The sequence below is a fragment of the Nipponia nippon genome, unplaced genomic scaffold (genome assembly GCF_047370975.1).
Source record: "Nipponia nippon isolate SJK-2023a ecotype South Korea unplaced genomic scaffold, ASM4737097v1 scaffold_2, whole genome shotgun sequence".
Classification (NCBI taxonomy): Eukaryota; Metazoa; Chordata; class Aves; order Pelecaniformes; family Threskiornithidae; genus Nipponia; species Nipponia nippon.
The window spans coordinates 104,275,970-104,420,148 of NW_028262336.1; the positions used below are offsets into that span (position 1 = coordinate 104,275,970).

Sequence of the window (144,179 nt, forward strand, 5' to 3'; positions counted from 1 at the left end):
AATGTTACATTCAAAGAGTTAGACATAAGACCCAATTTCAAACAGCTGCTGGTAGCCATTAACCCCCTTCATAGCCTGCAGCTTGCTGGTCAGGAAAGGCACCAGGGAGTGAGAGACCTAGGATCAAATCCTTCTTTCAGACAAACAAAACTCATTCTCTTAAGGGTACCCAAGACCGAAAGCTATGGGGCAGAAGGAAGAAAAGGCCCTCTAACTCCTTCCCATTGAATGCAGGACACTGTGTGACTAGTTAAATATCTTCTGAACGTGAGGGATGGAGAAAATGGGGTGAAATAAAATGACTCTATAAGCTGACTGATAAGAGATGGACATACATTTCTGGCCCATGAATGTTTCATATAAAACATTCCAATAACATTTTGAAAAGAGCCATTAAACAAACATTCAAATCAAATATAGGCCTACCCTTAACTGAAATGATTTTAAAAGTGAAACCTATAAAGAAAACACTGAGTAAAACATTTCAAGCAAATTGAAATACTTTTTTTCTGTTGTTTTTTTACTCTGGCAGTGGGCCAGGATGTTAATTATTGTGATAAGGTTTCATTTAGTCTGTATAAGAAGAATGCATGGTGTGTGGGATGTTTTCCATCTCCGGTGGACCTACGTAATGGACTTTGTGAGTCACCACATGGTTGTTCTATGGGAGGTGCAGCAGAGCACAATTTCTCTGGTTGCCAGCTAAATTTTTTGTATGTACGATGACCACACGCCTGCCTTCATGTGACACTTCTGTGCAGTGAAATAGCAGCTGAACAACTTCATTCCTCCCTCTCTTGTTTGCTGCTTTTGGCTGATAGTCCACAGGCGGTGAAGAGCCAGATGACTCCTGACTTTGATGCTTTCATGTCTACCAGCCTCATGGCTGTTTCTCACAGCTTCTGATACTCCTGAGTTTCAAAAGGGGGCCATATTGGACACACCCAAATCCTTTCAGTTGCTGCTAATTCAACATCAGCCAAATGCATGTGGAATTTAAAACTGTAGAGGTGGAGGGTAAGGCTTAGGCCGAGTGCCACCAGGCCAGCTTGGGTTCTAGAGATGACATATCTATGCACATTTAGGAACCATTTCTGTAGATGATGCTCACACTCCTGATACTATACACAGGGAGGTGCAGGTGTTTGGAGAGTTCCCAGACCTCAGCATATTTATTCTCCAAAGACAGGCATAGAGACTTACTTACTGGCCTCCTAGTTTCCTTTGGCTGACTTCACCTAATGGGAGGGTTTGGTCCCTTGGAACACACTTCTGTGGAGATTTCTGTGGTGATGTGCATGTATTTCTTAACAAAAACCCAAAGCAACAAACATCCCTGGGCAAAATGGTTTATCCTGTAGATTCCTATCATCCAAGCTAAATGTTAGTGCGTTTACAAACAGCTAGTACCTCCAAAAGCCCTGGGGACAGTGAGGCTTAGTTTCCTGGGAAGCCAGATTTTGGAGATGAATGTACAGTCCCAGGTGTCTAGTATGCACGAAGCTCACTTCTGCTATTGGCGTAATTAGTAAAGGCTCTCTTGGCAGAACTTAATAGCTCTGATAGCTCTGCTTCTCTGACTATGGGCGCAAAAGTTGTGAGATGAGGATAGGCCAAGAAAAAAGGAAAGAGAGAGGAGTGTGTATGAGTCCTGTTTCCCTAAGACAGCAGGCTTTTATGTACTGTGTCACATACAGATACATTGATCAAGCTCAGATTGAGACGAAAATATTTTTCTGTCCACGAAGACATTTTTTTGCTCCCAAAAATTGCACTCCCAGTGAGTATCATCTTAAGCAGAAAATCCAACAGACAGCTGAAGAGCTTTTCAGTTGACAGTCTCACCAAACCTGGTAGGTTCATACAATATGCTTTGGTTCTAAGTGATTTTTATTAATAAAAAATGAATGATTGTAAAAGTCCCAAGCAGTTATACTTTGGGATAGATTACACTTGGATTTTGAAATGAAATGAGTGATGCAAAGGGCAGAACTAGATCTGTTTTACCTATCCATGCAGTTATTCATGCTTGTATAGTTTGGGTCAAGTATATACTAACAGTCAGGAGTTGCATATTTAGTGCATATTTAGTTGTATTCAATGCCAGCTAAAAAGAACATTATGATAACACTTTACATAGGCTGATAAAATGTATCCCTTTAAATAGGGGTATGTTTTTCAAAACAGTTTCCTGGAGAACATTATTTGCAAATGTAAACATCAGTATGCATTTCTTTCAGAGTCCCAGTGCATGTATTCTATTCCTCCAATAATTTCACCCTCGTTACTATTCATTCACTTTCTCTTCATACCACGCATGTAATGAGCCTTCTTGAGGTAGCATGTATCCCACACTTGAAATCGACTTTAAGGAATGCTTCTGCTGCAATACATATACAAAAACTAGACAACTCTGTTAATCTCACAATTCAGTTTGCTACTCAGCACTCTCAGATTTTGCACACAATTTTCATGAGTAAAACTACTCAACCAAATTGACTAGAAAACCAAATTATTTTCCACCCACATGATGTGGGGGGAAAAAGATATAAAATGGCAAAGATTTCAGGAGTAATATTGACTCAATTGTTTTTTTCTTTTTTTATTTTCTTTTTAATTTTCTTTTTCCTTTTTCTTTTCTTTTTCCTTCTACTTTTGGACCAATTTAACATTTATTTCTGCCAGACATAAATCTTAGGAAGATATATTGGTGGATCATAACGCTTCCACCCCAAGGCAAGATTCCTATTCATAATACATCTTTCATAACTTACTGTGATCTTCCCGACTGAATAACAGACTGAAAAACCCATGACTGCAGCATATTATAAAGATGTTTTCTGTCCAAGAAGCTTGTCAAAAAGGAGTCTAAAAAGATAAGACACATACATTTTGTCTCCTAAGACAACATACTAATTCAAACAGATATCTTTCAGTGCTAAGCTGACCTCCAATAAAATATATCCATTTAGAAAATTGTTTCAAGCAAAATTTTTTACATTAAGTGTGAGAAAGCTTTTGAAAAGTTCCTGTTTCGTATATTGTTTTAATAGTTTTCTTTTTTTCCTTAGTTGTCTGTAAATACTAATGCTGAAATATCAAAATTTTCCAAGGGTGAGCAATTTCAGGTTCCAATCCTTTCTTGGAATTACATAAAATTACTTATGATGTCCCATTTCCTTCCCAAAGCTGTTGCTTCTACATCTCAGCAGTACCTATGTCATCAAGTACATAGGGTTAGATCTGATAATGTGCAGATCACTCTTAGTCTACTTCAAACTCAGTAAGAGAAATCAAACGTTTAAAACTACATGTGCATGCCTAAGTACTTTACAGGTCAGAGCTGTTAGCATGAAAAGAGCTGCACCACTTGTAAACTCCCTGCAGCAAGGACATCTTTTTGTATAGCAAAGCACTGCACCCTTTAGGGCAATACTAGAAGTGATAATCATATGTACACACTTTCAAAAAAAAAAAAACTTTTTGGGCTTGGTATCTAATATATAAAATTAAAAAGGACAGAAAAAAATTGGCTTAATTTAATGGTTTTGTGGAAGATTAGGAAAAACCACTTTTAAATCCCATGGAAAATAACTTTGTAAATCAAAGATTTTTGTAGTGAGCTTTCTGTTTTGTTTCTTTGTGGTTTTTACATATGTCTTTAATATAAATCTGTAATGGCCAACTAAACTAACAACAGATATGTTTTGATTCTACTAAATCTTTTTAATAAACTTAGACAGCTTTAAAATCATGTGGTATTAAAGTAAAACCTGATGGTATTTTTTTTGTAATTATTTTGCTATGTCTTTATTATTCACTGGGTATAATTCCTACTGACTGTAGTAAGATCAGGACTGAAACCTAAGATGGTATTTTGAAAATAAAATCAGGCAATTTATGCAAACACACATACAAATATATACATAACATATATATAAGTATGTATACAAGTATAAAGCCCAGCTAATTTTCACAAAGATTACAAATTTCTTCTTTATAGATGCATGTCCACATGAAAGGGTTAAAAAATGATAATTTTGAACACAGTTTGCAATGTGTGTTGAGTGTATCGTAGCTATACATAACATCCGCCCAAGTCTTTGCAGATGTTACTTAGCTTTGCCAAGGAGTTTCAACACTCTGGATGAGGTCTTGAACTCAGGTTTGGCTGATCCAGTGTAATCTACATTTCTTCCCCAACGAAGGGAAACTAAATGTGCTACAGTTGCTCTGGTCAGCTGATTCTCCCATCGATTGCTTGCATTTTGGAATTACCCATGACCAGAAGTTATCCTCTGAACACCAAAGAAGGGCTCAAGAGAAGTTTTTCAAAAGCAACTGTGAGTAAACAGAGCTAAGTATCAACACGTAATACCAGCTTAGTCTCACACAGGATAAACACATTAAAAGGACTCCGGTTAACAGGAGGAAACTGATCTTTTTATGTAATCCAGGTTACTAAAATCTATTCATTGATGAGGACCTGATTCAATGCCTTGCAAGCATAAATGTCTAAAGAAAAATCACTAGTCCTTTGAGTAATTATTAGCACTTCTTTTTTACCTTCAGTTTTTCTTACTACGTTTTGCAATCTGATATAATAAAGGAGAATTTGAGGGAATATAAATAGCTAAATAAAAATATAGTCAAGTCAAAGAACAGTAAACAAAAATGACCATTTCACAAGAGTTTCCCAATGCTGATTTTTAGCCCACTGAAAAGATAAGATAGTCAGCATTAGTCAGCCGCTAGTAATGGATATTTTCACTCCCTTGAGTTTGTCACCCACCCACGCGGTTCCCATTTCAGCAAAAATAATGTAGCATGGTACTAGTAATGTTTTGTCGCTTTACATATTTTGGAACAGAAAAGTCTGTAAGGGAAAAAATTCCTCTTGTGCCACTAAGCTTCCCAGAGAATGCAGTTTTCCAGACCATCAATTTCCACTCACCTCTTTTGTTATTTGCTTTGGTATAGAATGAGCCCTTGGGAGGGGATCTTGTGACTTCTCTGAAAAGTCTGAGGCAATTATCATCTTTCTACAAGCAGTCCTTCCAAGCTGTGACAAAATGAGGATTTGGGAGCAGTCAGATGGGTGTAATAACATACCTGTGAAAAAACTACAAGTCTTTCAAGGTCAGTTACATTTGTGAATATATACTATATGAATATATGCAAAGGGAATCCCAGACACAAGTATGCACCACTGATGGGAGTTTAACTTTCTAATGAGATTTATTTTTGTCTCCTACTTCCTAATATATGATAACTTTAACATGAAGACATTAAGTACTCTGCCTTCAGTGGCGGTGGAGCCTTTGTCTTCTCTCAAAAGTAAATTGGTTCCTAAGATTTTAATCTAGCTAATTGGAACTGATGCTCCAAATGCTGCAAGTTACTGTATTATTTCGAAGCAGAAAATGTCATTTACCCTTCAAAATTACGTTTGAGAGCAAAATGTGACAATTCAAGAGAGAAGCTGGTATTAGATCCTCCTATATACCAGTTATTTCAAGTATAGGAGCAATATGTCTTTTCCACGGTATTTCTGCATGACTTTCATTGATCTATTTTCCACTTTCTTCTTAGGCAGCTGCAACTGCTAAATCATCAGACTAAATAACAAAAAATTGCATTAAGCGAAAAAAGTCACACTAGGGAGGACAGCTTACTTTTACACAGATTAGTAGAATTGTCTTTTTGAACTTTCTGTCCATTAACAACATGAGGGATCTTAAAACTTTTGTGACAGCTGCACTTAAAAATTATAGTGATTACTGTAAATTACTGCTTTGTTTCTTATGGTAATTTTCAAACTTTTGGCACATCACAGGGCTAAAACACAGTCAGTAAATAGGAGGGACTAGGATTAGGAATATAATTTTAATGACAAAAGAACAACTCCAGAGCACGTGAAAATAAAAACAAGAGCTTTGGAGTTCATGTTCATGATTGCTCAAAAAAATCAAAACATTTTATAATCTTCAAATCTATTTTTAAAGGAGGAAAAGGATATAGAGGTCATAGTCTGTATAAATTTACTGTATTCACCTCTATTCTGGTCTTCAAGCTAACTCAGATTTCTTGTTCTTGCAGAAACATTGCTCAGAATTCAGGCTCCAAGCTCATTTGCTTAAAGCCTTGATAAGCAGCTGACTGACCTAAAGTGAGCACTGTACAATTTCTTGAATCAAGCACTTAATTTGCACAGAAATCTCTGTAAAAATATAAAATCCAGTAAGCAATAATTTTGATACAAAGGATAAATTTTAAATAATGTATATTAAAGAGAAAATCTACAAGTGAACATGTTGCTAGCCCTCACTTCACAGCTTTTAACATGTATTTGAATGCAAAAGGCAAAGCTTGAAAATCACAGTGCATACATATGAACATATTCCCCTCTGCTCTTCTTTATTACTTGATTTCTCAGGTTGTGTTTGCACAGTGTAAAGCCTTTGCTGGAGAATATTCTCTATATGCTGCCGCAGGTCTGCTCCCTGCTATTTGGCCTTTTTCACACCCCCACACTCACTTACCTCTTTCATACCAAAACAGCTGATTCTGGAGTCAGCTGACACAAGCATTCATCTACTTTTGCAAGAAGCTACCTTGGGTACCATTAAGTTTGATTTTTTACTACTTAAAAGCATGTCAACATCCAGCTGAGGATTGAGGTCCCCCCACTAGGGACAAGCACTTCCCCCAGACTGTTCTGTTTTGCCCTCCATCTTCCACCATAGCCTGGAAGACACTTCAGACCTACAAGCAGGCCTGCCCCATCACTACAGACTTGTCTGGCAATGGGGGCTGTTGGCTGCCCTGATTACTACCCCTGGACCTGCTCTGCTCTTCTTGTTTGGGTACCATGGGTGTCTGTCCTGCCTACCTTGTTGGCTCTGGGCTCAACTGTCCTTGAAGAGCAGCCCTGCTCCTCCTGCTCCCTGACAGCTCTGGGTTCATGCAAACCAACTGCTTCAATACAATATCTCTGTCCTGGGGATCTGTGTGACTCCAGCTAGTGTTTAAGAATTGAAAATATAAGGTTCTTTTAATGTGAAGCATCAAATTCTGCACATGACAAAATTGGAACCATATGCAATCCCCAAAAACTCTTGCATTTTAGAAATCAAAACTTAGACACTTCAGAAACACAGGGATTAATATGAAGAACTGTAATAGTTCTGTAATAGTACTTACAGGAATTGTGTTTCAAAGAGTTGCATGGTTCTTTTATGATACCTAAACACCTAATCCTAAAAATAATTCAAAATGATGCATAAGATTTGGCACGGATGATTTCTTTTGAGTCAGTGGAAATTATCCAGCTGAGTCCTACACAAGTTTTAGTGTTAGACTTTCAAGTAACATGTTTTTTTAGAAAGCTTTCTAGATAGTTAATTTCTGTATAAGATTTTTAAACGAGTGCTCTGTTCCCAGAAACACAAGCTGGCTCCCACATTAGCAAAGAACAATGTCATACATGTTAACATAGTGGCATTCCAGGGTTGCAGATTTTTACAGACTAAATTAAGTTTCTACATATTAACGCAGTAGTGGATATGAGACTGCATTGACTGAGGGATGAAACCTGATTACTTGGTAAGGAAAGACAGGATCTGAGAATTTGCCATAATAGATCAAATCTGTCCAACCCAACACTTCATTGTAAATAGCTTCCACTTTGTACAATAATCCACATAGTGTGTGACCCTATATAAAACACACTACCTAGTGAACAACCAGAAAATAACATTTTTTTAGTATCATTTTGCTAATGTTAAATTCTTAATAAGAATTAAAGTGCTTAGTGTTGGAAACCACACCTGATCTTGGAATCAGATCCTAGAAATAGGCTAGATTTCTACTTTTTTTATTTGGATGCAGGGGGAGAGTTAGAAGCATCAGAAGGGATCTACAGTAAGCAGATTGAGTAATCCACTAGAAAATGCCAAGAAGACATGTATATCTGAAAACTCTGCATCTTCAAGTGCTACCATGCTGCCCTGCATTCCTGTGTTCTGTATCTGCATAACACTGGCGGTCATGGTCTAGGATCTTCTTCCAGACAGACTTAAGTGCTGAAGTGATTCCTTTGAATACAGGCTTATGGATCACTTATTTTTAAGATCCTTCTAAAGGAAAAAAACCAGTGATTCCCCTGTTTACATTTGAGAAAACAGAAAAAAATATTGTGGGGAAAAAAAAAAATTTCATGGGGAAGGTAAGAGATTGCATATTTATGTAATGCTTTGGCTAAATTACAATGTCTTCTAACTGACCTTTGCCTTTAAATATGCTGGGTTATTAAACCTTAGCGTAGATTGAATGTGAATGTAGAATGTAAAGTCACCAGATATTATGACATGTGACTGAGATGAAAGAAAAGGGCAAACCCATATGATCAAGTCAGAACTGTGTGGAGAATGTCCAAGAGGTGTTCCCAGCTTTGGAGCTGGGTATTTCAGTTTGATAAATGTCAGTTCAGAACCAACTGTCATAGATGTCTGGATAAAAGGATTCCCGATAGAAGGTGCTAATTTCATCATCGTATGCATTTTACTGTGCCTGTAAATATGTAAGTTCATAGCTTGCAGAAATTTATTAAATTTATTTATTAAATAAGCATTATTACTTTTTATAATCCTGATAGAGTAGAAATTCCATTAACTTTACTGGAAAAGAATAAGACACTTGTCACTGGTTATATTACACCTTATGGTGCCAGACTGTTTTCAGTAAGAAAAAGACAAGAAAGGAGGCATAATAAAAAGAAGAATTAACACAGAAATATTATGTTTCTGTCATATAAAGCATGTAGTAAAGAGACACACAGATTCCTGAAGTTAGTTGTGAAATCCTTCAATTACCCTGTCATATAACCAGTGAAAAGATCTCGGGAGGTGGTCTATCTCACAGGTTTGACAAAGTCTCTGAAGTCCTACAGAGCTGAAGGTGTGATTTGTTTCTTTTGTTTCTCTAAGTGCTTACTCTGCTGAATTGAGTTTAATACATTTTCTACTCCACAGCATCCCCAGCTGATGCCTGCACACCTGGAGTCCAGGATGATTTGCTTGGTTACGTATTAGAGAGGTAATGGCTCAGTATAACACATGAATGTTCAATGAGTAATTTCACTATTTTACTGGCCCATCAGCATGCTGCCTTCAGGACATACATGAACAGCCTTCAATATGGGTGTACTGTAGGCTTCATAAGCACTGGCAGTTCTGGAGAGCAGAAGGCCAGGGTGACTCACTGCTATGGATTCTTGAGTGTTTGCTATAAGTTATTAGGGCATTTCTCACACAATTTCTCTCTTGCGTTGGAGGGTGGGAGGGAGTGGCATTGCTCTAGAGTGAATTGAAGAATTGTGGTAGACTGATGCAAAATTTTCAAGGGCGTCAATAGCGGTTTAATGCCTGAATGTCAGCAGTCAGTTGGAAGGCAAAGTTCAACAGACAACCTCAACTTATACTTTTGAAAAATATCTCTTCTAAGGCTTTTAAAGGTGGTATAATAGATAGAGGAAAAATAACTGGCTGACCCATAGCACTGTACTATGTTACAGTTGTATTCTGTCCTGCAAAATCTTTTTTCCAGGCCTTTCGTACTTACCAACAGAAAAGAATATGGTAAAGCTGCTTTCCTGTACTTAATAGGAAACTCAGAACAGTTAATCTAAAGTGTGACTTTAAACTGAATTAATCAAACCACATTAAGCCTTTGCATAATCACTTCCATTCAGTATTAAAATCCTTAATAGTATCTATATATATTTAATTGGCTTCCCAAGTAAATTAAATCATGCTCAATGGAGGTCATTTTACTACTGGTGAAAGTGTTGACACTGGAAGTGAAAGTGACTGACCTAAATCACCAACTCTGATTCATTTTGCTGGAAACAATTTTCCATTCAAACAAGCTGACATAAAAGGCATAGTTTGGTGTTTTTTTTTTTTAAATTTCCATGCAAAAATTACTTGTGTAGGCCTGACAACAAAGATAACTTTTAAAAATCCGAAGATTAGCATATGTAGAATTTCTGCCTCTTGTGGTATCTATCAGGTTCCCTAACTTTAATTCTTTTTCCTCCAAATGTTTTTCATAGTGGCCTGAGTAGTCACTTCTTGCAAGTCTAAGTGGAAGAAAATAAAAAAGGCTTTGTAGAGAACTTTGCTCTACTGTGTATTGTATGTATTTTTGAGATTTTAGGAGGATAATTCCATATAAGAAAATGAACTTGTACTGTAGCCTTGCTAATTTTTTGCTGTCAGGACAAAGGAACATGCTGAAATCAGAGGCACAGAATTATCAAGTGTTGTGTCTCAGTTGTATAATGGTTTTGAATATTATTGACACCAAAGTATCCAAATCACAACTCATGTAGAGCTAGTCAATTTTAACTGAAGAACTTTCTCACCAGAGAAAGAAATTCTAAACTAAAAATAATATAATACTAACACTGACATAAAGCTGTACCACTATTTCACACAGCAGTTGGTGGAAAATTTTTACAAATGATTGCTGGCAATTCACCACTTCTGTTTTTTTGCAAGAGGACAAAAATATTTATCTGAATCCATGTCAAAGATATGACTTAATGAAGGTTCTTCCAAAATCAAAAGTTAAGTGGACTTTTACGAAAAAAATAATAATTCAGCTGAAGGTGTTTATTATTGATCATTAACTAGGCAAAATTCTCCCATTTAAAAGACTTCAATAAGAGACCCCTCCTAAAGTTTCCTTCTTCCAATCTAGGACTAAGAACAATATGGTTATGATTTAACCAGGATTTGAATGTCAAAAGGAATAAAAAGAAATCAGTGAAAACTATATCTTAAATATGCTTTTAGCAGAGGCAGAAATGCTTTGACAAAACTATTTGCAACCCCATGGGAAGATGAATACACTGACAAGAATCGGAAAGAATTTTTTAATTCAGAAGGAAAAAAAAAATCTAAATGTGTTGGGAAATATATTAGTAATTAATAATTCAGAGTAATATATTAATAAGGCATGCATCTCAAGGAGTTTTACAAATTATTTGAGAAGCACATTCATCATGTTATACCTTATGGATAGTAGAGAAAATCTACTGGACATAATATAGATGACAGGGCAATTTTACTGTATTTGTAACCACAACTCTAATTAGAATTGCAGATGGGTAGACTGTAAGCCAAATAACAAATATTGCTGTATTTTATTAACTCACATAATGGTCACAACTGTGATGTGTCAACATTTGTCTGTTCATTTGATGTTTACTATCATTCTTTGGTAATTCTTTGGGTTGTCAAATGTTACCCTGGACTAACTAGACTTTCAGGATGAGATTCATGTCACATCACTTTGATATCTAAATGTTAATTTTCTTGTCTAAGCTCTTTCATTGTATAGTTTTCCTTGAACGTAACTAAAAGTGGAATTCCAGAGAAATAAGCAATTCATGCCTCCTATTGGAGCCTTGTAGCTCATGGTAGGATGAATCACCTTCTTAAAATGACCTTCTTTCTTCACAGGATGCAGAGGCAACCTAGACAATTGATTTAAATTAGATACTTATTTTTTCAGATGGCTGAAGTTAGGTGCGATGAGTCTCACTGTAGATACAGTGTAATGTTTTATATTCTAAAAAGAAAAATGGTCTGTCTGTTTAAAATTGGTTTAGTTTTCCCTTATTGGGCACGGTTGGATGTCTAGTATACGAAACGTGAACCTCCAGAGCCTTTTTTCTTCATTTAGGAAGTCTATTCACATTCAGTGTGCTATTTAAATTTCAGTTGTAGATATCTGTTCTCCACATCACTGCCCTTAATAGACATGGCTGTTCCAAAAAGCTAATGAGGTCCAGGACATAGGCCTAAGCACCAGCCTGTGGTCATCCCTAATGTTGGCTTCTCAGTACAGACCCTGGAAGGCTTTTGGCCTTGCCCAGTTAACAATTTTCCAGCAGTTTCTGGGCACAGTTCAGAAGGAGTCTCATCCATGGACTGTTCCCCATGGGCAATTTAGATGCAGCAGCCCTGGTTTTGGGGAAGCAGTTGAGGCAAGACAGCTTAGCTTTGCTTCGTGTGTGCAGTGGAGGTTGCCTTAGGGCCAGAGAGCAACCGCTTGCTATGAATATATAGCTGCTGGCACAAGTGCTATGCATACGTAAACACTTAACTGAAGAGAGATACCTTTAAATACCTGATTAAATGGTCTCTAAATCAGGACCTATATGTTAATTTACACTATCTGTGACATTATATATTAGTATATTACTGCTTATACCTTTAATACTTATGCATTTAAAGAAAACCATTCTTCCACTTGAAGAGGCCACTATATAATATACTTGTAGCTGGGGTAGAGGAGGTAAAAAAAGCCAAATATGTTGGCTGAACTGCATACCTGGAGCATGAGGAATAGATCTTATAATCCTCTGCCTAATTATAAACCTGTTCTTACTTCTCTTGAAAGGTAAATGGACTTGAGCATATGCTTAAATACCTTGCTGAGTAACACCGAGGCCTGGGAGTATTTCCACTAATTTCAATGGGAATATTCAGATTGGGTCTTTAACAGGATTACTCCTATGCATAAATGCTATTCAGTTTAAGTCGGGTTTGCAAAAGTAAGAATTAAGTAGGCAATATACTGAGTCAACATCTCACTAACTATTTTCCTTGTACTGATTTTCAGTTTTTGATAGTATCTCGTTATCTGTATGAAGTCACTCTATATAAGCAACACATAAATATGAAATATACATAGGATTTAAAGAGACTAAATAAGTGATTTCCTAATTCATTGCATAACTGTTAAATACATAGTCTGCTAAATATCAGCTTAAAATTCCACTTTGAAACCTTTCCTTTTCACTTTTTCTGTAAGAGCCCCAGTTTCCTAGCAAATCCCTCTGAGCTGCTGAAACCTCCACACATGGAAAGCTAGAAATGGAGGCAGTGTTCAAAGTAGAAAAAGGCTGCCTTGTTCAAAAAGTAAACACACAGATTTCACAAAAAATATCCCTGATCTGACTAATCTGAATATTATTTTTTTTCTTCCCATGGAAAGTTAAAAAAATTGTTACACAGGCTGATTTCAAAGCATATATGCCAAATAAAAGCAAGTATTTCCCCATACATCCTCATCATTGCTCAGTGAAAAACACTACATTTGAAAAGCAGATGTTCTTCTATTAGGGGTGCATATCTCTAGAAGTGCAACAGAGACATTACCCTTTCTGTAGGCTACAGAGTAGTGGCTTTCAAGTACTTGACATAAAACCAACAAAAACTTTCCTTTAAATTTCATCTACCAATAGACAAAAAAGGGCATCAGCAAAAGCAAAATCATTCTTATGTATTCATCTTAAATCATCTTGAGCCAAAGAGTCACCTTACTCAGTTAAAATTCATGATTTTCCTAATCTAAATTGAACCCTTTTGGGGTGTTACCTAACATATGTGACCATTTTCTGCAAATAACATTTTTGTAAATTCTTATCTTCATAATGTTTGAATAAACTGTAAGATATTCCCCTTCATTAAATATGTGACCATTTTAAGAATTAAATATTAAAACAGTGTCACACATGACTCCTCTCCAAGTGTACAGATTTCAGGGATAAATCTGAAAATAACTAGGGATGAGAAATAAAACATTGATTCAAGATTTATTCACAGACTTAACAGCCAAGCCTATCTGATTAAAGTGAGTTTAGGAGCAGATTTCCTTTCGTGCAACTTCAAGTTTGAATTCAGATTTTGTTAGCGCTCCAAGTACCTAGTTTATTTTTTCCCTCTTTTTTAATGGGAGGTAAACAGATTATGAAATTCAGTCCACCATGTTCGTGATAAATTTGTATACCAAGATGGCAAGCTATCTCTGGGTGCAGAACAAGAGGATGCTTAGGGTCTAGGAAACAAGACCAACAAGAAAAAATCAAACAAAATGGGCCCTTTTAATTCAAAGGAGAGAAGACAAAGAGACTTATTATAAATCTCCAAGTACATAGAAGGCTGCTGCAAAGGGGAAGGCTGTTTTCCTGGTCTACAGGAGATAGGAAAAATTTTAATTTTTTAAATTTTAGGAAGGAAGATTTAAGTTAGATAATGGGAAAAACTCTCTGATGGGGTGGTTATCAAAGCACCACATTTGATCTGCTGGTCACAGACACTCTAGCATAGGAAGTGGTTAGACAAACATCTGCAAGGCATGACTTGACTGTTTTATTCTTTCTTGGGACTAGAAGGTGGACTACACATCCTTCTACAGTCTTTACTAGACCTAATTATCAATGCCTCTGAAAGTGTGTGCTTTGGCAAATAGCACACATATATACAGATTACAGTCTTTCTTCCTAGTTTTCAGTGGAAAAGGAGGCATTTTCTGAGACTTGTGTCTGGTCATTGCCTACAAATCCACAGTCATCTCATTCACTTACTAGTTAATTTCTACACATGCTTTATATCTGACTCTATAACATCCACTAATCCTAGTCCCCCTTCTGTTTAATCTATATGGAACCCATTCTGTAGAAAAATACTGAGGGGGGGTATTTAATTATAATGACTTTCAAAATCAAATTGTCTCCCATATGAGTCTGCTTAAACACTATAACCGTCATGGATTCCTAGGCTACCAGAAATACCTGGCAGCGTTTGCATAAGCAAAGAATAAGGCACAATAAAAGTGTCATGGTAGCAAACTGTTAAGCTGCACTCCCACAGGTATTTGGGATTGCTTTGCAGTCGTTCAAATTAATAATAGATAGATATACTAACCATTTGAACCTTCGTTTTGCATGTGTCACTTTTGCAGATGCTTATGTGGCACACAGAAAGAGTAATTTATTTTGTTTTTCTCTAATTGTATGAAAGATAGGATATTTGCTGTACTGTTTGTGGAAATAGTTTCTAACTTTATGGTATTAGCTATCAGAACAAGCATTTGTAATATTTACTTTAGTATTTAAGATTTATTTGTGTTTTGGGGTTTTTTTATTCAAATTGCATAACCTACTTGTTCTTCCAAAAGCAGAACTGTGTTTTTAGCCATTTTTTCACTTATTCTAAAAAATACATTACTTAATGGGACCAACATCACCACAGAAAATTGAAAAGGCTTCCATGAAATTACAAGGCCTCAGTCTGTAATTCAAAAATTCTTTTGATAGCCAAGGCTACCAAAATATTTATATTTTGCAGCTATATTCAAGACAGACAACATACAGTGTGAATCCTAGCACTTCAGCCAAATACTGATTGCTTATTCTGTAACGTAATTCATGGTTAATTCTGTAATGTGGTCAATGCTTTTGCTGGGAAATCACCTTCTTATTAAAGCAATATTCAGTAGCCTTTTGAATAGTCAACCTATGGTGACTTTTTGTCAGGTTTTTTTTCAGTAAAGCATTACAGCTAAAGAGTAGAAGGAAGGACAGAGCATTCATTTGCTTCAGTAGAAATCTACAAGGAACCATGGGCTCTATAAGAATTCAGACTTGGCCATCTGTCCTATTAAACCTTCTATTGTCCACTATGCTGATTAATCAACTTATTCAGTTTTCATTCAGTTCTTTCCATGTTATTTTCTCCTGACAAGTATAGAAAACGCACATCCATCCACCCACACTCACATGTGCATACATATTAGTGGAAATCATGATACTGTATTATAGTACACAGTCATAGTTTATGCTAGTATATTTTATAAGTGTGCATAATACCAATCATCTACAGCACTGGCACCATTTTTCTTAACATTCTTATATTGAGGATATTCTTGTTTAGATTTTCTCATGCTGAATACTAAAACACATTCCTATCTATATTCTTGAGTAGAACTGTTCAAATGGTGAAAACTCCCTACAGATGCCAAGATTTCAAAATTTGACATCTTTCCATTTTGAAACAAACCAGACGTCTTTTTCTTTTTTTTTGCAAAAGAATTTTCTAGAGGGAAAGCTATTCTGAATTCAGAAAAACATTTCATTTTTAGAAAATCAACACATTTCATATGCATTGTTATTTCTTAAAATAATATGTCTTTCAAGAAATCAAAACTGTTGCAAAACATAAAAGCAGACAGTCATGGTTTGCTTGGGTTTTTTCCAAGAAAAAAATTCAGATCATTTGGTCAAATACTTATGATCTGATGAATCTGTAGTTTCCAATGGAAAATTGGTGCCAGCAAATGCTCTCTGATCAGTTGTATGTCTTACCTTTACATTGATTCTCTCAATGAATACCAGTGGAAAAGTGGATGAGGCCCTCTACATACAGGTTGAACCAACCTCACGTTCACAAGCCCTGATCCTCATGTGGGACTTCACCCACCCCAATTTCTCCTGGAGGGAAAACATAGCAGGACATAAGCAATCCAGGAAGTTCCTTCTGATCAAGTGACCGAGTGCACCCTCAGTAAGTTTGCAGATGACACCAAGTTGGGTGAGAGTGTTGATCTGCTGGAGGGTAGGAAGGCTCTACAGAGGGACCTGGACAGGCTGGATTGATGGACCGAGGCCAATTGTATGAGGTTCAACAAGGCCAAGTGCCGGGTCCTTGCACCGGGGCCACAACAACTCCATGCAACGCTACAGGCTTGGGGAAGAATTGCTGGAAAGCTGCCGGGTGGAAAAGGACCTGGGCATGGTGGTCAACAGCCAGCTGAATATGAGCTGGCAGTGTGCCCAGGTGGCCAAGAAGACCAATAGCATCCTGGCTTGTATCAGAAATAGTCTGGCCAGCAAGACTAGGGAAGTGGTCGTCCCCTTGGACTCAGCACTGGTGAGGCCGCACCTCAAATACTGTGTTCAGGTTTGGGCCCCTCACTATAAGAAGGACATTGAGGTGCTGGAGCATGTCCAAAGAAGGGCAACAAAGCTGGTGAAGGGTCTAGAGCACAAGTCTTCTGAGGAGCAGCTGAGGGAGCTGGGGTTGTTTAGCCTGGAGAAGAGGAGGCTGAGGGGAGACCTTATTGCTCTCTACAACTACCTGAAAGGAGGATGTAATGAGGTGGGGGTCGGTCTCTTCTCCCAAGTAGCAAGCGATAGGACAAGAGGAAACATCCTCAAGTAGCGCCAGGGGAGGTTTAGACTGGATATTAGGAAAAAGTTCTTCACTGAAAGGGTACTCAGGCATTGGAACAGGCTGCGCAGGGAAGTGGTTGAGTCCCCATTCCTGGAGGTATTTAAAAGATGTGTACATGTGGTGCTTGAGGACATGGTTTAGTGGTGGACTTGGCAGTGCTAGGTTAGTGCTATGGTTAGACTCGATGATCTTAAAGGTCTTTTCCAACCTAAATGATTCTATGATTCTATGATGCAACAAGATGTGAGACCTGGTGACACAGGACATAGAAAAGGCTGAGGTACTCAATGACTTCTTTTCTTCAGTCTTTACTAGCAAGACCAGACTTCAGGAATCCCAGGTCCCAAACATCAGTGGGAAAGGTTGGAGTGAGGAAGATGTACCTTTGGTGGAAGAGGATCAGGTCAGGGAATACTTAAGCAACCTGAACATACATAAGTCCATGGTCTCTGATGGGATACACCCATCAGGTGCTGAGCGCTGAGGTATCTAGCAGATGTCTTCACAAGGCCACTCTTGGTAATCTTTGATCAATCATGGTGACTGGGAGAAGTGCCAAAAGACTGAAGGAAAGCATATGTCCGCCCCTATCTTCAAGAAGGACAAGAAGGATAACCCAGGGAACTAGAAGCCAGTCACCTTCACCTCGATCCCTGGGAATGTGATGGAGCAGCTAATCCTGGAAACCATTTCCAGGTACATGAAGGACAAGAAAATCTTCAGGAGTAATCAACATGGCTTCACCAAGGGGATATCATGCTTGACCAACATGATAAACTTCCACAATGAAATGACTGGCCTGGTAGACAAGGGGAGGTCAGTAGACATTGTCTACCTGGACTTCAGTAAGGCCTTTGACACTGTCTCCCATAAGATCCTCACAGACAAGCTGTTGATGTACGGGCTGGTTAAGCAGACTGGACTGAAAACTAGCTGAATGGCTGGGCCGAGAGGGTGCTGATCAGTGCCAAGAAGTCTAGTTGGAGGCCAATCACTAGTGGTGTACCCCAGGGATCAATATTGGGTCCAGTCTTGTTCAACATCTTCATTAATGATCTGGGTGATGGGGCAAAGTGTACCCTCAGCAAGTTTGCAGATGACACCAAACTGGGTGGAGTGGCTGATATGCCAGAGGGTCATGCTGCCATACAGAGGGACCTTGACAGGCTGGAGAAATGGGCTGACAGGAACCTCATGAAGTTTAACAAGGAGAAGCACAAAGTCCTGCACCTGGGGAGGAACAACCCCATGCACCAATATATGCTGGGGGCCACCCAGCTGGAAAGTAGCTTGACAGAACTGGATCTGGGGGTCCTGGTGGGCACCAAGTTGAACATGAGCCAGCAATGTGGCCTTGTTACAAAGAAGGCCAATATTATCCTGGGCTGCATTAGACAAAGTATTGCCAGTAGGTCAAGGGAGGTGATCCTTGCCCTTGCTGAGCACTGGTGAGGCCTCAGCTGGAGTACTGTGTTCAGTTCTGGGCTCTCCAGTATAAGAGAGATATGGACATAGTGGAGAGAGTCCAACCAAGGGCCATGAAGATGATGCAGGGACAGGAGCATCTCTCCTGTGAGGAAAGGCTGAGAGAGATGGAACTGTTCAGCCTAGAGAAGGCTGAGATGGGATCTCATTAATGTATATAAATACCTGAAGGGAGAGTGTAAAGAAGATGGAGCCAGGCTCTACTGAGTGGTGCCCAGTGACAGAACAAGAGGGAATGGGCACAAACTGATACACAGGAGGTTGCCTCTAAACATCAGGAAACACTTTTTTACTGTGAGAGTGAGTACTGGCACAGGTTTCCCAGAGAGGTTGTGGAGTCTCCCTCCTTAGAGATATTCAAAAAACCTCTTGAGGAGGGAGCTTGGATCAGATGACCTTCAGAGGTCCCTTCCAACCTCAGCCATTCTATGATTCTGTGATTCTGTAATGTTGTTTGTAATTCTTGTTTGTTGTGTCAGAGACAATAGTATTTGTAGTTAGGGATGCTGATAAATGGAGGATCCCTATTCAAATACAGAACAAATGAAAGGAGCAGAGAGATCCTTGCATTTATTAAAAAAATAAAAATTGAGATATACAGATATCTTGAGATACTAATATTCATATTTTTCTATAGGAGGACACCAATGTACACTGTATCAACATACTGTTTTTTAGGAGTTAAGATCAAGAATACCTTCATGCTGGTTGTGCATGTGAACAGGCCCAGGCTTCATATGCGTCCTGGTTTCAGCTTGAATAGAGTTAAGTTTCTTCTTAGTAACTGGTATAGTGCTGTGTTTTGGGTTTCGTATGAGAATAATGTTGATAACATACTGATGATTTAGTTGTTGCTAAGTAGTGCTTATACTAAGTCAAGGAATTTTCGCCTTCCCGTGTTCTGCCAGGTGCACAAGAAGCTGGGCCAAAGGGATTTTCCATACCGTATGACGCCATGCTCAGTATATAAACTGGGGGGAGTTGGACAGGGTGCAGCAATCGCTGCTGGGGGACGGGCTGGGCATCTGTCAGTGGGTAGTGAGTAATTGCATTGTGCATAAATTTTTTGTATATTTTATATTATTATTATTAATTTTCTCTTCCTCTGCTGTCCTATTAAACTGTCTTTACCTCAACCCACAGGTTTTACTTTTTTTTCCAGTTCTCTCCCCCATCCCACTGGGGGCGGGGCAGAAGAGTGAGTGAGCAGCTGTGTGGTGCTTAGTTGCCAACTGGGGTTAAACCACAACAATATGGTCCCACCTAATCTCAACTTTGTGGTACATGGGTGAAAAACTACCTGCAGGAATGTGATTCAACATGACACATGTTTTGAAGGATGGGCAGAGCTGGGGGAGGTGTGGAGGGAGGATCAGAGCGCTTCTTGAAGAGGATGTTCTAAGCAAGCCACTCATATAATGCCCCTCTACTCCTCTCTGGTGAGGCCCCACCTGGAGTACTGCATCCAGCTCTGGAGTCCTCAGTACAGAAAAGACATGGACCTGTTAAAGCAGGTCCAGAGGAGGGGCACAAAAAAATGATCAGAAGGATGGAACACCTCTCCTGTGACGAAAGGCTGAGAGTTGGGGTTATTCAGCCTGGAGAAGTGAAGGCTCTAGGGAGACCTTATTGTGGCCTTTCAGTATTTAAAAGGGGCTTATAAAAATGATGGGACAGACTTTTTCATAGGGCCTATTGCAATATGACAAGGGGTAAAGGTTTTAAACTAAAAGAGGGTAGATTCAGACTAGATATAAGGAAATAATTGTTTTTATGATGAGGGTAGTGGAACACTGGAACAGGTTGCCCAGAGAGGTGGTAGATGCCCCATCCCTGGAAACGTTCAAGGTCAGGTTGGATGGTGCTCTGAGCAACCTGATCTAATTGAAGATGTCCCTGCTCATTGCAGGGGGGTTGGACTAGATGACCTTTAAAGGTATTTTCCAACCCAAACTATTCTATGATTCTATGATAAACTACTACAACAATTCAGAGATAACCAAGGAAGTTCTCGGAAGCTGGTGACAGACTTTGTGCAGAAAATGACCACAGGAAGGAGGTCAACCTCTCTTCCATGAGGAGACAGAAGAGTGCATTCAAGTGTATTAGTTTTAGTTCAACAATAGCAATCCAAAGGAATAGCTGGCAGCAACCAGTTCACGGTTGATAATAATATTTATTGTAGTTAATAAAACAAATATGCCTGCCTGTCATTGTGTTACTCATTTCCCCATCACAGTTTCTTCCATAGCTTTCCTGACTTCCTCTGAGACACCAAGTCTTCAGCCCTCTGTGAAAGAAGCTAAAGAGTGATTTATTCTTGCACGTCCTAGGCTCTCCACTGGCATTGCAAAGCTTCTGCAAATAGACTTTTAAGGAAGAAAAGATAAATTTGGACTCTCTGGCTACAAGGGGTTTCAGGGAATGCAAGTCTAATAGATTACATCTGAAAATCATCTTGCAGTGTCTGAGTCAGAATTTTAAGGTATACCTACACACACGTGTGTGTGTATACATAAATGAATATGTATATATGCACACTTACTATTATAACAAAAGAGGACAAATAAAACTGCCTCTTAATCAAGAGGGTGTCTTTTTTTTTTTGTCAGTTTTCTATAACAGCAGGGAGCTTGCTGAATTTGACAGGCTACTTAATGTGAAATATGCTCCATCTTTTAATGCCAAGATTCAATGTTATTTCAAATGCATATCATCTAAGTTTCATTTTTCTTTTCTTATAAAATCTACATAAATACCATGTTTATAGTCAAAAGGACGAGTCCTTTATTAAGAGTCTAAACAACTTAGATTAAATCAAATTGTGCATACCCAAATGAACCTGATATTGGAGACAACTTTTTAGCAGCTCAAGTGTAGCTTTGCCTTTGATGAAACAGCTTATAACTAGTGAAGTCAGGATAATGTCTCTTCCAGACCAGTTGCTAAAACCCATAGCTCTGCTGTTCCATGATTTTACATATTTTGTTACAGTGGCAAGGTCACTTTCAAGAAAACTGGATAAGGAAAAGACTCACATAACATCTTAAATTACTGTCTTTTCATTAGAAGAGATAGTATTCCCTGGAGAAGTTTCTCAAAAAAGAGAATATTCCCAGAAGTTTCTCTAAGAGATCAGCCAGCACTGAGTCATATACTCTCCCATATGCAAGCATAAAAAAAAAAAAAGCAAAAAAATGCAGCTACAAGTCAGTGCTGCTTCATGCAGTGACTCCAGATCTTCCTGTGTCCCAGGCTGATATTAGTATGGGATGTGAACTGGTTACGAGAGCTCCACCACTTAGCTGGTGAGCAAACCAAGATACAGGCTCGTCGGAAGACACTAACAATGATCATAAAAGCATCCTGTTAATGGTTGTGAAGACAGAGCCCCATGTGTATTCATAGTACTTACATGAATACTTAGTACAAAGAAGAATACTTACATAGTACTTACTATGAAGAAGAAATCAGGTTAAAAGATGAAACACAGCAGAGAAACTGGCTGTTTCATCTTCACCTCATGATGTCAGCAGTGAAGACAGCCATGGAATACCTTGCACAGCGAACTCTCTCTGCTCCTGTATTCCCCTTGCACGGCTCATCAGGTTTGGCTCTATTCCACTAGCAGCTGAAGAATCTGTTCCATTAAGCTACCAAACAGCAGAGAAAGAAGAGGAAACGTTAGGTACACTTATCTGTTCCAACAACAGCACATGCTTGTCTGAATGAATGTCTCCAGAAAGTGTAAAAAAATACATGGTGTGAATTTTAACTCTGCCTGCACAGAAGATAATAGTCAAATTACAGAAGCTAGGAGATGGTGTTGACCACATGTTGGAAAGACACCACACACCCTACTGTGGTTGTGCCTCCAGGTCAACAGCTACTCTGTCAATACAGGACTCTGGAACTCAGCTCTGCAGTGCTTTACATCAGAGCAAAAGCTACTTCTCTGTTTGTTGCTCCTTTATAACATCTTACTGCAGCTTGCATGTTTTGCCATCATAGAATCATAGAATAGTTTGGGTTGGAAGGGACCTTTAAAGGTCATCTAGTCCAACCTCCATGCAATGAACAGGGACATCTTCAACTAGAAGGATCATTTGTTTTGAAATAAGGTTGCAAAAAAGGTTTCATTTCTCTTATAGCTGGACCCAGGGACAGCTTATTTTTCAAGAAGATATTTTGTGGGACCAGAAATTACCTGCCAAATTGGATTAAACTCAGCTAGGACAGTCAGTCAAAAACAAGAAATAATGGAAAATTCAAAACATCTCAGCTTTTATTGACAATGCCATTCTTGTGATAAGAATTGCCAATACTTTTTGCAGAAGAAAATCTAAATCAGACCATATTAAAGCAGCTGGCATTGGTCAAACAAAATAATTTTTTTAACCCAAACATTTTTTTTTCCTTATATCAGAAAAAAGGAGGTACTTTTTTAAATTATTTTTCTGGGTGTTGGGATGGGATGGGGAGTTATATTTCCAATTGACCTGAAACTAATTTCGATTTCCCCTCCATTTTTTCTGGTTCAGCCATCAAACTTACAGCCTTTAGAGAACCTAAAATTATTCCTGTTGTTTTTTAAAAGGACAAATCAAATTCTTGCAAATCATTTTCCAGCATTGCAGGTGTGAAAAGTTGTTGTAGCAATAGCAAACATAGCAAAAAAATTTGCTACGTTTCTCCTTCTGGACGCCTCTCAGTGTTGTGATCCACTCTGCTTGCCAGGAGCAAATGTGCAATTTTAACTGAGGAATATATCCATTACTTAGGCTTAAGAGAACAGTCAAAATGGCTTATCTGTAAAGCCTGAATATGACCATCTTGAGCATAAGAAGCTACAGGGTACAGAGGAACACTTTTTTACTTTTTCAGGCTCATTCATATGTGTGAATGCAAGAGCAGAAAGGGGCTCTAGCTCTGACAAGTCTCACTTCTCAGGCAACAAGCAGCTCAACTCTGCTCTGTTTTTGTGGACTTTCCCATCACATTGATGACCCCAAGTTCCTGCCATTTGTGAATACTGTGACTCACACTGGCCATATGTTCTCTCAACACCCAACCCCCAAAACATCTTTCATGGCATGTTTGATATCAGCATTTTGGTTGTTTGTTTGTTGGAAGCTTGTGTGGTTTACTTTTAATTCCTGTGGTTGGTCTGAGGTTTGTTTCTATTCCTTCTGGAACTACATATACCTTTATATGTTCATGTTAGAGAAGTTCAAGTCCAAGCAGGTCTTGGGGAGGTTCAAATGGTCTTTCCTTCCTGAAGGAGTTCATTGCACAATCTCTGGACCTCAGAGAAGCCTCTGTCCCCTACAGAGGGAAAAGTCATTTTGGATGGGGCCTGAAGGACTCTAGTTCTTAATATAATTGCCTTCCTGAAGCTTTCAGGGATCTTTTACAAAATTTTGGTCTTAGGCAATGGATGACTTCAAAATTGAGACGAAGACAATTGTGAGGTATGAAGTAATAATACAGATTGTTGACTATCAAGTAATTTTATCTGAAAAAACACTGAATAGGGACTGAAGATATGGGGTGTAGTAGAGTTCAAATCATGAGCAAGTGTGAATAAATCTAAATTCTATGAAAAGAAAGAAAACTTTAAGTCAGTTACTCTAAAAGCCATGCAAATAAATGCTTTGAGACAGAGAAATTAGAAAACATCCAGACTTCAAAAATCTCATCTTTCCCTTTTGCTTATCCATACTTGATCCATATTAATTCTCCAGGAATAAACAGTCTACACAATGAAATGTTTAACAGTAGAAACCATTTCTGTCTTACATTCCTTTTTAATTCCTTAGCATACTTAATACCTTTATTTAACCCAAGCTGTTATTATTGAGGAAAATGCAGCTTTTCAGTGTAGATGCACTATATTCTTCAGTGGCTTTTTTTTTCTGATGGGAATTACCAGGATAAAACTATTTTGACTATTCTTTCTGTATAATCCATTTCCTAAGAATATCCTTTATTTTCCTCAGTTTAACACTACTGATTTCTAGAACTCTTCAATTTCTATAGAAATATTTATAAAAGAATAAATAAAGTAGGTATAATCTTCTATGTAATCATTTAAAATTAAAGAATTTAAAATATAAATAAATAGTCTCTCAAGTAGGCTTTACCTCTTTGGACTTTGGAAAGCTCTTTTCTTGTTTTATCAGAACATTTTTCAAACTCTGCAAGATATGTTGTGTATTACAAATAATAGGTTATTGATATACATTGTATAAAAGATTTGATTTTTTAAATTTAAAAAGCAACTGCAGTGTGAAGTGATTTTGCTTTGTCAGACATGACCATTTCACTGATACTGTATCACCTGTACAAGGGAGTTATTGTGATGCAGCTGGCGAGGCACCTAATGCTTTGTTATCTCAGTCACTAGATAAATCATGAAAGTTCACACCCCCTAAGAGGAAAAATAAATTTACCTGAAGGAATGTGGATGTCCCACAGAATGTTTCTGGTCACCAATATTTTTCTTGAACTGGGAATGATTTAGATTGCTTTTAAAGAAGGTAAAAATTTGTTATTAAAGTTTGATGTTTTCTATAAGAAAATATTTTGAAACTTTTGAGTAGATTTAAAATAAAAATAATAGGAAAGAATTAAGAAAAACATTTACTTTATAAGATAGCTTAAGGCTCTGATGATATATTTCCTCATTCCTTTTTGCTGCTAAGCAAAACTGCAGTGTAGTCTTCCTCCTTTTACCACTGCAAAATCTCTTCTAAAATGTAAATTCCTTATGAAGCTAATTTTCTTGTAAAAAACCCAAATTATTATCTACAAGCAACAGCTGTTCACTGTTGGAGATAAGCTTCTGGACATACTCCTGTATATTTTGAACAAATAACTTCTCATTTTGACAAAGGGGACATTCTCCCTTCTCCCCATGCTGTAACTGCTCTTGTTCGGTACTGTTGGCAAGAAGGTCCAGAGCTGGGCAAAAAAGGTTGCTGAGGGAAAAAGGAAGCCCAGTATTTTTACAAATACCTTTTGCATTATAGCAACAAATACTTCTAGGAAATATTTCCTACAAAGCGTAACTCTCGGTAACAAGTGCTATATATATTTTCCAAGATACGCTGTCAAAGAAAAGACTATGAAAGCATAAAGCTAGGTAGGATTTATGTAAGCTGCCTTTATGAGTCATTATAAACACATCTGGGTGTTTTATGATCAGGAGTGTTATCTCTATTTCTTCCTGATCTTTACATAACAAAGAGCAGAACATCTCCTGGAATTTCCTGGATATCTTGTTGAATAAAGTAATTAAAAGAATAAGAATGTATAGTTAAATCCTTCCAAGAACACATGAATAAAAATCATGGAATATATCTCTTAACATTCAGCAAAATCTTACTTGAAACTGTTATAGTCTGTCATTCTCAGAAATAAATTAGAAAAGTTGCATTAATAACAAATTGTGAATCAGTTAATAATTTTTAGCCATATACTCTGAACTTGGGTACAGAAAGAGACCATGCAGAGAAAGATGCAAGCAATATTTTCAGAAATGCACACTTTTGAATATGTCAAGATGCATTTTTTGTGCCAAAAAAATTACTTAATCCCTGACATGTATTAGAAGTAGCCTGCATATGATAAAATGTGAAAAATATTAGCAGTAACTTCCCATCATTGGAGGTATAAATACTACTACTAATAATAATGAGTTATCAGTAGACTGTTTCTCTTGCTTTAATATGAAGAGCTTTCTCAGGACTTTCCCTGATTTACAATCTATATTTTGTGAAGATCCATAACAAATGTTTCCAATTGATTTCATAGGGGACTCCTCAGGAACAAGCACAATCAAACATGGAATACATGTGACTTTAACATTATTTGTATCCTCACCTAAACCACACTTCTCTTTTATCCTGTGGAGGTCAAAAAAGAACTGATGCTGGGCAATTCACACCAGTGCACTCAAACTGGTTATTGGAAATACATGTTTCCAAAACCGTACTTCCCTGAAGCTGAGCCCTGCTCTCCACCTTGAGGCCAGCAAGCACACCTTGCGTATTCTTCCTCCTTTCTTCCCACCCTCAGAAACATGCTGTGCTGGGATGTGAACCTTTTCCAAAGTGGGTGGCATAGGATAAGCAAAGTATACAGGGAAAGTAGATCAGCCTCTGCACCTTTTTTCCTATGGCTGCAAACAGTGTATGTATCCTTCTGCTTTCAAAGCAAGTTTGCTCTTAGTTGAGGGGATATTTTTATCTACCATACTCTATGTGTAGTGAAATTTCCTATTTTCTTCACTTCAGGCTTGTCATGACTGAGATTCTTTTTTTTTTTTTTTTTTTTAGTTAGCTCCAGGAAGTTTCCTTCTCATTGTGCTGAGCAAGCCCCATGCTGCAGGAGAGTAGATCTAAACCAGAAATCTGTGTTATGTTCACTAAAGCTGCAAAATAATGGGCTGTGATGTTTAGCACTATGGTAGCTCCAGTAGCTATCACCATTTAGGATTCACCTCTCAGCCCTCGTTGGTGAAGTGGGATACTTGAGCCTTTTCTCTGTCTTGACTTTTTACCTTATAAGCTTTCCTCTGTAAGGACTACTTCTTGCTTTGTATGTGGCAACCTGCCAGATTCAGCCCAAATGGAAATCATGTGGCTTACACTGTGGTTCAGCGGATGTTTCCCTTGGCAGCTATTCTGATGTAAACAGTTCTCTCTGCCCTTGTCCAGAGGTGTTCATGCTTGCTCCCATGCCATCCCCTTCAGTTGTACTGTACAGCTGTTTGTGGGACTGTGAGATGAACCAAAGCAGGGAACTGATTAAAAACACCCAGGGGTAAAAATAGCCTTGCATTTTTTAAAGATATTTTTGCTCAGAATGAGCTGACCAATGTATGTGTGATCAATCAGCAAATCATGTTTGCTACATGAGACCATAAACATCTCTGGTGGCACAAATGAGGAGATGATATAGAGACAAGAATAAGCATAGAGGCAGGGGAGGTAGACAGGAACAGCTTAAACCAAATGTTTCTTTTGCTGTCTGTGGAACCAGGGCCTTGCTGCCATTGTAAAAAACACAAATATAAAAATTTTCAAACATTTTTGCATACTACCCATTTTGTGTCTGGTGAGAGCAAGGACCTTTCTGTTTATTACACTACTTACAGAACGAGTGTTTAATGCATCAGCAGCTTGGCAGGATTCATTTTGTGGTTATCTTTCTTTGAGGGAGCATCTGGCACAATCAACTGCTACACAGTATAAGGAAACATCAGACTCATCCAAGTCATGTGAGTTTCAGATATGTGTCATGAAAAGAGTCCAACACTTAGGACTGTTTTCTTGGATTATTTTCTCTTTTTTCCCATCTGTGCCTATATATTTTGTTAGATTTATCTCTGTTCCATTTTTCTGTTCTATATCTTTGTTCCATTCTACCTAGACTTTAGTAAACCCTTTCACACCGTTTGCCACAGCATTCTCCTGGAAGAATCGTCTGCTCACAGCTTGGATAAGTGAGGTTAAAAACTGGGTGGACGGCCGGGCCCAGAGAGTCGTGGTGAATGCAGTTAAATCCAGTTGGCAGCTCGTCACAAGTGGTGTACCACAGGGCTCAGTGTTGGGGTCAGGTCTGTTTAATATCTTTATCAACGAACTGGACAAAGGGATCGAGTGCACTCTCAGTAAGTTTGCAGATGACACCAAGTTGGGTGAGAGTGTTGATCTGCTGGAGGGTAGGAAGGCTCTACAGAGGGACCTGGACAGGCTGGATTGATGGACCGAGGCCAATTGTATGAAGTTCAACAAGGCCAAGTGCCGGATCCTGCATCTGGGCCACAACAACTCCATGCAACACTACAGGCTTGAGGAAGAGTTGCTGGAAAGCTGCCGGGTGGAAAAGGACCTGGGCATGGTGGTCAACAGCCATCTGAATATGAGCTGGCAGTGTGCCCAGGTGGCCAAGAAGACCAATAGCATCCTGGCTTGTATCAGAAATAGTCTGGCCAGCAAGACTAGGGAAGTGGTCGTCCCCTTGGACTCAGCACTGGTGAGGCCGCACCTCAAATACTGTGTTCAGGTTTGGGCCCCTCACTATAAGAAGGACATTGAGGTGCTGGAGCATGTCCAAAGAAGGGCAACAAAGCTGGTGAAGGGTCTAGAGCACAAGTCTTCTGAGGAGCAGCTGAGGGAGCTGGGGTTGTTTAGCCTGGAGAAGAGGAGGCTGAGGGGAGACCTTATTGCTCTCTACAACTACCTGAAAGGAGGATGTAATGAGGTGGGGGTCGGTCTCTTCTCCCAAGTAGCAAGCAATAGGACGAGAGGAAATGGCCTCAAGTTGCACCAGGGGAAGTTTAGGTTGGATATTAGGAAAAAGTTCTTCACTGAAAGGGTACTCGGGCCTTGGAACAGGCTGCACAGGGAAGGAGTTGAGTTTCCATCCCTGGAGGTATTTAAAGAACGGGTAGACGTGGTGCTTGAGGACATGGTTTAGTGGTGGACTTGGCAGTGCTAGGTTAATGGTTAGACTCGATGATCTTAAAGGTCTTTTCCAACCTAAACAGTTCTATGACTCTGTGATTCTATGATTTTCTTTCTCTTCATGACTGTAGGTTTTTAAAAGTTCCAGATTAAGTGTCATCAGATAATATTTAGAAAAATGTCTTTTGATTTCTTAGCATTGGTTCTATATTTAACTTGTTTTATACGTGGAATTGAAGTAGACACTAGCAAGAACTCTGGCAGGCAAACTTGTATTGCCAAGGAAATAGATACAGCATGACTGAATTCTGAGTCTTTTGAATCTTTCATTTCTATTACTTCTCGATCTGAGCTAAGGATTGTTGAAGAATCAACTGAAACAGACATATTTTATGTGGTGGTTTCATTTTGTGCACTTACAGGGATCACATACAGAATGTTAATTACAATACACCGATCAGTGCCAACCATCTTAACATCCACAAATGCAGTCAGTACAAACACTGATCTAATATTTGCAAATGACTTTTACTTTTAGAACAGCTGAAGCTGGATTCACAGTCTGCACTACACTGAACTTTCTGACGCAGACTTATTTCTAGACAAGAGATAATGCAACAACCATAGAGGATTGTTTGCTCTAAAGCTTCTACTTCAAAGGGGGAACTTTTTTTTTTTTAATTGCTACTTCATTCCAGTTGTCTGAAGTCCATTTTGCTTTTGTCTTTAGATGCCTTGAACATGTCCAAAGTTTCACAACTTTGTCATTTAAAAAACGGTTTCCTCTTCTGAAAGCTGTGTTTGCATAACCCACAAAGTTAAAAAACTAATGTAATCAAAGATGGGCCAGACCAGTTGATATTTGTCTCCCTGCAAGAAAGAGAGGACAGCTACCAGCTGAGTGGATATTCCAAAGTGCAGATACTTGAGCAAGCGTGGCACAAGTCCAGCCTGAATGAATGGGCAACTCCTGACTGAGCTCACACACAAAAGGGAAGACCACAGAAGGTGGTCATACCCAGAAGAAATATAGAAGCATTGCCCAAGTGTGCAAGGATGGAATTATGGAAGTCAAAACTCAGCTGGAGTTAAAACTAGAGAGGGATGTGAAGGGCAAAGAAGGGCTTCTGTAGGGAAATCTGGTCATTGGGTAACAAGGTCTAGTGACAAAAGACATTGAAAAAAGCCTGTTTTCACTGGTAAGACTTGCTCTCTGTCATCCCAGTTCCCCAAACCTACTAGCAGAGTCTGTGAGAATGAAGCAGTACCCACAGGAGAGGAAGGCACAGTTAAGGAGTGCTTACACCACTCAGACATGTAGAAGTCTGTGGGACCAGACAGGATGCACTCGAGGATGCTGCAGCAGCTGGCTAATGTCACTACAAGGCCTCACTCTATCATCTCTGAAATGTCATGGTGACCAGGGGAGTTTTCTGATGACTGGAAAAAAGGAAAATATCACACTTGTCTTCAAGAATGGGAGGAGGATCCAGGAAACTACAGGGATCTCAGGCTCCTGGGAAGATTATGGGGCAAATCCTCCTCAAAGCCATTTTCAGGCACAAGAACGAGAAGGTGACTGGGAACAGGTAACAAATCATGTCTGACCAACCTAATTGCCTTCTATGATTCAATGACTAGCTCCATGGATAAGGGGACAACAGTGGAGGTTATATATCTTGACTTTAGCATGGTCTTTGATGCAGTCCATGGTATCTTTATAGACAAATTGGTGAGACACAGACTGAATAAGTGGATAATAAGGATAGCTGTTGTTAAATCTTACTAAGGAATAAACTAGAAACTCATCTTTAGAAGGTAAGAGATTATTTTTAAATGGGTAAAATAGAAATAATGAAAAGTTTCAATACATAATAAGAATGAAAGTACAAAGAAAGCTTTGTTTCCAGAAGAACATACAGATACTCCCAAAGAAGATTAAGCATTCCTTTATGTTTAGATAAATCCTCTATAAATTAGTAGAGGCAGCCAAGCTTCCAAACATAAAAAAATATTCAAGGAAAAGAAGAAAGCAAGCTGAGTTTGAAAGAAAAATATTGCTAAGAGAAGAGAGGAGGAGCAGAAGGCTGCCCATTTTGCAAGTAGAGAAGCCTGTGTTCCCAATTACTTAGGTTAACCCAGTTTTTCATCTTATATCCTGACATCCTGGACCCTTCTTCAGCCTTTATTCCTATTTTATCAATTAGTTCAACATGATTAACATCAGCAGAATGTTTGCTGGGGCAGAGCTATGACCTTTGCACAACTGGACCTCACTCTTGTCATAGAGTGCAGTTTTCCCTGCAGCCGTTTCTCAAGACAATAACTTTCTGTAAGTAATCCTATAGCAGCACCACAACTGGAGGTTATGACAGTGTTTTAATTCATTTATTTCAGCCTCTCTATAACTTCATGACTACGACTTCACTCCCTCAAGGGTGAACACTTCTGGGGTTAACACTTGCTTTAGTTGAGTCACTGTAAATGACCAAAGATACTACAGTCAAAGGGATGTATCAAAATGAAATATTTTATATCACATTGAATTGACATTTTACTCTACCATTGATGCTTTTCATTAAAAAAGTCCAATGCAAGTCAACAGCACATTTAACTCTGGTTTAAGTGAAAAGAAATTTAAAGAAATATAAATTCAGTTAAAAAATAAAACAAAACAAAATAAAAATCAGTTTTTCAATTAGAATTCTACTTGGATGACTCTTCTCACTTCAGTTCTTTTAGGATTGGCAGAAAAGAGAGGAGATGAGCAAGTGAAAGAGGTCTACATTGAAGACCAACGCTTCTTTGATCCACTGTTCTGCTTCAGATATACTTTTTTCAGCCCAGATCAGAAAGGTTGCTGAAAGGTGACACAATACAAGACAGCATTCATTTCACAGCATTAACAAATACTGCTAAAGTAGAGGGTTTCCTTTTTTTATTTAAGACACATGATCATTTTCAAAATATAATAATGAACATTTCTCTCTTCCAGCTACCACAGAAATACAGTCCAAAATGGAACAAAATTTCCAGAAGGATCAGCAGTCTGAATAGCTTGGAAACATCCAGCTTTAGTTTACAGTCTGACATATATGGCTACAATCCTGGGTTACCTTTCAAAAGAGGATATCAGGAGGAAACCCTGGAAATCTATTCCAAATCCTAGAAAATGTACTCGAGGGAACAATTCCCCTTTGGCAAAGACAGGCACTAGATGACCTAAAGATGTTTTCCATTTCTGCTTAAGTCTTTTAAAAATAGATATATGTTTAATAAATTCTTATAATTTCTACAGATGCCCCAAAGTATACTAGCAGATCATTTGAGTTTAACCAAAAGACCCAGCTGGGCCTGACCTTGCAAAGCCTTACATCAGAAGTTGTTACCTATATAAGCAGAGCCTCGAACTTGGTGAGCTGTACTCACAACTCATGAATAAGGTCCAGGGGAGAAACTATGGGATAGTAGCTGGCATCTTCTCTTCCCTCCTATCCTCATGACAGATGTGAAGCAAGTAGAAGAGAATGAATCCTTACTGTTATATGGGGGCCGTGGTACACAGTCAAGTCACAAAGGCTAAGAAAAGGATTTGCAAACTGAGGTCTAATCCTTCCATTCAGTCCCAGATTTCTTCCACTTCCTGATTCCCTCAGTGTGGAGGAGTGCTTCTTGCAGGACTGCTTTGTACTTCTTGTATCCACCAAGAGATGAGTGAAAAAGAAAGGGGACGTATTTTGAGATAAGAGGCTAAGTCCTCTGTTTTTCAATAGCTATGCAAGCAATAAAACAAATGAAGCCATTAATGAGTCTGAGATTTTATAAAATATTTTCAACAATGAACTTTACTTTGACAACCGCAATGCTAATTACTAGCAAGCACAGATGTTGCCAAAAAAGTCTGAGTAGTCATAACATGAGGTTTGAAAAATAATTTCATTGGTCAAAGCCATTAATTTTGCTTTCAAAGTCAAAATGTGCTAACTCAGAAGCCTGTATGGCATGAATATAAAAGAAAAGAATCATTTCCCTAAATGCCAGGCTACATATAATGAACTGCTAATGTGAAAATGCAATCAAATATTTAAATGTTTTAGTGACAGCTGCCGGAGGAATGTCTGTTAAACGGTTTAATTTAAATGATGTTACAGCACAAAATCTGAGACTCGCTTGTGGTACAATAACAGAGAGACATAACACTTTCCCAGGATGGCCTAAATAGAGAAAAAGATGTATTAGGGTTTGATTTGTTCTGTATCGATTCATCTCTTCTGAATGGCTAGTCAGTTACTACCTTTCCACATACAGATGAAACATTTTGATAAAGGAAGTTTTGAATGAATCTTGATAGCAATAGACCAATTGAAGTTGGAACTGAACAAAAATATAGGTTTTTCACCTTTCATAGAAAGACTGATACAGGACCTTTCCCTTTTCACAGAAAAAAATACTCCCGTCAGAGGAAGGGGGCAGACAGTAAGAAAAGTCTTTCATTTACAAAGTTCAATTAACTCTAATCTTGTCCTGGAGCCTGCCCTGCACAGTGGAGTCCACCCTGCACAGTGGAGTCCTAGAAGGCAATATTCTTTTGACTAGTGACCTCATAGAATTGGGTGGCTCCCACTCTCCTGAGTCATATGTCCATTTTATTTTGTCTGTTTTCTGTAGAGTCTCATATTTGTCTTGTGACTAAATCCCAGCAGCTCCAGTAGCCCTGTAAGGCATATGACCGCAAATCTCAGTTGTGGTTACTTGTGTCCTAGCTTCTTCGCAGCTGAACTTTTAAATTGTTTATTCATTTAGGAAAGATTTGTGTATCTGCAGATTATGCATTAGCATCATGCGTTAATATTAATTAGAGTTCTCAGTGTTGGCTCTGTCCAAAGAAAATGATCCTTGACCACATCTGGTTTTAGAGATTGGATGTTTAGTCCACTGATTCAAGCCATCAGTATCTACTTTAGGGTGAACCAAATCCTGCCCTCAGTCCCTTGCAATTTTCCACAGCTAAAGATTTTGTCAAACATGGTATCAATATCAGGGATGATATTCACCTCTCATTGCTTGAGCAAGGGGATTCTTCACACCTAGATTTAAACAACTCACAGCCTCCTTTACCCCCTTAGTAATTAGCTTTGCCCAGTGAGGGCAGCAATTGTAAAGACTGGTTTGCAGCCAGTTTGTAGCCATGCTGCTAGGACATGGGCAGTAAAACTCAGCATGTTCACAGGGACAGAGAACTAAAACTGGGACTTACAACTTTACCGGGACATCTGGCAACACTAAGTGAGAAGACAGGTACAGGGTTAGCCAGTGTGAACGCACATACAGCGTTGCAGTTTCAGTGAGTGGGAGTTTCAGTTATACAGCTTAACTTCCAGGACTCCCAGAGGTTTCCCAGCTTCAACATATAGTGTCATCTGAAACAGCTTGTACTTCCTGACCAAAAAAGTTTAGGTCTGTTGCTACAAATTAGAGTTAGCAACACCTTCAATTGAACTATTGCTGAAGAACATTTTTAATTTGTACCACAGAATGCCTAGGCACTCCTAATGGATTTGCCTAGAAAGTGTTTTCCCAATTTACAAAACTTTATGAGCTTAGAGAAATGTTCCTAGACAAACTTAACAGTTTTTGAAGCTTTTCACAGGCAGAAAAAAAAAGGCAAGCAAACAGAAAAAGAAAGGAAGAATCTGTCAAGAGATTAAACAGTTAAGGCCATTGCCTTATGTGTGAGAGATCTTTGTCCCATTCCCAGCCCCCATGCAAATTTATTTCTGCAAAGTTGTGCAATTCTAAGAACTGAAATGGGGAGACAGAACAAGCAGCATTGACTGTTGTGGAAGACAGGGGTTAAGTTGCTGGTATAAATCCAAAAGGAATAAAGTCCAAAAGGACAAACTGTGAAAGAAGAAAAACAATTATTTAATTATTAAACAGCTTTATTTAAAGGTCACACTTGAGATAATGAAAGACTCCTGTATCTCCTGATTTCTAGAATCAATCCCACTCAATTGCCCAAAATCAAGATAGGCTTAGCTGGAATTTGCCCTCTTTTGTGCTTGAATTGACCATGACATACCGTTCCTCACCTCCACGAGACCAAACTCTTTCTGACCCAAGCTAGGGATAAAGGCAGCAGAAAGCACCTAACCTAAAATCCCATTAAATATTTAAGTTGGTTCAAATATTCAAACTATAAGTTTTGTAATTTTTCTCAGGTCTTATAGCATATTGTGTGCATACTTAGAGCACACTGTATGCATTTTTCTCAAGTCTTATAGCCTGAAGCATGTTGTATGCATTTCATTTTACTCTTAACGTAGAAGTTGGAAACAGACTAAAGCCATGGATGCCTGGAAATAAGCATAAATATTTGCATCAGGCTTTTCCACTTATAACGACATTTTTCACCTTTCCATGCTGCACAGGCTTTTCCTTGCCTGCAGTGTTCTTTCTATCAATTTTGCTTGGTTTTTTTTGAGTCAGAGTACTTATTGATGGAAAAAATGAGGAATACTGAAAGTATATACCTTTATGTAGTTGTTTGAATTTTAAGTAAAATAGTATCTTCGTATTTTTTATAGATATTAGCCCCTAGTTCATGTGAGTCATAGAGAAGCCCTCACCCCTACACTTAACAACATTTTGCCTAAAATTATTTCCAGGTACAGAGTAACTATATCACTAACGCACCTGCTTTTTAGATGTGGCAGAAACACTACAAGCATTTCGCAGCTATAAAAGAAATCTAAATATAATAAATTTGCTAACATCACATACTGTACCACGCCATGTATCATTAATATGGCTCAGAAATTGAAGGTGAGAGCAAGGGCAAGGACAGGACAAGACAAGATAGGAGCCTATTTCTTAGCTCTTTAACTCTCAACACAGTAAAAAATCAAAAGTCTCTAGTTTAATTTTAAGACCTAAGGAAATAGTCAGGTAAATTCTGGTTTAATTCAATTTCTCTTAACATCTTTATATAATTGATCCAATAAAATAAGGTAGTGTCAGAGTCTCCAGGAAACACTCAGTCTTAGACTTTGTGGGTGAACAATCACCACGTAAACCTGCAAAGTCGTCTGACTTTTCAGATTGGCTGGATAGGAAAACAGTAGTTTCTTATTAAACCATATGATCTTAATCTTTGAGAATATACATATATCTTGTGAGAGAGAAGAAAACACCCTTCTTTTTAGATAGTTAATAAATTTGTAGTTTAATGAAATGAGGAAAAGATCTTCTGTGAAGAAACTCTGAAATATCAAGTTGCAAGGGAGGCTTTGCTCTGGATGTTCAGTGTTGTTTCTGGACACTGTGTGTCAGTTTTTCAGACAGCAGTTGAAGATTTGTGTTTGCATGAGCAAACAAACTCATGAAAGAACTAAGGAAAAGCTCAAGCAGGCAAGAACATAAAGGTTTACATAAATGCCAAATAAAAAGCAGATTGAATAAAGTCCTTTACCAATGGAAGCCAATAATAATAATAATAGAAAATGCACAGAAAGTATAATTTACTTGTGAAAGAAAAAAAAAGAAACAAGGTTCTGTATGCGCAGCAAATGTGAAATAAATGAAAAGAGCATGCTTAGATTAATGTGAACCTCCAATTTCATGAAACATTTAAATATTCTCTAAGTTCAAATCAGGGTGGTTCATGAAGTTCTTTGAAGGCTACTTCTGGAGACTACATCATCACACAAGGAAAAACACTGAACAAAGCTATGGAAACTGTGAAGCTGCTGTACTGCTGAACAATAACTAGAATTAGTGATGTGATCAATTAATTCAGCACAAGCACAGCATATTCTGATTTCTTGGTCCTGGATTCATGGTACATGAAAGATCCAGGAGCAGCTCTAAAGCAATCGTTGTGGTATGAAGTCTGTGAACTGTTCATTTAATGCTGGAAAAAAATACTTAGGTCAATATCTAGGTTCTACTGCTGCAGAAAGAAAAGACATTTCTTTTCCCTTTTTAATAAAAGAAAAAAAAGAAGAGGACATGGAAGTATGCTTTCGATGTCATGAGCATGTGTCTCTGTTCTCTCCATATTTATATTTTGCCTTATTGCTGAACAATCACCTCACATGAGTATCCCATCAAGGACAGATGTTTTCTTTGTTTTGGTGAGCACATGAAAAACTCTTACATAGTGGGTGTGAGACTTGAGAAATAAACAGTGTGGGTCCTTTATGGCTTATTAGCTAATCACAGAAAAAATATTCTTTGTTTCCTCAGTGGAGTATAGATTTTGATTCAGCTCATCTGAAGAGGGGGATGTCTGACAATACTTTTTTGGGATCTGTGATACAGAATATTACTGTTGCTTAAAACAACAACAACAAAGTTAGCTCAGGCTAGGAACTTCATCCTGTTTCGTCATGACTGTTCCACCTGTGTCCCAGTAAGCTCTGTTCCAATAAGCTTTTCAGGTACCTACTTATGTGTCATTCACAGTGCAGTCTGCAAGCTGCCTTTCAGCTCTTAGAGTATTTGTTGATTGCCTAATTATCAAGAAAGTTGCCAAAATAGAGTGGTGAATTTTAACCATAGAAATGTGTAAAAAATCAGTGTTGTAGGCTCAGGAGTGATAAGAAATATTGTTTTAAAGACCAAGGAAGTAAATATACTCTGAAAACATTGTTTTCGTTTTTACAGATCTCCCAAATCAGAGTTAGAAAAAAAAAAATTCAAACATAGCAATAGAGTATTGCTGCACTGGCTACACAACTCCAGCTCTTGAAAAAGGAAGGAATTCACTTCACATCCCCAAAAATACAGTAATTACTTTTTATATTAGAGAGATGAATACTGGTAATTTGAGGTAAATTGCTGTAGCTCCTAACTGCTCCGTTATCTAATAAAAAAATGCCTTTCAGTTTAGAGGAACCCATTAAATAGACCTATACTTTTCTTATGGTTAAATGTTTTTTACAGTTCTTAGATGAAGTCCCAAAAGAGACAATACCAGGGATGGACATAGGACAGGGGTGAAGTGGAGGGAATCACAGACATTCTCCCACATGTTACACAGAACATGCTCTGTACCAAGCAATGATCTGAGGGGCATGCACTGCAGCCACATTAGACCTCTCTCTCCCTTTTTTCGTTCCCCCCGTAAATTCCTATCTGTGAACTAGGAACAGGGGAACGGTGTAGATAAAGAAGAGCAGTGTTCATATGACCTAGCTTTAGCCATCTAGAAGTTTGCACTGGCATCTCAACTAGGCTCTTTTGAAAGGTCAAAGGAAACAAAAAAGGACCTTTATCAGTGATTCCTCTCATCCTAAGGGCAGGAGTGGAAGATCTGTGGCTGAATCACCTCCTGCTTCCCACGGGCTACAGTTCTTCAGCTGCAGGCTGAAGACTAGTTTAGACTAGGTGACTAACCCGTAGACAACATTTGTTAGGTGACCTGCCCGCTCATAGGTCAGTAAAAAGAAAGATTTATCTTTTTTACATTTTTATTTAGTAGAAAAATAATGGGGTGCTGAAGACTTCTTTTACAGAGGAAAGAAAGGCACAGCAATAACCCATGGCTGCATGTTGAGGCCAGACAACTTCAAATTCAACACAGATTTGTAGCAAAGTCGACAGTCAGTCATCTGAACAGATTACCAAAGAAAATGACAAATCACCCATCTCTTGTGTCTTCAAACCAAAATTAGGTGTGTTTTTTGAAAGATAAGCTTTAGCCAAACACGTTAGGAGAGTAGAAGAGAAATGAATGCGGTTGTTTGACCTATTTCACACAGAAAATGAAACTAGATGATCTAATATTTCCTTTTTGTTTCAAATGCATCATTCAATCAAATGGTTTATTTTGTTTCAAATGCATAATTCAATTAAATGGTTTGTTTGTTTATATTTGTCTTTGTCTGTCAGCGAATCTCAAATTAATGTATTCTCAAAGAGATAGAAGCTTTTAATTTAAGAATCTGATGGCTAATTTCACCAGTAATTCCAAATATTTGGGAGTTGAGGGTTTTATTTGATATGACTGTTTTCTGGGTAATTCAATCAGAGTCAGATGGTGGACAGCACATTCTTTTTTTAAGAGTTTCAAGACATTGTTGACTGCTCTCTGATAGCTGCTTTTCAAATAAAATTATAATTTCTTGAAGGACTAAATGATCTCTAAATAAAAACCTGTATTATTAACTCTGTGCTTTATTTGGCCAGTAGAGAGATTATAATCTAAATACTGAAGCAGAGAAGGGTAGGTTAAAATAATCATCTTCTATTTATGACAGATTCCTGGCTTGAGAGAGCCTGCCTTTTGCCACAAAATTTGGTGAGCAGAGAACTGATGGTAAAGCTCCAAGGTTTTTAAGGAGAAATTTGTGGAGGAATGAGACTGAGTGGCTATGCAGGGATCAGTTTTGCCTTTGCTACCACTTCTGACCCCTCTCTTTTTCCACTTAACAAAAGAGATATTTCTACTATTTATCAGTTCTTCCCTATCCATAATAACTGGAGCACGAAAAACTAACAAAAAAGGGAGAGTAGAGAAGTTATTTAGTGAAAGCATTTCAAATGCCAAAACAGTCACCTGCATTGCTACTGTGTCACCTGTGGGGAGTCAGAAGCAACCTGGGGGCTGCGTGTTTGACAAGGTTGCACAATAAACACCCCGTATAATATATGGTATATAAAATATTATAACGTGTGTTGAAGATGTTGTGATGAATAGAGAGACCACTGAAGCTCACAGAAGTGTATTTACTAGGAATACCTGGGACCATGAGCTTAGAGAAGCTCCTGGGAGGCAGAAGTGTCACCACTGCTGCATTTGGATTGTGCTGTTTCAGGGAGCAAAGGAGAGTGAATATTACTACAGAACTTTTTGCATAAAATCACAGAATCATAGAATAGTTTGGGTTGGAAGTGACCTTTAAAGGTCATCTAGTCCAACCCCCCTGCAATGAGCAAGGGCATCTTCAACTAGATCAGGTTGCTCAGAGCCCCGTCTAGCCTGACCTTGAATGTTTCCAGGGATGGGGCATCTACCACCTCTCCGGGCAACCTGTTCCAGTGTTCCACTACCCTCATCATAAAAACCATTATTTCCTTATATCTAGTCTGAATCTACCCTCTTTTAGTTTAAAACCTTTACCCCTTGTAGCTATCACAACAGGCCCTGCTAAAAAGTCTGTCCCCATCTTTCTTATAAGCACCCTTTAAGTACTGAAAGGCTGCAATAAGGTCTCCCTGGAACCTTCTCTTCTCCAAGCTGAACAACTCCAGCTCTCTCAGCCTTTCCTCATAGGAGAGGGAATCAGAAGCAGTGTTGCTGTTAGATGCATGAGTCATATTTTTTAACATTTTAAAAAAAGTCTTTCTTTAAAAAAAGAAACAAAAAACCAAAAAGATCTAGAACAAAAGATGTGTCTGGTAAGGGGACACTGCTGGGGGAGCCCTAGAAGGGAGGAGTTAAACAATTTGAGGCAGCATCTCAAAAGGAGGATGCTAGTGTCTCTGCTTTTCTCTCTGTTCACAGTTGAGATATGCCTCAAGCAACAGCCTAGTATTTCCTGAAACTGGTTTGTGTTGTTTCACTTTTCTCTTCCTGTACTTCTTTTTGTATTTTTCTTTAAATCAAGAAATTAACTGTTTTCATTGCTCTAATAACCTTGTGCCCTTTCACTTGGTCAATTGTGTGAGAGTGGAAGCAAAGCCAGAGGGCAGAGAAAAAGCTGATCAATCCAAGACTGTGTGTTTAACACTGAGATGCTGGCAATCTGAGCTGAGTTTCGTCATCCCAGGACTTCGAGTTCCCCTTCTGCTAGGTGACAAAGGTGGCTCTGCAGGCTGGTGTCATGGGGAGCAGCTCAGAGACAAATTTTCCCCTGCCAAGACCGATGCAGAGCCCCTTTGCAAGGAACAGGTGACAGATACAGCTCACTGAGCCCAGACACTCCCACTTGTCACAATGGAGAATCAAGGCAGCAGCAGGGTGCTTTTTAGGTAGCACATATTTTTATCTTTTTCAGTAGGGTATTGGGGCAAAATACTTTTCTCCCTTTGAGGAAATGAGACCGACCACCGTCTTGCCTGTCTCAACAAACAGATTGTGTCCCCATGTAAACCTGGACATTGTCGCACATGTAACTCTCCTGGTGGCAGTGGAATGATATAAGGGATCAATTTGTCAGGTTTACACTGTAAATCCTGAGGCACACACAGAGTTAGGACTAAGCCTTTAATTATATCTTTCAATGTTACTATCTGGAAGTGATTTATTATCTATTGCAAACAACATATTAACGGACTGCTTCAAAGGTGGCCAGATCTGAACGTGCTGCAAGGCTGCAGGTGTGGCATGCTAAACAGCATTAATATCTGTTTCAGTGTGAGCCAGCGTGTCTTTGTGCATGATGACTCCAAGGCCTGGATCAGCTACAACTGAACCACTCAGTGGAAGTACATCAGTCAGTCCCAGCCTCACACTGGGCTCCTCACTGTGCAATGCAAAGAAGGCACAAGTCAGGAAAAGATTTTGAGATTTTGTCCTCTAACCCACAGACAAACTAGATCCAGATAGCAAAATTTAGTTACTTGTAGGCATACCTGACTAGCTGTGAACTTTGTTTCCTATACCTGTTGGGAAGCAAAGCATTTTCATAGGTTTGCAGAATCATAGATTAATTCAGGTGGGAAGGGACCTCCGGAGGACATCAGGTCCAGACCCTGCTCAGAGCAGAGCCACCTTCAAGGTTAGATCATTTTGTGCAGGGTGCCTTAGCCCACACTGATCTCAGGTATCTTCCCGGTCTTGCATTGTGCCATGAATGCATGCCTAAAGCTAGCTGTGCAAAGTGCCTTTTAACTCTGTTTCTAGCTAACAAATTTAGCTTATATTTGGCTTCTTTAGCTTTCTTGTAACCAGGCCCTGATCTCACAACCATAGAGTTATAGAATCATAGAAAGTTTTGGGTTGGAAAGGACCTTCAAAGTTCATCTAGTCCAACACCTTTGTCATGAGCATGAACATCTTTCACTAGATCAGGTTGCTCAAAGCCCCATCCAACCTAATCTCCTACTTCCAGGGATGGGGCATCCACAACTACTCTGGGCAACTTGTTCCAGTGTTTCACCACCCTCACTGTAAAAAATCTCTTCCTTATGTCCAATCTAAATCTACCTTCTTTCAGTTTAAAACCATTGCCCCTTGTCCCATCACTACAAGCCCTGCAAAAAGTCTGTCTCCATCTTTCTTATGAGCCCCCTTTAAATATTGAAAGGCTGCAATACATTCTGCCCCGAGCCTTCTCTTTTCCAGCTCCAACTCTCTCAGCCTTTCGTTATAGGAGAGGTGTTCCAGCTCTCTGATTATCTTTGTGGCCCTCCTCTGGACCTACTCCAACAGGTCCATGTCTTTCCTGTGCTGAGGACTCCAAAGCTGGAAGCAGTACTCCAGGTGGAGTCTCACCAGAGCTGAGTAGAGGGGCAGAATCACTTCCCTCAACCTGCTGGTTGCACTTCTTTTTGTGCAGCCCAGGATACAGTTGACTTTCTGGGCTGCAAGCACACATTGCCAGCTTATGTCCAATTTTTCATCCACCAGTATCCCGAAGTCCTTCTCCACAGAGCTGTTCTTAATCCATTCATTCCCCAGTCTGTATTGATACTGGGGATTGCTCTGACCCAGGTGCATGACCTTTACTTGGCCTTATTGAACGTCTTGAGATTCGCATGGGCCCACTCCTCAAGCCTGTCAAAGTCCCTCTGGATGGCATCCCTTCCCTCTGTCAAATCAACTGCACCACTCATCTTGGTGTCATCTACAAACTTGCTGAGGGTGCCCTCAATCCCACTGTCTATGTTGTTAATGAAGATATTAAATAACATTGGTCCCAGCATGGACCCTTGAGGGACACCACCCATTATTGGTTTCCACTTGGACATTGAGACATTGACTATAACTCAACAACCATGTCTTAGCTTTTTATTTTGTACTGTTCTAATGTCTCCATTCACGGTTAGTTGTTGGGTTTTTTTCCAAGATGAAACTATGGGTTCTGTAAAGATTTACAGACCCACTGAATTTAGCTGTTGACTCCCATGGCAGAAAGTTCAGGACAACAGCACAGTGGATTTTCCTAAGCATAATACGATCCGGAATTACCTCATGTTGAAAATACTCCACATAGAAGTTGTAAGGATTTGAGTAATTTTTCCTATGGAGAGTCCATTACTTTAGATGATAGAAACATTTTTTTACAGTCTGGAATAAATTAAAATCGGTCTGTGAATTTCTAGTATGGACTGATGCCAGTTAAATAGTAAGAACTCCTTATATTCTCTCTTTAAAAAGAAGTGATATTCATTCCAAAATGTGCCTTACTTACCATGAAACTGTTGTCAGTCCTCTTCCCAAGAAGCAGTTTGTTTTAACTGGAGCAGTAGAATAGGATCAGTCAAACACCTAAAACTGAAAAAAATACATTGAGGATGTAAAGTCAGAGGATACAATTTATACCTTTCTGAGCAGTCAACACCCTAGAAAAAAAAAAACATTCTTTTTCGTAACAGCGTACCTGATGTGGTTTATCACAGAGCGTCTGACCTAATGCTGGTCAATGTTCTTATGGACTATGCAACCAGCTCCTCAGCAATTCTCTCCTCAAAGAGCACTCTTGATAGGGCTTAAGTACTGTGCTTACAGACCTGTAAGTGCAGGTAAAAGTCTGCCCACATCAACTCTGCTCGTGTTAGTAGTGGCAGCAGACTCTGGATGAGGTAAACTTACATGCACACACATATAAAAAGAGCCATGAAAACAACTTCAACAGATGAAGACCGAAATTCACATCCATTGCTTTGGGCAATCATTTCGGTGTAGGAATGAAATATTAGATCTTGCTTGTACATCCTGAAAAAAATGATGAGAAATACATGCAGTAAATCCGATGCTGTCAGAGTGTTTCGGATTCACTATGTGTACACAAACACAGCTCATATCAGCCTTCCCAGACTTGCTCTAATACCCTATGCTGTGATCTCTACAGGCACTGTAGAAATGCACAGCAGCCCAGTCAGAGGTACTGTGCGATATAAATAGTGGGACTGCCAGATGTCAAAAAAAACCTGAACAATAAGAACCAAAAACCAAAACATAAAAACTCATAGTGTCATCCAATTCTTTTGTAATAACATTTTCAGGTAGAAAGAAGAAACTGGGGAAAACCAGCTATCTGGTAGCACTACCTTGGGAAGCTTTCTCGGGTTCAGTCCTAACCAGAGGCACACACAATTTAATGTGATACATTTACTCACTGTGTAGGATTACTGTAAAGCTCCAAAGCAATATCAGGTGCGGTTCTACTTTAGATAGCACCTATTCATTCAAGGCTTTTGTTCAACTCTTGAAGAGCATGCTGTTTTGATAAGATTAATCTTACTTTACTTTATTTGTCTCTGCTGTAGCCACTCCATATTGCAACCACATTCCAGATGACATATTAATAGGAAATAATATGCTGGAACAGTGCTGGACATTGTCTGTCTCCCAGGTAGAAAATGGAAGTGCAGTGTGTGTATATGTCCCAGGTTATTTGGACTAAGACAGGCCTTCAGGAAATGAAAGTTTCTATTTAATTAGAGCAGTATTTTGCTTCTTGGCAGCATATGTATTTATGCATGTCTGCATATGTCTGAGTGTTTGTTTGTTTATATTTTTATAGATACATGCACATCACACACGTACACACATGCATACATTTTTTTCTTTTAAAACCAAATCTAAAGTGTCCCAGAAAGTCAAGTTAGCAAGAGACAGAAAGTCTATGGCCTGATGCTGGTTTTGGTAGATGGGAATCCATCTGTGCATTTTGAACTTTAGAGCAGTTTCTGTGTGTATACTTCCGAAATCAGATCTTGGGCATCTTCCAGATGCTTGAAATGGTCTTAACCAAGCATCCCTCAAGATTTGTCCCTGAATAAACCACTTGTGAAAGCATTATTTCCAGAGGTGAATGGCTTTCATTTCTTCATGTGATCTAGTTCCAGGGCTTCACGTAAGTTTCTCAAAACTCAGATTTTGCTTCCAGCTGTGAATTATCTGTAATAGGTACTCATTTGTTTGTTGTTACGTGTTTGTTTATTGAAGACATGTTTCTGGTACTTTCCCTGGAATGCCAGAACGTTGGAGTGAAGGCAAGATGCCATTTGAGGATGGCAATTTCAGATGGAAATAAAAGCTATGAGTGAGAAATAGAATGAAAAAACCATATTAGGGAAGGAAAAGTCTGCAAGAGACGATATATGTATAAGGGAGAATATCCAACAAACTATATGAGTACAAAATATTTGGGAGAGGTCTTTTCAAATTGTGTAGTTTTATTACATGTAAATATCCAAGAAATTCACTTTTTTCCAGTACACAAGAAACTTAATTTCCCCTTCTTTTTGTTTCCACTGTACACATGTAATCCGTAGATACACTGACCTCTTTTTCTACTTGTTCCCCCATTTTTTGCCTTCTCTCATGCCACATCTTCAAGACTGCCATCACTGCTCTGATTGTGGGTAAAAAAGTATCCACTCAGAGAATTTTTATTTGATTTATTTTACTGGCATTTAACACAAACTTCTGATCACTGATTTGGTATTGAGAAAAAAAGAGAACAGTTAAACACTTAAGTAAGTACCTTTCCTCCTCCTCCCCCAGTCTCAGCTTAAGCCAGACACCTCTCAACCCCCATTTCCAGTTTCACCTTCCCAGTCCATCCAAGTAGGTCCAAGGAGGTGAGAGGTGGCACAGGATGTTGGGGTCACTTGTCTCATGGCTCCTTTCTGCCTCTCTTTGAGTTGGTGGGTTTATTTCTGCTGCTTTTTGCTCCTTCAGGCTTGCCTGCCACTCATTTTTAGTGTCCCCACCCTGGAATGAGTCATCCATGACTGCAGTACCTCGGAGGTGTCCCTGCCCCAGTGCTTCATCCACAATAGAAGAAACAGCCCAAATACCAAGGCTTCTCAAGGTACTCTGTCACCATCTTGCTATCACAGACTGAATCCAAATTATCATGATTAGTCTTTCCTGACAGATTTCCTCTCCCATTGTTTTCTTTTTTCTTTCTGTACTTTGTGCATCTAAATACTCTGAGCCAAGAAGTTCCAAAATTTAATTGTGTTGGGTGAAAAACAATAACATCTACTGCTCAGTCCCATTTGCCAAGCACTTTATGCCATTGCCATTGCAGACCCTTCCCTCTTAACATCCCTATCTTCCCTCAGACCTAAAAGAAACAAATGACCAAGAGGGGAAAAACTGGGCACATATCCCTGCATATTTGATGAATGACCCCACCTCCCATGGGTGGCCAGCAGAGCTGCTGCAGGGACTGCAGCGCCAATGAGAGCAACTGCAGAGCTTGATCAGCATGCTCTTTCTCTGGGGGGAATAGTCACCAGTGCTACAACAATTATTTAGTAAAAGAAAAAGCATGACAGGTGAAGACAGACGTCAATTTACAGCTTCTGTAAAGCAGCTTTCTGTCCCTGTAACACCCAACAATCATGAAGTCAGAGTCAGCTCTGATATGAACTGGCCAGTCTTGCAGTGGGATTAGAGACTATTTAATGATGTAGAAGTCAAATAGGCAAGGTCAGCCAAAATGAGCACAGATTTAAATATTCCAGAACACAAAAGCTGAGAGTTTCATGCTTATCCACCAAGACAGTGTGACATTAGCTATGAGTTATAACTGGAGAATCTAAGCAGAGCCGCATAAAAATTAATAGCTTTGCATGCACAAGAATTACTTCAAAACCTTTCAGGGCCAAAATAAGCAGTAAAAGAGATTTGTAAACATGGATGAGGTATCATTACTCTTTTAAATACTTGCTATTGTAGAACTGACATATGTAATTAACAAATTATCTGATCCACAACTCTATATTACTGTGCTTTTTCCCACGCAGAAATGTTCTTGCCAACAACTGTTAAATAGTCTTGCTGTCATAGGAGATTTCAGTGTAAAGACTGATTTTGGTTTTTTCTTTGTTCACATACTCTGCTTGTGATATGGATTAGTGGCACAGATGACTGGGCTGATAGATTTGACTCAGTGTTCTGTTATCTGGAACATTCCCCAGTACAAAAACTGATATTAAATATTTTTACAATATGTGTGATCAATGTTGTCTTTCGCAACAGGAATAGTACTAAATGCATTTTGACATTTTGTGACAAATATGAGTATTTAATGAGGTTAGACTAACAGAACTATCTGGAGATTAAGTAGGTTGGTGACAGGTAAAGACAAAAACCAAAAACCAAAAACATTTTCTCAGAAAGTAGCTTCTTTTGCTCTAGTGCTGGAGTATGAAATACTTTCCTGAGTATTCTTCTCCTGCATGGAAAGGAGATAACACAGCATGAAAAGTTAACGCTCTGCCCAGGGCATGATGCATACAAAGCGGGATGCTGAGCTGCATAGGGATGGGGCAGGAGAGACACAGACTGCACAGCTGTCACTCTGTCATTCAGATTCTTGTGCCACATCAGCTCACGGGGATGGTGAGAAACAAGATCCTCCTGCCTCTCCTGCTTTCCAAGTAAATCCACATCAGACCACATCTATTCCCACTGTTTTTTTTCTTTATTTGGGTTGGTAGCTTTTCCCACTTATTTTCCCATTGGGGGATGAAAGTCAGGGTGCACTAAGGTAGCAGCTGGGTCAGTGGATACAGAAGCATGACAATTTAAACATCCTTATTGGACTCAACTACTATAAAGAAGGGTACAGTATTAGTTAATAATGTAAAGAGTAGCCCAAAGCAACAGGTACAATAGAGATCATGTAGCCTTTGGGATTGTGAATGTTACACCCCATTCTTGTTTTCCCTTTTTAGAGGCTGTAACACAGTCTTACAGGACTGCAAGAGATCTTTCAAGTGAAATCCAGTGTCTCTGCATTTCTCATTTTTGGTTATTTAATTGTGTTCTGCAGTTTCTTCTGGCTTTCCTGCAGGAAAGTTTGATTTAGGAAAGTCTGATTCAGGGAGGCAAATAGCTGAATCTGTCCTTCCAGACACACTGTACAGCAGAAATGTCTAGAGGAATATTTTTAGAGTTATTCCTGAGGTAACATATACAAAAACCAAAAAGGTGAAGCCAGATGAAAACACATTCTGTAGGAAATTAGAGGCACTCAGCTAACCAAAGTGAATCAGAAGGACCATATAAATTTTGTTATTACAAATCCCTTATACATGGTAAAGTCATGCTTCACATATATATACATATGTGAATATATATTGTATTGTGTATATTTCTGAATGGTCCAATAAGAAAAAAACCTACATGCTCACTGAAAGCCTCAAATAAAATGTATACAAACTTCTAACCAATTTAACTTCTTTGGTTTTATTGAAAAATGTGAGCATTTTTACTAGTGTATATAAGCCCTAATGAAATTTCTATGTTTGGATTTTTCCCTAATTTGATATCTGAGTCATAGCTGTCCAAGCAAATGGTGAGGCCTTACAAGTGGAGATTTTGGTGAAATAGTCCCTGTCTATGTACTACTCTGTTCCACTGTCTTTCTCTTGTCAAGTGTGTGCTCATGTAATCCAACCTTTTGAAAGCAGATTTTAAATACACCTCCTGGTCATTGGAATAATTGCTGAGAACAAACTCAAAGCCTCCAGGTGAAACCCCAGTTCCAGAGTTCAGCGGCAGTGGAACCAGAATGAAGACTTTGGTGATTTCTCAATTTGTGTAGGGAGAAAGAGAGACACAGACAGGGACAGCAACAGCCAAAGGAAATCACAGTTCTTCAGTCTTTGCATTTGGCTCCTAACTGTCCAGCACTGATGAACTCCTGTTGTCTTTGTGGTTTTGCTTGGTGTGCTTAATCAAGTGATAAATAGGAGATAGTTGTATAGTATGATAAGCTTATGTAAAAAAATAAATCTGTTTAAGCAGAGTAAATTAAAGGTCTGGTTCTTATTCCTGTAACAAGGGTCCATTTAATTTATCTTAATTTAATTCATCCTGCTGTACAGACAAATAAAGACACTCCACATAGTTTCTGTTTGTCATTACCAGAAAACTATCTCAAAAGACATCTGTTAACATTTTTAATCAAACTATAAACTGCAAGAAAATTTTCAACAACAAATGAATTAGTTTGTTTATATTAAATGTTCCTCAGAAATTGTGACCATTTGGATTTGGTATGCTTAAAAGAAAATATTTTGTAAAAAGATTTGATTCACACAGGGAAGCCACACCACCCAGGGACACAGCTCATTTTTCTTTTTAAAACCCAAATGGCTTTACAGAGTTAGGAATGTCTGTGCAAGCAGTGACCTTGCAAGTGCCACTGCAGGCAGGGAAGCCTCCAGATGGCACAGGATGCTGTGTATCACCGCGGGGCTGCCAGCACACCCAGCGCACAAAAACCCCAAGCGCCTAAGCAGCAGTAAGTGCAGGTGGATAGCCCTCTGCAGCTGCCTCTCCTCCATGGCATGGCAGGGAGTTTGCATTTCTCTCTTAATTTGGACAGGCAATGGTTAGATGTCTAGCTGTAGGTCCCACCTTCACAGCATTCTCCTGCGACGTCTTCCCAGTTCATCCAATTTGAATTAATCTTTCTTGAGCATGGATGGCTCTCACACTCAACACCACAACTACGGTCATACCTCTGCCTTACCATTTATACTTCTTTCCCCATATAGGAACAGCCACCAGTCAAACTGCCAGGAATCACCAGTTTCCCTCTCACAACTGCAAAGTTTATCTCATCCACCCTTTTCATAATTTTTCACTGTGTACCCATGCATTCTGACATCCAGGACAAACTTTTCTTCTGATCAATTTGGAGTGCCACTCCTAGTACACTTAAGTTCTGCTGTTGATATCCTTCTCTATGATAATCACCTAATTAAGTTAGGATATCTTTCTCACAATTTCTTTCCATTCACTTCAATATAAATTCCAGACAGTTTTTGCACCTTTTCCTTAAAGAAATTCAGTTTCCCTTGTATTTCAGTCCCAGAGCTCAACATGTAACATCATTAGCCTGTTCCTTTAGTTTATCAGTATTTTTCCACTGAAGTCCAAGAATGAGTTCTAAATGTACTTATGTTTATTGTCCTATTCACTACTATTAAGTTCTATTTTCTCCAAGTGATTTTGACAAGAAAAGATTATTTTTTTACCTATCTTATGTCTTTATAATCTGTAACCCATTTAATTGACTTACCTTTATTTGTACCTCAATCTTCCTTGCACAGCACATAATATTCAACACCTGTATTCCAGCTGGAAATACTGTATTTCTCTTAGCCTGTAATACTTACTTTCATTTCCTAAAAAAGAAATTCTGGCTCATCCATTTTTTGGGCCTTTGAGGTACCAACAGTCACGTAATTCACAGAATCACAGACTTATAGCATTGCTGAGGCTGGAAAGCACCTCTGGAAATCATCTAGTCCAACTCCTCTGCTCAAAGCAAGGTCATCTAGAGTAGGTGGTCCAGGACCATGTCTGCTCAGGTTTTGAATAAATCCACAGACTGAGATTTCACTACCTCTCTGGGCAATCTATTCCAGCATTTGACCACCCTCACAATAAAAACAGTTTTTTCTTATATGTAATTTCCTGTATTCGTTTGTTATAACTGGATAGCTTTTTTTAGTCACTGGGTACAGAGTTGAAGTAGAGGCAGGGAAAAGCAATGTTTTTTTTGACCTTGTTACATGGAGGGGAAGGTGTTTTTATTAAAAAATGTATTGCCTTTACAGGTAAACCTCATACCTTTAAATAAAACAAGACCTGTTGTTTTTCAGAAGGAAAGAGCTGGCAGTGAGAAAAGAGGAGAAAATTTGCAGAAGAGAAGGAATAATCTAGCAGACCAGCAGAGAAAAGCTCACGGCTGGAGTTGCAGCAAAAGTAAGAAGTTTACTCAAGAAGTTTACTCACAGGGTCATTCAGAAGACTAGTTGAGAACTAAAAGAGATGGGTGAAATCTTTGTATTACTGAACATGATGTCAAGACTTTGGGGATATGAACAGTATGGGGGTCTTATCTGACAACTTTTAAAATTATGAGTTTTCACACTTTTGCAGGCTATCCTTTCTCTAATACAAAATTATTAAAGTCAAAACTACAGATCTTTAAGCCTGAAGTTGTTGAGCTCTTCTAGTTCTGCAACCCTTCATAATGAAGCCACGAGGAAGGTGTAAAGACAAGCCAGAGATTTTGGTAGCTCATAAATTCAGAGGGGAATTTTTGTACAGGTTGCTGAGCTGTGAGTGGAACCACTATTTGGAGGAAGAGGATATCCTGGAACACCTCTGTTCCTCAAACCCTCAGAGAGCACACAGAGCACATACTGTTCTGCCTGCTGAAACCCTAACATTACCTTTAGACTTGTCTTGTAGAGGACCACAGGAGGCAGAAGAATATTTTCTGTATAAAATGCAGTATACTGCATGAGTCTCATATAACAAGGAAATCTATTATATATCCTATGGATCACTTGCTTTTCCCAATCTCTGAACCCAATGTTTTTAAGGACTTCATTTTCATGTGGCAATCATCAAGAAGCAACAAAGAACAGATCTTCTAAGTCCTTTTCCTTTTGAGAAGGCTAACAGTGAGGGAAGATCTGGGTCTTCAGAGCCAAATCTGAACCAAACGCTTAGATAATATGTCACAGTGGCAGATATAAAGTGATTTCTACAATATAGCATAATCCTAAGGGAGCTAAAATATGTACATGTAGAAATATAGGTATTTGCTATAGAACAGTTTCCATCTGTAAGGATGTCTTATTACATCCTAGGGTTGTCACAGTATATGATTCTGAGTGCAGCTCTCACACTTGAGTTACATCTAGCTGGACCTGTCTCCTGCCATTTGAGGCACAGGCACATAACAATTATACATAAACCTATATAATGCCAAAAGCAATTTAATAAGCTCCTATAAATATACAGACTTCTGAAGAAGTAAATAACTACATAGGGAGGAGAGTTGTATTCTTTCAACATAAAACTTTGCTATATTTAGGGTGGGGGTTCAAATCCAGATTGCATATATCTGTATGTAGATAAATAAATAAACAGGGCATCTAGTCAATACAGTCAGTGGAGCCTGGAAAGCAGCAACATCTGGTCACCTGAACTGACTCCAGGCTCTATTTGACTGTCTTGACTAGGGCCTTGATTCACTTATCAAATCACAGGTGCCTTACTGGCAGTAAGAACTTGCTCAGCTATCCAAGGTGCTGAAAGAGGACCTATAGCAGATCCACCACCCTCTGGAATGGCTTCTGGAGCTCAGGCAGGATCCCTTAATGCATGTTCAATGGCCCCAGCTATTGCTAAGACACCTGAATTATGCCATAACACCTTTTATCTTTTAATTGAAGGTGTCTTCTGAATTCATAAGGATGGTCCCATTTGACCACTGTGAAAATTTCCTTCCCTAACTATTATATCAGTCAGTCTTCATAGTATGAAATGGTATTAACTTTGTTAATATATATTAGTTTACATTACACATTGCAGTGTAACGCGGTCATGGAATTTTACTCCAATACCAAAGTCTTGGTCATGTTTAAGCAAAGCAAACTAAAGGACACCACCTCATCACAAGGACCAGAAGGACAGTCCAACCTTGGAAATAAGGACTTTGCTTCTCAGAATCTTACAGCTGTCCACAAAGAATAAAAGGTACCCCTGGGCAACCAAGGTAACACTAGCATCCTAGCCCCTCTAATACATCTTTGAAACCCTCCCAGCATTGTCTGGCATCATAGATAAGTAACTATAGCAAGACCAACTCCAGAGATACCTGGATGAGTAGAGAAGAAGCAACAATGCTGACGGATGATAAACCTGCAGAAATATAGTTGCTTTGCAAAGTTTCACTATGATTAGCAATCAGTAGTGTGTGTTTGTTAGTGATTAGTCAAATCATGCTGTACCTGAACATTTGAAGAGTGTAAGAACCCTGTGTAAAACCACATTCAGGGTGCCCCAGTTTGGCTGGGACACCTCATGTACATGAATAGATATTTACCTTTGTAATTCTACACTTTACATCCTAGTCTCTCTCCTCAGTCAACACAGGCCAGCTACGAATTTTCGTAACATGACCCACACTTATTTTAACAGGAAATATGTTGTTCACCTGAAACATTTTCCCAGCTCTATTGGTATGTCTAGCAGAAGTGATTTACAAACTTCTCGGTTCCAGACAAGGTGAGACTCCCAAGTCAGCAAGATCCTGGAGGTTACATTGTCCCACCTCTATTTTAGTGAATGAACCCAAAGATACTGAAGGCTTACGGTCTTTAAAGCTAGGGTTTAAAATAAATAGAGTGAGGTAATTCTTAAAGGCATAAAAACCCAATACTTGTCATGTTGACAAAGACTAAAGTAAAATGTTTGAAAAGCCATTCATTCCTGCTGAGTATGCTTTTGGAGGAGAGGGCTAGGTTTTGTCCATCTTGGCCCCCAGGTCAGCAACTCTTCTGTCTTCCTCTGCTGTAACACATGCTACACTGTCCTGAGTAAGTGCCTAAGTAAGCCAGATGTCTCTCAGGTTGCATTCCTGCTGCGAGCTCTCTGGTTTCTGTCCCTTCGTCTCTCTCCTTGCACATGCCATCCTCCCTGATACTCTAAAGCTCCTTCATCATCATCTTGTGGAAAAGACAATCTCCTCTTCTCAGATAGATCTGCCTGACCCAGAGTGCAGCATACAGGACAGCAAAAAGAGACACAGTAGAAGGTGAGCAAACATTTTATATTGTCCATCATACAAGACAGCTGATATCTACCCCTATGACCATGGTTTGTATTATAGAGGAATAAGTGAATGCTTTCATGGACCATAAATATTGCACATAATCCTTCTCCAAGAGAAAGTACCTCATTAAAGACCTTGAATACAGATGAAATATACATGCTTGAATTACTGAATATTAAAAGACATGTGACTCCTCCGTCCTGTAACTGTTAATTCTATGTTAGCCACTACGTTATATGACATATTTTGGCCTCCTATTCAGTAAATGTTTGTGTATTCCAGACGCAATGTTACATACAGGTATGTATTTGTACATATATATTCATATCCATATATACATCAGCAGTTACACTGCTCTGTCATTGAGATCCTTTCTTCTAGAAAGAAATACAAGCCAGTGCCAGTTTTGAAGCCATGGACACATGGTTAATGTAACTCATCTGTTTTTCTCATGCTGTATTCTAGGGACTTTAAGATCCTGCAATCACAGTGTCAAGGTTTGTCCTATAATTCGGTACTTTCTTCTATAAGGAAGGTTGCTACAGCTGAGTCTTACTCCACAGCACTGCAATCCAGACAAACAAGTCCTTCAGGTTCTCTCTACAATACCTAGAATGTATTTCATTCCCATTTTTGTTAGGTTGTTTTGTTTGGTTTTTTTTTGAGGTTGTTTCGGGTTTGGGTTTTTTTGAGGTAGTTTTGGGCCATTACAATGTTTACTCCTGGCTCAGCTGTGGCATGTCCTGGCCACAGTGAGGAAATTCCATTCACAGTAGAGGAGTCACTGCAGGAATATCTCTGTTATCCTAATAAAATTCGTTGTAGTTACCAGACAGATAATATTCTGGTAGTTTTTAAGTCTTGGATCCAAAGCAGCTATTGCTTCAAACAGCAGATTTACAAGCCTTGAATGTAACTGATATTACAAAAGTGCAAATTTCCTCACATTCCCTTCTTTTCTGGTAGATAAAGGCTATCCTTCAGAGATGTGAGCACTTCTTCCTTGCTCAGAATGCCAGAAGCTGGAAATCAGCAACTGCTCGTAAGAAGGGGACATCTATCCTTCAATATGGACTAAGCAAACCAGTGCATTTCCAGTCCAGCCCTTGGTCATTTTTGGTCATGGAAAGTTTAAGACTAATGAAGCAGAGTTCCATACAGCCATAGCAATTCCCTGAGCTAGTTTGTCCTCAAGAGTAATTATGTTTAAGCTGTTTTTAAATTGCAAAGGAAAAAGAAACACTCCTAGTTTCCTATTCTCATTAGAATGTCTGCAAAATTGTTTTCATTCTAGCCTCCAGCGGTCAGAAACTGCTGTGTCATTTGGCTTTCCTTAATGTTTGCCCATGTTAGAAAGGAAATAACTGAAGTGCTTCAACAGCTAAAAGAGAAGAAAATATACCAGGACGATTAATGTCAAGTACCAAGACTAGCAAGAAGAAAACGTAAGTGATGTGGCCCACCCTTCCTCTCTGAATTATAGTCTAAGTGCTGAAGAGGCCAGGCATGTGTTGTGCCCTAGTTCTTGCTCTCTGCCTTACGCTTCAGCATACCTCAGCTTTAGACAATAATTTCTGCCATCCAACCACTTCCTATACAGTCTGTGTCTATGTTTGCTGCCCTCATTCCTCACCAAGCAGATTTGTTCAAATGGCTCACACGTTCCCGTCATTGCCACTTTTATGGCTCTTTTTTTACCATCATCTTGCTGACGTGACTCTCTCTAATATTTTATAAATGAGCACATGTACCTGGGTTGATCTATCTCAACACCCTTTACAACTATAATGGCACCTATCAGCTATATTTGAAGCACTTAACCTGAGACAGGTATTCAATCTATCTGTTTTCCAGCTCCCAGCAGCACCACCTAAAACAGAGGACATCTCCTTGTCCAGCCAGATGGTTTGAAGTTTTTTAGAGTTATGGGCTGCATGTCCTAAATACAAACTGGTACTCAGGGAGGAACTTGTAGTATCACAGAAAATCAGCACAACTTAAGTCCAAACCTCTTATTTCTGGATGTGACTGTATCAAACTTAGGTGACTAGTTTGGGTGGTCCGGATTTAAGATAAGCATTGATGATCAAAACATCTGAGTATCACGTTCTTGACTTCTCCCTTTCCCAGCAATCTTTACAGAGGTTTATAAAATTTACAGGAAATGAAATCTGAACTCATTAGAAATTAAAAATGCAGTTTTTCTTTTCACATCTATTTGATTCTGAACCCCACCATATGCCACATTCAGTTCAGATTTTTAAAGTCAGTCATGCTAGAGCTACCCATAAACTAGAAACCCCATATTAACATTCACAGATATCCATCCCACCATCATAAAAAGAGATGGCCAATACTGGTGGCACTGTGTCAATTGATTGACTTTACATTAGCAAGTAAATGGCACGTTGACATTTTATCTCTTAGTCAGTAAGACAAAGAACACAACAACGTAAACATAACTAATAATGTTTTATTGGAGTAATTAAAATAATAGTGAAGAGGTAATGCATACAATGCTATTTTAAAAGCATGGGGAAAGACTGGATGAAGTTGTCTATCTGCTCTTCCTCCGTTTTTCAACAAGAAGCAAACCTGGAGGATGTGCTAATATTTGTGCCTACAACAGACAACAAATACAGATAGTGTTACGTTATTATTTTGTTCTTATTTTCTCAATATTAATATACATCATATATCCTCTGAAAGATTCCAGTGCAATGTAAGACTTTAATGCAAGGTGAGATTTTTTTTTTTATTTTATGCATTATGATGAGCTGTTTGTTGCACTATGATTCAGATTTTGCCAAAACTCATAAAAAGGAGCGAACCACAACAAGTCCATACTGAAAAAATGCAAAATCCTGTTGCTTTTCTGGGAGGTCTGAGCCCTATGCAGTTCTTCCAAGTACAGCAACTATTTCCAGTGCAGCACTGTAGTCAGACAGACAAGTTTTTGAGGCTGAATGATCCCCACAAACAATGTAGCACAGTAGCGTAACACCATGTTATCCCCATGAGGGATGGACTAGATGACTTTTCAAGGTCCCTTCCATCCCAAAGCATTCTATGATTCATGTCATGCCCAATTAATCTTGCCAAGAACACACTAGTCATCCAGGTATTTCAGCGATGTGCCCAATGCAACCATGAACCATGAAAGTATTTCCACAGGGTTCTGTGCTTTGTTGTGTGGAACCATCACTTGAATTAGGTGTTATGAAACAAATTTTTTAAATGAAAGACTATTAGCATAAATATTTTATTAAAATTGATAAATAGGGAGGTTTTGTTTGTTTCCATGTGAATGGTCTCCTTAATTCCATACTCTAACCAGTAATGTGAACTTAAAATACTTATGTACTTCAAGAGAATTTGTAAAAGAGCTTGCTGGAAGGTGCAAGGAAATTGATCATCTCCAGATAGTTCCATTAACTGTGCCGTTTCTCAATGGAGAATAGCAAGCTCAGAAGCATTAGATCTTAAGAATTAGTTTCTGGTTAACATAACATAAGATTTTATTACAAATACAAGCATAGTTCCAATTGTTTGCAATATAGCAGCAGCCTCTTAAGAAACTTTGATCAGATATTGACTGCATCCATTGATTTTAATGCTGAGAATTTTTACTTGCTGAAAATGTTGCACGCTTCCTGCTGACTATTAGAGCACTTACAAAGTGCTTCCCACTAGATCATCTGAAGCAAAACTTTTCCTAAGGCAATTTTAAAAATGCCAGCAGTTTCAAGTAGTTTGGCAGATCTCTAATTCTTCCCTTGTCATTACTTCATCTCCCAGTCCCTTCAAAATGTGGAAACTAAGCTGGGGCTGTTTTGCCTAGCACAAGAGCATGTGTAATTACCAGCTGTGATTCCAGAGACCAAGATCAGATTACTGGATGTGGCTGCTGTTGGTGTGTTTTGTGAAAGAAAAAAAGAAAACAGTTGACCAAGAATGGCTGAAAGTACAAAATTTGAGAAATCTTCAGCACCTTCAGAGTTAACCTCAAGTTGCACTGTGTGCTGGTTTTGGCTGGAATAGTTAATTTTCTTCATAGTAGCTAGTATGGGGCTATGTTTTAGATTTGTGCTGAAAACAGTGTCGATAACACAGGGATGTTTTAGTTACTGCTGGGCAGTGCTTACACAGAGTCAAGGCCTTTTCTGCTTCTCACACCACCCTACCAGTGAATAGGCTGGGGGTGCACAAGAAGCTGGGAGGGGACACAGCTGGGACAGCTGACCCCAACTGACCAAAGGGCTATTCCATACCATATGACGTCATGCTCAGCAGGTAAAGCTGGGGGAAGAAGAAGGAAGGGGAGGCAGAGTTATGGCATTTGTCTTCCCAACTAACCATTACACGTGATGGAGCCCTGCTTTCCTGGAGATGACTGAACACCTGCCTGCCAATGGGAAGCAGTGAATGAATTCCTTGTTTTGCTTTGCTTGAGTGCGCGGCTTTTGCTTTACCTACTAAACTGTCTTTATTTCAACAGACAAGTTTTTTCACTTTTACCCTTCCACTTCTCTCTCCCATCCCATTGTGGAGGGAGTGAGCGAGCAGCTGTGTGATGTTTATCTGCCTGCCAGGTTAAACCAAGACAGTCCTTTTTGGCGCCCAACCATTCTCGGCAACTAATTCCAGTGTTTCATCATCCTCATTGTAAAAAATTTCGTCCTTATATCTAGTCTAAATCTACCTTCTTTTAGTTTAAAACCATTACCCCTTGCCCTGTCGCTACAGGTCCTATTAAAAAGTCTGTCCCCATCATTCTTATAAGCTCCCTTTAGGTATTGAAAGGCTGCAATAAGGTGTCCCCACAGCCTTCTCTTTTCCAGGCTAAACAACCTCAACCCTCTCAGCCTTTCTTCAGGAGAGGTGTTCCAGCCCTCTGGTCATTTTCATGGCCCTCCTCTGGACCCTCTCCAACAGGTCCATGTCTTTCCTGTGCTGAGGGCTCCAGAGCTGGGCACAGTGCTCCAGGTAGGGTCTCACCAGAGCAGAGCAGAGGAGCAGAAACACTTCCCTCAATCTACTGGTCACCCTTCTTTTGATACAGCCCAGGATACAGTTGGCTTTCTGTGTTTGAAGCATAGATTGCCGGTTCATGTCCAGTTTTTCATCCACCAGTACCCCCAAGACCTTTTCCGCAGGAGTATTCTCAATCCCTTGATCCCCCAGTCTGTTTTGATACCAGGAGTTGCCCTGACCCTGGTGCAAGACCTTGCACTTGGCCTTGTTGAACCTCATGAAGTTCACATGGACCCACTTCTCAAGCTTGTCCACGTCCCTCTGAATGGCATCCCTCAGGCGTGTCAACCACACCACTCAGCTTGGTGTCATCTGCAAATCTGCTGAGGGGGCAGTCAATCCCACTGTCTATATGTCGTTGATGAAGATACTAAACAGTACTGCTCCCAAGACTTCACTAAATTTACTGTGCATTTTCGAACTTTTCAAATCTTCTTTTTCTGCCATTATGATACTATACTTACACATAAGTAATTTAGGAAGTAGTTTGTGAGCTGTGTTATTGTGTGTCTTATCATTGGAATAGTATTTACAAGTAATGATCGAGACCTGATTCCATCAAAACTTTGACTCAAGTCACCAAGTCTATGGTGAGTTTCACTTAAGGATGAGGTACACATATTCAAGTTCTGTCTAAACACTAAGCAGAAAATGAGATGTTTTTGCTGTGGGAAATATTCAGACTTCAGAAAAGTTACAAAACTGAAACATGGGTTCCAAAATATTTCTGAAATGCAGCCACAATGCCTCACAGGAGTACTTAATAGGACAATTCATGATCCCATCCTCATGTCTACACAGAATGTTTTTTCTAAACTACTTCTTCCATCGTTCACCAGAATCTATTAATTAGTTAATTAGTTAATCAGTTCAGTCATAGGCAATGGTTTGTGACTGGTAATAAAGTTTGCACATCTAGTACTGGGCATAGAAATGCAAAGAGATTCCTAGGACAGCCAACACCAAGTGTGATGAAACACCACATTAGCACTACAAGAGGATCAAAATATTAGCTTTTGGTTTCAGAAAAATTTTTGAAGATTGGACTGGTTTGTGTAAAAATAACAATAAAATAAAAAAAAATAAAATCTTCACTTTCCAATGAGAAAAAGTTATCAACAGCTCTGCAGGTTATGACCTTCACAGACTAGCTGTAAGAAGCAGCATTAAATGAAGTTTTTTCAAAGGCAACAAGTAGGCAAATAACCAGGGCACAAAAAAAGCTGTTTTGAATGACAATACAGAACAAACCCATTCTCCTTTGGTTTTCACAGAGGCACTAATGACTTACTTAGACTTCGAGTCATAGAATTGTTAAGGTTGAAAAAGACCCTCAAGATCATCAAGTCCAACCATTAACCTAGCACTGCCAACTCCACCACTAAACCATGTCCTCAAGCACCACATCTACAAGTCTTTTAAATACCTCCAGGGATGGAGACTCAACCACTTCCCTGCGCAGCCTGTTCCAGTGCCTGACTACCATTTCAATGAAAAAGTTTTTTCTAATACCCAACCTAAACTTCCCCTGGTGCAGATTAAGGACATTTCCTCTCATCCTATTGCTTGTTACTAGGGAGAAGAGATGGACCCTCGCCTCGCTACAACCTCCTTTCAGGTAGTTGTAGAGAGGAATAAGGTCTCCCCTGAGCCTCCTCTTCTCCAGACTAAACAACCCCAGCTCCCTCAGACGCTCCTCAGAAGACTTGTGCTCTAGACCCTTCACCAACTTGGTTGCCCTTCTTTGGACATGCTCCAGCACCTCAATGTCCTTCTTGTAGTGAGGGGCCCAAAACTGAACACAGTACTCAAGGTGTGGCCTCACCAGTGCTGAATACAGGGGCACTGTCATCTCCCTAGTCCTGCTGGCCACACTATTCCTGATACAAGCCAGGATGCCATTGGCCCTCTTGGCCACCTGAGCACACTGCTGGCTCATGTTCAGGCGGCTGTCAACCAACACCCCCAGGTTCTTTTCCACCAGGCAGCTCTCCAGCCACTCCTCCTCAAATCTGTAGCGTTGCATGGGGTTGTTGTGACACAAGTGCAGGACCCGGCACTTGGCCTTGTTGAACCTCATACAGTTGGCCCCAGCCCAACGATCCAGCCTGTCCAGGTCCCTCTGCAGGGCCTTCCTACCCTCCAGCAGATTGACACTTCCACCCAACCTGGTGTCGTCTGCAAACTTACTGAGGGTGCACTCAATCCCCTCACCCAGATCATCGATGAAGATGTTGAACAGGACTTCCCCCAGTACTGAGCCCTGAGGAACACCACTCGTGACTGGCCGCCAGCTGGATGTGACTCCATTTACCACCACTCTCTGGGCTCGGCTGTCCAGCCAGTTTTTAACCCAGCGCAGAGTGCACCCATCCAAGCCGTGAGCAGCCAGCTTCTCCAGGAGAATGCTGTGGGAGACAGTGTCAAAGGCCTTACTAAAGTCCAAGTAGACAACATCCACAGCCTTCCTCCCCTCATCCACTAAGCGGGTCACGTTGTCATAGAAGGAAACCAGGTTAGTGAAGCAGGACCTCCCTTTCATAGACCCATGCTGGCTGAGCCTGATCCCCTGGTTGTCCCGCACGTGCTGCATAATGGCACTCAAGATGATTTGTTCCATGACCTTCCCCGGCACCGAGGTGAGGCTCACAGGCCTGTAGTTCCCCGGATCCTCCTTCTGGCCCTTCTTGTAGAGGGGCACCACATTTGCTAACTTCCAGTCCACTGGGACCTCCCTGGTTGACCAGGACTGCTGATAAATGATGGAGAGTGGCTTGGCCAGCTCCTCTGCCAGCTCCCTCAGTATCCTCGGGTGCATCCCATCTGGCCCCATGGACTTATGAGCATTCAGGTGGAGGAGAAGGTCGATGACTGCCACCTCTTCGACAACTGGGGCTTCATTCTGCATCCTATCTCCATCTCCCAGCTCAGGGACCTGAAAACCCCAAGGGTGACCAGTCTGACTATTAAAGACTTATTAAGATGTTCGTGAAAAGACCTACAACAATACATAGTTTGTCTGCTGTGAAAGGTCAAAAGGCTGAGTCAGGCATGAAAACATTTAAACATCTGTTTTCAAGAAGTACAGATTAATTTAAATGTTAATACTTACTGACTAAAGCACTCCTTCAGTAAAACATATTGTAATTCACATATTTCCTCTGTGATTTTCACATGACAGCAATTCAGCTGTGTTTTCTTTCCTGAGAAAAACAATTTATCAAAGCACAGCCAAGTAATTTAAAAATTAGAATATTCATGCATCAGTACTAAAACTACTAATTACTTGAAAAATGCACTTAATTGCCCACTTAAATATTTGAGGATTATAAAAGTATTTTCAGCTGCTGTTCTGTTGATATTTCTACAACAAAAATGTTAAAAAGATATTTTCACTTACTTTTTTCCAGATCTAAAAGCATTCAGCACTATGCAAAACTCATCTTTCTCTAAGCCTACAAGCTGACTGCAGTTCTGACTTTAGATCTCACTTGTGCTATCTTCCAGTAACATCATTCTAGATAGTTTTCTTTTATCTGTATAAATCTATGTAGAAAGGGCTTTTATATGACAATAAACATGGGAAATTTTAAGGGTTTCTAATGTCTTAAGGAAATGTTAATGTTAAAGTATTCAAGATACAGAAAAAGGAGTTCTATCTGAGAAGCAACTAGACATATTACTTGTCCTGTACCTAAGTGATAGGTTTCAAAATGTAGCTGCCATGAGGTATTTGGAAAACACATATTATGCAGACGTTGTTCAGGTGAGGTCCTGCAAGGATCACTCTTCCCAAGACACATGACTTTCCTACTAATGAACTAAAAACATAAGCCCTGACTGCTAGAGATTGCAAATAACACAAAGATTAGAAGTATAATTCATAATAATCAAGATTTATGTTGCCCAATTCAAGTGAAATAAAGAAAAACATGTTTTTCACACATTACCACACTTGAAGTCAGAAATCTATGACAGGGCACTCTACCCTTGGAAGGAACATGTCTGAGAAAGACTTGAGGGTCATGGTAGATAACCAACCTGAGAAACACGAGCTCCAGCAATGACCTGGTAGCTGGAGAAATGAAAACTGTCCTTGGCTGCACATCTGGCATGGTGCTGCACATCTGGCATGGTGCTGCTGGATGCTGGGTTCAAGCTAAAGGCTCCTCCTTGGAGGAGGTTCAGAGAAGAGCTATGTGAATGATCATAGCAGTGGGTCATAGGCTCTTTTCCCCTGTGACCCTCTTCCCAGAACTGCCATCCCTCTGCCATTTCCACTTCTGAGTTTGCAATTCCAGTGGGGACAACAAAACCTCATTCAGAAACCACTACATTGCAGGGCTAAAAAACCTGTCTGGGACTAGAAGACACAATAAATTACTTCAATCTAGGCAACTCAAAGGCACATGGTAGTACTGCTTGTTTAAAGGTCATAATTATTTACACAAGGCACAGAAGCTTGATACTGGAGGACATCACAAACAGAGATATGAAGAAGTTATTCTGCTAGGCAGAATTAGCCAGTCTGGTTTTTCTTTTGAGCAATCAAATGATGTACTGCAATGATTTACCAACAACCACAATATCTCTTAATGACACTTTTAAATCAAGATTTAAAAAAAAAAAAAAAGCTGCACTTCAAACAGGACATAATTCAAAGAAAGCATATGCTGAGGTATAGGAATTGAATGTTCAGAATGATTATTCAGCCTCTTCACTTCATTAGTGGCCTACTTTCAATTGCAGTAATATGGGATGGTGCACACCAAGCATATGCTTCATCTTATTGTCCTTCAGACAGCTGCAGTGTAAGCATTCATACTCCAGCCCCTGTCACCCTCAGCTCCCTTTGTAGTGAACAGAGAGAAATAGGGAATTTGAGAGTGTGACTTGTCAACTGCACATAGATTTCCACTTCAGGATGAGATGATTCATTATTAAAAAACACCTTTTTTTCTCCATTGACTGTACAACCAGCTTAGACGAAAATATCTGTATTGTAGATGTCTGTATGGGGTCTGATGAATGTTATCCTGAGAGTCTTTCCATCAGAGATAAGGAACGAACACTAACCCTTGAATCCCACACACTGAGCAAAATTGCTGTTGTTTTTTCCACAGCTGAGCTATGGTTGTGTCAGAATTTCAAGATTTTCTGCACAGGCACAAATTTTTGATGCAGTGGATAATTTAAGTTGAGATATTCATCCAAAAGCAACAGTCTGGCAAAGTTGATCATGTGGTGACAGGTTTGAAGCAGATTCTACTTGCTTCCTGAGGTGAGAGCATTGTTATCCACCCAGATCTGAAGGATAAGAGGCGTCATAAAGGACTGAAAAGCTCTATAAAGGATCAAAAGGCTTTATAAGGTGAATCAACTTCTGTGTCAGTGTCTGTGGAGATAGAGCAACTGCAGCATCTATTCTGGGAAAGATTTCCATTCATAATCATTTATTTTCAATTTATTAGTTCCATAATAAAATTAAACCCCAGGAAGAAAACAGATGGTGTTTCTGATGATAGAATCCCTGTCAAGAACAGTTTTCTTCCAGTGTTTCCATGTACATTGACTAACTTGCAGCAATACCTGGATGTAAATACCAAGAAATAAGAAGGGGATATAATTTTTCTTCAGAAACTCTAGTTTCAGTCTGGACATCTTAAGGGGTACAAAAAGTTTTGGGGAGTACTTTTTATATAATCAGTCAATCCACACCCTGTCATAACTATTGCCAGCTTTGTTTTTTCCCACTGGAGTGTTAGATCTCAAAGCCTGGTTCTCTTAATCAGCAGAACCTTGGCATTATTAAAATAATTTTAATTGTTTCCTCAAAGATGCTCTTTTGAACAGTATCATCTGGCCTTGGACCCAAGAGGCAAAATTCCTTACAGCTGTAAGAAGAAAGAGGACAGGAATATGATGTCCTTTGTGGATAGATTTTGGGAAGTATATTTGGCAAAGGCACCAGATCACACCAATGCCTATGCACAAGTGTGGGGCAGATAAGCTGTTTGCTGGTAGCTGCCCACCTGGTATGAGTGTTGAATGCTGGGAGAAGACAGAACTGAGGCCACAGTGCTCCTAGCCATACAAGGCAAAAGCAGGACACATGGGAACGGAGAGTGGGGAGCAGCTCTGCATCCTCGGGGTCGTGCTGTCAGCAGACAGGGTTCTTGCGCTGCGTGCATGGGAGGCACAGAGCACACTTTTGCCTGACCTGGAGCAAGCATGTTCTTAGCCCTAGCCTGCTCTGGTTATCAGTGCATCAGTGCATAAACAGCTGTTTCAGCACAGCAGAGGGAACAGAAAACTGTGATCCAGGGGTAAGAGCGGACAGGGAAGGGCAGGAACCTCTAAAGCCACTTTGCTGCTAGAAAAAATTTTGCATGGAATGACAGCTTCTGTATTCCCATCCTGCTTTCCCACTTCCCATGAATCATCAAGTTACTCAAGCAGCAAAAAAAAAAAATATCTATGTATAGTTTTAAGCTTTTTAACATTAGCAGGCAGCTGAAAATTGCCTTACCTGGAGCTATGCACAAGGCAATGAATCTTAGCTACGTCAAGCAGAGAGCAGTCAGTAATAACGAAGAAGAGCTCTGTAATGTTATGAGAAGTAGTTCACAGATCCCACCCCAACACCGTTAGTCCTTACTGACTCAGCATGAATTATCTTCTTTGGCCATCCTTCTGGGGGCTAGCTACATGTTGACCAACCCTTGGAGCTCAGTCAGCAGTTAGTAAACTGAAGTACCTTCAGTAGTATATGTGATAAACCCAAGGGATAGGGCTCAACACTGCAGTGGTGATTGTTCCGTTGAGCTAGGATGCCCCTTAAAGTCAGCAGAGGGAAACGTGCACAGCTAGTGCTCAGCTTTACTTATTCTAATGTACAGTCAGTAAAGACATGCCACTCTCCCTCCACTGACTCTAAATAAAGTTAGGGACTACTAGGTCAGTTGAACCTGCCAGAAGCAGTGAAACAAGTCCTGCTCAGTTGGCTAATACCATCTAGCATATTTCTGTGCAAGTATGTCATAAATGTTTGCTGCTTGTTTGACCTGAATGCAGATGACCCTTGCTTACAACTGTTTTGTAAAACAACAACAACAAAAAAAAAAAGTGTGCAGGCTGGCTTTAAAACTTCATAGAATCATAGAATCATAGAATACCAGGTTGGAAGGGACCTCAAGGATCATCTGGTCCAACTTTTCTAAGCAAAAGCACAATCTAGACAAGATGGCCCAGCACCATGTCCAGATGAGTCTTAAACGTGTTCAGCGTAGCGGAGTCAACCACTTCCCTGGGGAAATTATTCCAATGATTGACTGTTCTCATTGTGAAAAATTTTCCTCTCATGTCCAATCGGAATCTCCCTGGGAGTAACTTGTACCCGTTACCCCTTGTCCTCACCATGTGACTCCTTGTAAAAAGCGAGTCTCCATCTTCTTTGTAGTTCCCCTTTAAGTAGTGGTACATGAGATCACCTCTAAGCCTTGTCTTCTCAAGGCTGAACACACCCAGCTCTCTGAGCCTATCGTCATATGGCAGGCTTCCTAGACCCTTGATCATCCTGGTGGCAAGTTGCCTTTCCACAGGAGCCTGAACCCATGTAACTGCTGGTGGCACTGGCCCCACGCTTCCTGCTGAATCCAGTCGTGCACTCCTGGCCTCTCCTTTGCACCACCTCTGGGAGACATCTGATCCTGCACTGAAAGTTTCATATGTTTGGGGTGGACTGTCTGTTTTTTTGCTTATCAGGTTTATTTCCTACCTCTTTAGCACACCAGTACAAAGCTGCAGAACTTTGGCAGTGGGCTAGGCAAATGCAATGTTGTCATTCACCAAAAAACACATTTCGACAACTGGGGTGCACTCACTGAAACTGGTAGGAGATTGGTTTAAAATGGACACCAGGAAATACTTCTTTAGCCAGAAGGCAGTAATCTTCTGCAATCTGTTGCTGCAGGAGTTTGGGTAGACAGAGAGTATTGGCAGGTTCAAAATCGCATCAAACTGATTGACAGCAGGTCCAAAAAGAGAACAGGGAGGAATGTACTCCCTGTACCCCTCACCCAATAACACAGGGTGCATTTATGATGAACTTAGCAATTCATTATGGGCTTGTAGGAGTGCTGGAACTGATACAAGAGGGGAAGCAGGGCCACAGAGCGGAAAACTGGAATTGGGACAAGCAATGTGAATGATCTGCATATTAACCTTAAGTGGAAACAGTCCTATTAATTGCATTAGTAGACTTTGGAAAAATCTCTTCTTATGACTCCTTTTTACCTTTTTTTTAGAACTCTGTCCTGCACAGTCTCTGCTGAGCAAATTTCTCTTTGACCTCATGTTGTTTATCATAGCCAGTCAAGTGATAATCATGCTAAAAATCAATTTTATAATATATTTTTCTTGAAAAAAAAAATGTTTGTCTCAGAATCAGTCACTGATTTTATTTCTGAGAAAATTGCTTTGTCAGTGAACCATAAAACAATCCCCCAGTTGATTTACCTCCTAGAAGCAACCTCTTTTATTTGGAGCCAAAAATTGTTTGTCCAAATTTTTCTTAGATAAACCAAATCAAGTAGAAACTGCTTGCATATTGTCTTATAGACCCTAATCATGGATTTCTTCTTTCATCTACTCCAATGGATTTTCCCCCAGCTTGTAAAAACAACCTATTCAACAAATGCTCAGAAAGTGAGTGATGGTTAGTAGAAACAAAATTTTGCAAACAACAAGAGTGCCATATTTTTCCTACATCTACTTAGCAAAAAATTTGTAGTTAGAAAAGCAAATTGTGTTCTTTTCCCTGAAATAATAATACTTCCTCCAAAATTACCTTCCAGTGATATTTAATTTGCATAAACTGGATACAAATATGTTGTCTATACTGTCATTCTTGTGCATTAGTACATGACTTTATACAACTTAAATAACACCTATAATGAACAAAACAATTGCTACTGAAGAGTTAAAACTGATACATTAGAAAACCAAGCACATTCAAAACCAACAGATTTAAAGATGAAATTTGATATATTTACAGTTGAAGTTATATGGCGGCCTGTGGCAGCCAAGCATGTGGACCAGTGAACAAGGGATCCCTTACAATCCTATGCCCTATGATTTCCCCAATGTTTTGTTTTCTGACTGTGAAAAACATGGATGATGCAGTTACTGAGGATTTAGAAACAGTTGTGCAGGGCAGTAAAGACTTTTTCTACATAGGCCCAATTTCTTCAGTGGATTATACTGATTTTTATGTCAGCTAGTAAAAAAGCAAACAGGCTACAACTCACAGTTGATGATACTTTATTAAAGACTGAGTGCTAAAAGTGTGATGTTTCAAAAGAAATACAGACAGAATTTGGCTCTGAAATGTAAAATGTAGCTTATAACATTCCTCAGGTATTATTTCATTTAGCATTTGGCAGCTAATAAATCTTTTTAACGGAAAAGTTTTTTCTGAAATTACCAAGAGAGCTGAAAAAAAGGGCACTTCCAAACACATTGATTTAACTGCTGGAGAGTCTCTTCATTGGCTCATTACTGCCAGGAACAAGATGCTATTGTGTTGACTTGGAGTCATGGCAGGAGAACACAACAAAGATGAAATAAAAGTTGTGTGTCACACATGTTGGCTGCAAAGGTTTTAGACATTTAAGAAGGAGATATTTCTTCTGTTTTTCACATTGCCTCTTCTCCATGCAGTTCTGAATTTACTTGGTGAATGGATGTAAAAATTATTTTGCCTCTTTCTATGAAAGAAGCACAGAATATGTAATATTTTCTTCTACTCAAATCAGTATTATGGTGAATTAGGTCATCATTCTGCTTTGTTTCAGTGGAAAGCTAGCTAAAACCATAAGTACTTAACCTAAAGCCTAGTGTGCTTCCCCAGAGAGGCAGCTGGAAGTTGAAATTTGAAAAATTATGTTTATTAATTTGTAGGCTTAAAAATGGAATTTAAAGTAAGTTCTGGGCTAGCTGTATAAAGTTTAACTTCTAAATCTGAAAGCAGTATCTAAAAGTTACCTGACAGCAACATGAACCTGTTCACTGAAGTAAACACTGAAACAAGATTTTTTCACTCTGACTTTGCAAAACCTCAGTAAAGGTCCTGGTGAAGTAGGGCTGATGATTAATCACATATGTAATGAACACTTGCTGTTTAAGGAACTTTTTCTATTGGCATGGAGACAGTTTTATCTCACTGAGGGCAGTTGATGGAAAGACTCCTGACTTCAGTGGCAACATGATCAAAACTTTTCTGACTAACTCTCCTTTGCCTTTTGAGCCTCCCAAAAGCCTCCATTCAACCTCATACTATTACTGTAGAGTGAATGTAAGAGATATGCAGACGATATGCAAATGGACAGAAGGGGAAAATACCAAGAAATATTTTAAGCACATGGTTTTTGAGGGGGGTTATTTGAGGGGTTATTTTAATCGTTAAAGAAAAATCTTGTCCTCACCCAAGGCAACAGGGTTTTCCTACTGACTCCAGGATTTAATTTGCCTCTAACAGCTTTTCCTAATGCTTCTTCTCTGGATCTCTTCAGCAGCTGTGACTCTGCAATATGTCTTGGGATAAGTTATCAGATATCATTTACTTGAATCCAGAACCTTTTTCACAAGAAAGAAAACCCACAATGAAGCTACAACAATTGGTTCACAGAAAAAAAAACTAGGCAAGCTGAACAGAGATGCACAACAGCCAAAGCTCAGCATTTGCATTTTACCATTACAGCACCAGCATTCATCTTAAAACAATGACACTATTCTGACCCCAAAATATTACCTTCAATATCATTTTATCTAATTTATTATGTGTTAACTATTCTTTGACAATTTTACCTTTCACAAAGATAAGTTTGACAGCATAGTCCACTTCCCTTCATTTTCCTCTCAGTCTCACTCTATCTGCAAGTACAGTTTACTATTAAATTCCACTTTCTGGATTTCAAATGAGTGGGTAAAATAAGTTTTAGGGCTATCAGTGCAACACAGAACCATAAAGAATTGCAGCTGCAATGGTTGTATCGTATGTAACACTGAGACACTTAAATACTTGGAGTAGAAAGAACCCAACAACGTGTCATCTCCTTCCAAGGACCAAGCTGCTGTGCCATTCTGGCAATGGAAATCAGCAGATATGGGGGTGAGCATAGACAGACAGAACTTGTCTGTCCCTCCTCTGGCAACAGAAAGCTTACTCAGTGAGAACTGCCCCAGTAGGTACCCAGTCTTGTGTTTAAAACTGCAGTAAATGTTTGCCTTTAATATCTGACTTGAGACACCACTGCTAGTCCCAGCTGGACATACTGACCCACCTACGATGGCATGAGCCACCACCTTCAGAGATGGCTATCCTCGCAGACCTGAGTTGTGTAATGAAAACACACCGTAAAGGACTCAGGTGAAACCAGCTTCCAATATTTATTGGTTTTGGTTTTCTTCCGTATCCCTTCAGTTATCACATTTTCTAGCAGCACTCAAAGACAATATTAGAAGTTGTTTACACACACACCAAAATTATGTTATCTCTGCAAGTGCTTAGCCAAGATTCAAGGTCTCCTAAGTTCTTTTCACTAAGAAAACTGAAAATGGAGTCAAGTGTCTTTGTTGCAGAGATATTTATTTGCAATAAAATTAAAGCAAAGCCACATTTACTCCCACACTGCAGGGATCAAAAACAGATTTTTGCTCACAGCTCCAAACATCTTTCACCTGACATGTGGACCATCAGATCCCCTCACCAAGCTTATGTCAGTGTTTCTGCACTCGTGTTTGGTTATTCTTTGCTCCTTGTTTCTCATTTTCTTTGTCCCTTAGCCTCTCCCTCACAGACAGGTGTACCTTCACAAATGAAGTCAGCAAACACCCCTCCATTCATAAGTACATTACACATATACTTTGCTGGTATGTAAAGCAGTTTCACAGTGTTTTTACAGCTGACTAAACCAACAGCCATCTCATAGTAGCAACTCCTCCTGATGCCTATTTACCAACCCCATGTAACCTATAGTTCTGACTCTGTTAAGGAAAAAGCTCCACCACAACAGAGAAAAAAGGAAATAAACTGTAAGAGAAAGGGATGATATGAGATAAAATAAAATAATGCATGGGATAAGGGCATGGCTTTAGAAAAATCTTAAATTATTGTTAGCCACTGAGAACATGTAGAAGTTAATTTCAAGTAACAACTCATAAAGAGAAAGGTTACAGGGTTGACAAGGTAAGGGAGAGCCTACCTTATACCAGAAAACGCACTTTTAGCCAACCAGAGCAAAGGCAGGAAGAATTATCTGTTATTATCTTTAAAGTTATACTGAGAGGGTAAACATGGGGGGGAGGGGATATTAAAGCTGGAAGATAATATTGACCTAGAAACAAATAGAGATGAAAAGTCCATTGATAAATTCAACTTGCAAACTAGAAGGCTTCTACCCATCATGGCTGTGAGGTTTTGAAACAGCCATTCATCATGAGTAGCCTTCAAAAAAAAGCCCACTGTTTTTACCTTGGAGCTTGATAATTTAATGAAAGGCATTACATGATGTGGTGGACTATTGCAGTAACTGGAGCATGGACTTCATGACTCAGAAGGTCTTTGCCAGCACTCTAATCTGGTGTAAATCTCAGATGATGCATACTTAGCTATTCTCAACATGTTTTTCCCATTGGGTAACTTTGGATAAAGGGTAACTTTCTGTCACATTGTAGTGCCATTTAAACAATCTCAAGAGTTTTTCTTTCTGTACCAAGTTTATATTCACTAGGGACCTGAGTAATACCTTGTGCTCCTGAGCAAATCTGCTCACTGGGGCAGATTCCATCTCTTTTGTTCTGTTGGAAAACTTCACTCTTCCAGCATGTTTCCGCAGATATGTTCTCAGCTCTGTGGGTAAAAAAAAAAAAAAAAAAGAAAATACCAAAGCCTTGGCCTCCAGTTCTTCCTCACTGGCTTTTATGACTAATTATGTTTTCATCTGAGTACCCAAAAGCACTCAGATCCCATCTCCTAGTTCATACATTTAGATCACCACAGAATAATATACATCTGAGTTTACCCTCAGCAAAGCTCCTACCTACTCCTAAGGTGTGAAATCAGATTAAATGCTCTCCTGTTATAATGTTCCTTTATGACCATACATCACAAATCTCAAGGGTTCAAAGTCCAGGGCTCTGAGCCCAAATAGTCCAGCTCTGGAAATCTATACAAGAAATCTTTATGGATCCTTGTCTGAAACCAAGCCACAAGGACTGCCCAGATGCATTTTCTATGTCCACTGCTTGCTCCTTCCAAATTTTGGTGGTAAAAGCCAGTCAAAGTTTTTTGCAAGTTTGGCCTCTGATCGATAGTTGGTACAAATCAGACAGCTCAAGCCTTAGAAAGTATTGAAATAAAGGTTTCCACAAGACTGTGGAAACACAGAGGTCAGTCAAATGTCAGGATCCTCAAGCTTTCACAAGTCTGCAGTTCTCTGGATTCTGTATTTCATCCCACACCTAGAATCATACCATTGGAGCATCTGCTGTCACCTCAGCAACTTGATTTCTCATAGTTCATAGATTAGATCCAGACAAGATCCAAATTGACCAAAGCCTACTTGTTTTTTTAAATTTCATAGGATGCCTTCTGGTCTTTGTCAGTCAGGTTGCTGCTCTTTCCATCAGTTTGGCTTTTGTGTCAGTGAAGAATCACCCATAGCTGGGCTTCCCAACTTGCTTATGTCTTTCATGGATGTTGTTCCAAGAAAAGCTTCACCTTCACATCAGGGCTCAGATTCACTCTCTGTTTCTGAAAAGCTTAGATGTGAAGCAATTCTTTCCCACCCAACATAGATTTTCATGCTCATGTATGTAAATCATAGAACCATAGAATCATAGAATCGTCAAGGTTGGAAAAGACCCTTAAGATCATCGAGTCCAACCTTTAACCTATCACTGCCAAGTCCATCACTAAACCATGTCCTCAAGCACCACATCTACACGTCTTTTAAATACCTCCAGGGATGGAGACTCAACCACTTCCCTGGGCAGCTTGTTCAATGCTTGACCACCCTTTCAGTGAAGAAGTTTTTTCTAATACCCAACCTCAACTTCCCCTGGTGCAGGTTAAGGACATTTCCTCTCATCCTATCACTGACCCCCCCCTCACTAAAACCTCCTTTCAGGTAGTTGTAGAGAGCAATAAGTTTCTCCCCTGAGCCTCCTCTTCTCCAGACTAAACAACCCCAGCTCCCTCAGCTGCTCCTCAGAAGACTTGTGCTCCAGACCCTTCACCAACTTGGTTGCCCTTCTTTGGACATGCTCCAGCACCTCAATGTCCTTCTTGTAGTGAGGGGCTCAAACCTGAACACAGTATTTGAGGTGCGGCCTCACCAGTGCTGAGTATAGGGGCACTATCACCTCCCTAGTCCTGCTGGCCACACTATTCTTGATACAGGCCAGGATGCTGTTGGCCCTCTTGGCCACCTGAGCACACTGCTGGCTCATGTTCAGGCGGCTGTCAACCAACACCCCCAGGTTCTTTTCCACCAGGCAGCTCTCCAGCCACTCCTCCCCAAATCTGTAGCGTTGCATGGGGTTGTTATGACACAAGTGCAGGACCCGGCACTTGGCCTTGTTGATCCTCATACAGTTGGCCCCAGCCCAACGATCCAGCCTGTCCAGGTCCCTCTGCAGGGCCTTCCTACCCTCCAGCAGATCGACACTTCCACCCAACTTGGTGTCGTCTGCAAACTTACTGAGGGTGCACTCAATCCCCTCACCCAGATCATCGATGAAGATGTTGAACAGGACTTCCCCCAGTACTGAGCCCTGAGGAACACCACTCGTGACTGGCCGCCAGCTGGATGTGACTCCATTTATCACCACTCTCTGGGCTCGGCTGTCCAGCCAGTTTTTAACCCAGCGCAGAGTGCACCCATCCAAGCCGTGAGCAGCCAGCTTCTCCAGGAGAATGCTGTGGGAGACAGTGTCAAAGGCCTTACTAAAGTCCAAGTAGACAACATCCACAGCCTTCCTCCCCTCATCCACTAAGCGGGTCACGTTGTCATAGAAGGAAACCAGGTTAGTGAAGCAGGACCTCCCTTTCATAAACCCATGCGGTTGTCCCACACTTGCTGCATAATGGCACTCAAGATGATCTGTTCCATGACCTTCCCCAGCACTGAGGTCAGGCTGAAATACAAGGAAAATACTGATTTCATGTAAATAATTCAGCTGTACCTTACTATGTACATTTTTCTAATAATACATTTTATCTGATTTCACTGTCTTTCCTTTTCCCTTTTGTTTTCCTTTCCTTTCCCCTAGTTTGTATATGACACAGCTAGATACTGGAAGGGAGCTGCTTTTTTTCACCAGGGGCAATTATAGCTGTTTCACTGGAAAACCACTGAGAGCCGAGGGACAATCTTCCCATCTTCTAAACCAGTGCAACCTGCCATTAACAGTGACAGTGTACCTATCTAAGACAATATAGTTTCCACATGAAACTGTTATGAAAGTACAAGAAACAGTATTTGTCATCCAGCAAAGTAGACCCACATACCTTAAAGTTTCTTTGGTGACTTTACAGGTAATTTCTCTGGACATAAAAATCTTAAAGAAATTATATATATCTCTCTAGGTTGTGTCTCTATAACTTTTCATTTGTAAGGCTAAATAAGTCTGTGCTTTTATAGCACCCTTTGAGCTTTCAGTCTTTTTTATTTGCTTACATTATATATAAAACCAGCTGGATTTAAGCCATATAATTTTAGGCATTATTTGCAGTGCATACAAGTTTTAGATATCCTGAACAGACTTGAAATGTCCACAGACAGGAATCAGTCAACCAGAAAAAGTTTGTTGAAATATTTTAAGCCCGCAGGTATTAAAAATCTTGCTAAATTGATTTTACTTTATCTTGGATTACATTGATTCAATAGAAAATGCAAATCATGCTGACATTCCCCTGTTCGAATTGCAAGCTTTCAGAAAAACCTTGGTTACTAGAACTTATGGCTTAGCTATAAAGTACATAAGTATTGCTTTATCCATGTACAAATGTACAAGATGTTCCAACTGTGAAACTCTGAGCTGAGATCCAGAGAGGTCAGAGGGAGAATATGATTAGAAAGAAGTTAATATCTGGAAGAAGTCAGTGCTAGCCAGAGGGATCAAGTTAAATATACATTAATTAATATTTATTAATATGTTAGCAAGCAGGAAAATAAACTTAGTGGGCACATTAAAGCAGAAGAGATTAGATCTCCTGGAATTTAGGACTGTTGAACAGAAGCTGCTTATAAACTGGTGACCTTTACCCTACACAGAGAGTCTTTCAGAGTGTGCTTGTACCCAACAGTACGAAACACTTTTGAAAACCCAGCTCAGATCAAACCTCTCTGACTTAGCTCCCTGGTTTGCAAATCTAATTGTACGAGCCTGATGGAGCAGTCCTCCAATATAAGCCTAACTGCTATAATCAATGGGGAGGCAGGTGCTGTTGAAGGGTTCCAGAGAAATCTCGCGTCAGTTTAAGCTTAGCTATCAAGCGCAGGAGGTCCTGCCTCTGGCAGTTTCAAAGATCATAACTTTGCTCCACTGACAACATATAAACTAAAGCATTTGCTTTAAAAGCGTTACTTCCGATGTCACTTGCAAGCTAGGACTGGCTCCAATGTTATAATTTTCTGAGTTACTGCTTCAAATCTTTTACTAAAACCCTAATCAACCTAAGGCATTCGTAACAACAATACAAGTACTCTATTGTGGCAGCTAAGGAGCTACAGTCACAGGCCAGGACCGCTCTGTCAAAACACAAAAACACAAAAAATTACCCCAGTCTGTACAGCAACAAGCCGCTATAAAAAAACGGGTGCTCGTTAGGCGTTGCAGATTAGAAAAGGAAGAAAGGCACCGGTGTAATAGCAATGCCTAGAAGTAAAACACACATGAATCTCTGGACAGCATGGTAGGCAAAGGAATCACAGCACAGCCAAGTGAGGAGACCTAAGAAAAACCTGCATGGGCAAGGGAGATGGTCACAGGGAAAATCAGCTAATACAGAAATGTCTGTCGACAGCCAAAAGGACAGGAAAGAATAGATGAAGGGAAGAAAATAAAATTAACAGCTTTTCTACCTTATAGTGAAACAATGAGCAATATACTGTTGATTTATAACTGTATCTAAAAGTTGTGTGAGTTGTACTTGTCATCAGAGGCATAAGGTTTGGAAAGGGAAGAGAATTTCTCCAAGAGACAATGTTCCTGTCAAAATGCAGTGTGCCTAATGAAAATGTATGAAACCCCCAGCCTAGAGATGAGACAGTACCTCACAATTTTTTTTCTGCAAATTCAATGCAAATTGGCATGGGAAGCAGGATAATCTGAAAAGATGTCAACACAAGGTAATAAAAAACATTCAGAAAGTTTTCACTCAACAATCTTAGTTTGTTTTTCATTTTCTTTTCTGGCCTGTGTAATTACAGAGCCAAATAATTCCAAGTTTTATTTATTTCTCTCTAATGAAGCCCATTTCTTGTTATATCTGGCCAATGGTTTTGTGCTACACGTGAGAAGATACCTAAATAAATTGGCTGAACAAATAAAACTAAGAAACTATCAATCTGTTTTCACCAGTGCCATAAACAAATGAGTTCTTTCCCTCTCTCACCTTCTTTCCACTTCTTATCCTCAGTCTTAAAAAAAAAGTTTATTTCAATTTTAAAACCCATGAGCTGAGCCACCTAACATGTTTTCCTTTCTCTCTCACTTCTGAAAAGATTGTGGAATAGGAAGACATTACTATATGACTCATAGCATAAATATTTCCAAAAACAATCTGAAGTTTCATAAATAACTGAAAAAAATTAGTGTTGAAATTGCAGTTGTTTGTTGCCAGAGGAAAACCCCCAAAAAATTCATTTCTGCAAATTTTATTCTGACTACTACAATAAACAAAACAATGCTTATCCACAGGAGACTATGTAAAGCAATAGATGAGGGTGCTTTTAAATAATTTGTGGCAATGAGGGAAAGCTGTGTGCATTCTTGTTCTCTATATGGAATACACCAAAAGGAGAGTATGGCAAAAAAAAATTATGTCAAGATTTTTAAAACCAGTAATGATTTTGGCTCCTATGTTTTCAGATGCCCTATGACAGCTGGATTTGCAGGTAATAGGGTGTGAATTTGAAAGGTGCTTAATGTTTTACAACTACTGAAAGATTCATTTCTGAAAAAGCAGAAGCTGGACATGGCCTGCAATGTCCTTCCAAGTCCCTGAAGAGAAAAGCTACCTCCATGAAAGACAATGAGCATTTTGTCTTCAACTACAGTGGGACCAAGATTTCATGCCTTGAAATGAGACCTTATTAAAATCTAGAAAAGAAAGTGGTGCCTGGAATTGTCATGTGACAAGGACATGCAAGTTTTCGCTTACTCTGCTACAGGATATTGCACTCAGATGATTCCTTTATCCTTTATGACACATTGTCCTCTCCAATCCATCCGGTTCTTATCCCTTCCTAGCAAAGCTGTGACAGTAAGGGTCATTTCAGTTTCTACTGAAATTCAGCACAAATATAATGTGTGACAGTAAGAATAACTATGCACCAATCCTTTGAACATATGAAGATGTATTAAAGTTGGTGTTTCTCCACAGGTTTCTGATGCTAATCTTGTTTTCCTTGTTTTAATAATGTGATGCTTTATGTATAATGTATATATACTACAGGCAACCTTCCAGGACTTACTCAAAAAATACATTAAATGATTCAGCTGATATATTTTAACAAATAATCTTGGTAACAGGGCTTCAATGTTTCTGTTTTGTGGACATTTTAGACCAGTCCTATCGCATAGTAAGGCCTCCAACATGCCATCAGAAAAGAGTGGGTGGCAGCCTAGAAGCCTTGCACTGCAGAGACCTAATTAATCTTCCAGACAGTGTTATAATGCACCGTAGCCAAGCCAAAGAAGGGGAAGAGAGTGATGCTGAAAGCAAAGAAAGACACCGTAACACAGAGCAAAACAGCTGCTCAGCTCTGTTTCCTTGGCACACCAGCAGAATGGAGGGTTTCTGGGATGTGTAACTCTAGCACTTTAGCTTGGCTTGAGGGCAGAAAGACCTTCTGGACACCCAGGGAGAAGGACCAGAAATTAATTCCCCTTTGCAACAGGACTAAATTCTGCACTCTAGAAGAGAAAAGGAGCTGAGCTAAGCCTGATGGGACATTTGGAAAGGGAGCGAGCCCAGCACAGGCTCCTAGACACGTGACCGCACCTTTCTTGGGGGCTCTCTGCCCAAGGAAAAATGGCATTTATTTTGACCAAACCATTTGTACGCTAAAGACAACTGGCTGGAAATGGCTGCTGACATGTTTTATAAACTGAAAACTTCCCTAGACAGCAGAAAAGAAAGGTGTTGATAAAGGATGATAGTCCTGGAAAGGTCTTTTGAATCCCCTGCAATGGCAAGCAAGCAGGACATCTGGTCAAAGAGGTACACAGCACATCTGCACTAGACACCGTATAGAATCCCAAAATTGTCACCAACACCATGTAACATGCTTAATGTTGATGGTAAAAGGCATAAGAAGGAAGGGGAGGAGAAAAGATGAACAGACTTCTGTATGACACCAGTGCAACCATGAAACCTAGCAAGGCCAGAAAAGGCAAGCTGAGGTGGGGTGACTCTGAAGTGGGGTCACTCTTCTTCAGAAATAAACTGGGACTTTTGAGAGGAGTCTTTGTTCTGACTGCCTGAAAAAAAATTCAGAAGAGAGAGGAAACCAGGGAATGGAAGGCAAACAGGTTACATCTTTTGGTTTGAACATCTTTATTTCTTTATTAGGAAATCATTTTCTAATGAAATGATTTCTAATAATTTTAGAATATTTTGTGCAAAGCCTGTCTACAGTAGGAACGTATCACATGCCTTAGAAAGTCACAGTGAATCCCCAGAGGACCCACATGGAGAAGTGGGAGCAGAGAGACCATGGAGATTTCAGTGTTGGTCCAGGGGTCTGCAGAGACTCACAAGGGTAGGAAACACAGAAACTGTGTCCAGGAAATACATTGGGGGAAGCAGGAAAGGAAAGACCCTGCTGATCCACAGAAGCTTGGAGCACACAGGCCCAGAGGACTGCAAACAAACAGAGAAAGCCTAATTGAATGTGGAACAGGTGGTAAATCTTATAAGTTTATTCCCAAGGAAAATTTATTAATTTGAATGCTGCATGACCTTCTACAATTTTCATTGCATTAAAAAATTAATAATTATTTGTTTTATGGAAATGTCATTACTTTAAAATGGTGTGTGAATTACCTCTGTAATTCACTGCACTTAGTACTACCTCAGGAAAGCTATGATGGGATTTAATCAGCATAGAAAGTCCATTAACACCCCATTACATTCTTAAATCAACTAGACCAAGAGCTAAATAATTATAATATCCCTTCTCACTAAAGTGTACTCTTCCTTTCTGAGGTAGGACAACAATCACTCCCCAGGGCCCTCTATTGCCTCTGGGCTTTTGCTCAATAGGTAAAAACATAGGAATTATGGCTTTTTGTGCTAGAACTGATAGTGTGAAGAAACCGAATAGATCTAAGCCTAGCAGTTTGTTAATAAACTAAGTTTCCTTCACCTAAACTGGTAAACCAACACGGAAAACAACATGGCTTTAACATGTTATGATACCTTGGCGTGACATCTAATCTAAGCCTTGTATCATAATAGCATCAATAATGTCCTAGATGCTGCTGAGAGAAAGAAGAGGAACACTTCTCTGGTGTCAGCAGACAGATTATCTGGTCTGCAGCCAAGACATGCCACAGAAGCAGAGACTTCAGAGCTTTCTCAGCACAAACCAGTTTGGGGTGACAGGACTTATTATGTCCTGCCTTATTAGGATCCGCACTGTGCAAATAGCTATAATCCCTCCAAGGTCACCACATTCCTGCTTTCTGTCATCCTTTGCTGACTACGAAGTTCCCAGTGGCTACATCTGCTGCTCTGCGGGAGCCTGCTGTCTCTGGCAGAAAATTGCCATGATCTAGTCAAAAGAGAGAAAACACAGGAGTGGAGCACAGAAAGACAAAGATTGCATGGAAAAGAATGGACTTACTTTGGCTAGATTGGAGGATTTCCTAACCCCTGGTTACGTTTAAGGAATAAATATTTTCTTCTTCCATGAGTGAGGGCAGAAGAAGAGAGAGACAAGGGAAGAATCTGGAGGGCTGAGGACAAGAGGTACAGGCTGAGGGTACAGCTAGCCTAGCAAGGGGACCAAGGAATAGGAAAACACCAGGGCAATTCCTGAACTGAGCCATGCCTTGAAAATAGTCCCATAATGCCCTAAAAGGCTGCACTAGGAAGACAGGGAAGGAAGGGGAATATTGGCAGTGTTTGGGATGCAGCCTCTTGCACCACAGACTTTCATGACAGTGTTATGCCCCCAAGATGAAAACTCCTTTACAAGTCAAGGGCACTTCTCCAAGATGCTGAGTGCCATTTTCCCCCAGGCTGCCGCTGCTGGCAGCTCTGTGCAGGATGTGCTCTGAGAGACGCCCCTCAACTCCCATCCCCACCCTGGAGCAGCCTGGGGAGGGCCCACGCCAGAAGGCCCTCCTGGGCAGAGGAGGAGGTTTGGGCTTGATGCTCCCGATGAGCTCTCCCATGCACTGGCAGGAGCTGCTCAGAGCATCTGCTGTGCCCCACTCCATCCCAGAGTTCCCTGCAACACTGGAGGCACTTGCCAGTCTGTGTTTATGAGTAAAACACCAAAGGAAACATATCAGATGGTTTCCATCAGTGCAGCACTTGAGTAGCAACGCAGAAATATCCACTCTGCAATATGCACAAGTCTTTTACTCCACAGCTGTGGTGGCACTGACCTGGGGTGGGGTGGGGTGAGACCCACATCTGCAGAGGACACAGCAAAGAGACACGAGCAGGGCTCTCCACATAAACTCCCACGGCTTCTGGAGTCCATCCTGGCTCATTTCTGTCTACTTTCCTCTACAACACTGTTTTCTCATGTCTTGTACATAGATTGTGAGCTGTTAAGGGCAGAAACTACATCTTCCTCCTCTGTTTATCTCTTGTTTATCCACTGATGTCCTGCAATCCTCTCCTGTCCACACCAAGGCCTGCACTGGGCTGCCAGTGTCCCCTCTAAACACGCTGAGTTTAGCCTCCTGCTCTGTGCTAAATCCCCAAATTAGGGATTTAAAACTGCCAGCATAAGGCAGGAGGCCCACCGCGCCACAGAGAGAAAGGCAGGTAGCAATCTTGTTCTGGACTTTCCATCTTCCTCTGCAGGACTATGGTGCTCAGGCTGAGCCAGCACAGCCCTCCTTGGTCGTCGTTGCATCATTGTTTCTTCATTCCAAGAAGGAGCAAAGCCTAGGAAACACAGAGGGTCCAGTGAGGCCATTTTTTTCTCTCCTGGTGGGAGTCCAGCAGCTCAGTCAGGCACTCCATCTTAACCGGCAAAAGTCTGTGGCTGAACGCCGTGACTCAGCTCCATGACAGATGGACACAGGAGTGACAGTACTCACCATGACCCATGCCTCTGGTCTGGCATCACTTCCACAGGGCCACTCCATCACTGCACCTTTTCCCCTTGGACCACCTCTAATGCACACAGAGACCCAGCTACCTAGCTCTCAAACTCGGGGCTCTAACATTCACTTGTAACACATTCAGGCAGGAACTGCAAAAGGAGGGAGGCTATTGACTTGGGTCAATAATTGTTTTGCTCAAGGGTGCCAATAACATCCTTATTATTGGGGTAATAAAGAATTATAAAATAATTATGGACAATTATAATAAAACAATTATTACAAAAAATAATTATTATTAAAACAGTCACCATGAATCACAAGAAATGTTTGCATGTACTTTAGGTCAGCTATTTTTGACATATCAAGAAACAGCTGATTGTCATTTCAGGTCCCTAAGTTGTGAAATTCTGTTGGAGAAGAAAAAGAGACAATGAAAAAACTTGGTTTTGTTGGCTCAAAGTTCAGAGCAATAAAGTTCTTAAGTTTCATGTTCCTATTTCTATTTACATATTACTTGGGGGATGAACATGGAGACATGGAAGGAAAAACAGGTCACAATTATTAAAAACAGGAGTGTGACATTCTTCATCTCTTCAGCCCAGAGCAAAACCGGCACTTCCTCTGTTACCCAAGGCAGCAGATGTTCTTAAGGAAAGTTATAAAATTGATGAAGATGTTGAATACCCATAGTGTACCCAGAAGCAATCAAATTACTTAGATTGATCATATGTCCTGAGGGTAGACCTGCAAAATGCACAGGAAGAAGTCAAGGAAGAATTCAAGGTTACATAAATGTTGCTTTTGTTTTTAAGGAAAAAATAAATGGAAGTCGTCTGTTTTTTCCTTAAATGGACATTTGTCATTTTCTTTCATTAAAAAAAAAAAAATCAGTGAAATTTACAGTAATTCCAAAACTGCAGAACCAGACAGCTCCTGCTTCCATGTCCTTTAAGGTTCAGCAGTTGGACACGGTAACTTATTTTGTATAAACTGATGCAGATCTGTTAGTTTCTGGCATGGGAATGAACACCTGTATCTGTATGTAATTCAGAGCAAGATAGAAAGCTACTGCTTGACCCATCATATATAAGGTAGTGAGAAGAATCCTGAGCTTAAATGTGTTGCTACACTGAGGCCCTTTGAGCTATCCTCAGGTATATCATACGCAAAGCATAACACATAACATGGATGATCATGTGAGAACACCCATTTCTCTTCCATATTTCTGATAAGCTTCTTAGCACAGTTTCATGCTTTCTACCCATTGCAACCAATTTTTAAAATGTATTTTAAAATACTTGTATTTCAAATGTTATCGTAAAAAAGAAGTTTGTGTCGTTTTTTCCTGTTTACAGAAGACCAGAAAGATTTTTCTGGGACATCTCTTCCTGCAAGTTATCTGGCTTCTCTAAAACATAACCTTGAAAGAAGCATGGGGAACGTTCCTATACCAAGAACACCAATACAGAGTCCAGATGACAATGTCATGCTAGAGTTTGTCATGGAATTGCAGCTTGCCTGGGGACATACACTGGCTCAGGACATGCTTACAGGTCTTCTCGAGTCGTCGGCCACTCAGTGCTGCCTCTTCTGCCAGAGGTCACCAGGCCCAAAAGCCACCCGTCCATAACTGCTCTGTAGTGAGACTCTCCCTAACGTAGAATTAATATCCAAAAGAAGCCTTTTTTGGGTCAATGCTGTGCTGGGCAGATCAGAGCAGATACTGCCAAGTCCTGAAGTCAGCGAAAGATTTTTTTCCTACAAACAATCTTTTATATACCCTATATGACAGTATCAATAAACATTTAGCTACATCTGGGTGAACTGGGAGCACTGGCATGGAAGGAGGTCTGATTCCCTTCCTCAGAACTGTGTTTTGCTCTAGATAAAATACATAAACAGTTGTGCAATATGTAAAGACAACATGGCGGACTGGAGTGACCTGATGCTCACTAATGCAAACCAGACTCTACAAGCTGCTGAAATGCTCCTCGCAAATGCTTCTCTAGTCCTCTGCTACGCAAGTGGCAAATATTTAACATTAGGATTAGCTTTCAGTTTTGTTTTTCTCCTGGCTTTTGACCATGGCACTCATAATACTACTCTTACATTTGCAGAAAATCATCATTTTCACCATCTCTTCCCTCACATCTAATTTTCCCTCAAAAAAACATTTTTAAGTTCATCTTTTCCATGTTCTCAGAAATCAACAGCTTGGATTGTAGCAGTTTTATTCTCTTTCTTATTATTAAGCTAAAGAGAAGAAAAAAGCAAGAGGGATAGGGAGTTAGGTGTCTCCAAAATCTCTTTCTCTTGCATATAGAGAGCAAACAAGGACAGACACTCAGAAAGGTTGGGGAGGTTGTCTAGGATAGATGACATTTTCATTGCTGAACATGTCCTGTTTCCAATAAGAAGGTAGTTTCAAAGTTCAAATTCACTGTCAGCCCTTACGATTTATCACAGACTACTATTTTCATCATTGTGACAAACCAAGCTGTCAATAAACTACTTTGGTATTAATTTATAGACATGAAGGCTACATCTTGTGACTTTGAGGCCACAGTTTCAAGACTCAAAAATGAAGAAAAGTAGATCTAGAAGGTTTATCTCATCTTTCACCCCCAAGCTGAGCTGTGTCCTCTGTGACACCCCAGAGCCCATGCACTTTTGAACCCACGGGAACATTAATCTTGATGGTGCCCTGAGTGCGCCTTGTTTTCTGTGAGGAACTGCAGTGAAACCAAGGAGCACAACAGCTCTCTCTAGTTACCACTAGCAAAAAGCAGGACATTGTGTTACCTCATTCCTGCATGTAGGCTCAGATCCTAATGATAGCTTTGCTTTGAAACTAGTCATGCTTGTTAACGAAATTTTAAGAGGTTGCAGAAGTACAAGACACAGAGTGCCAGAAGGCCCCATGAGTTTCAAATGGCTACTACAGAGCCCATGTAACTCCAACGATATCCTCACCAACCCTGACGACCCAGGCAAACAATATGCATGCCTGGAAGGGGTTCAAACAGCAAGTTGAACATTATATGAAAGCCAGCCAGACAAATAAACTACAGATCCAAGAAGACCTTTCCCCTGCACTCAGCAGTGGCAGGCAGAGAAACTCAGACAGCACTCAGTGCACCTCATGAGGATGGAGGTGCAGAAAAAGAGGGAAGCTCTGAGGAACTGATGAAAAACTTGAAAGATAGTAATTTCTAGGCAGTTTATTGTCTTTTTTATTTTAAATAGCTGCTTGGGATAAAAGTAAAAGAGAGGGAATAAACAGAAGTTTTTCAGAGGCCTACATCTAAAAAGCCAATTCTGTGAATATGGAATATTAAAAAGCTCTTTAGATGACAGATTATCCTGGCTCTTAACAAAAATGTCCCTGTAAGATTACTGAGGAAGGGCATTCAATACTAAAAAATGGCCTATTACAAGAACACGCATAAAAGACACAAAGCAACATCAGAATAAAACAACTAGTCCATCTAGGTTGGTTGAAGGTGTTGTGCACATATAGTGAAAAACTTGTTCAGAACAAGCAGTGTGGTAGGAGAACTATAAATAGCCAACATAGTGCTGCTGACTTTTGTCACAATACCATTTGGTGAATTCCTCTGTAGCAGACGCACAAATGCTTGACTACAAGAAACAGGACACATGATAAAGAATGTCTTAAAAAGGTGGTATTGCAAGAAAAAGACTAGAAAGTCAAACTTCAACAGGAAAGAAATAAGGTGGTTTCCATCACTACACCACAAGAACTCACTGAGAACTTGGGGGATTAGCACTGGTCAGTCAAAACTTCCTTGAGCTAAAAATAATCCAATTGTTTATGCTTGGGGACCCCAGAAGAAAGTGAACTGCTAGTAAAAAACATTGAACATCAGCTCAGGACACCTGGGAATTTGGCAGGCAGGAGGTGAAAATGAGTCACAAGCTGTTCCTGCTCCAGTGAGTAAGACCAAACTGTTTGTAACCAGTAACGATTCTCCTAATGATGCTTCTACTATAGGACAATTGCTGAAGCAGCAAAGATACAGATGAAGACAGAGGCAGGTACAGGCTGTATTAGAGCAGCTTAAAGGGTTGCTCTATTACATTTGTTATAATTTCTGAGTTTAACCTAATCATGTGCTTGTTCTTTCAAAAGCAAGGTCATGTTTCTCCGCATGTAGCCTTCTCCATGTTTCCAGTGACACACTGGTGCTAAACAAAAACATGTGGAGCAGTAATGAGATGCGGGCTACAGCCAGTGAACAGTCAGAAGTTCTTGTTACCTTATTTCAGCATATAATTTAATTTCTTCTGGACTGGGATCAATGTTAGCAAGCAAGATTATTTGTCTTCATTTCCCAAGAACATTTGAAAAACTGGGCTTGCCCCACCACTGTCCTCAAGCTGTGGGAGCCCACCACCACCACTGCATCCAGAGACTGAAAATGCACCTCTATCAGAGACACCATGTGTGTGTCTAGGCATGTCAGTGTGCAGCATCCCCTAGCAATATTAGAAATCAGATTTGGCACTAATAAGATTTTCTGGTGATGCTGAACTAAACAATGGGAAAAAGAGGCAATGGACATAATGGTCAAATTCTGGTAGGAGCTGAAGGAGGGACAGACATGGAAAAATAAGAGGTAAAACCTCCAAGACAGCATGGAGGACTGGGATGAGGCTATGCTTGGGATGGGGTGAAGATGAAGAAGGAAAACAAAGACAATGAAGAGATGCTCACTAAGTGCTGAGGGATACACTGAATTGAGGGGAAACACTAATGAAGCTCATACATCTTTAAGAAGAGATATTCAAAAATGTCTAACAAGGGAGTTACAATATACAGCTATCTTCATACCATGTATGAAGCCAAATGACCTCACACTTAGTGATTTAACTATGGCTAATATTTTTTTCTTAAAACTATGAAGAAAATGAGCTCTGGCCACTCCCAGAACAAAAAAGTAGGGTATCACATAGAAAACTGGAAAATGTAGTAGTAACACATGCTGTAGCACCCCCATAGCCTTTGCATTATGTTTTGTTTGATAGGCAAGTCATCTTCTGGAAAAAATGGAGAATGAGATAAATACTTCTTTCATTATAACAATCACAACAATACGGCCATGCAAACTTTAGCCAACAGAGTTCTTAAGGATCTGAATTTTGCACATGTGAAGTTCAATAGGGTGTGATGAAAAGATAAATGTAATATTTTGTAGGGACAGATCCAGGCACACACTATCAGTGCTTTGGGGTAACAGCTATCTTTCAGTAATACCAGTGAGGGCTCATACCAGGCAGGATTAAGGCGGTTCCTCCTCCCTCAGCACCACCTGCACTGCCTGCTCGCACGCAGGACTGAGTGCTCGGCTCCCTCCCTCCCTCCAGGACCCACTCACCCACCGCATGCCAGGTCAGCCCTGTTTGTACAGTTCCTAGCACAATGACTCATGGCTGCGAGAGGGCTCCAAATCATTCATCACAGAGGGATCAGGGCTCGTACTGGCACCCTCTTACAGCATAACTGCCAGCAGTGGTTGTGTGCTTAGATTATAATACTATGACCTTAACTGTTCGTAGCATTATATCTTTCCCCTGTGCTTTGCAAGACTCAGCATAAGTTTCTAAAGCTTTCCTTTCCAGTTTCAGTAAGGACTGTGATTATTAGAAAATTCTGCAGTATCCCTGTTTACGCTTCATTCTTGCAATGCTTTTGCAATGGTGTAGCTGCTACAAGCTTTGAGGGCTTTGAACTCATTTACTAATAGGCTCTGATTACAGGAATCTTTTCTGTCTTTATGCAGAAGACTTACAAATTTCTTCTCTAAAGTGTTTCTTTCAAGTGCTAACTCTCCATAACCTCTGGATTATTCAGAAGTAAAGACAGGATGGAGGCTGTAGGAGTGGTGTTATTTAAATACTTTGGGTGACTTCAAATACTTAACTTGAGTGCAAGCCAGAGGACCAAGTGAAGAGTTTATGTCCTCAGGAGAATCCAGAAGAGAGGAAAGTCATCCTGGCAGGGAGCAGGAAATAAGGAGCTCATTGAAAGAGCTTTGAACTAGATTTGAAGGGGGAAAGGGGTAAAACCAGGCTCGCTAGAGATAAGCCTGGGGGCAGCATGTCAGTGTTTGAGGGATGGTGTGCTAGTGAGGTCCTTCGGTCTGCCATCTCAGTGGAGGTAGGGGATGGAGAGCCATGCAACAGCAAAGACACAAAGGTTATGGATGTGGCAGAAACCACGGAAGCACCTGAGAATGGTCACCTAGGCATTAGGGCTTCTCCCTCCAAAAAGGTGGCAGGATCAATAGCCCAACTGAAGTGCATCTACACCAATGCCTGCAGCATGGACAACAAACAGGAGGAGCTGGAAGCCATCATGCAGCAGGAAAACTATGATATAGTTGCAATCACAGAAACATGGTGGGATGACTCACACAACTGGAGTGCTGCGATGGATGGCTATACATTATTCAGAAGAGGTAGGCAAAGATAGAGAGGTGGTGGGGTAGCCCTGTGTGCTAGGGAGTGTCTCGACTGTCTAGAGCTTAATGATGGTGATGATAGGGTTGAGTGTTTATGGTTAAGACTCAGGGGGAAGGCCAACAAGGAAGATGTCATGATAAGAGTCTGTTATAGACCACCCAACCAGGATGAAGAGGCAGACGAAATATTCTATAAGCAGCTGGGAGAAGTCTCACAATTGCTAGCTCTTGTTCTCTTGGGGGACTTCAATTTACCAGGTGTCTGCTGGAAATACAATACCACAGAGAGGAAACAGTCCAGGAGGTTCCTGAAGTGTGTGGAAGACAACTTGACACAGCTGGTGAGAGAGCCAACTAGGGAAGGTACCCCACTGGACCTCTTGTTTGTGAACAGAAAAGGACTGGTGGGTGATGTGATGGTTGGAAGCTGTCTTGGGCATAGGATCACAAATGATAGAGTTTTTGCTTCTTGGAGAAGTAAAGAGAAGGGTCAGCAGAACTGCTACTTTGGACTTTTCAAGGGCAGACTTTGGCCTTTTCAAGGGCAGACTTTGGCCTGTTTAGGAGCCTGGTTGACAGAGTCCCTTGGGAGGCAGTCCTGAAGGGCAAAGGAGTCCAGGAAGGCTGGACATTCTTCAAGAAGGAAATCTGAAAGGTGCAGGAGCAGGCTGTCCCCATGTGCCGAAAGACGAGCCAGCAGGGAAGAAGTCTGGCCTGACTGAAGAGAAAGCTTGGGCTGGAACTCAGGAAAAAAAGGTTTTGACCTTTGGAAGAATGAGCAGGCAACTCAGGAGGACTACAAGGATGTTGTGAGGTTATGCAGGGAGAAAATTAGAAGGGCCAAAGCCCAACTAGAACTTAATCTGGCTACTGTCATAAAAGACAATAAAAAATGTTTCTATAAATACATTGGCAACAAAAGGAGGGCTAAGGAGAACCTCCATCCTTTATTGGATGTGGAGGAAACATAGTGACAAAGGATGAGGAAAAGGTTGAGGTACTTAGTACCTTCTTTGCCTCAGTCTTTAATACTCAGACCAGTTGTTCTGAGGGTACCCAGTCCCCTGAGCTGGAAGACAGGGACGAGGAGCAGAATGAAGCCCCCATAATCCAAGGAGAAATGGTTAGCAACCTCCTACACCACTTAGACACACACTGGTGTGTCTATGGGGCCAGATAGGATCCACCCAAGGGTATTGAGGGAGCGGGTGGAAGTTCTCACCAAGCCACTTTCCATCATCTGTCATCAGTCCTGGCTAACCGGGGAGGTCCCAGTTGACTGGAGGTTAGCAAATGTGACGCCTATCTACAAGAAGGGCCGGAAGGAGGATCCAGGGAACTACAGGCCTGTCAGCCTGACCTCGGTGCCAGGGAAGGTCATGGAGCAGATCATTTTGAGTGCCATTACATGGCATGTATAGGACAACCAGGGGATCAGGGTCAGTCAGCATGGGTTTATGAAAGGGAGGTCCTGCTTCACTAACCCGATCTCCTTCTATGACAAGGTGACCCAATTAGTGGATGAGGGAAAGGCTGTGGAAGTTGCCTAACTGGACTTTAGTAAAGCCTTTGACATTGTTTCCCACAGCATTCTCCTGGAGAAACTGGCTGCTTATGGCTTGGACGGGTGTACTCTTCACTGGGTAAAAAACTGGCTAGATGGCCAGGACCAAAAAGTTGCGTTGAATGCAGTTGAATCCAGTTGGCGGCCAGTCATAAGTGCTGCTCCCCAGGGCTCAGTATTGGGGCCAGTTCTGTTTAATATCTTTATCAATGATCTGGATGAGGGGATCGAGTGCACCTCAGTAAGTTTGCAGACGACACCAGGTTGGGTGGAAGTGTCGATCTGCTGGAGGGTAGGAAGGCCCTACAGAGAGATCTGGACAGGCTGGATCGATGGGCCGGGGCCAATTGTATGAGGTTCAACAAGGCCAGGTGCCAGGTCCTGCACTTGAGTCACAACAACCCCATGCAACGCTACAGGCTTGGGGAGGAGTGGCTGGAGAGCTGCCCAACAGTGAAGGACCTGGGGGTGTTGGTCAACAGCCGGCTGAATATGAGCCAGCAGTGTGTCCAGGTGGCCAAGAAGGCCAATGGCATCCTGGCTTATATCAGAAATTTTCTGGCCAGCAGGACCAGGGAGGTGATAGTGCCCTTATACTCAGCACTGGTGAGGCTGCACCTCAAGTACTGTGTTTGGTTTTGGGCCCCTCACTACAAGAAGGACATCGAGGTGCTGTAGCATGTCCAAGGAAGGGCAATGAAGCTGGTAAAGGGCCTAGAGCACAAGTCTTCTGAGGAGCGGCTGAGGGAGCTGGGGTTGTTTAGCCTGGATAAAAGGAGGCTCGGGGAAGACCTTATTGCTCTCTACAACTACCTGAAAGGAGGTTGTAGTGAGGTGGGGGTCGGTCTCTTCTCCCAAGTAACAAGCGATAGGACAAGAAAAAACAGCCTCAAGTTGCTCCAGGGGAGGTTTAGACTGGATATTAGGAAAAATTTCTTCACTGAAAGGGTTTTCAAGCATCGGAACAGGCTGTGCAGGGAAGTGGTTGAGTCCCCATCCCTGGAGGTATTTAAAAGACGTGTAGATGTGATGCTTAGGGACATGGTTTAGTGGTGGACTTGGTAGTGTTAGGTTAACAGTTGGACTTGGTGATTTTAAAGGTCCTCTCCAACCTAAATGATTCTATGATCTATGTGAGGTACCTACACCAATCTCCCCCTCCCATGCATTTCATTAACCATCTTTTAGTCCTGGCTTTTCTTAGATGGTGCTTGCCTTTCATTTCCTTTTGCTCATGTATATATCACCTATATTAATTTCTATTTGTCACATACAGTCACCTCTTTTTTATAGGCCATTTTGCTATGCTCTCTCAAGGAAATCCTGGCATTTCTCTAGCTTGTTCGAAGTCCAAAAGTCAGCACAGCATAACTCCACTTTATCAAAGAAGTGCTCTAAAGACTGGTCACTACTAATGCTCATGGTTTCTTGACCTCACAACTTATATCAGCAAGTTCCCACAAAAGCCCTCACTGATTTAATTAGCAGAAAAATAGTCATATTCTTCAGGTAAATGAGAGGATATATGACTACATGCATCCATCACCACGTTTTGGCAAAGCTTCTTATGGGAGCTGGGGCTTTTTACAATCACATACTTTTGCTTTGCAAAGCATTTTTCATGGACTGTATCTCATAAATATCTTTTAACAACTTTGTTTTCTATGCTTCAGCAAATGCAACTTATTGCTGATGATTGAGTGGATGCTTTTGATGTGGTGCCACTAATGGGTGTTTCCCCTTGGGAAGTTTCCAAGATAACATTTTTTTAGTGGAGTTTGCTGATTTATCACGATCTGATGGAAAGAGTGCTATTTCAACAAGACCTGTCAGGTATGTCTTGCTTGCTCTCCTGTGGCAGATTGCTGCGCTCCAGCACGGGCAGCATGCAGTCCCAGGGCAGGCAGCAGGGAGCTGTACCACTGTACATCAATAATTCTCCCTGGAGGGTTTCGAAAATGGGAAACCCCATTTTGAGATTTCTAGAATTCAAGCAAAAAACAGTTCTGAAATTTGAAAAACCTCCATGTGAAGAAGGTATACTTCATCAAGCCCAGGGCAATTTCCAGATTCTCAATCAGATAATTAAAATATAAGTTATAATTTTGGATATTAGATTCAAATGTAGCAGCCACATTTCTAAATCTGTTTGTTCATCCCTGCCAGCACTAAAGCAGTAAAGACAGACAGGTATACCTGTAATGATAGCCCAAATACCATACAGTGGTTTTAAGACCCTTTATTTCCCCAATTCTTCCTCATTCTGCTGCTTCTCAGAGACATCCTATCTCACCCACTAGTAAACTCATTTCCTCTTTGCTCTCAACTTTTATTTCGCTCCAGATTTTTATTAAATGTAACTGTTTTTGATGATGTTTCATGCTGCAGTTTTCAAAGCCACTTAAATGGGAATCCAGCATCACTACTGTAGCTCCTGATGGCCTCCCTGTCTCTGCTGAGTCTTCCCCACATACTGTCTGTGGGAGTTAGAAACTGCTCAGATGAGGAAGCCAGCAGGAGGCAGTGAGATACCTGCAGTGCTAAATGAGAAGATGCTGGGGATCCAGCTCAGCCACTTGACACCAGCTGTCCACACTGATGTATTTTTAGCTTGCTCCGTGACTCCGTATTTTTAGTTTGCTCCGTGACTCTGTCTTGGTGTGCTCCAGCTAGCTCTCTCCCAGGCAAAGTCTAAGTATGGCTCTGGGGCTCCAGGGAACACTCCAAAAGGCAATACAGACAACATTACATCAGATTTTGTTCCTGTCCTTCAATGTCCTCAGATTTTGGACTCTGAAACATACCCCACGTGCTTCCCAGCTCCCCCTCCCCAGGACTTTCAACACATAATCTTCATTTCAAGTTAAGAAAACACAATTTGGCGGGCTGCAACACAGCCCCTTTACTGTTTTAGATACCATGACCTGAAGCACAACACATACTTATTAAATCTTAGCCTCACCATACCTTGCCTGGGGAAACCCTGGAACAAAGAATTACATGTGTTGTGGCTGCCATGTCTTGCCCAAGGTTATGTAGAAAATCTATAGCAGACCAAAGAACCAAACACAGCTCTCCCAAAACACAGATTATAGAGTCTAACTACCAAATCATCCTTCCTTACGAAGATATAAAACTCAGTCTTCCTACCTCCTTTTCGCTCTTTTTTGCTGGTCACATAGATATCAGCTCACACTAACTCAAGTTAACTTTCCAGGAGTATGGTCATGATGCAGTGAGATTGCAGATGTCAGAGACAAACTTCCTCCCGCATCTTTTTTAATGTCTTTCTGATGTTCCTTTCCTCAGTGATGGGGCACTTTTTCACAGCCTGTCCTATTGCTTTGCACATGTCTGCATTCACCCCCACAAAGGAACCAAGCCCTTGAACCATTATGACTGCAGCTCCAGCAGCCTGGTCACCCCTCCTAACAGTTCATGTGCAAACCTCATCTCCAGCAGTGTTAGAGCATGCCAGACATAGGTGTCTCATTATATCTTATTCCCAGCACCCAGCAGCAGTTGGCACACCCTGCTGCAGTTTAAGCCTCAGATGTCAGAGGTCATTGTTCAATGGTTCCAGACACATCTCTCTGATCTCCTCCAATGCCTCTGCTCCTTGTCAGACCTTTCCTCACCAATTTCCATTCTTCGCTTGGCAAACACCCTGCGGCACTGCTTCCATTTTATTTTCCAGTGAATTCTCAGTTCTGTAATACTTAATTGGCCTGGCTTCTTAAGTAGATGTTTCCAAAGTATTTTTAAAAATAAAGAAAAAAATAACTCTGGATATCTCTCTGAGGTACCTCTTCTCAGCCTGATTGATAAAAGGGTTTTTCTTCCACCTCACCAGACATTGCAGATGTCTGCTCATTGATATATACTCCCAGTGGACCGTCTGCTTTCAGACTTTCTTCACCTTGAGCTCACTGAATTTTTCCATATGTAGTTAAGTTTCACCTGGGAGCCATGGTTTATAAATCTCTTGCCTTTTTTAGTGAAGATGATAAGCTTTTGCCATGTTGATGACTATACATTTTACCTCGAGCAACAGTTGTCTGGCCAACTTTCTTCCTTATACCAATTGGCTATGGGCCCCCCTGTTGTACCTCAGTTGGTAGATAGGTATCAACACCCGCTGTGTTACTCTCTCCCATCAGAGACAAAGTTTTAACTAATAACTTTGCATCTGATGATCCAAAATATTAGCACCTGCTGATGTTTTGAAGGTAAAGAAATGAGATTTGTATCTCTATAACTTGGCATTTTTTTCAATATCATGAGAAAAAAATAATGTGTGGTATCAGCATGCCTTGCAAGCTCTATATTATTCAATATTGTTTATTAGTCAATGTGCTTCAGTCACAAACTAACCTAAAAAAATTCCTTTTTGATGAAAACCATCAGTTTCTCTTATCCCTCATCCATTCTGGGCTGAAGCTCTGTAGCAGCTCCATCCAGTTTCAGTGCTGGGTACGAAAAAGTAGCATCAGCCCTTTAAAGTAACTAGAAACTCTGTTGTACCAGGCAACAGATCACTGATCTACATAAAAATTTGACTAAAACACAAGCACAATGGGATCTTGAATGCTGCTTCTGAGACCTGCAATAGCAAAGCACAGGTTCAAGGGGATGCTTAAGCAACCAAGCCCCATCACCCCCAGGTGTCCTGTGCTCTCTGCAGGTGGTAGCTCCCACATGGAGATGGGGCAGAAAGAGTTCAAACAGGCTCCGAGGTGCTGAGTATGTACAACATGTGCTGAGGTCCTGTGCTTCCAGCCAGGAGTTTGAACTGAGGCTCTGTCTTCACATCAGTTGTCTTAGCAGGAGTGTGCATGGTGGTTAGTGCCATTATTTACTGCCATTCTCAACTATATCCTATGTTTTGCATATAAGCTAAAAGCACCAGTCTTCCTATAGTAGGAAGGGGTTAATTTTTGCAAGAGTTGAAAGGTGCCATACCACTGTCTGCAGTGTGTCCCTTGAGGATCTTCTGTCGAAGGCCTGAGCTGGTTCAGCCTTCCGGGAAGAGGACAGCATGGCAGATGACAGGGAGAACATTTCTCATGTTGCACATGCTAAGTCAAAACCCTTGGCACAAGAATAATGCAGATGTTCTCATGATATCTGACATTCCTTGAGCAGAAGCAAAAGGTCTGAGAGTTCTTTGGGATACTTAAACCTTGTATTTTTTAAGTAAGTAAGTGTCATCAGTGGTCTTACGTGGATCATTGAAATGCGTTCAAAACCAAAGCAAGACTTAACAGTTTCCCATTAAGTTATTAAATATTTAGCATATACACAATGTATTTTGCATAGAAAAATAAGGAAGAAAAAATCACTGATATGCTGCCTCTTTGAGGCAGGGGAGAAGCTGTTTTGCTCTCTTTGTCCTCTCAGATTTAAGCTGGACAGAAACCAGAATAACTTGAAAAGGGGCTAATAAATCCTTGAGGTCTATTTAAATAATCAGTAGATTGAGTTGTAGGGAACCAGGATTAATCAATCTAAAGCATTTTAAAATTATTTCTCCATTCCTAACCTCAGTTTTGCTTTTAATCCCCTGATCCTCATTAGTTAGCTTGGCTTCTATGCACCACTATACACAGTGAAAAAAATTAACACGGTGATGATGAGATGTAAATATCAGTCCCCGCAACTGAACCCTGCCAATTGAACGCCTGACTTCAGCAGGATGTAGCTGCAGACTAGAGTGCTGCTGGACTGCTCAGAAACACTCCATTATTTTTTTTGATTCATGCATGTCAATTATGAGTGAATTTACTCCAGTCATAATGAGTATGGCCCTAGAGAACAATTTCATATGGTGTATAAATATCACAAAAATGCATCTTTCACATGCAGTTATTAAAAAAAAATTGATGGGTTTGTACTGTATCTGAAAAACAAGTGTGTTTTTCATAAAAGGAAGAGTCTTTGCCTTGCATTGAGCTGCTCCTCCCTTTGCTCCTGAACAGACTATTTTCCAAAAAAATTTCATGTCTTTCATCACATTTTTTCTAACTGAGTGGATTCCTAAAATGCTTATTCCAAAACAATAGGATTTCAAGAAATAAGTCATACAAGCCTGGAAGAAGTCACTATTGCGGTAAAGCAGATGAAAACCCAATTAGCATATATATGTCCTTATGAAGCTGACAAGTTGATACCCATTTAAACAGCAACTGAATAGCAAGTGTTTTGTAACGTTTTCTTTATTTATTTCCTTGATTTTCTCTTTATTTCATTTAGGGAGGTAGCAACTGCCTTTCAAGTGTTACACACAATTCCTCTAATGTCCCACAGAAACCATTGCTGAATGCATCACTGTATTGAGCCATTCAAAGTTATACCAAAGGGAAAAATACCCACCTGGAAAAAAAAAATCTGATTTCTAGCCACTAAGTCCCATTGAAAAATGACTAAATAAAATGGATTATTATATCAAGGAGAACAGGAGCCATTAGTGAAATCAGTAAGTTCTAAGGAATATGATCAACCACATTGTGTAAAATATCTGCATTGATAAATGTTACAAAACTAAAGTGATTTGAGCAAGAAGGTCGCTAAAGATCTCAATAGTTAGTCATACCTGAAATCATTCTTCTTCTGATATGAGACAAAAAAAAGAGCATCCAAGCTACATTTGTAAGTTTTTAAGCATTGCTATTGTGAATGGGGAGAATACTAATAACTAGGATGATGGAAGAAAATGGCAAGTAATGATCAGTGATTACGAGGCTATCCCTCCTTGTTGGTATGAATGAGGAAGATGGACATAAGTAACAAAGTGCTGGATGAAAGAAGTTAAATGAGCACAGGCATTGCCACGCTCTGAAAGAAAAGTGGAAAAAAGAAATCACATGGAAAACAGTGATTCTCTGGACATGCACACAAAGACAGTGACCAGATGAGGATTTACAGGGGAAGGGGCAGGCAGCTCTTTCATTCTGGTGTGAAGTGCCACATGCAGCAGGAGCAACCATGTTGTGGACCAGCTCTGCTCAAGAAGCATCTGCATCCAACCTTGGTAACGAGTTTCTTGTCATGATTTAAAAGTGCCTATAAGAGCAGCTTTATAGAAAGAATATTAGGCAAAGCTCAAAACATACCAGAGGTCCAAATCACCACTCTTGGTTTTTTCTATCTACCAGCACTCACCCAAGAGGAGACAAAGAGGCTGACCAGCTGCTCCTGGAGGCATTTTCACAGCATCATGGTTCATGCTGAGCCAGCCGTGACAGTGTATGCTCTGCCACACGTTATCTGCCAAACTAGAGGTTTTATCCTAACCTCTGATGTTACTCACTCAGAGCTGCAGAGCACCCCTTTCAAACATGTGCTGTCTCACTGAAGGTATGATTCCCTGTGTATTTTACTCAATGATACTGCTGCGTTAAGGAGTTTTCACTTCTTATTGCCACCCCTCCATCATAGTCCATTGCCTCTCTTTTGTGCCAATAATCATAGAATCATAGAATACCTCAAGTTGGAAGGGACCCATAAGGATCATTGAATCCAACTCCCTGCTCCTCACAGGACTACCTAAAACTAAACCATATGACTAAGAGCATCATCCAGATACTCCTTGAACTCTGACAGGCTTGCTGCCATGACCACTTCCCTAGGGAGCCTGTTCCAGTGACCGACCACCCTCTCGGTGAAGAACCTTTTCCTAACGTCCAATCTGAATTTCCCCTGATGCAGCTTCATTCCATTTCCTCATGTCCTATCACTGGTCACCAGAGAGAGGAGATCACCACCTCCCCCTCTGCTGCCCCCCTTGAAGAAGTTGTAGACTGTGATGAGGTCATCTCTCAGCTTCCTCTTCTCCAAGCTGAACAAACCAAGTGACCTCAGCCGCTCCTCATAAGTCTTGCCCTCGAGACTTTTCACCACCTTGGTTGCCCTCCTCTGGGACACACTCAGTTCAATAGTTCAATGTCCTTCTTATATTGAGGTGCTCAAAACTGCACAAAATACTCAAGGTGGGGCCACACCAGTGTAGTGTAAAGGGGAACAATCACCTGCCTCGGTTGGCTAGCTATGCCGTGTTTGATGCACCCCAGGGCTCAGTTGGCCATTTTGGCTGCCAGGGCACACTGTTGACTGATATTCAACTTGCCATCAACCTAAACCCCCAGCTCTCTTTCTGTGGGGCTGCTCTCCAGCCTCTCGTCTCCCAGTTGGTACATATAACCAGGATTACGCTGTCCCAGGTGGAGAATCCAGCACTTGCTCTTGTTAAATTTCATATGGTTGGTCATTGCCCAGCTCTCTAGTCTATCCAGATCTCTCTGTAAGGACTCTCTACCCTCATGGGAGTCCACAGCTCCTGCTAGTTTAGTATCGTTGGCAAACTTACTTAATGTACACTCAATTCCTGTGTCCAGATCGTTTATAAAAAAAATAAAGAGCACTGGCCCTAAAATTGAGCCCTAGGGAACCCCACTGGTGACTGGCTGCCAGCCTGATGTAACCCCATTTACTATAACTCTTTGAGCCCAGCCCATCAGCCAGTTGCTCACCCAATAAAGCCACTTTTGCATCTGTTTTGGTCTCATACGAGTTTAATATCAGTGAACTCCATTAAGTTAACCAGAGTGATGCCTGATATGACCAGAGTAACCCACCAAAACAAAGGCCGGTAGCTCTAGGATTGCCACAGACTTTCTGTGTGCCTCAGTGGAGCGGTGGTTCTGGAGTCTAAAAAAAAAAAGTGATGAATGGTTCAAATGGTCAATGACTGCATTGCCAATGATTTGAGGATAAACTTTCATCTGCTCAGACTTAGGATGCCATTTCTCTTTACTGACCTTTGCTTCTCAAATGTCCTTAATGATAGAAAGTCAGAGACAGAATTTATAAATCTTTTGAAAGTAGTTATGAAAAATATCTCAAAAATAGAATAACGGGGGGGGTGGGGGGGTGGTGTCACTTTTAGTAGCCTGCTACTCAGAGAATTTGTTTTTCTCTGTTAATCCTATTGCACATCCTTTGGCAGCAGGTGTTAACTGATGCAAATTAATCACCCCGTCATGACAACCATTAACCAGGAAAGCTCTCTTTTATACATCAAAATGATGGAGAGTACCTGATGGATAGCAGGGATCGCTGAACTACTTGTACTTGTACCTGTTGATCTTAGTAACCACAAGAAGCATCAAGTTATTGTTTGAAAATCAAGCTCTAATTAACTAATCAAACAGAGTCAGAGAAAAGTCCTCCAAATGCACGGCTCTCTTTTCTGGGGCTAACATATCTTACAGATAGAGAAGTATGTACAGCACGTTCCCTTTTGCATCTGTAAAGATAACAACAATACCTTCAGCAATGTGAAGTAGAGAGTGGGTTTTTTTCTTGATATGCAATGATGTACACTGGGAAACCACTGTTTCTTCATAAGAACAGGACAAGTTGCCAGGGGAAAAAAACAATCCCATGCTCTCTTTCATTGCAGTCTGGGACAGCAGCACAATACCTGTAGCACAGGGATATCTGACATTGCTTGAAGTAGTACAGATCTCAGGATACATTCCTTTCCTGGTTTCTTGAGTGGATCTTGCATCCCACCTGGAGCTCCATGTTTGCTTAACTACTCAGCCAGCCACACTTCAGACAGCAAATTAAAAGCTGCTCAGTGGCTGTAACCACAATGGAGATCTACTTCAGAGCTGTGACTTTCAAAGCAAAGAATAATAAAAACTAACACACCACTTCATTTTTTCAGACACAGTAGTGTAAAAGCAGTATAATTTCAGTAAAGTCATAATTTCAGATGGCCATCCCTTGGTCTAATGCAAACTCCGTAGCTCCTCATGTCCATGGAAGGCACACCCATTTGTCTCAGCCAGAAATCCAGCCCAAGAAACTTTCTGTCACTGAAAGCGCAAGTCTGGACCTATCACTGAAACTCAGGGAGTTATTCCAAGTTCACATCAGCAGAACAGAGACCAGAATCTGACCCAAATATTAATTGATTTTTGGAGTCGCTGTGTCTGGCCATCAAGAAACGCCTACTGGATGCTAACTCTGCAGCCTGCAGGCAGAACATAAGGAGACTAGTGAGGAAACAGACATGGATGGTATTTTCTCACGTGGAGTTGTTGAGCAATGAGTGCCAAGTGTTGTGCATGTTAGGCACAGAGAAACGGAACAATACAAAATTAAATCACTCACTGTACCAGAGACTACATCCCAACATAGGAATGTTTTGTAAGAATTTGTTTGTGATTATATCTTAATGTAGATGTCCTTTTCCCTTTAATGGATCAGCCTATGGTACTACTTAGGCGGGTAGCAGTGGAAAGTCATCTCTGTTCCCTTGCTGCCCAACAACTCCACTAGACAAACCTGTGGTGTCTGTACTCTCTTTGGAGTGTCTCTTGTCTCTGTAGGCATCTTCACATTGCACAAGAGAGCATGGTGGTGCTGAAACTAGCACTGAAAGAGTAGAAATGTCCATGAAACACTACTAGGACATGATGGAGATAATATCCGAGATCCCAAAGCAGTACAGCAGCACTGACACAGTTTTGTACATGAGCTAATGAGGGTTTTCACCAACACTTGTCATCTTAGCTGCAACATTGCGCTGACCCAGTTGACCTGTTTCTAGATGGGGAGTGAGCCCCAGCACTGTGAGCTTCAGCATCTATGTGCCATCCTCTTTTGTATGGTGTAGAGTACCTGAAATCACGTCTTTAGCACAAGGACCGAGTTTATGTCTTGCCATGAGGAATTCTGTTACAGATGAATGTTGGCAAGTCAAATATTGTTAGTGAACCCAGGAAAAGTTAATTCCTATAAGAAGGCAGTAATACAATCCAGTCGAAGTATTTAGGTTATTTCCTCTGCCACACAGTCGCTAAAAGCTAAATTTCTCTGCAACTCAGTTTTGTCTAGTTATCCATAAGGTTCACATTTGTCAGCGCTTCCAAAGAAATTGATTATTTTTATATACAAAGTGGGTAAACAATTCCAGAAATACAATACGCAACATCCTTCTGAAACTCATTTGAAGTTACACTGACAGCTGAGCTGGGAAATTTTACAGAGAAAGGACTTTTACTTTTTCTTTCTTGTGAAGTGATAGAAATAAAATCTTGTTATGAAGCCTATCTGTTCATGAGATGGAGCAAGACTGTTGTCTGCCACTTTATTTGGCAGGGAGGTAAAAAGGGAGTCCTGAGCTGTGCTCCCTTCCTCCCTCCCTCCCTCTAAAATGCATTTTACATGAAGATACTATAAGATAAAATGTGTAAAAAAGCCTAAGAGAATTTAGGCTTAGAAGACCAAAAGTTAAAACCTCTTTCCTAATTCAGTGCTCTAAACAATATATTGCAGTCCTTCCCTGTATTGTCCTCGTTCCCTTTCTGCACCAAGGAATCACAATTTTATTGCAACACTGTTCCCCTGTTGGAGCACAGGAGCAACTCACCCACAAACCCAGGCACTGCTATTTACCTCTACTCACCAAGAAGAGCCCAGAGCTTGCTGGCTTGAGTGCAGTTATGGAAGGTGGAAAACACAGGTTTGAAGCCCGTGAAGATGAGACCAGGTGAGGCTGCACTTTGTGAGACTCTGATCTGGCAATGCTCAGGCACTGGGATGGGCACAGAGACGTGTCAGGCAACGCCATGAGCATGACACCTTGCTCAGACATAGGCATGTGCAGACCGTGTTGAATGGATCTGGTTTGTCATTGGGCCTTAGCAGAGAAAGGCCTGAGGCAGCGCTGGGCTCAGGTTAGAAGCCAAGCTGAAGAGCAGCCAGGCATGGACACTGATCCCAAAGCCACAGGGACCTGATGAACAGACCTCTGATGAGCAGCAAGGCAATTAGAAAGTTTAAACATTCTCAGAGTCAGCTGGTATTCAGCAGTAGCATGGTATGTACCATATTTTGTCTAAGCCTTTTGGTAAGTCCTTGCATCCACCCTGCAGACTGGGATGGAGACCCTTGTGTTTATTCTCTGACAGTATTCAGTCTTAGCACAGTGAAGAGCGAAACAAAAGTATTAGAGCCTTGAACAATATTAAAAAAACAAATTGATAGTTTATTTTCAGGCTTCATCCTTGCTCACGGTGACAATTTGCCTGTCTCCAGCCCAGTTACCTCTGTGTTATCACATCTGCCAGCAAAGCTGGCAACAACCCTTGCCAGCCACGTACACAGATATGGGAGCTTCTTGACCCTGCACTTCAGAGGCCTCCTATATACTTTATTTCTAAGCTGCTCTACCGAATGCCAGCCTATATGTCTCAACAAGTGGAATCAGTCGATGTATTTAGGAGGGAAAATGTTTAATTACATTAAGAGGTTACAGACTTCCATGTCCAGAAGATCAGTCGTGAAAGAGTCAGTAGAAGGATAACAAGAGAGTTTGTTCTCCCAAGCAATCAAGATCTAAATTTTTCAAAAGCTGTTGTAAAAAAAAAGAGCAAGTAGTGGAAATAAGGATGTACAGTAAGATGGTAGGATACATACAGTCTTCATCCACCCAGTCCTGTGGGTGGTGGTAGTGTTGGGCAATAGGACCACATGAATTTCTTACAGCATAAAAATGAATGTGACAAGGCAAGTTGATATGATTCAACCATTGGCCCCAGGGTTCATTAGGTCTTGGAAGAAGTGCCATGCACTTTCATCTCTCTGGAAGAGCCATGATCCATTCTCTTCAGTGCACTATGAGATTTGTAATACAAGGTCATGGTGAGAGCACCCCATTACCCTCTCTATACTTTATGGCGGTTAGAGATGTTTGCCTCAGCACTACAGCCTCACAGATTATCACTTATCCCTCACATCATGTACTCCAAACTGTGTTGGAGAGCTTAAGCACATTTGGGTCGCAGCTCCTCCTTGGTCTATATACCTTGGTCATGAAACTATGCTGTCAGCATCACCGCAGTGCAGTGAGAGGGACCCGGAGGGGTCTGGGATGCAAACTGAAAAAAAGACCAGCAGGGATGACAGAAAGAAATCACTCACGCAGACGAGACACTCATCCAACCTGCCCAGCTCCAGCAATACAAAGAACTAATACCTGTGGGAAAACTCTCACAGGAATAAGAATAATCTCACTGTTAGGACAAGTAATTAGCACTTCTTAATCACTTCATTGTGAAGGCTACGCATCCCAAATTTTAAGATCCCACTCCCACGAGAAGAAAAATTTTAAAGGGTGTGACACTTGTTACTTGCTGGTCTTTACACAGCTACAGCACAGGGCCACATCTGAAGTATCGAAGATCTTTTTAAAATTTAATATTTCTAGTAATGGGAAGTTTATGCTTTGTTGGGAAAGACTTGACCTACTCCATATCGCAGCCATGAATCAGCCTTCTATGAGGCATCACTCTGTGAGCCAAAAGATACTACTTATTCTTTCTCATAATTTATGGCCAGGAACTCCCGTAAGTACAAAAAAAATTTAACACAGTTCAAGCCAACAGGACAAGCGAAACCATGAAAACACCAAGCAACATACTCAAGATTTTTTTTTTATGTTTTCTTATTTTCTTTCTTGGGGAAGATGGGGAGGAAGGAGTTTACACTGCACTCACAAATTAGGAAATGGATCAATACTAACCCTGTAAAGAAATAATAACCCTTCCCAAAGGAAAAAATCACTTGTTTGTTTTACAATTATCTTGAACACCACTTGACAATAGAGAGCTATCAAAACCCACAATAAGCAAGAATCCATGTCATCCTTAGAACTAGTGCTGGGAGACAACCAACCCGTGCCAATTAAATCATTTCAAATCAACAAAGGTCATATAAAATTGTCTCTCTCAATGAAGCCATAGTTTTATATGTCAAATACAGATATCAAAGATAAGTAATTGACAGAGGAGCCCTTGCCTTGTGCAAATAAATAACAACACTCTCCCTAAACTGAAACTTCTGAAGAGAGTTAACGAAAAGACCTACCAAAGTTGCTCTTGTAACTGATATCAGGATAAAAGTCTCTTCAGGAGCTCAGCCTAGCATTCCTGGTTATCAGATACCAATTCTGATGGTGGGAACCAAAGTGAGCTCGGGAGCCCTCTGACAAGGACAACAGGCAGGAGAGAGAGAGCAAGAAGGTACCATTGGGTTGACATCTGGTGTATCATCAAAGTAGCTGGAAATGTGTCTCCACAAAGAATGGTGAAGGATGAAGAGTTCAATACGTAGTTTCTACTGACTTCCCAAACTGACATTTTTTTCTCTGTGGAAGTAAGCTGAAAGTCTTTCCAAAGTGTTTTTGACTGTTCAATGCTTTTCTTGTATTCACCAGCCTTTAATACTCCTCTTAAGGATCGGAAATTTAAGAACGGTATCAAAGCAGTTTTTATTTCTAAAGGCCTTTGCCAACATCAGCCCTATGTCTTAAAACCCTGGATTATACACTAAGCAGTGCTCAGCCTGCTGAGAGAACGAGCTGTGAGCCACATCAGTTGCTTTTGCAATGGCAGGCACCCACTGCTCCTTCTCAAAATCCTCTGTTCCCATGACGATGGCAGAGGCCATGGGATGGGGTAGGGTGCAGAAAGCCTCAGGCAGTAATAAAGAGCAACGTGCCAGCGGCAGGACAATTCACCCACCCCACAGCCTGCTTCCCACACAGGTCTGGGGGAGCCCCAGCCTGCAAGTCACCTCTCTTCAGGGATCCTCACACAGGGCAGGCACGGGGATACCAGGACCCTGGCCATACCATGCACATACTGTGTCTCCAGGGCATCTGGCAGCAGTTGACCTACAGGGCAAGTGGGTTATACCTGACTTGTGCAGGTGAGCTGCAGCATGCACACAGTGTAGGAGAAGACTTACGGGAGGGCTGGTGGTGTCATCTTGCCTGCTACAGGAGGCAGCTCTGTAGCCTGAAAAGTTAGGCACATTCTTAAAGGGTGGAAGCTACAGTCAGGTTATTCTCTATTTCCCCTGTGCGCTCAACCTCAGCAAATCTCTGTATGGATTTGTGCTGGACTACTAGAGTCTAAAAGGTGGTTCTTCAAAAGCAACAAATTGGCACACAGGAGCTTTGCTCAGATGTTTGGTTTAGCTATCACATTCTTCTTACTGCCTCTGTGTTTACAGTTTCAAAACTACGGTTGCGACATAATCTGTCACTCTTCTTTAGGAAAAATTACCCACAAAGCAATCCTACAGAAATCCATCTGTTAGATTCTGTCCCTTGAGCCTGACCAGGTTCAAAACTGAGCTCTTCAGTACTTGATCACTGTAACAGCTCACCTGCCCCTGCAAGGACCCTTTCTTGATAATTTCCAGGGTGGCATTAAAACAGCAAAGAGTGGGTGTCCGTATGTGAGCGAGACATCTCCACTTCCACTAGGGTCAGAGCACAGCTGGGGCTCTGCCTACACCTGGGTGTCTAAGGCCACTTGAGAAGTCACAGAGTATCCCACTGGCTTCCAGCTCCTTCTACAGAAGGACATGGGCTGTATCTGCCTGTCCCTTGCAGATGTCCTCCATACCCTGGAGCATCCTAAAAAGTCCTTGTGTGGGCTGCTGAATCTGTAGTCAATGGAGTACACAGCAATTCACCTCACCCAGCACAGGCAATCTTAAGCAAAGTAGTTTTGGGACCACACATCGATTATTTCTATACCAACTTCAGTAAAAAGTTTCACTGCAAATCTCATTTTTCTCTAAAAAATATTAACTTACAGATGCAGCTTTCCTCGCTGAATCATCCATTTTCCCATTCTTTGTAGATCTCTCCTAATAACAATTTATTTATCCATGAAGGCTGCAACTTCTTCCAAAAATCTTTTTCATCTTGCTTGAGGTACAGATTTATGCTATTTTCAGCACAAATAAAGTAATACTAGGACTTCTTCACGTGCAAATACATCTTGATGTAGTTGACTCCATTAAGTGGCTCCTTACTTAACCAAGCTTTGCTCTTTCAAAACCAGGCACTTCATTTACAGACCTGCCTTTGCTTATTCATCCATTTCATATAGACCAAACCCATTAGTGATCACAGAGATCAATATTGTTTTCTTCAGCCAGCTCATCTGTAGCATTAAAAAACAAATAAAAATTGCAACAGCTCATTTTGATTAACCTGATCATTGTCTTCCCATTCATACCTTGGAAGTGAAAGTCTTGCACAGGGATCTAGTTCTGGGTAGTCGTTACTCTTCAAAATAGGACAGTGATCTCTACCAATAGAAACTCAAATTATCTCCCCTCAGTCCAGAGGGGGAGATTAAAATTTCTTTAATTAGCGTTTCTCAAAGGATCTTCCCCCAAAATGAATGTGCTGAAGCCACAGCAACACTTTGCATTTCTGGTCCCTAACAAACAATGCTAAATCCTTTCTTCAAATACAAGAACTGTTGCTTCCTCGATGATCTTAAGGGTCTTTTCCAACCTTAATGATTCTATGATTCTATGATTCTTCTGGCATTGACAGTACAACAATGATATTTTCCTTGCAGCTTGTTCGTAGGAAAATATCAAGTCTCAAGATGCTTGTTCCCTGTCCTCTGAAGCATCTGTTTCAAGTAAGGCTAAAAGAATATGTGTTATTACTAAGTACAAGAATGGAGGAAAACAGCAAACCCACAAGAACAAACAAACAAAAAAAAACCCTTCTATGTTAGAGAATGGAATGTAATTTTTTCTCAGAAGAAATGATCAAACCAATGACGAAGACAACTTCCTATAACATTCAGGATCAAAAAACAAGGAATGAAAAGCTAGAAAACTGGAATACACTTTAACAAAGAAATTTGGAATAAACATTTAATTTAATCTTTTGTCCTTGTTTTTTTTCCCTTTTCTGTCTCCTTTTTTCCTTTTAAATTTTTATATTTTTTGACTCAAAAGTCTAGTAGATCCTATACATTTAAAGTGTGTTTTCATAGTCAGCTTATTGAAAACCATTTTATAGCATATTTTGTTCTGAAGTGGTACAAATCAGTTACGTGTGAAAAATAAGTAACATTTTATATAACACAATTATTAGTTGTTCATATTTTCTCAAAATACTCAGAAAGGCTCTATTTATTCACGCAACTGTGATTCAATATAGGCATAAACTGAAGGTTCAGTTCCTCACCAATGTTTCTGAACATTGTTTCATACTGGCACCCAGCAGCACCCGGCAGCTTGCTTTATCACTGCAACGACCAGGCAGCTAATGGTACCTTGCCTTTTCTTCCCTCCTCATCCCAGAACAGAGTCCAGGATCAGACAGCACTCTGCTCTGACAGGTCTTTCCTTGTGGACCCCTGGCATTTGAACCTTTCATGCAACTCCCTGTGGCTGCACAATTTTACCTTGAAATATCTGCTGGGCTTAGTAAGGAGGATAACCCTGCCCCATGCACCTCGAGCCCCCTGTCGCTTTCCCACAGCGTGCTGAGACATCAGTTGCTTTCTACATTTCATACCTGAAAACAAGAAGGCATAAACAGCATTCCCAGAAATCCTTATTTGTGATTGCCAGCCCTCTTGTGAGATGCTATGGGGCAAAATGCGGAGCAGGGGTAAGAAAAAGTGGGTTCACATACCTCAAGATAGGTAAGAGATATCTCATAATTGATCCTCTCTACTATTGCAGACATTCCTAAATATTAACATACATTTTCTCACAACTGCATGGCAAAAGCATTCTCTTTCTTTGTGGTTTTATACACACTAACACTAAACAAGCAGCAGTAAGCAGACATCCTCTGCTGAGTGCTCTCTGTCATAAAACTTTCCAAGTTAACAGACACAATATGCTATTTCCACAGGGCTAATTATAATAGGTCAAAGAAAAACATCCGCTGAGCAACTGTAAGTTCTAAGGAAATCTTTCTTACTGTGTGAAAGTGGAGATTACTCATAGCATGACAAATCTGGAAGAACTATTAAAGGTTTCACTCCCACTTGTTACCAATACTTTAAACCTGACATCCAGCTTCCAAAATTATTAATAATTTACCTAACGTTTCCTTGGAAATACTTTGCTGAAAATGAAAAACTTATTCCCATCCTTTAGGGAATGGTAGATATTAAGAATTCAGAACAGTTTTTCATTAGCACTCTTTACCCTAATATCGAAGGAATTGTACTATTGCTACAAAGACCTTGATCTAATAAAGCACTTGTGCACATACACAACTTCAATGTCATTAATTATTTGCTTAAGATAAACATATTCCTAAGTACTATTTACAGATAAGAGTACATTTGTTCAGGTCCATTTCCCAAGTTTGTTTAAATACAACATAACACAGCAGTATAGAGCAGCAATATCCCAGTTGACACTTTAATTAAAAGAAAGAAACACCTGTTCCATGGGATAAGATTTATAAAGAAAAATATTCAGAAGCTGCCCACAGAGGAATAAGCCTGACAAAGAGGAAACAGGAGAAATAAAATGAGCAGAATAAAGCTAATTGAGACTTTCAAGGGAGTTACACAGCTTCATTGTCTCACATAAGATGAAATCTCATACTGTTGGTAAAATTCACCAAGTCTTTCCCTTCATGGATGTACAAATGGACAAGGAATACAGCTGATTTCTGACTGCAAAAACAATAAAACTAATGAGGTGATAGAAAGCAGATGGTATATGAAAAGAGAGTTGGTCTGCGGCAGCTTCATTCCCTATGAATGTCTGTGAGTTTTTGAATCACAGCTGTGGAAACAAGCTGCTGAATTTCCTCCCCTAACCCTCCTGGTAATTTTATAATTTAAGTATAAATGCTCTGGAAGTCAGGATTAACAGCACACTGCTGAGTGCCTTTTGTGAGCAGAGAATGCTAGTGGGAGTGAAACTGTGACTTAAAGCTATGTTGTCATGCAACTAAGAAGGCGAGGAAAAGAGCCAGGCAAACAATCCCCAGACTGTTTTTTCCTGAGCCGGAGATGATCCACCTTGTCTGGACTTTACAGCAAAAGTGAGTCCATTGATTAAACATTTTGAACATTCCTGATTAAAATAGATTAAGGATTCTGTGTTGTAGTGCTCGCTCTGAATCAGAACAAAATGTTTGCTATTAAAGGGAAGATGAAAATGTGCTTATTGTTTAATAAGAGTCAACCTGGAAAAAATTGAAACAGTTCAGTGTGTTCTTGGTGCATTAACAAATGCCTCCTGGACAGGTTTCCTTGGACTCCAGACTAGGAACAGGTGATTCTGTCCCTCTGCTCTGGCGAGACCCCACCTGGAGCACTGCGTCTAGCTCTGGAGCCCTCAGCACAGGAAAGACATGGACCTGTTGGAGAGGGTCCAGAGGAGGGCCATGAAAATGGTCAGAGGGATGGAACACCTCTCCTGTGGCAAAAGGCTGAGAGGGTTGGGGTTGTTCAGCCTGGAGAAGAGAAGGCTCCGGGGAGACCTTATTGCAGCCTTTCAGCATATAAAGGGAGCTTGTAAGAAAGATGGGGACAAACTTTTTAACATGGCCTGTTGCGATAGGACAAGGGGTAATGGTTTTAAACTAAAAGAGAGCAGATTTAGACTAGATATAAGGAAAAATTTTTTATGATGAGGGTGGTGAAACACTTGAACGGGTTGGCCAGAGAGGTGGTAGATGCCCCATCCCTGGAAACATTCAAGGTCAGGCTAGACGGGGCTCTGAGCAACCTGATCTAGTTGAAGATGCCCTTGCTCATTGCAGGGGGGTTGGACTAGATGACCTTTAAAGGTCCCTTCCAACCCAAATTATTCTGTGATTTTATGATTCTATTCATTCTCTGTAAGAAAAAAAAATAATGTAGCACATTGTAAAACTACTATAGTGACAAAAAGCAGGGAAAATCAAAGGGTTAACACCACCTCTATCACTTATTATCAAAATAATATTATTCTAAATTTACTCCACTATGCTCTGTGCTATTCTTTTCTCTGATGGAGAATGGAGAGATACTTCTCTGTTGTAAAATAAAAGTTTTTTTAACTTTTTTCTTGACCCTGTAATTGAACATGCTGAAAAGTTCCCTGGGTCTGCCTGAAGCCTGTTGTAGAATTGGACTCATCTTTATTCCTCAGACACAGTCCATTGTTTTAAGGTGCCTTTGTAATTTTTTTATTCCTAAGAGACATTTTTGCACTAGGAGGTACTCGTCCACTATTATCCCAATAAGAAAGGCACTCAGACTCTTTAAAGTATCATTTACAATGTTTTTTATTAGAGCAAACTATAAAGAGAGTATAGTATGCATAATCTCATGTCCCTTTAGATGCTGAGAACCTGGAGTTCTGCAGGATTGAACAGTCTCCAATCTGCAGCAGCATTGCGTGCAGACCCTGTTTGTGGAGGATTTGCCCCATTGGGTCATTCAAGCTATTACAGGGTTTCCTTACAAGAATACAACTGTACTCATCATTTCTACTGTCAAACAGAGATGTCTGCAGGAGAACTTGTTGCTGCACTTTTAGATAAAGGCAATGCCATGCCAGTACCACGTGGGAGCTGCCTTGCAGGCTGCTCCATTACCATGACCCATCTGAGTTTATCCAGTGCCAAGGCAGATGCATAGCACAGCACAGGCCTGAAGGCAACACTGTATGTGCAGCACAGCACAGGCCTGCACGTACACAGGTTCACTGTTACGTGGATCACTGACACCTTGGTGTGCAATGGTCTTCCCATCAGTATCACTGCAGACACCTGATGCTCACCTACCTTGTAGGAGCCAAATAGAAAAAGGGCCTACAGAGCCTTTAAGGTACAGAGACAGAGACAGACAGACAGACAGACAGATAGATGTTTCAGGGAGACATCATGTTAGGCAGCTGTGTCGGGTGGATGAGATCTCCTTCTGGAGGTTTACAACATTATCTACCTCTCTACACAAATAAATACTCAATGTAGGCACTTATTTTAGGTTCATTGCTTTGTTTAGCGCTAAAATATAAGCACAAGTTTGTAACCCAATTTAGGCAGAATGTATCCTACTAACTGTCTTTTCTTATCAACCCCCAAATTCACATTATCTTGGATTGCCTTGACTTTTCCCATGGCCACATCTTGAAAACCTCTTATCTTCAATCCTTAAGTAAGAATATTTTTTTCCTAAGCCATTTCTCCTCATCCATGTATAGAAAGCTCTCACATGTCTTCAGCAACACTCCTGGCTCTAGTCCTCTGTCCTGCAGGGTGGGATGGGGAAGGAGGAGCAGGGAGAAATAGTGCTGAAGTTCAGATGTAACTACCTCATGAACTATGAATGCAGAGGAGAGAGAGGAGCCTAAGGGCTCAAACAGATCAGCTGAACTGGTGTAAGTTGTGGCAGCTCAAGAAAATGCTGCATCTTTCTGCCCACCTCACCATCACACCAGAAGCCGTAGTAGGTGCAGAAGGAAATAATCACTGAATGCTCAGTCCCTGTCATTTAAAAATCTGGGTTTTAGCCTAAACTTTAAGACTTTCACTGGCTCTCACACACTTTCAAGCGCTACTGGAGGTTATATAGAGCACTCCAAAATAACAGAAAGTCCTCCTGGGAAAAAGGTAGGGTATTTTTTTATTTTTGAGTGTCAATAGTTCCTTGCTGGTTTTACAGCCTTCCATCCCAACAGCTTGTAAACGCCTCTAGTAGAAGGGTCAGGAAGATGATTACAAAACCTGTAAGGCTTTCTTTGGAGTTTCTGTCCCCTTCCCCTTTTCATGGTGAATGCATGACCTGAAGAAAAATTATTTTTTTCCTCTCTGTTTTTGGTAATAGTTCATTTCCATCAACTGAGGGAAAGCACTGAGGACTTTTTAGTCACACTTTGTAGCCAACAGCATATAATCACTATTTCATTTCTGGGTTCATCTGTTTTAGAACATTGATCTCCTGAACCTACTAAGAGGCATGTAACAGACAACACAGGACCGATTTATTCCAGCTTTCTAAGGAAGAGGCTTATTTCTCTATAGTTTATCATAATCTGTTGCCTGAACGCTGGCAAGCAACCAGGTGAGTTCTGACATACAGCAGTCTTTTATGGTGTCGTATTTGAACATAAATAAAGGAATGAAAAGGAGAGCAAGAAGGAAACTCCTAAAGGATGGTGTGTTTGGTTCTCCTTTTGAAAATGTTCTCTGGCAGCAATGCAAGAAAAGCCTGTGCCTGGATCACCACCTGCAGACTCTGACTCATTCATCATAGCTGAAAAAGTCAAAGGGAGGTCAGGAGGGAGCAAGAGTCAAGCTTCATCAGAGCCAGTTGCAGAAAGACCTCCCATACCCTACCGCAAGCAAACACCTGAAACAGCCAAAAATGCCTAAATTGGCCAATGGAAAGACTCTGTTAACAGTACAACAACTAGAGACATGTTGTGTTTGCTGGTTTCCTGGCGTGTTTGGGGAAACTGTACCTGTAAGGAGCTCACGCTAAAGACACCTGATCCATGCCAGTGTTGGACTTGGATGTTCCTGTGTTGTGAGGTCAGAGAGACAGTCAAAGGCAGACCTGAGTGTAGCCAGCCTCTGCCAGGCTCTGTAGGATTTGGAAGTGGCCTATGGCTCTGGAGGCAAAACTAAAAAAAAAAATCTCTCAATAGAAATGAATTCTGCACAAAAGTCTCGCTGCCCAGCCTGGACACTTGTCAGCTATGCAAATAATAATTGGGAAAGAAAAACCTCCACCTGCAAACTAAGCAGCAAATTAGAGATGCCAAGCTAAGGGAGGCACCCAGTCTTCCCCAATGCTTATGGAAGGTGTTTTATGCTGGACTACTGGGTACATGACAAATAATCCAGCATACTAAAAGAAAAGAGACTTGAGACAGGAAAGTACACAGAGCTCAAAATCAGAGTCCAGAAAAAACAAGTTTTACATGCTGTGGTAAATAGCACAAGCCAGCCTCTACAAAAAGAGAAGGAAGACTCACAACAGATTACACTGCTTGCAAGAATTTGCCAATGCCATCACGATGAGAGTAGCATGGAGAAAGAAGATGACAGCAGAAACACAAGGGTGGAAAATCTTTCCTAGTGCCAAAACCAATCACAGCTGAGGAGGAAGAACCAATATAACCACTATTTTAACCTGGGCATATATATATCTGTCAGCGAAGCAAGACAAATGGGAAAATGAGCAGAGAAAGGCAAGGCAAAAGCACGAGAAGGTACAGAAGTAAAACTCTGGATTTAAAGTGTCCATCTTGCCTCACTAAAGGAATATGGGGATTATATGAGGGAGCAAATAGCAAATTAGAATAAATACGATGTGTAATAGTATCACTAAACTGCTAAAAACATGTTTTGCTTTTGTTGTTGTCTAGAGGGAGTACTAGGGATGGAGCCAACATATTTAAGCAAGAGCTTGACACCTCTTCAATGTATGGAAGCTCCCAACAGAATACAACATAGAATAACCAGTAACCCCAGGTAGTGACAAGAGGGAAAGCAAGAGCTAAGAGAAGAGTTAAATAAGCTGATTTCTCCGGAAATCATGGCCAAGCAAAAGACCACACAGGGTTTGTATTCTTCCATGATCACTGTAGGAAATAAATATGTGAAACCTATCACATAGCATAGACCATAAAGGTTTAAAAAAATATATAAAAAGACTGTTTTCCACTGAAGCAATAAATGCTTGGATATTTGAATTTTCATATTGTTATTGATAGGAAATTTTTCCATGCTTGATAAATCGAAAAGGTACTAGGAGGTACCCATAAAAAACAGTGATCTTTTTGTGCAGCCAGAATACCCTTTAAGATATACTCTTTCTTTAGACTGTATCTGAGTAATTAAAAAGTAATTTAAATGTTTCCCTGGAAAGTATGACCAATCTTCCAGACTAGATAGTAAAGTATAAGTAAACTATATAAGTATATAAAAGTATGACTAAGAGTCTCTGTGCTTCTTTCAGAGGACACATGCCACTTTGATCTCATGTCATGTTAAAGAAATAAAAATCTATAGAAATAAGGGTACAATGAGTAATGCTGGGCTCATTGCCCACATTCTATGGATTGGAAACCATTGCTTGAGAACAGTGTTACTCAGATGAGGATCTGAGGTGGTGTGTAAGGTATGAGAGTTATGTGACTTGTCTGTCAAACAAAAGCATACACATTCTCACCATACAAAAATGCAAAGTGGAAACCAATACATCTAATAAATTACTATTAAAAATACATCCTATTTTCCAGGTAATTGTAAATCAAGCCAATGTATTGTACAAGATAGATGGCAGAATTCTTTTAAGAAAAAGTTAGGTTGCTTCTCATTTAAACAAAAAAAAATCAACTAACACATCTCCAGACTATTTGAATGCAGTGAAGCAGAGCAAAATACAGAGCTGTATGAGGAATACTTCAGATTTAAAATAAAATTTGTGTTGTCTTGAGATTCTTATAAAGAAACATGAATAGTGTCATTTTGCCTGAATCCTTGATTGAAAAGGAAAAAAATTGACAGGACCCTAAAGCTTGTAAAGAAAATAAATGTGAATGCAAAAGCTGTTAAAAGCTCACATAAGGAGCCAAGACAGGACATGCAGTGTGCCACAGAGCTGCACACTTTGCTGACTTACTAGGGGTTAAAATATCTCTCCTCAGTGTTTTGTGATTATAAAATCGGAGGCTAAATTAACCATTAAGCATGGTGAATCAGCCCATCCTTCCCTTAGTAATGTCATGTTCGAAATCAGTTGCTTACAGCAATAGCAACAATAGACCTGTATGATGGAGCTGCCTGACACTTCACACGAAGGCTGCTATTTGTCTGATTTTTTTTCTCAAATATTTGAGCTCCACATCTCACAAGACTATGATCCTCTCATCTGAGAATGATGGTGATGATCTCCCCCACATACATATAAATGTATTCCAACAAACACCTTGTAGAGCCTGTTGTAGCATTTTAATTTCTTCAGTTAGCATATTTATTAATATTTTAAGGATAACAAAGGTAGAAGAGCTAATGTGCAATGACGTGCCTTAAAATAGCCTAGGTTTTGCCTCCAGGTGGACATCTGCACACCATGGGGCTAAGCAACATTCACATGAAACCCCACTTTGTTGAACCATTAAGGAATTTCTGTTTTAAAAAATAGTAATAAAATAGACAAAAACTTCATTCACTTCATCCTCTAACAGATGAATATATAAGCATGTCCTCTGACAGCTAATCTTTGCAGCTACCCCAACTGCTGAGGATTTCTATCGATAATAGGTACAGCTGCTAATTACTTTTTATTAATTTTTTGAAAACAGAAAATATTGATTTCTTGTTAGAGTATGTATGGTCCCAGTCCTGACTATTATTGTTGCACTGGTTAGTTACCTGGTATTTAATTCTCAAGTTCAGTGGTTGATTTCTTATTGCATATGCCTCGTGTAATTATTTTGAATATTTGTCCATATTTTCACTTTTGACCTTCTGGGATTCAAGGAAACAGCAAAGATAGAGATATTGTCTGAATAAAGGTGAGGAGGCCTATGTTAACAGGCATTTGGATGTGATCAGTAAATGATGCCATGACCCAGGAAAATAATGAATTTTCATTCTGAACATTACTAGGGCAATATTAAAACTAGCAGTCTGATGATACACTAGTTGGGATAACAAGCGTCTGAGTCTTCAGAAGAAAATTAACTCTTTTCTCTAGGTAATTCTTTTCCCTCTTCAGCTCGACCCCATGTCCCAGACTACTACAGAGCACTTATTCAAGCCTGTCTTCTCCCATAAGCCGGAAAGAATGGAGCATGCATGGTCCATTAATTGTAATACATCAACATTAAACATTTGGAAGTGCTACTAAGTTCCCAAGCTCTCTAACCATGCCTAACCCCATTATAGGAGAGAAACAGATGTTTCTCTTCTTATTCTCCTTCCAGCCCTCCTTGCACTGATAAGAAACTTGGATACATTCCCCCAGTAAGAGATGCAATGTCTTCCAACAGATGAGTGTGGGTGTGAACTATGCTATGTACGTCTCTGCTTAAAGGCTCCAGCAATGATGTGTGCTGTTTGTGTTCTAACTGGAAGGATTCTAGAGAAAAGTTGAATCTAGCCTAGGTTTCAGTGACGGGAAGCAGCCTTTTTTTTCAGTGAAGGGAAGTTGCAGAGAGCACACTTTAATTACAAGTCTGACATGTTTTTACAGACAGCAGGAATATTCTTTAACATAATGGATGTGAATATAGCTAACAACAAAAAAAAAACCAAACTTGAGATGAACACTGGATAGACCTTTAGCTACTACATATTTTATAATCCATGCATTCAGCATGCCTTCATTTAATAAAATCTGCAATGTAAAAAGGAAAAGGCAATTAAAAGCGAAGTAAAGTGGCCTCAAAAATAGCCAAAATCCATCTATGGCTATATCTTAATCTACTCTCCAGGAAATTTCAGAGCAACTAGTGAAAAATGCCTACTCATGATAAAAAGAATAGAAAGTCTGACCAGTGTATGTATCTCACACTGTTTGGCAGGGCCTCAGCAACCTGGAGGCATGATGTACCTAGTTAATGCAATGTACTGTTCATTGAAAACAATGAACACATTGCAAAAGTCAGAACCAGCTGTCATAACCAAAGAACAGGATAGCTCTTGTACTGCTCTAGAAGTACATAAACACCTACAAGCCCATACTGTGTTCACAGCAGAACTCTTTCAGTGATAGCAGCATTTGTAATATGAGTAAATGTGTCCATAATCATAGGCAGAGTCAACAACAGGGGAGGATAATTTTTTAACTAGTCTGCAACAGAGCATGAAAAGAAATTTTGATCCCTTGGAAATTGCTTCTTTAAGTAGGAGTAGGACCAAATACTGTCGCCTTCCTTTTTCGCCTGCCTACACCAGAGTTCATCCAGAGTAAAACAGAACTGAGCACCAAACTTCACGGGACCTTGAAATTATTATTTCCTTTAGGATATAACGTATCCCAGTGATATATTCAAAACCTTGCTCTTTGAACTTTTAAAAAAAGGTTGCTAAAGCCAGTTCTTGGAAACTGATAAACCAGAGAACCCCAGAGCCTACATCTGCTGTCTGTATAAATCAGGAATTACTGACTCACTGAAACTGAGATCATCAGGCTAGCAGAGGTGAAAGATGACCGATGTTGTCCATTCTCCCTCTCTTCTTTCCCTAAATCAAACCTATATTGAGGACAAGGGCATGAATATAAAAACAAACTTGCTTGTTCATAATGACTTTTCAAGGAAACATGATGACTTTCTAGTGAAATACTTTTTCACTTGGTTCCTTTTCCCCCTCTATGTGCATGTTTATTTTGCCTTTTTTTGGCATAGTAATTTTTTTGTCTTAGTCATAATTCTGTACTTGTCTGGTAGTATGCAAGCCTGATAAACAGCATGCTAAGACACAGACAGATGTTTTCAGAGGTGGCCTGTTTTTAAGTAATTCCAGGGGATAAAGGTGGCAGAACTGTGTTTCTTCCTGTGGTGGGAGAAGAGAGCTGGTAGCGGTTTTGACAAGAGCTGAAGTCTAACAGGAGTGAGTCACATTCCTGAAAATATCAGGGAAAGGCAATAATTATGAGGGCCCTCTATTACGAATTGGTTTCGAATTTTGATGATGCGAGACTAGAGAAAATATAGGAGGTCTTTCCCTGGCATTTTCATGGCTCATCAATCGAGCTGTGCCAGAAGGACTCACACAATCAGTTTCAACTCACCAACTCTTCCTGAAAATACCTTCATTTACATAGGCATAATCACAATTATGTCTGTGATCAGACACATATATCTCCCCTTCCCACTGTTACTCGGGCCAATCCACACATTAATTTCACATTTGGCTTATCAAGTCATTATAGTGGCTATTGCAGCTTTTCTTTCAGCTACTTTCCTTTTTCTCCAAGATCTCCAGGACTTATTATAACTTTTGCAATTCTGCTTTGCTATATTAACTAAGGCTCCATGGCCTCATGCCAGTATCCGCTGCCTTCAGCTCCACAGAATTTATCCAAGGATGTCTATAGAAGGCAGTCAGAAGAATAAATTATAAACCACATTTCATTTCATACAGTGGAGTTAAATTATTTAAAGAATCCTTGCACTGCTACCAGGAGTATTAGTATTACTTTAAACAAAGAAAGAAACAAGGATTTACAAATACAGTCATATAGTTTCTCTTAAAAGTTTTGATATTGACACAAAACATACTCTTGAGCAGCTCATTCATTCACACCTTAAATTCAATTGCCTATAAATTCCGTCATTTTTACTTATTTCCCTGCTTTTGCAAGGGAAATGCCTTTCACTGTTGTGTCCCTGTGACCCATTCAAGCCATTTTTATGACTCTTGGGTTTTTATATTGCAGCCTCGAGTTTGTCATGGTACACTAAAAAATGTGGGTTTGTGTAACGCACAGAAAGGATGTTCTTTGGCCCTGTCTGAGTTAACATCTGTTGCAGGCCTATATACAGATTATAGCACAAAACCATCCCTTTGCTCGCAACTCCTCCATCTATTCACCTGGTATGGTAGGTTGCTGAATAGCTGAGATGAAGTAGTGGCATTCAGCAGTGAAAAGCATACCATAAAGGGAAAGAATTTGGGAGGATATTGTGATAGGAATTGTGTGGCTTTTTTTTTCCCTTATTTCACAGTGTTCCAGCATAATCATATCCTTCAGGCAATTGCTCTTGTACAGACAGAATACAGTTCCAAATGCTTCAGAGGAACTGTAAGGAGAAAAAACTGCTGGTTACCTTTAGGTTCAACAGAAATCCTTCACAATGTTTTTGGGTTTGTATGTGGCAAACATCACGCATTAAATGCATATGTGCCATGGATGAAGGTAGCTTGCTCACTTTCTTCAGGCACAGACATTCACTCACACTTGCAATGAGAATAACTTGAAAACTTTTGCCAGATTCCCTCAAATGCATTCCTGCTTTTCCCTGACAACATATGGTGGACCACACCTCCAGCTGGTCTAAATCAGAAGAGTTTCACTGAAGAATATTAATTCTGGAATAAATTAACTACACAAGTTCAAAATAGCACATAAAATTTTAGATGCACTTTCCCAATTTTTCATGGCATTTAATCTGCTAGAAACTGTATCTGTACAGTATACCATATTACTCCAACACTCTACTGTGTTAGATTTGCGACCCTTTTTGTGTCCTTACCTCAGGGAAATTTTCACTTTCTGTTAGCACTGTGCTAGTGATTAAATTAGTCTTAATATAACATTTTAACAAGCTCTTGAAAAAATTATTCATGGGTTTTCTCCCATTCTGAGAAGCCCATGAGACTATACAAATCACTTCCAGAATCTGCCATGGTCTATGAAGAATCTTTTTGTTGAGTTCAGGAAATGAGTAGGCTCCTGTGTGCGTACCAGCCTCCTTGCCAACTAACTACTGAAGCTCCTGTGAAGATGGCTCCTACCAGGCAGAAGAAGGGTGGTTTCAAGGGACTCTTGAGGAATTTGAAGAATGCAATCCTCCTCAAAGAATGAGAGAAACATTTCATATGAGAAACCAGAGAAAAGCCACTCATCTGATGAGAAACAGAAACCATCTTCTTGTTAAACTGAGTAGGTACTTTTGTAACAGTTCTTGTTAGTTTATAAATTTATGAGCTTACAAGAAAGATGGGGACAAACTTTTTAACATGGCCTGTTGCGATAGGACAAGGGGTAATGGTTTTAAACTAAAAGAGAGCAGATTTAGACTAAATATAAGGAAGAAATTTTTTATGATGAGGATGGTGAAACACTGGAACAGGTTGCCCAGAGAGGTGGTAGATGCCCCATCCCTGGAAACATTCAAGGTCAGGCTGGACGGGGCTCTGAGCAACCTGATTTAGTTGAAGATGTCCCTGCTCATTGCAGGGGGGTTGGACTAGATGACCCTTAAAGTCCTTTCCAACCCAAACTATTCTATGATTCTATGAGTTTTTCTGGTTGTGTTACCAGACACACATACTCTCTCACACACACACAGTATGGAGCCCAAGAGGACAGAGGCAGGACCAATAGCATGGAGTACCTGAGCACACGAGCAATGCGCAATAGTTACTGTAAAAGAGTGTCAGCTTCCCAACTATTTTCAAAAACTCTGACAGGCTCAAAGCCTGTAACAGCTTTGTCTATATTAAAAATAAGAGCACCTTCTCTTAGCCTAAATTGTTCAGGTAAGCAAATATAAAAGCAAAGAGAACGGAAACAAAATCAAAGATCTTCCCAAGTCAACAGATTATGCATTAGTTAAAGGAACCTGTTGCTACTCCATGTATTTCCTTTCTTCTCCCTGTAGTTGTAACAGAAATTCATAATGCATGGGTTTGTAGACCACATGCCATTTCTTGTGGAAGGTTAGTGCTCCCAAATTGCATGGTTGTAGAATGATAACCAGGGCCATTGTGTGAAAATGGGCTCTTTCTAAGAGGTAAGTTTTGAAAGCAATCTCATGCAAATAACTCTTCTATACCAGAAGAAAACACACGAGTAGTGAAACTGAAAAGCAATACATTTTACAGAGGTGCCTTTTACATGACATATCATTAAGCTGTGTGGGTCATTGCTATGAGATGCATTCAAGCATTGGGCAGCAATAAAAGTAGAATTAGGCATTCATAAAGATAATGAGAACATCCAAGGCTTTTTTTGAAAAAGTAAATTTTAAAGATAGATATTATTCTTACCTTAGCTTACAAACTAATGAAACAGCCGGGAAGAGGAAGAACCTTCTGAAATGCAGGTTTTGCCCTTAGCTGTCTGACCTTGCATATATCTTTCTCAGATGCTGGCTGTGCTAGGACGGGATACTGTACTGAATGAGCAATTATTTTTAGCTCACAGATAAATAGAGTTTCTGCTATTATCTCTGGTGTTCTCAGGTATTTTCCAGAGGCCCCTTGCACATACATTACATACCGTTACTTATCAATGCACCACGCCGTTCCTGTGGCTCCTGAAGATGTCATGCTTCCAAGGGTTTCTCTGTCTGTCATCTGACCCTGGAGACTCCAGTGAGGGGTCCACAACACAGAGCTACACCCGTTGTTATAAACTCAGTCTGCAAGAGCTCAGCCCATTTCTCCCCTGAGATCTCGGAGGGAAGCACTCAGCAGAGAAGTGTCTGCATTCCTGCTCGGCATGGACAGAACTGAGCTGCACAGCCACTCAGAGGAGTTTCCCAAGATCCGATGGACACCAAAGCACACTGCAGAGCAGCAATCTGCCAGAATATACAATCATACGCAAAGGGCCATGTCCATGTTAAGGAAATGGGACCAAACCAAAGCCCATTTGCAAACCAGCAGTTGTGGAAAACTAAGCTTACGCACAAATGACCTGTCTCTTTACCCCAGACTGAACCCGAGTCTCAGCTGTAAGCACCTCTAATAGTGGAAGTTGTTCAAACTGGGATGTGAATCTAACATTGTGGCCTGGATTTATGTTTAATATTTAGTCATATTGTGCTTACTGTATCACAGCTTGAAGGTCAATACTACCTTAGGGAGCTTCTTTTTTTGAATTGCTCAGCACCACACTTATGGATGGAAAACAATGTTTCTATATCTTTGAGATCTCTGGTTTCCAAAATATATATTTTTCTCTTCCTTTTTTTGAAAAATCAGAATGACCAAGCAATATGTAAGAGAATGCTTTCATTAAGCAAACAATCAAAATGCTAAGTTTTTATTTCCTAGAGGAATAAGAGGCTGGAAGCCTGAAATATGCAGTCACTAGTAACTTAAGCTACTACAACTCCAGAGAGTACAGACAGTTTTCCAGCAAGGGAAGCATTAGGCCTCTCTGTACATGCATAGGCTGTATCCTCCAGAGGAGCTCAAGCTGCAAATGCCAACAAGACATTCCCAGAAACAAACTGTGTTTCATAGCAGCATTCCAGACTGCAGGAGGGACAACACCAGAAGGCCAAAGGAAAATGAGCATAATGACCAAGTGATTTATAGCATTCATTGAAGGCAGTGTTATTACAAAATGAGGAAAATGTCTCCACTTTCAGCACTCCAATCCTTGGTACAATGCAGATGCGAAAACCTCACACCTTTGTATGCAGACCTATAATTACGTGACATAAAGCAGAGGATAGAGACTAACAACTGGGCTATGACGAATGTGAATAGTTACAACAAGCAAAATCTCTCACTAGTTATTTTGAAGAATCAGGTTAGGGAACAAAGTGAACTCGTTCTCAATCTATACAAAGCAATTCTGAAGCTTTCCACCCTGCTGTGGTATTCAGCAATACAAATTTCACTCTCACACTGGCACAAGCAAGTAGCTATAGTATCGACAGGAGCAATGAGATCAGTAAATACTTTGATTTCTACCTCACTGCTTACTTTTTCTCTGTTGATCCTCTCCTGATAGCTGGAGTATCCTTATCTATAAAAGCTCTTAATGCTGTGAGGGTTTGTATTATTCGTTTGGTTGGTTTTTTTTAATTGCTTTCAGTGCTAATTCAGTAACTCTGCAAAACTGCCTTATGAAAAAGCTTCTACAAACATGCCCCCTAACCAAGGAACTGTGCTGTTCTCTCTTGCCTTCCTGAAGAGAAATGTACCTGCTGTCTACACCAAGTTTATTCTTTTGGCCTGAATGCACCCAAAGTAGGTCTTCTTGCCTACCTGAGACTTGGGTAAACAAGAAAGCAATTCATGCCAATGGTCAAAATGGGTAATAGATAAACTGAGCTCAGGGATGGAGGACAAAGAAAAACTCACCAGCCCAGGATCTGCAAAGCTGCGGAATCCACAGACCCACATCTGAAGAACTGGGTGGACCATAAGAACAAGGAAGATTATTGGTACATTAATTCATGCCCTTCACGTTAAAAACATAATAAATCACTCTATTTTCTAATCATTTCCTTTGGTAGTGAAAAAGTCACTCTTGGTTCTGTGTGCTGCCTTTCAGACTATGGGTTGAAACTGATAACACCGATAGGGAGCATCGGAGTTCACCCTTGGAAATGCCACCTTGTGCTTCCAGGTCTGTTCTGCACTTGATGCTTAAAACATAAAAAGAAAGGGATTGTCATATCAGAACAGACTGCTGATCCATCTATCCAGTAAAAACTTGTGGGATAACTTATCCGGAGAAGGAATGTCTTGCTCACTCCAGACAGACAGCTGTTGAATTATATTCTGAAGTCCAGGTACTTATCCAAAACTAATTCAATGTTCCCACTATATAAACATGTCTAATCTCTTGATGCCTGCCAAATTTTGTTCCAACAGCTCATACTACAATCACCTACAGTAAGAACTTCACCATAAATTTGAATGTTTCAGATCCTGATGAGCTGTCCAGACTCATCTCAGGATGAAAAAGTCTATGAATAGTTAGTTCCAAAACATGATTTAGCATGTTATCTTACAACAACAGCATCAGTAAGCCTGGTAAAGAGTCAATAGATAAAGCGTTAACTCTTAATCAAATAAATGTTTCTTAGTGAAATTGAGTGTCAATGGAGTGCAGAAAGAACAAGTCTTGATTTGCACTTTGTTTCTAAGAGAAAATGAGTTACTACAAATACAAATATGTTTCAGAGATCTGGTGTCACTGATGGAAAAGTAGGTTATAAGAACTAGAGAGATACACAGCTTGGATTTCAAACCCTGCAATTCTGGCAATATTAGCATATTAGTATATATTAATGTATATATTAACTAATATATGTTTATTTAAAAGAGAATAGAGCCAATATCCTCTCACTCATTTGTCCAACTCCTGTCCAAATGAACTATGAGAGAATGTTGGCTATTCATTATATGGAAGGGAATGATGATGACTGCTTTGCTCTTTGTGTGTGTAGAGCTGAGTATAAAGAACTGGTGTGCCTTAACTTTGCTGGTCTACAGAGCCACTGAGAGATCAGTAGATATTGAATAGAAATTAATAGAATATTTCAGTTGGAAGGGACCTACAACGATCATCTAGTACTACTGCCTGACCAACTCAGGGCTGACCAAAAGTTAAAGCATGGTATTAGGGGCATTGTCCAAATGCCTCTTAAACACTGACAGGCTTGGGGCATCAATCACCTCTCTAGGAAGCCTCTTCCAGTGTTTGACCACCTTCTTGGTAAAGAAATGCTTCCTAACGTCCAGTCTTATCCTAATATCAAGTCAATATGATATGCCATACTTAATCAGACATCTCAGATCACGCTGCAAAAGACAAGTTTTCACACCACATTGCACTTAATGTTATATATCAATACCATGATAAGCAGAAGGGCCCATCAAATCATGCACATAGCAAGAGTGAACAGGTAGCTCAGTTGTCTATGTAGAATAATAACTGCTCCCCCTAGGTCCCGTAGGAAGCCGTTTCAACCTTCCATTGCTTTGCAAAAGCAAATAATTCTCCAGGCTTTTCTAGAGACCTTTTCTATCCATAAAATATGCTTTTAAAGGGCAGAAGATGCCAAACAAAGTCTCTGAGGTGCGGATACAATGTCAAAGTGCTGTCAAATATCTGTGGGGCGAGATTCCTCAAGAGACACAGAGTCAGCAAGTACAGTACACTCTGGCTAGTTGATTCCAGGTGATCTACTTTGTGTTTACTAGCAAAAACACGGTTTGCTTTTTTTTGAGAGACCAGTTTTGCCTTCCCCTAAAAAAAAAAAAGTTTTTTTAAAAATGTCCATCCCTTCCAGTTTGCATCTCAGGAGCATTTTCACAGGAGAGGTGGTTTGATGCCAAGAAAACAAAATATCTAATTAGCACTTCTGCTGGCAGATGAAGCAAAGAGGCCAGCAGCCGATCGAATACTGCATCTGTCCCTGCTCTGGGCAGAGCAGCAGCACAATGAACAGAGCAGCTCTTGGGTGAAGAGGTACCCGCTGTCCCTAGAGCTGCCAGTCTTGAACCTGGTCAGGCCTTCAAGTCCCACCATCTATGATTAGTCTTCTCCACCCATTTTACATTTTCAACCTCTCCTTAGCAATTTGTCTAAATGAATTACAGAATCCTGTAATTTAAGCCCACAGCACACATGCTGTACATGTTTTCTCAGAAACAACTCTCAAACCCCAAAGAGCTGTGGAACAGAGGTGAAAAATATGACTATCCACTTACAAATAAGTAGATAATGACTCTGCTTTCCTGTAAGGAAAGCCTAACATGAAGCTATTGCATTAATCCAAAGGCTGGGGGCCCACACGTCTCAGAGGAGACATCTTTGACAGCCATAGTGGGCAGGTTTTACTGGGGAAACTCTCCCAGTCATGACAGACAGAAATAAATAAATTAACAAATTAAAAAAAATAGCAGGCAGTTAAAAAAAGATCTTTTAACTGCTTCCCCCCAAAGCTCCCTTCAGGGCTTTATACAGGAAAAAGATTAATGGTGTGCTATTTAGCACCACCTTGTGCTGACTTGTCCATTGCAAAGGAATGCAGTCAAGGGAGAGCAACACATTCAGTCCTAGCAAACAAATGCATAAGATACTGGGTAAAACACTTTGGTGTTTGGACTGCATTTGTTAGATTGCTTTTTTTTCACACCAGCAATTTCAGAGTATAATTATTAAGAACAGAAATTGCCATTCATTATTATTAGAGCATTTAAAAATTAAACCAACCAAACAAAAAAACTGCAAACCTGTATAGGCAAAAGTGCATTTAAGTGTGTGTTGATCAGGAATAAGAGGAATTTTTAAAAGTTTATAATTAACTGTTACATATTAAGAAAGCAAACAGATTATTATATTTACTATACTACAGATAGTCTTGCAAAGCTGCCTCTAGCCTAAATCTTTACAAGAAGCAACTAGTGAAATTAGAAATATTAGCTGTGTAGAAAATATGAGTTTACTTAAATTAACTGCATTTGGAAAAATGTGAGAGGAAAAAATCTTGTTTCAAATTCTACATGCCACAGGGTTAATTCATCAGGGCTGCAGTTGATCTCCCTGTGGCCATGGGTTTATAGAGTCCCCCTCCCTCTACCTCAGCCCTCCGGAGTGTTAACAGCAATGCTCACAGCCCTGCTCACAGATAGACATGTGCGTCTCTTCATCCTCAGAGCACCTCTTTGGAGTAGGAAACTGATACTATCTCTCCCTACCCCAAAGGGGGTCCTTTGCTTTAACCTTTGCCCAAAGTTGTGTAGCACAGGGTTTTTGGACCTAGACCTGGGGTTAGATTTCATCTCTGCGACCCCTCCTGTGTGTGCTGCTGGTACTGAACCCAGTTACTGTTGTTGTGTTTAGATACTCCCAGATCAGGGTAAAAGGCCCAGTCTGAAGCCTGACAAAACCATAGTAACATTTTCCAATTGCTTTCTGTGGTTCTTGGATTAGATGTTATGAGAACAGGTGAGATTTCATACAGAAAAACTTCACAGTCTGCCAAAAGCTTTTCTCTCCCCCCCCTCCAAAAAAAAAGAAAGAAAGTGTTTCAATGATTTCCAAGACTCACCTGACACATCAGAGCTTGGATTTTCTAATACTTTTAATGTGGAACCTTTCCAAAGCCTGTGAACCGCAGCAAAAAGAAGCCTTTTCCCTCATTTTGCTGTAGAAAGTCTGCACACCTCTCTGCAGAGGGTCCTTGCCATGCATCAGCCCTGCCACAGCACCCTCTGCTCCCCAATCCCAGCTGGGAAGGGCAAGGAACTTCTTTCCCAGATAAACTGCGGTCCAGTCCATAAACAAGTATGTAAATTATGTGTAGGTTAAACAAATGTTGATTAAGGGCTGACAAGGCACCTTGCAGCTTCTCCTCTTACTGCCTGGACAAGGTGGCCAAGGACTTTGCACCACAGTCTGCCTCAGAGAGAAAATTCACTCTTGGGACTGGCAGAGGTTTATGGAAGGAGGGAAAGTGCAATTAAATATTCCTCTGAGAGAAGCTGCGTTTTCCCTGTACATATGTAAAATGAGTGCTGCAATGAAAACTGCTGAAGACAGTGTGTGACTTCTGATAATTGCCTGTCTCCTAGGAAAGTAAATCATTTTGTGTGCTATCAAAAACAATTGGCACACACTGCAGCCCTCCTCTTGAAAGAATAAAGAACCTCTTCAAAGAACAGTAGGCAAAAGTAAAAGAAAAAAAAATCACCTTCACCATGATCAAACCAAAAGCAACTCAATTTCAGTAGGATTTACATGTCTGTCCCTGCAACCTGCATGGAAGCAAAACACCGTCTGGTTCAGAAAGCAGTGGTAATATAAAGAGATGGAGCAAATGGCACTTTAGCTGTTCCTTTGTTGTGAGTCCTTGACTGTGATAAAATATGCATGTGAAACTGTAACAATACTCCAGGAGTATTGTTCAGGATGCTTTTTAAAGGGAAAACTAAATATTTGGCTTCATTATATTCAACAGTTCAGAATGGATTGGAAAGATAGAGATTCACTATCAATTCATTCACAAATCGAGCTATAATTATGGATCACTAATAAAGATAGTAACACAGGTCTATCATTTATTATCACACATTGGTTGTCTTCAGTTAAATAACTGACATTATATAGAGATTTTGTACCCGATAAATGTCAAAGGAAAGCAGTGACACAGCAAGCAATCTCTTTGAGAATATGTCTGAAGAAGTTTAGACATCACAGCAAAGAAAATGGTTTTGTGATTAAAAATTATTAAAGGAAATATTTCCTAAATTAAATTAAATTAAATCCTGTCTTGCAAAATCTGCAGTGATCTGAAAACAGTCTGTGTAAAATGATAAACAAATAAAGTAGAAGGGAACAGATAGAGGAAAGATAGATTCATTTGTAATTAGTTTAAATCAACACCTCTCTACTAGGTACCAGACAGTAGAACGGGCTCAATGTACCATTGCAAGTACAAGGAAATAGCTGAAGCTGAAACATGAGGAGTTTCTTAATCCAGACGAAACTGTGAAAAATTGTATAAGTCTAATAATTCTGGCCTGCATGAACCCCCATTGAAGACATGTTTTTGAAAAGAGTTTCTTTTAAAGGCCTCTGTTAATCTTGGGTGTAATTCACAATCCACAATTTCACTGCCTTAGACATTCAGTTCACTTGATGTTCAGTGGTTGCCTCTGGGAAATGAGTCAGACCTTCTAAAATTAGCACCCAATTACACTGGAACATCAGTGGAGAGAAGCAACAGCCCCTGCAGACCTCTGGACGGAGATCCTGCTCCTCTATTCTGTCTTCATAGAAACTGATACCTAGATCCATTTTGAATCCAGCCTACTCATCTTTCATCTAAAGATCTGAAGACTTCGTGGAAATATCTCCCACCTTCTGCAGAGTAACTTACTAGGAAGAGCATTTGTGATGAACTGGCTTCCTTCAGTCAGAAAAGGCTCAAACCCACACCTTCCACAAGACACAGGATTGCAGGTCACTCAGGAGAGGTGATCTGCTCCAGACATGTCAGGTCACTGTGTGGTCAGGCACCCAAGAGGCATCAGGCCAGAAGAAGAGCAGACAAAGGGGAGTGTGATTAGAGGCTAGCAACGAGGACACTGAGCTGGGAGGTAATGAGTATGAAAAAATCTTTTGAGGGTTAGCAACAGAACTTCTTGGTTAGGTTACCCCCTTTCCTTTATCTTTTAAATCACAAGTTGCCCACTGTACATTGGCGAAAAAATCTATCATGGTAACATCTTTCTCTTGGAAGGCATCAAGTATCATTGTTGATTTTAGTATGAACAAGTGATTTTCCACTTGGATGTTTAATTAAAGAGGCATGTACTTTTAGAGGAGTGATTCCCAGCAGATTTCCTTCTGGTACTTTTCCCACAGCACACCTAGACCTATTTACCAATGCCACACTCTTAAGAGTCACCATACGCTTCCTTGAGTGTAATACTTTAATGAAACAGCTAAGATTTCCTAAATTTAAGGACATACATGACAATCTTCTCCAGTACCCCAGTAAACGCAGGCACACTGGAACTTTTTTCCTTGGTTTGCAGAAGAGTTATATCTTAGCAAAGTTACATCTATCTATGTATTCTGCAACAGCCCTGTGATTTACATCAGCATAACTGAATGAAGAGCCTGATTCCCTGTATCCAGGAGCCCCAGGATCTGAAAAAGATTTGGTTTTGTTTTTTCTGCATTTCTTGAATGCGTGATGCCCTTAGAAATCAGTGCCAGGCCACTACAAGGTGCCAGACCAAGTACATATGATTTGGAAAAGATAAATGTTTAATTAAAAAACAGGCTTTTTGTGCCGGCAATTATCTTTCTTTTGTGTTTGCATGATGACTAATGCAATGGGAGATAGATCCTAACATAGGACCTTAGGCAATTAAGGAAAAATAGTGATAAAAAATTATTATGGAGGAATATTCATTATTAAATTGTTTCCTCTGTTTTTTCTCTTCAGCCAAAATTCCTCTAAAGTTTCACAAAAGGAAAACTGAAATCTGTCTAGTATTAAGTGTATATTGTTCCATCGTAAGGCTTCAGCTCATTTTTGAATGGTGAAGTTTATTGCAGTGGTTTGCTTCTCTGTGATAAGCTGAATTGAAACAGTCGTCTCTTTTTCAGACACAGCCTTTGTTTGTAAAGAAATTGAGTTGCATGGTCTGAAGCTTGAATACAACCTGGAACTGGTGGGTTGGGGAGTATGGGGCGGAATAGTTTAATTTTGTTTTGAAAAATGTGTTTGTAAATAGAAAAGTTCTTACATATGCATGAACATGTTCTTCTGCTAGGGTATAAACCACCATTTTTTCTATAAAATTATCAGAACTATAGTTTTCTTACCAAATTCAGCAGTTATATGTTATATGATGAATAATAAGAGTTCATTTCATGTCCACAAATCCAGTTCAAAGCTACCTACCCCCAGCAGTGGTAAGACTGCCAGATCACCAACAGAGCTGTGAAAACTACCATACTTGAAAATTTTCCATTATGAATTTATCCTGAAACAGCTGGATGAGGGCTATTGATTCAGCATCCCTCCTGCTCCACCTGGGCAGATTTCAAGCTTCCCCTAGCCAAAAACCTAGTACTTTTTGTTAGATCATGTCTAGACATAGTCTAGACCATGCCCAGTCCCCACAGACAGGTACACATTCCAGTTCTCAGGCCCAGATGTCCATATCCCAGCTTCTCATCTGGGTGGGTGTGCCCCCGCCTACACCCCTCATCTTCCCACATGCCCTGTTTTTCTTGCAGAGGAAACCCACGTGCCTGCCCTGGACAGGCGCCATGCAGCTTCCACCAGCTGCTGAAGATGCATGACCAACAGGCCAGGACTCTGGGGAGAGCTGATGTGGTCAAGGTCAAGGTTACCAAATCAGATTCATGAGATGCAGGGAAAAAGCAAGCCAAGCTGATTCAGTTGTCTGAACACTGGTACCTAGTATCATTTTCAGTTACTTACAGTATTCAAGATACAGGGCTGGCAGGTATGGCAAGAAGCTATGCATGACCCATGCACCTAAAGAAAGGCAGCTGGGGCCCAGGCAGAATACCTTAGGCCTCTGACATGTTACTAGGCACCTTAACTAAATCCCTCAGAGTCATATTATAAATGGAGGAAGGTGAAATGCCACAGTTGTTTTTTTTTCCCTTTGAAGACCAGCTACAATGTTTGCAAAATGGACAGTGAGTGCATAAGGCATATCTAAAGTAGTTTATCTCCTCTAGCTTGAGTTGACTTTCATAGTTTATTCTTGGTTCCTCCAACAAATGTACCCCAAACTCATCAGTAACTTTTTTCTCCCATACTTTACCATCACTATTGTGCACATAATGTGCAACACATACATTTAATATTTTTTTCCATGCAGTAAGTCCATCTCCACCAAAACTTTGGGTTTTAAACCATGGAAGAGTCTTCCAGACACAAGGTATGCTGAGGTCTGACAGGATCCACCTGTCTCGATGAGGAAAACATGTCTTTGGGTTCAAGCTGGCAGGACTAATCAAGAGAGCTTTAAACTAGAATCGATGGGGGAAGGGGATACCAACAGGATTGCAGCAGGTAAGCCAAGGGTTGGCATGGCGTCACCTGAGGGTGGCAATGCTAATGGGAACATTTACACTGCTCTTGGGAGCACAGAGGGTTCAGCAGTGTATCTGAAATGCTTGTACACTAACACATGCAGTACGAGAAACAAACTGGAAGAACTGGAAGTGTTGGTCAGTTCCCAGAGCTACGATATCATTGGCATTAGTGAAACTTAGTGGAATGAGTCCCACTGTTGGAGTGCTGGGATAGAGGGCTACAGGCTGTTCAGGAAGGATAGTCAGGGCAGGCGAGGTGGAGGTGTCGCACTATATGTAAGGGAGAGGTTTGACTGTACAGCCCTTACAGTTAGTGATGATGTGGTTGAGAGCCTGTGGGTGAGTATTAGGGGGACAGAAAACAAAGGCGATGTTCTCGTGGGTGTCTACTACCAATCGCCCAGCCAGGATGTAAGCACTGATTCTACAGGCAATTAGGAGAAATTTCTGGATCAGTAGCCCTTGTCTTTATGGGAAATTTCATCTTCACAGACATCAGCTTGGAATATTATACTGCTGTGATGAGCAGGTCTTTAGAAATTCTTGAAGTTTGTAGGAGATAGATGACTTCTTGTCACAAGTACTCAGTGAGCCACCTAGGAAAGATGCACTCCTAGACTTGCTATTTGTGAATAGAGAAGGACTTGTTGGGATTGTGATTGTAGGTGGCTGTCTTGGTCACTGTGATCATGAAATATTTATGTTTAAAATTTTCAGTGTAGTGAGAAAAAGGGACAGCAGAGTTGCTACCCTGGAGTTCAGGAGAGCAAACTTTAAGCTGTTCAGGGAACTATTTAGCAGAGTACCCTGGGAATCTGCTTTTGAAGGCTTAGGAGTCCACGAGTGCTGGTGAGTCTTTAAGAAACACCTTTTAGAAGCACAGGTCCAGGCAATTCCACTGTGTTGTAAGTCAAGCAAGCAGGGCAGAAGATCAGTTTGGATGAATAGGGAACTCCTCATGGAGCTCAAGAGGAAAAAGAAAGTGTATGATCTACACTACACTTGATCTTAGCCAAAAGGCCAAGAAGCGATTCAAACTGTCAACCCATCACAAGTGGGGTCCCCCAGGGACTGATATTGGGCCCAACGCTATTCAATATCTTCATAAGCAATCTGGATAACAGGATCAAGTGTAGCCTGATGAAGTTTGCAGATGACACCAAACTGAGTGGGGAAGTAGACACTCTGGAAGGGAGAGTCACCCTGAAGGAAGATCTGGATAGGCTGGAAGAGTGGGCTAACAAGAACCTTATGAAGTTTAACAAGGACTAGTGTCAGGTCTTGCACCTGGGAAAACATAATCCAGGAGTGCAGCACAGACTGGGATCCACCTGGCTAGCGAGCAGCTCCGTGGAAAGGGACCTGGGGGTCCTGGTGGACAGGAAGCTCAATATGAGTGAACAGTGTGCTGCTGAGGCCAAGAAGGCCAATAGGATGCTGGGTTGCATCAAAAAAGGATGCAGAGATAAAGAAGTCATTATCCCACTCTACTCAGCGCTTGTCAGGCCACACCTGCAATACTGTGTACAGTTCTGGTCCCCACTACACAAAAAAGGTGTGGACAGGCTGGAGTGGGTCCAGAGAAGGGCCACCAAGATGATCAAGGGTCTGGGAAGCCTGCCATATGATGATAGGCTCAGAGAGCTGGGTATGTTCAGCCTTGAGAAAACAAGGCTTAGAGCTGATCTCATGTACCAGTACTTAAAGGGGAGCTACAAAGAAGATGGAGGCTCCCTTTTTTCAAGGAGTCACATGGTGAGGACAAGGGGTAACGGGTACAAGTTACTCCGATTGGACATGAGAGGAAAATTTTTCACAATGAGAACAGTCAATCAACAGTCAATTGGAATAATCTCCCCAGGGAAGTGGTTGACTCCGCTACGCTGAACACGTTTAAGACTCATCTGGACATGGTGCTGGGCCATCTTGTCTAGATTGTGCATTTGCCTAGAAAGGTTGGACCAGATGATCCTTGAGGTCCCTTCCAACCTGGTATTCTATGATTTTATGATTCTATGATCTCTGGAAGCAAGGTCAGGCTTTGCAGGAAGATTACAAAGCTGTTGTTCGTATATGAGAAGACACGAAAGGCCAAAGCTCAATTAGAGTTGAAACTGGTCAGTGTTGTGTCAGATAATAAGAAGGGCTTTTTTAAGTATGTTACTAGCAGGAGCAGGTCTAAAGAAAGCAATGGACTGATACTTGTTGAAGATGGTCATCTGACTAATAGGGATGAAGAAAAAGCAGAGGCATCCAATGCTTTTTTTTTTTTTGCCTCAGTCTTTAATAATACTGATAGACCTTGGGCTATCTGGTCTCCTGAGTCAGAATACCATGACTGTGGGAACAGAGACTTTCCATTTTTGGACACTGAAATTGTAAAGGACCAGCTGTATCAGCTGAATGTTCACAAGTCCATGGGGCCTGATGAGATTCATCCTAGAGTACTGAGGGAGCTAGAGAACGTTATGGCAGGACCGCTCTCAGTCATCTGCCTTGGATGGTCTTGGGAGTCTGTGGAGGTCCCTGCTGACTGGAAGCTAGCCAACTTTATTCCAGTTTACAAGAAGGGCGTGAGGGAAGACCCAGGAAACTACAGACCTGTTTAACCTGTCTAACCTAAGTTCCTGGAAAAAATTATGGAGATTATACTGGGTACTATTGAAAGGCATTTAAAGAATAATGCAATCATCAGGCACAGTCAACATGGGTTCACAAAGGGAAAGTCCTGTTTAACTAATTTAATATCCTTCTATGATAAGGTCATCCACCTAGTGGATGAAGTGAAGGCAGTGCACATAGTTTTTCTGGATTTTAGTAAGGCTTTTGATACTGTCCCTCACAGCGTCCTTCTGGACAAGTTGTCCAACTATGGGATGAGTGGGTTCACGGTGCGCTGGGTGAAGAACTGGCTGAAGGGCAGGGCTCAAAGGGTTGTAGTGAATGGGGCTACATCTGGCTGGCAACCGATCACCAGTGGTGTTCCTCAGGGCTTAATTCTAGGGCCAGTTCTGTTCAATACTTCTATCAATGATCTGGATGCAGGAGTTGAATGCACCATTAGCAAGTTTGCTGATGATGCCAGATTGGGAGGTGCTATTGACTCTCTTGAGGGACAAGAGGCCTTGCAGAGATATCTAAATAGATTGGAGCATTGGGCTATGATTAATGGGATGAAATTTAACAAGTCTAAATGCCGGATTCTGCACCTAGAATGGAGTAACGCTGGGCACAAGTACAAATTGGGAGAGGAGTGGCTGGAGAGCAGCCCTGCAGAAAGAAATCTGGGGGTGCTGGTTGACAGCAGGCTCAATATGAGTCAGCAGTGTGCCCTGGCAGCCAGGAGGGCAAACTGCATCCTGGGGTGCATCAAACACGGTATAACCAGCCGGTCAAAAGAGGTGATTATCCCACTGTATTCAGCATTGGTGCAGCCTCACCTTGAGTACTGTTCTGGGCCCCACAATTTAAGAAGGATATTAATATCCTTGAATGCATCCATAGGAGGGCAACAAAGCTGGTGAAAGGACTGGAAGGTATGTCCTATGAGGAGCAGCTAAGGACTTTGGGTTTGTCTAGTTTTGAGAAAAGGAGGCTGACAGGTGACCTCATTGCTCTCTACAGCTTCCCAAGGAGGGGAAGTGGAGAGGGAGGTGCTGATCTCTTCTCCCAGGTATCCAGTGATAGGACGCGTAGGAATGGTTCAAAGCTGCACCAGGAGAGGTTCAGACTTGACATTAGGAAGCATTTCTGTACCAAGAGGGTGGTCAAACACTGGAAGAGGCTTCCTAGAGAGGCGATCAATGCCCCAAGCCTGTCAGTGTTTAAGAGGCATTTGGACAATGCCCTTAATACCATGCTTTAACTTTTGGTCAGCCCTGAGTTGGTCAGGCAGTAGTACTAGATGATCGTTGTAGGTCCCTTCCAACTGAAATATTCTATTAATTTCTATTCAATATCTACTGATCTCTCAGTGGCTCTGTAGACCAGCAAAGTTAAGGCACACCAGTTCTTTATACTTAGCTCTACACACACACAAAGAGCAAAGCAGTCAGCATCACAAGTACTCACTTCCAGTCAAAATGACTAAGCATCAATGCCCAGCTTAACTGTGGTAAAATGTATGTAAAGCACAGCACCTATATTGAATAAAATTCAAATTCACTTCCTCTGACATGCAACAAGACAGCCTTATCATTCTTCAGAGTTGTGTGCATAGAGCTAAATTCACAAATCAACCCCAGGTGCTTTCTGCTACTCCACTGAAGTAAAGAGACCAAAAATTTTCTCAGCTGTCAATTACTTGCACTACATCAGATCAATCAAATGTTACTAAACAGAGCATGGTGGGGTCTGGCACAAAGTGTGCAGTGATGTTACAGACATTTAACATTAGGCTTCTCCCGCCTGAGCCAGGCATCGACTCTTCTTCTTCTGTACTGTCAGAGCATGTGGGCTTCAGTTCAGTCCTTGCTGTTGATGCCTTGGGAGTAGGCAATGCCTTCACAAAGTATATATACTTTTTAACCAAAATCTGAAATGATTGAATCCCAACCTGAGGTTGCACTGCAGATATTTAGAGCAGGATGCTGCTTATTTTAAGTTTAATTAACTGTGTCTCAGCTTTTTTCACATAAAACAGGAGTTCAAAAACTTATAAAATACATACTGTTTGCTTTAACTTATTAATGACAATTTTTTGTTAGAAATGTTTTTTTACCTGAAATACAGAGAAGTAAGCAGCAGAATTCTCCAGGTAAAACCAGTGTTTCAAAATTACATCTCATTGACACACAACCTTGAAATTTTTATTGACTGCTTAAACATGAGAAAATTAAAGCCAAGGAGTAAACAGTATCAATGATATGTGATCTAAGTATCAATAAAAGCAAAAGGTTAAATCCAAGTCCATATACCTCATGGCAAGAATGCGTGGTATTAGACCCAATTCAAAACTGGCCCACCAGCCTCAGCATATTCATAACTAAGCATTTGGAGACTCGAATCATCTGCATTATTTCATTAGTCCCATCCAGCAGTGAAGAGATGTGATGGAATGCCCACATCTCACATCCCCACATCAGGCCACACATAGGAATTCAGTTCCTATTTGCTTCCCCAAACTGGGACAACATTACGGCTGTGAGTACAGGCTGAAGCTAGAGACAAGTAAATATCTTCCATCCACTCCGCAGACCTGTTCTTTCTTTCTGGTGCAGAAGGAGCAGCAGAGACACTGTGATGGCACACAGCTGTTAGGAGACTGTTAGTTGCCAACACAGCAGCACAAGAGCTGGAGAAGATTCAAACAGGGACAAAAGACATTTTACAGCTGTGGTAGACTCACATCTATTTCCAGCACTTTTAATGAATTTAGAGTTTGGTTCACTGGTTTGAGGTGAGATCTCCATCATAGGAGTGTACGTTGCAAAAGTTACTGTAAGGATAACAGGACTTCATTTGAGAGATGGCAATGAAGAAGATACGATACAGAGATACTACCATTGTGTTCCAGCATAAACCTTTTCCCTTGCAAACTATCCACAAGGCAGTAGGAGATAAGGTGTCAAATGAGCTCCAGCTGACAATTTACTGTTCTGAAAATGTGACTATCTTCTGTGAAAGTTATTGTAAAATACCATCACATGGTTCATGCTTATTAGGCCATTGACTGCATACTGAATGTATGTAAGTATTTTTTTCCTGTTACAAATGCAAATGACTGTGCAACTGTTAGCCAGGCTGTATTAATTCAGGTTCATGTAGCATGGCTAAATATTATGAGGATAGAAGGAACTTAAGAATTCTGTGGCTAGTTCATGAGCTTCTGCAGGCTCCAGTTCTCCCTCCAAGAGACATCAGGTGTTTAGTGCTAGAAGCAGTCAAATCTAAGGAAAATGTATCCTCAGAGGAAGCTGATATGATGCAGATTGATGCTTTTCTTTTCATGTTCCAGCAATGGACTATGTACTTAAATCCTCAGGGTAGAGTCATTTGACATCATGTCAAGTCATTTTACTTGACTATCTGGCCAGATAACAGTAAGAACATTCTTTCTACAAACAGGATTAGAAGAGTAAAATAGGTTCTGTATTTATTTTGCAATGCAAAATCTTCAGATATATACTCATGAACAACATTGTAACAATGTAAAGACAGCTCATGAGTTACCATAAATAAAAGTTAAATGGCATAAAGAACTACTGCATTTGCATGTTGGGTCTACAGTGGACTTCCAAATCTCTCTACTTATTCTTGCTTAGAAGGGAAGGAATGAAAAAATCACTGTTTCACTGATTGAAAATGGTGTAATATGACTTCTTTTGGCACAAACTGTGACATCTGTCCTGTTTTATATTTGTTCTCCTATGCAATTATTACAGTACAGTCTGAGCTACTTGCATTTGGACAGAAAGCGGAGCATAAGACTATGCATTGTTTTGTATTTTTCTCATGAGTTCTCCAGGAGCAGAAAAGAGCAAAGATCCAGAAACAGGACAGCGTTGTCCTGTTGCAATTTAGGTTTTATTTGGTTTGATGTTTGAGTTTTCTGAGGGGATTGTTTATTTTCATATTGTATTAGGTTATCCTTTAAAATACATAGTGACATATATTTATCTTAGAAAAAGCCAGTTTGAAAGAACAAATATGCTGAGTTTTGTAATGATCCTTAGTTCCCCAATGACTTTTTTCCAAATCCTCAAACTTTGCCAGGAAAACTTCATGAGTATTGCGTTGTGCAGGGAAGAAAATCATCAACCTAGAGATTTAGGACAGCTTTTAGATACCCCTGGCCTGAGTTACTGAGTATTTTGATGAGCTCTTGAAACTGATGAAAAGCGCCATAGGAAGCCAGAGTTTGCCTGAATGACAAGTTTGATCTTGGCACCTGTGTAACTGAGAAGACATGCAGTAGTAAACTGTATTATTTCAAACATCCTAAGAGCTAAAAGACTCATGCCCAGATAAGTTACATTACTGTAGTGAATATAAAATATAATGAAGGCATGATTAACTGCCTTAACATTCACCTACCTTACCATTATTATGCTATGTAAAAAATATGTCTGATCCAGTGAGATTTTTTCCCTGGCACAACTTTTCAGCTACTGACAGTCAATGGTTTAGGGTCTCCTTGAACCAAAAGTCACATAACAATTATGAAGTTTACTTGTCATCTGTGGATTTGTCCTCCACAAAGTAGTTGAACTATTTTTGACTACTTCTGACTTAGGGTTCTGCTGACACAAAAGTTTCATGATTTAGCTGTTCATTATGTAAAGGATACTTCCTTCTCTTTATCTTATCTTCAGTTTATCAGAAACTATCTCTTTTAAAAAAAAGCAACTCATTAATGAAATTAGTTGTGAGAAGTTGTTAATAATCATTCTTTATTTACCTTCTCTTTAACAGTCAGTCGACAGATTGCTATCAAATTCCCCTAGTTATATCTTTTTCGACATTAAGAGTTCTAGTCTTCTGTCTTTGCATGGATGCAATTTCATTCATCTTTATTCTTCTCTGTACTTTCACCTGTTATAGTTGATAGGATGACCTACCTTAACATGACAGAAGAAACCATGGCTATTTCTAAACTACAGACTAAATTGACCAACTGAGGCTATGTATCTTCAGATACATGAAAAGAATCACTGTGATTCTTTCGGTGGTCTTGGCCTTCCATTCATCCCTGATTTGTTTTTTCCTCAGCTTCAACCTGCTGAGTGTCCCAACAGGTTCTGTAGCTTTGGCTGTGGGTGCTCAAGACCAGCTCTGGCATGGTACGGCTGTAACCTTGGGTGTAGCTGCTGGGAAAGAGTTGTGTGAAAAAGAGCCAGGAGAAGCCTTGTTGGGGCCCTCCCCCTTGGCTCAGGAGTTGCTTTTGGGCTCAATCCTGGCCCATGGTCCTTGTCCGATCCGTTGTAGGGATGCCTGTGCCCAGCCTTGTGCTATGCTCACCTGCTGACTTGCCTTCCCCGTCTGGCTTCAGCCCAAGTCCATCACCACAGACTTATCTGGCAATCAGGGACATTGGCTGCCCTGGTTATGTCCCAGACCTGCTCTGCTCCTCTTGTTTGGTACCATGGGATGGAGCTCTTGCCCTTTGCTCCAGGCTCACCTTCCCTTGCAGAACAGCCCCATGGCCACTGCTCCCTGACAGGTATGACAATGTTGAAAGGAAAAAGATAACTGATTCATGGGGAACACCAAAAGTGCAAGACCAAATGTTGGAGCTGCAGGCCTCTTTCACTACTCAGAAGATACATCCCTCAAGGAATTATTTTACTACACTATCCTGGATATTACTTCTCCTTCAGGCAAGATACCTCATCATCAATACTGTTGAAAGCTTACAAGACACCTGACAGATTAGCATGGATATCTGTCCACTGCTCATTGTTAGGAAAATTTATCTTAATTTTAATGACAAAGAGATGGAATCAATTCCGTGAGACAAATTGATGATGGGGTAAAATATAAACAAATATTATATGAACATGTAAATGGCATTTAGCCAGCTACGCTATAAACCTACTAAAGAACAAAGAATGTTATAAAGGTTGTCAGATGGCTAGAGCTTATATAACTAAGATAGGTTTCCATAGCAGTCTTGCCAGTTTTTAATCTTTTGGCAGGGAAACCTTACTAATAGAAGAGCTTTTGAAGGAGTTTTTGTACGAAGTTAAAGGAAAACCTCTCGCCAGAGTAGCTAAATCATCATAAATTCAAGACTCTTCCTCCTGATATGGAACCTTATCTAAGTGAATAGTTCCACAATAGTATAAAAATCCAGTGTAAGACCAGGAGAATTGTCTTTCTTTTCTGGTAACCCATCTATGATCCAGGTGGAATATAGCAGATGCAAACCAAGACCTAGATATTCTAAGCCCCTCAAAAATCAGTCTGAATATACACAGTTTATCACATATTCTAAGCAAGGAAGAAAGGACTACTTTCAAATTGAAATACATCACCTCAGTGCCCAAAGCTCCATACTCCACAATACATCATGAAAAAGTAAGGGGGGGGGGGGGGGGGGAGGTGCGTTCTGTCTTTTTTGACAGCAATTTTCCATTATTATTCTTAGCAGCACAGAAGCAGAAAAAGAGCATTGTTGTGGGGAAAAAAAAACCCAGAGGGAAAAATCACATGAAAGTATTCCCATTCACATTAGTTTGGATGTCTAGACAGAAAATGTGATAAGTTATCGGCAGCACATTAACTTAACACATGGCCTTTAACGATTCATATGCAAGCAATGAACTTGTTTTATATTTGTCCCTGGCACCACTCACTGTCATTCTAAGCCAATAGCTGTAGATAGACATCAGGTTTGCAAATATCTTTAGCATTTTTATTTTACTTTCATTGCTTGTCTGCTTTTTACACTGCATCTACCTTTAGGAATTCTTTATGCTTGTGGAAAATGAGAAGTTTCTCCATGAATTCTTGCCTTAATTCTGAACCAGCTATAATTTAAGAAGCTACAGACTATACTTTTCAGGTTAGACTTAGTGAAGAATATACAGCTCCTGGATATCTGAAATAACAGGGAGATTGCCTAAATTTGGTTTTGGAGATTTTCTGTTGGAAAACTGGACATTGACAGAATTTATGTGTTGTAACTTCCCTGGGTCCAGAAGAGACAAACTAGGAAAAAAATACCAAGAAGGAATTTTATGTCTAAATGAGATAAGAGTATGCTGAGCTGGAGATAGCTGTCATGGTGATATGGGGTGAATATGACAATACAGGCTCTTTCCATCACATGAGTACACAAAGTGCATATGGCTATGCAAAAAAAATGGGGAAGTAGGTCCTTTATAATAAAGTTAAAACTGTACATAGAAGTACACAGAATATAGTAGGGATAAACGAGACAAATTACTTGCTGCAAATGTCCCTTAAAATTATATGAAACTAGTATTTTCTTCTCTGTTGAGAGAATAAACATAAACCCTTCAAACAGAAGGACATACCAGTAGACTCTCAGAAAAAGCAGATCACAGCATATCTACAGCCTTTGCTCACACGATGAATGCAAACTGGAAAAGGAAGCGCATAAATTAAAGCTCCTGTTCATATCGATGCCTATGCCTGAAGTGAGGGACAGGTCATCAAAGCTTCTGCTTCTGACTTTCTTTGACCTCAAGACGATATACTTAAACCCATATACAGGGACTTAACACGCATGCCTTCATTTTCAAGGAAGCTGAAAAGTGACTATCCATTTAAAGACTCAAATTTCAGCACCCAAACAGGTTCAATGTTTCCCCTTATTTCATTTACTCACACAATAAAATGTTGTAAAAAACATACTTACATGAGTTAGTAAAAGATCAAAGTTTCACTTTAAGTGAAGAATACTAAGTTTTAATATTACAGATTCTCTCTGCATATTTTCTAACGCTTTATAGTAGACTGTCTTAATGGCATTTTAAATCTCTTAAGCAAAGTGGTAGTCCAGATGCCTCAGTAAAAGTTTAACTGCTTTTGGATTCACTGCTATTGTCTGGCTAGGCCCCAAAGTAGTTTATGTAATACCAAAGGAGACAGGCAATAACTTCATAATTAGGAATCAAACTTCTTAGTCAGAGCTTCATGTTTTAACGGAAAATATGGTTTTCAGTTCATAAGAACTGGAATCTGGATTGATTCTGGCATCTAACAAACAATGAGCAATTCTCATGTAAGTAGTTCACTCCCACCTTCCTTCCCCACCTCACTCTTTTCTCTATTGCCTGCATTAGTCACGCAGTCAGACTGATGTCTTACCACCACAAGTAAGCATTTTTTTAGCTGTGAAAAAGAACAATTGAAATGATAGGGGCTGATTGTTTCCTTTTTTTTTTCCCCCCTACAGTTTACCTAGGCATATAAATATTCTAAGAATGCAGACATATGCTGGGATAATTTTCAAGGTCATAGAACGCAAAAGAAATCATGCAAGAAAGTAAATACTTAACAAGGGTGACTCACATTAATTTGGAAAGGTCTAGGAAGTCATTAAACCTCACTGTTCCCCACTGATAAATGTTTTGTAGTATACTTCACACTTGTCTGTCATAGTAAAGTCAAAATATTGTATCTATGAGCCACAACCATTTCTTAGTTACAACTTATTTAATCTGGAATTAGTCAGAATTTGAGAACAATTACTTGCTGCAAATGTCCCTTAAATTTATATGAAACTAATATTTTCTTCTCTCTTGAGAGAATAAACATAAATCCTTCAAACCAACACACATACTGGTAGACTGTCAGAAAAAGCAAATCACAGCATATATACAGCCTTTGCTCACACGATGAAAGCAAACTGGAAAAGCAAGTGCATAAATTAAAGCTCCTGTTCATATCAATCCTTATACCTGCTATATAGCTCCCACTGCATGACGCAAATATATGCAGCTGTATTCTCTGACTCTTTAACCATTTTTTCCACAAAAGTAGGTTAGCACCTCCCAACAGGTCTTCTGGGGATGGCCAAAACAGAGTGACATTGTCTACAATGGGCCATACCCAAAGCCACATCATTCCACTCTGTCCATAACTGGAAGTTGAGCATTTGGAAGACATCCCATCGTTAGGGCATAAATCCAACTCAAATTTTGACAGTGAAAGTACTCACATGTGAGTCAGCTTTGCAGAGCAGGGACACTCCCAAACCCTGCACTTCTGCTTGTTCTGAAAATAGGCTAATGAAAACTCTTAACAACTATCCAGTTATATATTGCCTTTTCATAATCGTGTGCAGATGTTCACTAGCTTGTTACGATTTGTATTATCATAGTGATTGGAAGTCCCAGGAAACATGAAGAGTTTCTCATGTAGATGACACACTAAAATGCATTATGAGTCAAAACCCCTGCTCTGAAGAGCTGAGTTATGATTGAAATGTTCTGATTCCTGAATGGAGACATGACAAAACAGGGTTGTTGATGAAACTTCCACCCCAGAAGTCCACCTTGTCTCCAGCGGAGGGAAAAAAACAAATGTGCTAAACCACTTAAAAATCACCCTCTGAACTGGTCCAGTAAAGACTATGGTATTTAAGACAGATGAAAATTAGTGACACTTTACTTCAAATCAAAACACTGCAATTTTGCCGCTTCACCAGAAGTTAAATAACAAGCTCAGCTGTCCTCACATCGAGACGGGGTGAGAAGGAATGCAGCCTCTTGCTTTCTGCTCCTTTCCTCATTAATTGAGGCTCAAAGCAGAATAAAATGATGTGCAATGTGAGGAAAGGTGGTTTTCCTGCAGACTCGCAGTGGTTAGAGACAATATTTTTAACTCAGATTTTTAGAGTGACATCTCAGCTTTGTAGCAGAGAATCCTCCTAGAGCACACGGTGTCCTCATAAATCAATTGATGGCAATCTAAGTTCTGCTCTGGTTAGAATGAAAAATAATATGGGGAACTGATGTGCATTATTTCAAACTACTGAGTATACTTGCATTGATTTGGTCTGGATAGAGTTAGTTTTCTTCATAGTAGCTATGTTTTGGTTTTGTGATTAAAACCCTGTTGATAACACAAGAGTGTTTTAGTTACTGCTGAGCAGTACTTGCGTAGCATCTGCTTCTCACACCACCCCACCAGCGAATAGGCTGTGGGTGCACAAGAAGCTGGGAGGGGACACAGCCAGGACAGCTGACCCCAACTGACCAAGGGGATATTCCATACCATATGATGTCGTTCTTAGCAATAAAAGCTGGGGGAAGAAGAAGGAATGGGGGGCAGGGGGCGTTCTGGGTTATGGAGTTTGTATTCCTAAGTAACCGTTACATGTGATGGAGCCCTGCTTTCCTGGAAATGGCTGAACACCTGCCTGCCGATGGGAAGTAGTGATTGAATTCCTTGTTTTCTTTGCTTGCATGCGTGTCTTTTACTTTACCTATTAAACTGTCTTTATCTCAACCCATGAGTTTTCTCACTTTTACCCTTCCTACTCTTTTCCCCATCCCGCTGGAGGGGAGTCAGCGGGTGGCTGTGTGGGGCTGAGCTGCCTACCAGTGTAAACCACAAAATACTGTAACTAGACTCTTCAGCTCAATGTTATATTGCCTTTACCTCAGAAAACTATACCAAAAAACCAGACAAACTAAACAAGTGCAGTAGGAGAAAACCTGATGAGGTAAAGAAAGCAGTGTGTCTCAGGAAAGAATACCACTGTGGTTACAACGGTTTAAAAGAATTTTTTTCTAAATGTTGAAAAATTTTAATTCTTTTTTTTTTCAACAAGGTGAAGTGCAAAGTCCTGCACCTGGGGAGGAACAACCCCAAGCACCAGTATATGCTGGGGGCCACCAAGGTGGAAAGCAGCTGGGTGGAAAAGGACCTGGGTGTCCTGGTAGACACAAGGTTGAACATGAGCCAGCAATGTACCCTTGCTGAGAAGAAGGTCAATGTTATCCTGGCCTGCATTAGGCAAAGTATTGCCAGCAGGTCAAGGGAGATGATCCTTCTCCTCTACACAGCACTGGTGAGGCCTCAGCTGGAGTGCCGTCTCCAGTTCTGGGCTCCTCAGTACAACAGAGACATGGACATACCAGAGCGAGTCCAACAATGTGCCACAAAGATGATGAAGGGACTAGAGTATATCTCCTATGACAAGAAGCTGAGAGAGCTGGGACTGTTAAGCCTGCAGAAGAGAAGGCTCGGGGGGATCTTACCCATGTGTATAAACACCTGAAGCAAGAATTTGAAGACGACGGAGCCAGACTCTTTGCAGTAGTGCCCAGTGACAGGACATGAGGCAGTGGGCACAAACTAAAACACAGGAGGTGCTACCTGAACATCAGGAAA

The 144,179-nt window shown here is 40.4% G+C and overlaps 1 protein-coding gene and 1 pseudogene across 4 annotated transcripts; both read right to left on the reverse strand.

The window, feature by feature from the left end:
• Positions 1 to 2,774: 2,774 nt before the first annotated feature.
• LOC148055902 (uncharacterized) lies at positions 2,775 to 120,174 on the reverse strand. 4 transcript variants are annotated; one of them, XR_015704881.1, is made up of 6 exons: positions 120,074 to 120,171; positions 71,664 to 71,767; positions 43,405 to 43,487; positions 22,019 to 22,225; positions 4,955 to 5,062; positions 2,775 to 2,868 (listed from the first exon to the last, which is right to left on the reverse strand). XR_015704881.1 is itself a non-coding variant. In XM_087758228.1 (5 exons), exons 2-5 carry the CDS (start codon positions 80,859 to 80,861, stop codon positions 56,431 to 56,433), a joined length of 306 nt encoding a protein of 101 aa, XP_087614354.1. In that variant the 5' UTR covers positions 80,862 to 81,274; positions 120,074 to 120,174; the 3' UTR covers positions 56,277 to 56,430. The 4 variants fall into 4 exon arrangements, 1 of the variants encoding a protein (XP_087614354.1); XR_015704882.1 differs by lacking the exons at positions 2,775 to 2,868; positions 4,955 to 5,062; positions 22,019 to 22,225; positions 43,405 to 43,487 and adding exons at positions 56,277 to 56,443; positions 61,970 to 62,060; positions 69,342 to 69,492; XM_087758228.1 differs by lacking the exons at positions 2,775 to 2,868; positions 4,955 to 5,062; positions 22,019 to 22,225; positions 43,405 to 43,487 and adding exons at positions 56,277 to 56,443; positions 61,970 to 62,060; positions 80,764 to 81,274 and having other exon boundaries at positions 120,074 to 120,174.
• An 11,096-nt stretch (positions 120,175 to 131,270) lies between these two features.
• LOC148055903 (U2 spliceosomal RNA) lies at positions 131,271 to 131,402 on the reverse strand (annotated as a pseudogene).
• Positions 131,403 to 144,179: the final 12,777 nt, after the last annotated feature.

Excerpts from the sequence above, each read along its gene's own strand:
- LOC148055902 (XM_087758228.1), bottom strand. The coding sequence starts at position 80,861 with ATGGACTCCAGAAGCCGTGGGAGTTTATGTGGAGAGCCCTGCTCGTGT. Across the intron at positions 71,768-80,763 it reads CTCACCCCACCCCACCCCAG|AGCTGAGAACATATCTGCGG; the intron begins GTCAGTGCCACC and ends TTTTACCCACAG. Across the intron at positions 62,061-71,663 it reads GATTTGCTCAGGAGCACAAG|GAAAGAAAACACAGCTGAAT; the intron begins GTATTACTCAGG and ends TGTTTTTCTCAG.